The 115,677-nt window shown below is 61.2% G+C and overlaps 5 protein-coding genes and 2 long non-coding RNA genes across 18 annotated transcripts; 3 read left to right on the plus strand and 4 right to left on the minus strand.

Annotated features, from left to right (window-relative positions):
* Positions 1–6,669: 6,669 nt before the first annotated feature.
* Positions 6,670–15,500, minus strand: LOC107969631 (uncharacterized). Its single transcript, XR_001711567.4, has 4 exons — positions 15,137–15,500; positions 14,628–14,784; positions 12,902–13,134; positions 6,670–6,966 (listed from the first exon to the last, which is right to left on the minus strand). It is a non-coding gene; the product is annotated as an uncharacterized LOC107969631 (long non-coding RNA).
* Positions 15,501–15,573: 73 nt separating this feature from the next.
* Positions 15,574–26,479, plus strand: BSG (basigin). The gene is made up of 8 exons (XM_016934482.4): positions 15,574–15,860; positions 22,700–22,856; positions 23,582–23,664; positions 23,849–23,985; positions 24,089–24,365; positions 25,080–25,104; positions 25,288–25,356; positions 25,737–26,479. Exons 1-7 carry the CDS (start codon positions 15,794–15,796, stop codon positions 25,349–25,351), a joined length of 810 nt encoding a protein of 269 aa, XP_016789971.1. The 5' UTR covers positions 15,574–15,793; the 3' UTR covers positions 25,352–25,356; positions 25,737–26,479.
* Positions 26,480–32,716: 6,237 nt separating this feature from the next.
* HCN2 (hyperpolarization activated cyclic nucleotide gated potassium and sodium channel 2) lies at positions 32,717–60,359 on the plus strand. The gene is made up of 8 exons (XM_024351748.2): positions 32,717–33,413; positions 47,023–47,446; positions 48,806–48,967; positions 51,349–51,567; positions 53,601–53,747; positions 56,575–56,815; positions 57,035–57,199; positions 58,996–60,359. The coding sequence occupies exons 1-8, from the start codon at positions 32,782–32,784 to the stop codon at positions 59,670–59,672; spliced, it is 2,667 nt and encodes an 888-aa protein (XP_024207516.2). The 5' UTR covers positions 32,717–32,781; the 3' UTR covers positions 59,673–60,359.
* LOC129137974 (uncharacterized) lies at positions 54,918–59,002 on the minus strand. Its single transcript, XR_008540856.2, has 2 exons — positions 58,914–59,002; positions 54,918–58,541 (listed from the first exon to the last, which is right to left on the minus strand). It is a non-coding gene; the product is annotated as an uncharacterized LOC129137974 (long non-coding RNA).
* A 65-nt stretch (positions 60,360–60,424) lies between the features above and the next one.
* Positions 60,425–77,108, minus strand: POLRMT (RNA polymerase mitochondrial). 8 transcript variants are annotated; one of them, XM_024351743.3, is made up of 21 exons: positions 76,907–77,108; positions 76,315–76,419; positions 73,072–73,700; positions 68,472–68,602; positions 68,074–68,260; positions 66,812–66,961; positions 66,241–66,405; positions 66,002–66,172; positions 65,569–65,793; positions 64,475–65,263; positions 63,614–63,736; positions 63,207–63,329; positions 62,829–63,008; positions 62,453–62,539; positions 62,241–62,354; positions 61,924–61,979; positions 61,707–61,805; positions 60,985–61,057; positions 60,778–60,863; positions 60,620–60,681; positions 60,425–60,524 (listed from the first exon to the last, which is right to left on the minus strand). In XM_024351743.3, exons 1-21 carry the CDS (start codon positions 76,992–76,994, stop codon positions 60,475–60,477), a joined length of 3,693 nt encoding a protein of 1,230 aa, XP_024207511.1. In that variant the 5' UTR covers positions 76,995–77,108; the 3' UTR covers positions 60,425–60,474. The 8 variants fall into 8 exon arrangements, with proteins under 8 accessions (XP_024207511.1, XP_024207509.1, XP_024207508.1 ...); XM_024351741.3 differs by having other exon boundaries at positions 76,252–76,419; positions 76,907–77,087; XM_024351740.3 differs by having other exon boundaries at positions 60,985–61,078; positions 76,252–76,419; positions 76,907–77,087.
* A 5,282-nt stretch (positions 77,109–82,390) lies between these two features.
* Positions 82,391–87,669, plus strand: FGF22 (fibroblast growth factor 22). Of its 2 annotated transcripts, none has more exons than XM_009434232.4 (3): positions 82,391–83,184; positions 86,531–86,634; positions 86,706–87,669. In XM_009434232.4, exons 1-3 carry the CDS (start codon positions 82,971–82,973, stop codon positions 86,898–86,900), a joined length of 513 nt encoding a protein of 170 aa, XP_009432507.2. In that variant the 5' UTR covers positions 82,391–82,970; the 3' UTR covers positions 86,901–87,669. The 2 variants fall into 2 exon arrangements, with proteins under 2 accessions (XP_009432507.2, XP_016789979.1); XM_016934490.3 differs by having other exon boundaries at positions 86,729–87,669.
* A 3,536-nt stretch (positions 87,670–91,205) lies between these two features.
* Positions 91,206–106,452, minus strand: RNF126 (ring finger protein 126). 4 transcript variants are annotated; one of them, XM_063800436.1, is made up of 10 exons: positions 105,371–105,438; positions 104,487–104,570; positions 95,903–95,961; positions 95,311–95,374; positions 94,688–94,932; positions 93,313–93,375; positions 92,945–93,014; positions 92,241–92,334; positions 91,731–91,846; positions 91,206–91,637 (listed from the first exon to the last, which is right to left on the minus strand). In XM_063800436.1, the coding sequence occupies exons 1-10, from the start codon at positions 105,407–105,409 to the stop codon at positions 91,488–91,490; spliced, it is 984 nt and encodes a 327-aa protein (XP_063656506.1). In that variant the 5' UTR covers positions 105,410–105,438; the 3' UTR covers positions 91,206–91,487. The 4 variants fall into 4 exon arrangements, with proteins under 4 accessions (XP_063656506.1, XP_063656508.1, XP_016789977.1 ...); XM_063800438.1 differs by having other exon boundaries at positions 94,769–94,932; positions 105,371–105,434; XM_016934488.4 differs by lacking the exons at positions 104,487–104,570; positions 105,371–105,438 and adding an exon at positions 106,178–106,452.
* Positions 106,453–115,677: the final 9,225 nt, after the last annotated feature.

The raw sequence follows: 115,677 nt of genomic DNA on the forward strand, positions 1-115,677 counted from the left end.
TTGGGAGGCGGAGGCGGGCGGATCACCTGAGGTCGGGAGTTCGAGATCAGCCTGGCCAACACAGAGAAACTCCGTCTCTACTAAAAATACAATGTTAGCCGGGCGTGGTGGCGGGCGCCTGTAATCCCAGCTACTCGGGAGGCTGAGGCAGGAGAATCACTTGAACCCGGGAGGCGGAGGTTGCAGTGAGCCGAGATTGCGCCACTGCACTCCAGCCTGGGCAACAAGAGCAAAAAACTCCATCTCAAAAAAACAAACAAAAAAAATGCTCAGAGGCAAGGGTTGAGCTTCCTCTCCAGCCTCCTCCAGAGGCCACAGGGCACCGCCCCCCCCCACCCGCCCCACCCACTGGGTCCTGGGGTGACTCCAACTGGACAGAGATCAGTGGAGGCCAGGCCAGGCTGGTGTTTGGTGAGCTGGAGCCACGCCCCGGGGAGAGAGCTAATCTCTGAGCCCAGACGTGTCTCATCAATGGTTCCCTCCTGCTGTGCTGAGGTGTCCCCACCCCAGCCCCGGTGAGTGACTGGGGACTTAGAGACACAGAACCAGCCACCAGCAGGGGGCTGACACCCTGTGTGGGACACACAGTGCCCTGGAAGCCTCCACCCCTCCGTCGGTGTTTTCGGTTTTTTTTTTTTTTTTTTTTTGAGACAGGGTCACCCAGGCTGCAGCGCAGTGGTGCAATCCTAGCTCACTGCAGCCTCAAACTGCTGGGCTCAAGCGATCCCCTTCCCTCAGCCTCCTGAGGAGATGGGGCTACACGTGTGCACCACCACGCCTGGCTAATGTTTGTAATTTTGCCGAGATGGGGTCTCAGTATGTTGCTTAATGGAGTCTCAAAGTCCTAGGCTCAGGTGGTCCTCCCGCCCCGACCTCCCAAAGCGCTGGGATGACAGGTGTGAGCCACTGCGCCCTGCCAGCCCTCGCTGGTTCCTCCTGCTGTAAAAGGGAACAGCCGAGTGAGCATCTCTGGGTGGCCGGTGGGCAGAGCTCTGGTCTCAGGTGGTTTAAACCGGACGGGTGTCACCCGGGAGCTTGACAGTGACGTGGGACCACACGCTGGGTGACTGAAACAACAGAAGGCAGCCCCTCCCCGTCCTGGGGCCCAGAGTCTGAGGTCAAGGCGTGGGCAGGTGCCGTTCTCTGAGAGGCCCCACGGAGGAGCCCTCCTGCCTTCTCCAACTCCGGGGGCGCCAGGCGTCCTTGGCTTGTGGCCACGTTGCTGCAGTCTCTGCCTCTGTCCCCGCAGGGACGTCTCCCCGTGTCTCAGTCCAAATGTCCCTCTTCTGATGAGGATGCCAGCCATTGCCTTAGGGCCACCCTTACAACTTTATCCTAACTACCTCTGCCAAATAAGGCCACATTCTGAGGTTCTGGGTGGGTGTGAGTTTTGGGGGGCACCGTCCTCCCTGGGAAGACGCAGACGCTTGTCGTCCCGTGGTAAACGCCAGAAGGGCTCATCTGATGCCCACGTACGCCCCGAGGTGGGGAAGCTGCTGTCCTCATCCTTGCTGAGCGTGGGGCCCCGGGATTCTCAGGCAGCTGGATGAGCCTGTGGAGAGGCCGGTGCCCAGGCTCGGTCCCAGAACAAAGCGCAGAGGCACGATGGTCGCTGACAAAGTGGGGGCCCCGGGACCCCAAACAGAAAGGTCCACAAAGGCTGAGGTCGGGGCAGGGGAATTTGATTCAAGAGACATTTTCAGCCATACGGCCCTGCTCGAATTTTTTTTTTTGAGACAGTCTCGCTCTGTCGCCCAGGCTGGAGTGCAGTGGTGCGATCTCAGCTCACTGCAACCTCTGCCTCCTGGGTTCAAGCAATTCTCCTGCCTCAGCCTCCCGAGTAGCTGGGACTATAGGTGCCACCACGCCCACTAATTTTATATTTTTAGTAGAGACGGAGTTTCACCATGTTGGCCAGGCTGGTCTCAGGTGATCCACCCGCCTTGGCCTCCCAAAGTTCTGGGATTACAGGCATGAGCCACTGTGCCTGGCCCTTTTTTCTTTTTTTTGAGATGGAGTCTCACTCTGTTGCCCAGGCTGGAGTGCAGTGGTGCAGCTGACTGCAACCTCCGCCTCCCAGGTTCAAGCGATTCTCCTGCCTCAGCCTTCCAAGTATCTAGGATTACAGGCACGCACCACCGCACCTGGCTAATTTTTGTATTTTTAGTAGAGACAGGGTTTCACCATGTTGGCCAGGCTGGTCTCAACTCCTCACCTTAAGTAATCCGCCCCACCTCGGCCTCCCAAAGTGCTGGGATTACAGGTGTGAGCCACCACGCCCGGCCCCTTCTTGAATTTGATGGTTTCTCTCTCGTATCTCAGAAGTCACACGCTGGAGGATTTAGGTTTGAAGAATCACGATGCCAAGGTCAGGCGCGGTCTCTCACGCCTGTCATCCCAGCACTTTGGGAGGCCGAGGTGGGGGGATCACGAGGTCAGGAGATCGAGACCATCCTGGCCAACACGGTGAAATCCCATCTCTACTAAAAATACAAAAAAATTAGCCGGGCGTGGTGGCGGGCGCCTGTAGTCCCAGCTACTCGGGAGGCTGAGGCAGGAGAATGGCGTGAACCCGGGAGGCAGAGGTTGCAGTGAGCCGAGATCACACCACTGCACTCCAGCCTGGGCGACAGAGTGAGACTGTGTCTCCAAATAAAATAAAATAGGCCGGGCGCAGTGGCTCACGCCTGTAATACCAGCACTTTGGGAGGCCGAGGCGGGCGGATCACGAGGTCGGGAGATCGAGACCATCCTGGCTAACACGGTGAAACCCTGTCTCTACTAAAAATACAAAGAATTAGCCCGGCGTGGTGGCAGGCGCCTGTAGTCCCAGCTACTCGGAAGGCTGAGGAAGGAAAATCGCTTGAACCCAGGAGGCGGAGCTTGCAGTGAGCCGAGATCATCCAGCCTGGGTGACAGAGCGAGACTCTGCCTCAAAAAAAATAAAAGAAAAGAAAAGAAACTCTGAAATTTAAATTAACTGGGTATTTTTATTTGCTAAATGAGGCCCTACAGGGGGGTGGTCCTGAAGACCCTCTCCTTGGGAGATAAAACAGGACTGGGATCTTCTTGCTTCTGGGGCCAGAACTGAGCAGAGCAGGCTCGGGGGTTTTGGGTGGGGGGCACGGGGGTCCCTGGCTCTGCCTGAGGGTCAGGGAAGGCTTTCCAGGGAAGGGACCAGGAAACAGGGTGTTGAAGGCGGCCACAGGCTTTATTTTGTAAACAAAGACCAAGTTCCCAGGAGAACTGACCTCAGGCCAGATTGGGGCCTTGCCAGGGGAGGGCTGCAGAGGGGGCAGGAATTGGGCCAGGCCCTGTGGTTGTTTACAACCCTGGAGGGGCTTTGAAGCCAGCTGGCCCTGCTGGGCCTCATCCGCGTCTGTGTCCTCGTTCTGCACGTAGCTTCAGACCCCCCCCCCCCCGCCCCCATGAGGACTTTCCAAGCCTGTGGCCCCCCAGGTGGGAGCTCTTTGGCACCCGGTGGTTCTGAGGCTCCAAGTCCCCTGATCCGAAGCCATCCCCGAGAGGGGGTCTCCCAGAGTGGGAAGAGGGGGTCTCCCAGAGTGAAGCCCTCAGCCCCGTTCAGGCCCTCGGCCCCCAGCATCTTCCCACCCTGGCTGGGCCCAGCCTTCGCCCTGGATGGGGTTTTCTGCCCCTGCCCACCGTGTGCTGGCCCCTCGGTTACGCACATCACCCTATTTATTTATTTATTTATTTAGAGACGGAGTTTTGCTCTTGTTCCTCAGGATGGAGTGCAGTGGTGCGATCTTGGCTCACTGCAACCTCCATCTCCCAGGTTCAAAGGATTCTCCTGCCTCAGCCTCTTAAGTAGCTGGGACTACAGGAGCCCGCCACCAGGCCCGGCTAATTTTGAATTTTTAGTAGAGACGGGGTTTCGCCATGTTGGTCAGGCTGGTCTCGAACTCCCAGCCTCAGGTGATCCGCCCACCTCCGCCTCCGAAAGTGCTAGGATTACAGGTGTGAGTCACCGCGCCCCATCCCCTCCTCAGCCCCCCAGCACCCACACGTCCCCTCCCTGTCTCTGTGGATGGGCCTGTCCTGGACATTTCATAGACATGGGATCACACAGTGTGTGTCCTTCTGTGTCTGGCGTCTCTCACTGAGTGCGACTTCCTCAAGGTGCATCCGCGCCGTGGGCTGCGTCCGAGCCTCGCTCCTGTTCACGGCTGAGTCGTGTCCCATTGCGTGGATGGGCCATGCTGTGTCTGTCCATTCATTCTCTGTTTTTGTTTGTTTGTTTTTGAGACAGAGTCTCGCTCTGTCGCCCAGGCTGGAGTGCAGTGGCGCGATCTGGGCTCACTGCAACCGCCGCCTCCTGGGATTACAGGCGCCCGCCACCACCCCCGGCTAATTTTTGTATTTTTAGTAGAGACGGGGTTTCACCAGGCTGGTCTCAAAACTCCTGATCTCCTGATCCGCCCACCTCAGCCTCCCAAAAGCAACCATTTTATTTGTATAACTGTGTCCAAATTGTTAGAAATAAGTGCTGAGTCCCGCAAAGAGAAACCAGCCCTTAGAAACCTATTTCCCAGCGAGACAACTTTACTCTACAGAACGGGGCTGCCCCGGAGCTCACGGGACGAAGGAAGGAAGGAGCTTCTGTTCCCCCACTGGCTGGGGCTGGATGCCCACATCTAAGCTCATCCCGGTTGGCTAAGACTTAAAACTGTCTCCAAATAGGGTAAAGGAGAGATTTGGGAGAAAAGGAGGGCTGGGGGGAAGAAGGGGGTGGGGTTGATTGACAACTTATGACCTGGAAGTTGAATTTTGTAAGAGGAATTTGGTTGTCTCAACAATTTACTCCTTTTCTGTTTTATACTTCTTCCTCTTCAAATTTATTTATTTATTTTTTTTGAGACAGAGTCTCGCTCTGTCGCCCAGGCTGGAGTGCAGTGGCGCCATCTCGGCTCACTGCAAGCTCGGCCTCCCGGGTTCACGCCATTCTCCTGCCTCAGCCTCCCGAGTAGCTGGGACTACAGGCGCCCACCGCCACGCCCGGCTAATTTTTTGTATTTTTAGTAGAGATGGGGGGTTTCACCGTGTTGGCCAGGATGGTCTCGATCTCCTGACCTCGTGATCCGCCCACCTCGGCCTCCCAAAGTGCTGGGATGACAGGTGTGAGCCACCGCGCCCGGCCTAGTTTTCTTTTTTTTTTTTTGAGACGGAGTCTCGCTCTGTTGCCCAGGCTGGAGTGCATTGGCGCAATCTCAGCTTACTGCAACCTCCACCTCCTGGGTTCAAGCGATTCTCATGTCTCAGCCTCCTGAGTAGCTGGGATTACAGGCACATGCCACCACACCCAGCTTATTTTTGTATTTTGGTAGAGATGGGGTTTCACCACATTGGCCAGGATGGTCTCGAACTCCTGACCTCGTGATCCACCCACCTCGGCCTCCCAAAGTGCTGGGATTACAGGCATGAGCCACCGCGCCCGGCCTTCAAATTTCTTTAACAGGATTTGGCTTTGTTGTTGTTCTTGATCGTCTAGGAACAAGAGCTTATCTGAGTACCGAGCAGGAGAGGTAGGGGAGGTTTTTGTGAGAGCTGCTTCTGAGTCTTTGGGTTAACCCGCGAATACAAGGTATGACACAGCAGCCCACAGGATGAGTCCTCCTGTAGCAATTGCGAGGGAGGTAAAGATTGAGGTCAGCCCGGGCGCGGTGGCTCACGCCTGTCATCCCAGCACTTCGGGAGGCCAAGGCGGGTGGATCACAAGGTCAGGAGTTTGAGACCAGCCTGGCCAACATGGTGAAACCCCACCTACTAAAAATACAAAAAAATTAGCCGGGCGTGGTGGCAGGTGCGTGTAGTCCCAGCTACTTGGGAGGCCAAGGCGGGAGAATCGCTTGAACCCGGGAGGCGGAGGTTGCAGTGAGCCGAGATCACGCCATTGCACTCCAGCCTGGGCAACAGAACGAGACTCTGTCTCAAAAAAAAATAAAAATGAAGAAAATAACAAAAAAAAGATTGATGTTATGAGTCCCTTCCATTTTCCAAAGCACCTTTCCATCAGTCCCATCAAGGGGGCATCTATTCCAGAGTTTATGGCTAATTCATTTGCTAGGTCGGTAAGGCCCTGTCAGGCTTTCGTGATGGTCCCATCGGGGCCTGTATTATCTGGGATCGAAGTAACGATGCGCTTCATTTATTTATTTTTTTTTTTGAAACGGAGTTTCACTCTTGTAGCCCAGGCTGGAGTGCAATGGCGTGATCTTGGCTCATGCAACCTCCGCCTCCCAGGTTCAAGCGATTCTCCTGCCTCAGCCTCCCGAGTAGCTGAGATTACAGGTGCCCGCCACCACACCCGGCTAATTTTTTGTATTTTTAGTAGAGACGGGGTTTCACCGTGTTAGCCGGGATTGTCTCGATCTCCTGACCTCATGATCCTCCTGCCTCGGCCTACCGAAGTGCTGGGATTACAGGCGTGAGCCACCGCGCCCGGCCGGTTTGTGACTTTTCTCTAACTTTCCCTAATGTTTCCCTTTAATATTTCTGCCACCATCCTGAGCGAATTTCAACAGGGAATGGCGCCCCAGGGTACCGGCTACTACAAGGGCTGGGTCAAGGATTTTCTTCGGAAGAGGCTGTCTTTGGCTGTGGGTATCTTCACGGGGTATATGAACCAGACAGGCATCAAACGAAACTAGCTGGGGAAACGGTGATCACCTTATATTGATAATAAGACGTCCTTGGGCGGCTACAGGGAGAAGGAAGAGACAGATTAAACCTTTTTGAATGTTAATTTGGAAGGCGTTGATCCTGGAGTGAAGGTCCAAGATCCCTCCAGGGATGGGGCCCTTTCCGACCGTCGTCTCGGTGGTCAGGAGCACCCGATAAAGTCCTTCCCAGGTTGGCTGAGTTTTTCCTCTTTCCAACTTCTGACAAGGAGGTGATCCCCAGGCTGGTGTCTGTGAACTGGGAATTCGAGGGGTGGAGGCCTTGGGTCTGGAGAGAGGAAAGGGTGGAAGACAGACCACACATATAGTTTTTGAGAAACTGATCTTTTGTTTCAAATGTAGGAAGGTCAGTAGTGGAAGTCAGATAAGGTAGCCCATAGAGCATCTCATAAGGGGATGGGCCAAGATCTCCGAGGGGCAGTTGGCATTCTTTTTTTTTTTTTGAAACAGAGTCTTGCTCTGTCGCCCAGGCTGGAGTGCGGTGGGCGTGATCTTGGCTCACTGCAACCTCCACCTCCCAGGTTCAAGCAATTCTCCTGCCTCAGCCTCCCAAGTAGCCGGGATTACAAGCGGGCGCCATGACGCCCGGCTAATTTTTTTGTATTTTTAGTAGAGACAGGGTTTCACCATGCTGCCCAGGCTGGTCTGGAACTCCTGAGCTCAGGTAGTCCACCCGCCTCAGCCTCCTAAAGTGCTGGGATTACAGGCGTGAACCACCACGCCCGGCATGTTCAGATTCTTAGTAAGGCAAAGGGAAGGCATTCTGTGCGTGGTAACCAGGTTTCCAAGATTAATTCGGTTAGGTGGTGTTTTTAGAGTTTGATTCTTTCTTTCTACCCTCCCTGATGAGGGTGGATGCCAGGGAAATATTCCCATTTCATTCCTAGTGCTGGGGTTAGCCCCGTAATGATGTGTGCAGTGAAGGGGGTCCCCTTGTCCGAATTCACGTTCTCTATTAGTGCAAACCTGGGTGTGACGTGTTCCCACAGGCCTCTGACTACATTGCTGGCTGTTGCGCTCGGGAAGGGGGTGGCCTCTACCCAGTGGGTGAGATGGTTGACTGTTCCCAGTAAATGTTTGAGGTGGGCTATTGGGGGCATTTCAGTGTAGTCAACCCAAACACTTTGGAACGGCCTCAACCCTGGGTTTCTTCCCTGGGAGTTTGCCTCTTTTTTTTGAGATGGAGTCTTGTTCTGTCACCCAGGCTGGAGTGCAGTGGGACCATCTCAGCTCACTGCAAGCTCTGCCTCCTGGGTTGATGCCATTCTCCTACCTCAGCCGCCCGAGTAGCTGGGACTACAGGTGCCCACCACACCTGGCTAATTTTTTTTGTATTTTTAGTAGAGACGGGGTTTCACCGTGTTAGCCAGGAGGGTCTTGATCTCCTGACCTCGTGATCCGCCCGCCTCGGCCTCCCAAAGTGCTGGGATTACAGGCGTGAGCCACCGCGCCCAGCCTGGAATGGCCTCAACCCTGGGTTTCTTCCCCGGGAGGTTGCCTCTTTAGGGTTTGCTTATTAGCTTTTCTGCACACGATGCAACCATCCACACTTGCCTAGTGAGGGTCTCTATCCCCACACACCCACAGACTCCGAGGGTCTCTATCCCCACACACCCACAGACTCCGAGGGTCTCTATCCCCACACACCCACAGACTCCGAGGGTCTCTATCCCACACACCCAGACTCCGAGGGTCTCTATCCCACACACCCACAGACTCCGAGGGTCTCTATCCCACACACCCACAGACTCCGAGGGTCTCTATCCCACACACCCACAGACTCCGAGGGTCTCTATCCCACACACCCACAGACTCCGAGGGTCTCTATCCCACACACCCACAGACTCCGAGGGTCTCTATCCCACACACCCACAGACTCCGAGGGTCTCTATCCCCACACACCCACAGACTCCGAGGGTCTCTATCCCCACACACCCACAGACTCCGAGGGTCTCTATCCCACACACCCAGACTCCGAGGGTCTCTATCCCACACACCCACAGACTCCGAGGGTCTCTATCCCACACACCCACAGACTCCGAGGGTCTCTATCCCACACACCCACAGACTCCGAGGGTCTCTATCCCACACACCCAGACTCCGAGGGTCTCTATCCCACACACCCACAGACTCCGAGGGTCTCTATCCCACACACCCACAGACTCCGAGGGTCTCTATCCCACACACCCACAGACTCCGAGGGTCTCTATCCCACACACCCACAGACTCCGAGGGTCTCTATCCCACACACCCACAGACTCCGAGGGTCTCTATCCCACACACCCACAGACTCCGAGGGTCTCTATCCCACACACCCACAGACTCCGAGGGTCTCTATCCCACACACCCACAGACTCCGAGGGTCTCTATCCCACACACCCACAGACTCCGAGGGTCTCTATCCCACACACCCACAGACTCCGAGGGTCTCTATCCCACACACCCACAGACTCCGAGGGTCTCTATCCCACACACCCACAGACTCCGAGGGTCTCTATCCCACACACCCACAGACTCCGAGGGTCTCTATCCCACACACCCACAGACTCCGAGGGTCTCTATCCCACACACCCACAGACTCCGAGGGTCTCTATCCCACACACCCACAGACTCCGAGGGTCTCTATCCCACACACCCACAGACTCCGAGGGTCTCTATCCCACACACCCACAGACTCCGAGGGTCTCTATCCCACACACCCAGACTCCGAGGGTCTCTATCCCACACACCCACAGACTCCGAGGGTCTCTATCCCACACACCCACAGACTCCGAGGGTCTCTATCCCACACACCCACAGACTCCGAGGGTCTCTATCCCACACACCCAGACTCCGAGGGTCTCTATCCCACACACCCACAGACTCCGAGGGTCTCTATCCCACACACCCACAGACTCCGAGGGTCTCTATCCCACACACCCACAGACTCCGAGGGTCTCTATCCCACACACCCACAGACTCCGAGGGTCTCTATCCCACACACCCACAGACTCCGAGGGTCTCTATCCCACACACCCACAGACTCCGAGGGTCTCTATCCCACACACCCACAGACTCCGAGGGTCTCTATCCCACACACCCACAGACTCCGAGGGTCTCTATCCCACACACCCACAGACTCCGAGGGTCTCTATCCCACACCCACAGACTCCGAGGGTCTCTATCCCACACACCCACAGACTCCGAGGGTCTCTATCCCCACACACCCAGACTCCGAGGGTCTCTATCCCACACACCCACAGACTCCGAGGGTCTCTATCCCACACCCACAGACTCCGAGGGTCTCTATCCCACACACCCACAGACTCCGAGGGTCTCTATCCCCACACACCCAGACTCCGAGGGTCTCTATCCCACACACCCACAGACTCCGAGGGTCTCTATCCCACACACCCACAGACTCCGAGGGTCTCTATCCCACACACCCACAGACTCCGAGGGTCTCTATCCCACACACCCACAGACTCCGAGGGTCTCTATCCCACACACCCACAGACTCCGAGGGTCTCTATCCCACACACCCACAGACTCCGAGGGTCTCTATCCCACACACCCACAGACTCCGAGGGTCTCTATCCCACACACCCACAGACTCCGAGGGTCTCTATCCCACACACCCACAGACTCCGAGGGTCTCTATCCCCACACACCCACAGACTCCGAGGGTCTCTATCCCACACACCCACAGACTCCGAGGGTCTCTATCCCACACACCCACAGACTCCGAGGGTCTCTATCCCACACACCCACAGACTCCGAGGGTCTCTATCCCACACACCCAGACTCCGAGGGTCTCTATCCCACACACCCACAGACTCCGAGGGTCTCTATCCCACACACCCACAGACTCCGAGGGTCTCTATCCCACACACCCACAGACTCCGAGGGTCTCTATCCCACACACCCACAGACTCCGAGGGTCTCTATCCCACACACCCACAGACTCCGAGGGTCTCTATCCCACACACCCACAGACTCCGAGGGTCTCTATCCCACACACCCACAGACTCCGAGGGTCTCTATCCCACACACCCACAGACTCCGAGGGTCTCTATCCCACACACCCACAGACTCCGAGGGTCTCTATCCCACACACCCACAGACTCCGAGGGTCTCTATCCCACACCCACAGACTCCGAGGGTCTCTATCCCACACACCCACAGACTCCGAGGGTCTCTATCCCACACACCCACAGACTCCGAGGGTCTCTATCCCACACACCCACAGACTCCGAGGGTCTCTATCCCACACACCCACAGACTCCGAGGGTCTCTATCCCACACACCCAGACTCCGAGGGTCTCTATCCCCACACCCACAGACTCCGAGGCTGCATTGCACGTAGCTTGGGGACCCGAGTGAGCTCCTTGATGAAGCTCTGACAGTATTTCCCTCATGAGGGGTTTAGAGAGCATTTCCCTTCAATCCTACTTGAAGGGAAATCCCTACAGAGGGAAAGTGGTACCTACTTTCCCTCTGGGCTCTCCTGAGCTCCTATATCCCTCCCACCCTCCCTTCCTTCCTGATGGAGTCTTGCTCTGTCACCCAGGCTGGAGTTCAGTGGCGCGATCAAGGCTCGCTGCATGCTCCGCCTCCCGGGTTCAAGCAACTCTCCTGCCTCAGCCTCCCGAGTAGCTGGGACTACAGGCGCCCGCCACCACACCCAGCTGATTTTTGTACTTTTAGTAGAGATGGGGTTTCACCAGTGTTGGCCAGGATGGTCTCAATCTCCTGACCTCGTGGTCACTCACCTCGGCCTCCCTAAGTGCTAGGATTACAGGCGTGAACCACCACACCCGGCAACAGGAGGATTTTATTAAGGTGGCCACCGGCTCACTGGATTCGCATCCAAAGACTGAGCGTGGGGCCGGGCGCGGTGGCTCACACCTGTAATCCCAGCACTTTGGGAGGCCGAGGTGGGCAGATCACGAGGTCAGGAGATCGAGACCATCCTGGCTAACATGGTGAAACCCCGTCTCTACTAAAAATACAAAAAATTAGCCGGTGTCGTGGCGGGCACCTGTAGTCCCAGCTACTCAGAGAGGCTGAGGCAGGAGAATGGCATGAACCCGGGAGGCGGAGCTTGCAGTGAGCCGAGATCGCGCCACGGCACTCCAGCCTGGGTGACAGAGCGAGACTCCGTCCCAAAAAAAAAAAAAAAAAAGACTGAGCGTGGAACAAAGACAGGGCTTGACTTTGAAGCGTGCAGCGGCGTGAAACTTGCAGTGCGGGAAAGTGAGTTTACAGACGCAGGACAGAGGCAGTTAATCGTACAGTGACAGGTTTCGTAACCTCAGCCGAGCTTGTGAGCTTGCGGCCGCATTGAGAAAGAACAGGAGCTTACAAAACTCGCAGAGTATTTTACGGGGAGCGGGAAACGGAAGGAGGAGTCTGGTTCTTATCTTTGCACGGGGGGAGTGCAGTGCTGGGAGGCGTCTGGGCGGCATTCCTTGGGGTTCTGGCTTTTTAAATGGTGTTTTCAAGGCCTTGCCTGGGGGCTTTGCCTGTTGCTGGCTTTGCCTGTTGCTGGCTTTGGGGCGAGTCAGCTTTATACGAAAAAGGTATTTTCCGTTTCTTCAATTTCCGCTTTATTCCCCCCTTGATGCTTTTTATAAATAAGGTTTAATAGAAAGCATCACTATTTTTTATTTAGTTCTACAGGGGGAAGTAGCTCTTTTCCTCGCAGGGGTGGACACGTAGTTATGGGATGAGCTGGGTGGTACTCGGCCTGTCCACACGAGCGTCTCTGGCTTTGTCGATATTCTTGACAAGGAGGGGAAGAGACAAGAGTACGAGGCGGACTCCCAGTATGGCCAGAACTACTCCTAGTAAGGTTTTAAATCCCCCGAGGGACGAAAACCAACGGGGGGGGGGGGCGGGGGGAACCTGGAGACCATTCCGGTTTCCAGGTTTGTGTTGGAACCTGAGCTAAGTCTCGTATTCTCGCAATTAATTAATGACGTCCTCCTCATTGTCATCGTTTTTAGGCAACAATTAGTTAAATTAAACTCTCCGCATATCCCTCCTTCTGACATGAATCTAGCGAGAGCAGCAAGAACAAAGGGAAGAGTAGCATGTTTGTACCTAGGATGGACAAGAGATGTTTGCCCAGAGCAGGGGGTTGAGCAAAGCGACAGGTTAATAGTAAAACAATTAAGATGACAAGGAAAATTACTGGACTTAAGATTTCTAACTACATTTACTTCCTTGATGAAGCTTCGGCCGTGTGTAGACTGGTCAGCTCCCGGGGTGACGAGAGCAGGGCTGGCGTCTCCTCAAGCTTCGGCCGTGCGTAGACTGGTCAGCTCCCGAGGTGACTAGAGCAGGGCTGTGGTCACTTTCACTGGCATCTGGGTCCTGTCGTAGGATCAGCCGGTTTGGATGGTCTGGGTCTTGCTGGCTGGTCCACTTGTCCTGGGCTGCTGGTTTCAGCCGACTGTGGAGATCGAAGGCACAGTTCCTGAAACATTAACAGCAGTGGGAGTGGACAGGATTGCAGTCTAGGCCCATCCCATCTGGGTCCCAAAGTGGTTGGATTCCATTTCTTTTCTTTTTTTTTTTTTTGAGACGAAGTATCACTCTTGTCCCCCAGGCTGGAGCGCAATGGCACGATCTCGGCTCACCGCAACCTCCGCCTCCCAGGTTCAAGCGATTCTCCTGCCTCAGCCTCCCTAGTAGCTGGGATTATAGGCACCTGCCACCACGCCCGGCTAATTCTGTATTTTTAGTAGAGATGGGGTTTCTCCATGTTGGTCAGGCTGGTCTCCAACTCCTGACCTCAGGTGATCCGCCTGCCTTAGCCTCCCAAAGTGCTGGGATTACAGGCCTGAGCCACCACGCCCGGCCTAGGAGCTGTAAAATCTCTTCTTTGTATTTTATTTCTTTGCCCCCAGCAGTTAAAAGTTCTCTTTCTTGGCTGGGCGTGGTGGCTCACGCCTGTAATCCCAGCACTTTGGGAGGCTGAGGTGGGCGGATCACCTGAGGTCAAGACATCAAGACCAGCCTGGCCAACATGGTGAAACCCCGTCTCTACTAAAAATACAAAAATTAGCTGGGCGTGGTGGCGCGTGCCTGTAGTCCCAGCTACTCAGGAGGCTGAGGCAGGACAATCGCTTGAACCTGGCAGGTGGAGGTTGCAGTGAGCCAAGATCACACCACTGCACTCCAGCCTGGCGACAGAGTGACACTCTGTCTCAAAAAAAAAAAAAAAAGAAAAAGAAAAAAAGAGTTCTCTTCTTGCTGGCTTGATGGCTCACGTCTGTAATCCCATCACTTTGGGAGGTGGAGGCAGGCGGATCACTTGAGGTCAGGAGTTCAAGACCAGCCTGGCCAACATGGTGAAACCCCGTCTCTACTAAAAGTACAAAAATTAGCCGGGCGTGGTGGCGCATACCTGTAGTCCCAGCTACTCAGGAGGCTGAGGCAGGGCAATCGCTTGAACCTGGCAGGCGGAGGTTGCAGAGAGTCGAGATCGCGCCACTGCACTCCAGCCTGGGTGACACAGCGAGACTCCAACACACACCCCCAAAAAAAGATATGGCGCGTCTCATTCATTCACAGTCAGATACAAAAACAAGTTCCTCTTCAAACGTTTGGCTTGTTCAGCGCCCTCGTTCTTCGTTTCCTCCTTCCAAGGCCAACCTGACTTCCTCACCCTCTGGGCCTCCCCGTCTGAGCCTCAGTAAACAAGTTTCCCGCCGGTCCTGATCTGCAGAGATGGCACCTGCCACCCACTCTGCACATCCCCCTCCCGTCGCCACGGGCTCTTCCCGCCAGTGTGGCCACATTCCTGCCCCTTTCCAGTTAGCCCTTCGCGTTCGGCTTAGTCTGCGGTCCTCTTGCATTGCGACTCCGAGTTTAACTTCCAACACACATTCAACCTCCAAGAGACGCCCCCACCTGTGTCGCCCCAATAGCGACTTTTCTCACCGTGGTCGCCGCGGAACTTCAAGGGTGCTTCCTACCCGCGTTGCTGAGAGTCCGGGTTTACGCGTCACCTCGGGCGGGACCCGATCCTCCGCTCCTGAGGCCCCCACAATGAAGCAGTCGGACGCGTCTCCCCAAGAAAGGTAACCGCCAGCCTCTCCTGAAACAGAATGGGATCCAAATGGGATATTTGGGGGCGGCGAACCGGTCCCGCAAAGAGAAACCAGCACTTAGAAAATTTCTCAGCGAGACCACTTTACTTGTACAGAAGGGGGCTGCCTGCGTGGGATGCAGTCTCCAGAGCACACGGGACAAAGGAGGGGAGCTTCTGTTCCTCTGTCCCTCCCCTGTTGGCTGGGGTTGGACGCCCACAATCTGAGCTGATCCCGGTTGGCTAAAACTTAAAACTTTTTAAAAATAGGGTAAACGCGCCACCTGCGAGGAAAGAAGAAGGGGGTAAGGTTGATTGACAACTTTAGACCTGGAAGTTGAGTTTCTGAAGAGGAACTTACTTGTCCCAACCAAATGGTGCACAGGACGTTTATACTAAGAAATTATTCATTTTCTGAGATCCAGATTCAAGTGTCCTTTAAATATTTTTATTTGGGCGGAGGAGGTCACTTTCTCCCACCTAATTTATTAATATGTTCATATGTACATTTTTAAAGGCAGAAATGTGGGTCTCGCCATGTTGCGGCGTCTGGTCTCGAGCTCCCGGGCTCAAGCGATCTTCCCGCCTCGACCTCCCAAGGCTCTGGGATTACAGACGTGAGCCACAGCGGCCGGCCCGTGTTTAACTCAGATAAAATCTGGGTAACACACTTTCAACGCTTCAACCCCCTCGGGCGCACCGCTCTGCGCTCATTCCAACTTTGCAAGCAGGAAGGAAGAAATGCGCAGGCTCCAGCCGCGTCCCCGCAGGCCCCACTCCCGTTTCCTAGCAACGCCGGGTCACGTGCGCCGCCGCCCGGCTTCCGTAGCGTGAGCCTGCCGGAGCCGGCGCGTACATGCGTGCGTGTGCGCGGCGACCGGCGCCCCGGCGCTCGCCCCGCCCCCGAGATGACGCCGTGCGTGCGCGCGCCCGGTCCGCGCCTCCGCCGCTTTTTATAGCGGCCGCGGGCGGCGGCGGCGGCGGTTGGAGGTTGTAGGACCGGCGAGGAATAGGAATCATGGCGGCTGCGCTGTTCGTGCTGCTGGGATTCGCGCTGCTGGGCACCCACGGAGCCTCCGGGGCTGGTGAGGAGCGGGTAGGGGGCGGGGGTGCGGTCCTGCAGGGGCCGGGAATGGAGGCTGCGGGCCGAGGCCGCGGTGCCGACCCGAAGCCGACGGGAGCCTGGGGCCTCGGCGCGGGGCGGCCTGGGGTGCGAAAGGCCGGCCCCGGGGGCTGCCCGCGCCAGCATGGAGCTTGGGGGTGAAGTCCCAGGGTTTGAGGGGGGACTGGGGGTCCCTCCCGGCGCGGCCTGCCGGGCTCCCCCGGGCGCTCCGGCCTCTGTGTGTGGGCGTGAAGCTCCCTGCTTGGAGGCGGGAGCCACGGGGTCCTGGCCAGGCCAGTCTTAGTCAGGGGAGGTGGGCGTCTTGCTTTTCGGTCACCTGGGGTTGGGGGTTTCCCGGCGGAGGTTGAGGATCTCGCCTGCTTCCTGGGTGAGGGCGTCTGCGAAGGCGGTTGGAGGTGGCCCGCCCGCCGGTCCCATCGGCCAGGAGAAGGGAGACCCAAAGCCTGGGTGAGCGTCCCCTTTGGCCTGGAGCCAGGGGTCAGGGGCTGGCTGTTGCCTGCCCAACCCGTCCTGCTGGGGCTGGACTCCGCAGGACCTGGGCGTGGAATCTGGAGACGGGTCCACCCTGCCTGCGAGTGTTAGGGTCAGAGACCCTCTCCTGAGACTCTCTGGGGCCCCCGCAAGGGCCCGTGCCGCCTGGAGCGATCATCTTGGCGCTCTCTTCTGGAAAAGGGGCTTTTGTCCTCCAAGAGCACATGGAGGCTCTGAGTGGGTCAGCCCTCCGGATCGGGAAGGGATTACCGTTCTTCACGGGATTTAGCCCTGGCGTCTTGCCTAGGGCGTGCACCTGCCCCCGGGTGTTCTCCCAGACTCTTAAGACCTCGCAGGCTCCCTCGAGGGGCCCTGCGTGGAAGGGAAGGCGGAATCTCCCTCTGATTCTGCCTGGTTTCAGGACCCAGAATGAGGGGGTCTCTGAACGCCCCTCCTCCTTTACAGGCGAGGAAACAGCCCTGTGGGAAGTCGAGGTTCCAAGGTCATAGTGAGGGACCCTGGCCACCCGATTCAGCGCAGGAAATAGTGAGAAAGTCGTTTTTAGCCGACTCTGACCCGCATTCGGTTTCCAGTGCTGTCTTACGAGGGCCGTGTGTTGAGGGTGGGCAAACGTGGTTTGGAGAGCGCATTTGGGAAATGGATTGAGGTGTGTTTTTCCGGGAGAAAAGCATGACATCCTTTCTTGCTTCATAGAAAATTTCTTCCTTTGTTGAGACCCCCATTTGGTTCTGGGTTAAAGATTTATAGTGAGGCCGGGCGTGGTGGCTCACACCTGTAATCCCAGCACTTTGGGAGGCTGAGGGGGGTGGATCACCTGAGGTCAGGAGTTCAAGACCAGCCTGGCCAACATGGTGAAATCCCATCTCTACTAAAAATACAAAAATTAGCGGGGCGTGTTGGCGCACGCCTGTAATCCCAGCCACTCAGGAAGCTGAGGCAAGAGAATCGCTTGAACCCGGGAGGTGAAGGTTGCAGTGAGCTGATATCGTGCCACTGCACTCCAGCCTGGGTAACAGGGAGACTCTGTCTTTAAAAAAAAAAAAAAAAGAGGTCGGGCATGGTGGCTCACACCTGTAATCCCAGCACTTTGGGAGGCCGAGGCGGGCGGATCACGAGGTCAAGAGATCAAGACCATCCTGGCTAACACGGTGAAACCCCGTCTCTACTAAAAATACAAAAAATTAGCCGGGCGTGGTGGCGGGCGCCTGTAGTCCCAGCTACTCGGGAGGCTGAGGCAGGAGAATGGCGTGAACCAGGGAGGCGGAGCTTGCAGTGAGCCGAGATCGCGCCGTTGCACTCCAGCCTGGGCGACAGAGCGAGACTCCGTCTCAAAAAAAAACAAAAAAAAAATTTATCGTGACCGACGTGTTGGGAACAAGGTGCAGAGCTGGAGGGTCTGGGCTCCTGAAGGGTCAAGAGCAAGGGCTTCGAGCCTCTGTCCTGGGCATTGAGCCGTAGGGGGCCTTGGGCAGAGGCTGGGGAGGGGGCTCCTTCTTCCAGAGGCTTTGCCAGCTAACTCCTGACCTACGTCTGAGATTTCGTCTTCCTGGTAACCAAAGTGGCCCTTTATCGAATGTCTCCTGGGTAAGGGCCTGGCCCCAGCACTGCGGCCAGCTCTCTGGGGAGACACAGATAGGAGCCCATGGGTGAGGTGAGCGCGGAAGATAAGCCGCCCCCCCAGCCCTGTGGAAACAGCCTCTGTTTCCACAGGAAACCCTGTGGAAACCCAGCCAGGCTTGACTGGGTTTCAAGCACAGCACGAGGTTCCCACATTGAGCTAATTTGGACAGCCAAGTGGGTGAAAGACCTTTGGTCTCTCCCTGCTGGGTAGGGTGGTTCACAGTTTTGTTCCTTTTGTGCAGGAGACTGAGAAGGGTTTCTTCTCAGCAGAAAGCTTAGCCTGGGGCTTACTGGCCAGAGCTGCCTGCAGCCTGGGAAGCAGGTGGAGTCTGCAGTGCTGGCAGAGCTGCCGTGCAGCCGTGTAGCCGTGTGTGTGCGTGTGTGTGTGTGGTGAGAAGTGGGTCTGTGTGCGTGTGTGTGTGGTGAGAAGTGGGTCCACGTCCGTGGAGCCTGTCTGTGCTTTTAACAAACCCCACTTTTGCTGGGGACTGACTCGTGAAGACCACAAGGTCTGGGCAACACAGCCTTGTCCCGTGTGGGGTGGACACTGCTGTTTGCTCTGTGAATTCGTGACTGTGTTTGCCTCTCCTGAAACTTGCTTCAGGGGCGTCTGCGGGTTGGTGGGGCATGGCCGGGTGGGGTGAGTGCCCAAGGTTGGCCGTCCACGTCTCCTGTGGGCTTGTCAGGGACCGGAGGGCCGGGGAGTGCTAGCTGGGTCCCGAGGGTGGAGGGCTTCACCCCGAGCCTCGGATGAGTGGAGTGGGAGTGCCTGGCTGCGGCCGGTGGGCGTGGGTGGGGGAGGTGCCCGAGGCCGCTTCCCAGAGCTGTTCTCGCTGGCTGCTGTCTGAGCACTGGGGTGGGTGGGGAGGAGGGCAGGTGGGGGCGGGCAGCCTTATTCTGCGGGGCTGCTTGTGTACAAGTACCACGCGGCCTGCCTGGCCCTGAGCCCTGGGCAAGGAGGCGGAGGCTGTTTTTAGATGAAGGTGACTTTACTTGAGAACATGGGTTACGGCTCACGTGGCCAGAATCGAATTCTAACCTTTCTGGGGCTGTGGCCGAGGGTCAGGCGCCGTCCCTCCTCCTGGTGCTCCTGGGTGGAGGCTCCTGGTGAGGCGGGCGAGATGGGGTGTCCGTGGGGTGGGGGGGCTCTGCATTGTCCCCGAGGAGCCTCTGTGGAGGCTTTCTCTTCCGGACGCCCCCCCCCAGTGACATGTCAATACACAGACACCAGCATCATCAGCATCCGGAGGGACACAGGGTTGTTCCGTCCAAAGCCTTTTGGTCCCTTTGGGAGCGATGCTGCCCGCTGAGAAGCTGGCGGACCCAGCGGGAGCACCGGGACCGGTGCAGATGGCGCCTGGGAGCCCGGGACTCCTGGAAAGGTGGGTGGAGGCAGCTTGGCTGCCGGCCCCACCTGGTCCTCCTCTCTTTCCTGTGTGCCCTGCCCTGCCTGGAGGGGGGGTGTGGTGAGTCAGGGGCCAGCCCTCTCCTAGCACCCCTGGGTGAGGAGGATGTGGAGCACAGCCCTGCGGGGCTGGAGGATGAGGAGAGGGGCTGCTGCGGGGCAGGAAGGAGCTTGCCAGCTGGGCAGTCTCTGGCTGTGCTTCCTGCCCTGACTCACCTCGCCCAGCTCTGCACATAGCTGCCAGTGTTGCAGTCTGGGAAATCTTAACTCCCAAGAAATGTAGGTTACCAGGAGGAGATCCCTTTGTGAAAATGGCACTGCCAGCCAGGCGCGGTGGCTCACGCCTGTAATCCCAGCACTTTGGGAGGCCCAAGAGGGTGGATCACGAGGTCAGGGGTTCAAAGAGAAAGAAAATGGCGCTGCCAAAACTTGCTGCCAAAACTTGTCAACCGCGCCTGCCCAGAGCTCACCTGAGGTGCTCAGACGTGAACATTCCTGTCCCCGTGGCCTTGGGGGCCGTGACCTGTGCACTGCCACGCAGCCTCGGAGCCGTGCGCACGCATGTGCACGTGTGTACGTGTTGTGTGTGTTTGCAGACGTGTGTCCTTGTGTGTGTGTGTGTTGTAGCGGTGCCTGGGGAGTCTGACCTCAGAAGGTGCTGTGGGGAGGGCTGCAAGGTCCTGGCCGGAGGAGGCACTCCCCATGCTTCCCCCTGGGCTGGGCTGTTCCTGGCAGGCGAGTGCTAGGCACAGTGTGAGGTTCTGTGTGGATTCTGCTGTGCTCCTTGGCAGCTCTGGGGGCCTTCCCTTGCATTTCCAAGGAAGGGGAGGCGTGTGGCTGGAGGTGAGAGGCCCTGAGGCCCTGCCTGGCTCCCAGCTTCCCAAATCCGCCTCTCTCTGGGTCGCCGCCCTCAGAGATTGCTGAGGACACGAGCTTTCCACCCATGGGCTGTCCTAACGGAGCCGGGCTAGGGGCTTCTGGACAGAGGCCGCCTGCCCCTTTGGGCTTTGGGGTTGGTTTTTCTCAGCAGCTCACCCGGGTCTCTGGGGTCAGGGTATCGGGCAGAAGGCAGAGGACGCTGCGCTTGGGACCTGAGCTCTGGGCAGCCCTCGGGGCTCAGGACTCCTGGCTCTTCTGCCCAGTTTCATGTGTTTTGTGTTTTGAAACCACGTGTGGTCCCACAGTTGTGCCCTCAGAAGCCGCCGTGGCTGCCGTGAGGTAGCAGTGGACGGGACGCCCACGGTCTTTCCCATGCCATGCTCTTTCCAGCCGGGCCCCATCACTCTCCCACAAGCTGAAAGGAAGTGGCTTCTCCACCAGCCCTGGCTGGGAGTCCTGTGGGCGAGGCCTTCCCCAGGAGCTGCCCTTCCAAGTCCCCCAGGCACTAACAAGACCCCACGCGCGCTCTCCCCACAGCCGGCTTTGTCCAGGCGCCGCTGTCCCAGCAGAGGTGGGTGGGGGGCAGTGTGGAGCTGCACTGCGAGGCCGTGGGCAGCCCGGTGCCCGAGATCCAGTGGTGGTTTGAAGGGCAGGGTCCCAACGACACCTGCTCCCAGCTCTGGGACGGCGCCCGGCTGGACCGCGTCCATATCCACGCCACCTACCACCAGCACGCGGCCAGCACCATCTCCATCGACACGCTCGCGGAGGAGGACACGGGCACTTACGAGTGCCGGGCCAGCAACGACCCGGATCGCAACCACCTGACCCGGGCGCCCAGGGTCAAGTGGGTCCGCGCCCAGGCAGTCGTGCTAGTCCTGGAACGTGAGTGGCGGGCACCTCCCTCCCCGCCTCCCTCAGTTTCCCTCCTGTGCCGCTCGCCTCCCGGCTCCTGCTCAGTAGAACCCAGACGCCTCCTCCCCTCTCCGTCCCGCTGTGCCCCGTTGGGCCCACCGCCTGGACGGAGGGGCCCGGACCTGAAGGGGGTGGGCTCGCCGCCTGACCACCAGCGCTGGGCGGCCTGGCTCGGGGCGGGCAGGGCTCTGCCCTCCAGCAGGTGGGTCCTCGTCCTCCCCTCGACCCTCGTGCCGTCCGTTCCGTCGTTCCTGCTTCCCCGGGCGCCTGCCCGGCTCCCTCCCTGAGCGTCCATACTGCAAGCCTGAGGGGCCCTCCAAGCTCAGCCCAGGCTTGCAGGTCTCAGAACCTTCTGTGTCCTTCGCAGCGTCTCGTTCTAAGGGATTTTCAAATTTCAGTTCCTAGCGGGAATGTTGTAAACTAACCAGGAACCAAGAGATTTGCTTGGTTGGGGATTGGCAGAAGAACCGGGGTGCTCCCAGCACTGCTGGAGTGCCGTCAGCCTGGGGCTGGGGGGATGTGGGGCCACGTGAGTGCCTCCTAGAGAAGGGCACGGGAGCCTTGGCCAGGGGGTGCTGTGGCTATTTTTTTTTTTTTCTGGAGATGGAGTCTTGCTGTTCCCAGGTGGAGTGCGGTGGCATGATCTCGGCTCACTGCAACTTCCGCCTCCCGGGTTCAAGCGATTCTCCTGCCTCAGCCACCTGAGTAGCTGGGATTACAGGCATGAGCCAACATGCCCAGCTAATTTTTTGTATTTTTAGAAGAGACGGGGTTTCACCGTGTTAGCCAGGATGGTCTCGATCTCCCGACCTCGAGATCCACCCTCCTTGGCCTCCCAAAGTGCTGGGATTACAGGCCTGAGCCTCCGCGCCCGGCCACCAGGCTGGTCTTAAACTCTTGACCTTGTGATCTGCCCACCTTGGCCTCCCAAAGTGCTGGGCTGGGATTACAGGCGTGAGCCACCGCGCCCAGCTGGCTACGTTTTTAGAAAAGAATTTCCAGTTTGTGCTGGGGCTGCTACAAGAGCTTGATGCCCTGGTCCCTGCTCAGGGACGTGGGTGGGTGCCTTGTCTGTCCCCACACCCCGGTCCCAGCCTCGTGTGTCTCTGGGCAGGAACATCGCCAGGCGGGGCCTCTGGGTTCCCAGCGCCTTAGCCCAGGGCCCGCCAGCTGCCAGCGAAGGGTGCCTTCCCGAAGGGGCCTCCTCAGCAGGCGCTGGGCTCTCCCTTCCCGAAGGGGCCTCCTCAGCAGGCGCTGGGCTCTTCCCTTTCCGAAGGGGCCTCCTCAGCAGGCGCTGGGCTCTTCCCTTCCCGGAGGCGTGGCCAGAAGTTCCCCTTGGGCCTCCGGTCCTCGGGGTGTAATGGCCATGGTGTATTTTTGGGATGAAGACCAGTCCTTCCCGGGGAGGAGCTGCAGGTTCCTGGGGGTCAGGCAGGCAGCGCGGGCCGTGCTCCTCCACTCTGCTGACTGCGTCTCGCCGGGCCTTGCAGCCGGCACAGTCTTCACTACCGTAGAAGACCTTGGCTCCAAGATACTCCTCACCTGCTACATGAATGACAGCGCCACAGAGGTCACCGGGCACCGCTGGCTGAAGGGGGGCGTGGTGCTGGAGGAGGACGCGCTGCCCGGCCAGAAAACGGAGTTCAAGTGAGTGCCTGACCACGCGGTGCCGCCACCTGCCCCTTCTCACGGCCCTCTTGCCGCCAACGGCCTGTGGTCCATGAGAACAAAAGACCAGTCGGCAGGCTCGATCCAGGCGGAAGTTAGGGACCAGCTCAGCGCAGACCCCTAGAGGGAAACCCCAGGGAGGGGTCTGAGGGGCGTCCTTGTGAGGCAGGGGGCTCCAGCAGCCCTGACAGGAGTCCCCATTGCTTGCTCCTCACTAGGTTCCGGGCACGAAAGGGCGCCACACTGCCGGGTCCCGGGCACGTGTGCCGGCCTCCCAGGCTCTGTGCTCCTGGCACAACAGGGCACCACACTAAGGCATGCCCTGCTCGGACCCCAGACCCTGTCATGGCCGGAGCTTTGTCATAACTGGGGCTGGGACGGCCCTGGGAGCACAGAGCCTTTTGTTTTCAGGCTGACTGGGAAGACGGTCACAGGGTGTGGGGTGCAGAGCAGGGACCAGAGGTGTGGGGTTCATCGGTCGGGGAGAGGGGGTCTGTTGGTTGGTTCTCTCACCCGTGGGGTCTTGCCAGCCTGGCTCTGTCCTTGGGGCCGCACGGGGACCCCAGGAGTTCTTTTGAGGTTCAGACTTGACTGGGACAGTTTTGCTTTTTCACTGTGCCGTGGTTGGGCCCCTGGAGAACCCTGGGTCCTTGGAGGCGTCCTGCAGAGCCGGTACGCGGCTCACCCGCCTGCTGTGGTTGCAGGGTGGACTCGGACGACCAGTGGGGAGAGTACTCCTGCGTCTTCCTCCCGGAGCCCATGGGCACGGCCAACATCCAGCTCCACGGTGAGTCCTGCAGCCAGGGGTACCAGGCACCACCGACTGTCGGGAGAAGTTGTTGGCCTGAGGTACCCGGCACATCCCAGAGCCCTGGCCCCCTGCTCCCTGGAGGGGAACAGCCCTCCTGCGGGAGGCTGGGGAGGGGGGCGGGCCTGCGGTTCCAGGCTCCTCTCTCTCACCCTCCTGTCAGGGCCTCCCAGAGTGAAGGCTGTGAAGTCGTCAGAACACATCAACGAGGGGGAGACGGCCGTGCTGGTCTGCAAGTCAGAGTCCGTGCCACCCGTCACCGACTGGGCCTGGTACAAGATCACTGACTCTGGGGACAAGGTGAGAAGCCAAGGAGGCTGGGGGTCCCGGACTCAGCCCTCAGGACTGGGTGAGGGGCCTAGACTGGGGGTCCTGGACTCAGCCCCTGTCTTTGGTCCCCTAGGCCCTCATGAACGGCTCCGAGAGCAGGTTCTTCGTGAGTTCCTTGCAGGGCCGGTCAGAGCTACACATTGAGAACCTGAACATGGAGGCCGACCCCGGCCAGTACCGGTGCAACGGCAACAGCTCCGAGGGCTCTGACCAGGCCGTCATCACGCTCCGCGTGCGCAGCCACCTGGCCGCCCTCTGGCCCTTCCTGGGCATCGTGGCTGAGGTGCTGGTGCTGGTCACCATCATCTTCATCTACGAGAAGCGCCGGAAGCCCGAGGACGTCCTGGATGGTGAGCCGTCTGCCCTCCTGCCCACACGCCCTGCTCTCGGGGTGGCCCAGGGCCACTCCTGGTCCGTCCCCGCCAGCCCCACCGCTGACCCAGAGCTTGGAACTGAGGAGCCCCAGGCAGGGAGTTGATGGGACCCCGAAAGAAAGTGTGGGATGGAGGGTCCAGCCCCGGGCAGCTGCGGCTCAGTGGGCAGCGGGACCCCGGGAGGAGGAGGCGGCACCTCCACCCCACAGCCTCACCCGGCCCTTCCCTCCCCCTCACTTGGCTGCAAGCCGGTGTCCTCCGTGGTCAGCCGGCCCTTGCTGCTCTGCATGATCGGGCTCGGGAACCTGAGGTCAGCCATGCTGTGCTCCGGCAGCCCTTGCCTGCCTCCTCGCGGGGCTCTTCTGCCCCACGGGCTGCATGTGCCGGGGCGAGGCCTGTGTGGGGCCTGTGATGGCAGCTCCTGGAAAACGCTGTGGGGCAGGGGTGAGGCCCACGAGGCCGTGGGGACAGCTCACCATGGGGAGCACACCCGCAGGTGGGGAGGGCTGCCTTTCCCCACAGCACTCAGAAGATGCACGTGGCCGGGGCTGATGAGCTGCCCCGAGCCACCCCTGGGGGTCACTGAGGGCAGAGCTAGCAGCACAGATGCCCCTGCTCGGGGCCTGAGTGGGGCCAGCGCTGACAGGCTGTCCTCTCGTCCTCTTTTTCATGGCGGCGGTCCTTCTTCAGATGACGACGCCGGCTCTGCACCCCTGTAAGTTCCAGCTGCGGGGGTCGGGGGTCCCAAGGAGCGGCCTGCTGCCCCAGGCCTTTAAAACACAAAGGCAGAGCCCCTGGGCTTCAGTATTTGGGGGTCCTGGGGGCTGGGGTGGGCAGGGGTGACTTGGAGAGGGTGATTTGTGGGGGACACCCTCTCACCCGGCCCCTCGTGCCCCAGGAAGAGCAGCGGGCAGCACCAGAACGACAAAGGCAAGAACGTCCGCCAGAGGAACTCCTCCTGAGCCAGGTGCGGTGGGCGGGAACTCCTGAGCCAGGTGCGGTGGGCGGGATCTCCTGAGGCAGGTGCGGTGGGCGGGATCTCCTGAGGCAGGTGCGGTGGGCGGGAACTCCTGAGCCAGGTGCGGTGGGCGGGATCTCCTGAGCCAGGTGTGGTGGGCGGGATCTCCTGAGCCAGGTGTGGTGGGCGGGAACTCCTGAGCCAGGTGTGGTGGGCGGGAACTCCTGAGCCAGGTGTGGTGGGCGGGAACTCCTGAGCCAGGTGTGGTGGGCGGGATCTCCTGAGCCAGGTGTGGTGGGCGGGATCTCCTAGCCAGGTGTGGGCTCCTGGGTCCCGCCTGTGGGTCGCTGGGATGTGGGTCCAGTCTGAGCGCCCCTCCCTGTCCACAGGTGGCCCAAGGACGCTCCCTGCTCCGCGTCTGCGCCGCCACCGGAGTCCACTCCCAGTGCTTGCAAGATTCCAAGTTCTCACCTCTTAAAGAAAACCCACCCCGTAGATTCCCATCATACACTTTCTTCTTTTTTAAAAAAGTTGGGTTTTCTCCATTCAGGATTCTGTTCCTTAGGTTTTTTCCTTCTGAAGTGTTTCACGAGAGCCCGGGAGCTGCTGCACTGCGGCCCCGTCTGTGGCTTTCAGCCTCTGGGTCTGAGTCATGGCCGGGTGGGCGGCGCAGCCTTCTCCACTGGCCGGAGTCAGTGCCAGGTCCCTGCCCTTTGTGGAAGGTCACAGGTCACACGAGGGGCCCCATGTCCCGCCTGTCTGAAGCCAACGCTGTCTGGTTGCACCATTTTTGCGCTTTTATGTTTAATTTTATGAAGGCCACGGGTCTGTGTTTGACTCAGCCTCAGGGACGACTCTGACCTCTTGGCCACAGAGGACTCACGTGCCCACACCGAGGGCGACCCCGTCACAGCCTCAAGTAACTCCCAAGCCCCCTCCTTGTCTGTGCATCCGGGGGCAGCTCTGGAGGGGGTTTGCTGGGGAACTGGCGCCATCGCCGGGACTCCAGAACCGCAGAAGCCTCCCCAGCTCACCCCTGGAGGACGGCCGGCTCTCCATAGCACCAGGGCTCGCGTGGGAACCCCCCTCCCACCCACCGCCACAATAAAGATCGCCCCCACCTCCACCCTCACCCTCTCCTGGCTCCTGTCTGTGCCTGACGGGGTTGGGTCTTCCGAGAGCAGGTGCACCCTGGGCTCTGGTGGCCGCAGCAGGGGTGCGTCCAGTACTGGGATTTCACATGCGAGGACAGGTCTGCTGAGACCGCAGTGGGTGTTGGGTGGCTCAGGGCATGGGCTGGACAGGGCCTGAGGCTGTCAGCCGGACTGGGAACTTGGAAGGTGGCTGGGACCGACCCCGTGCCTCAGAGCCACACAGAAGAGGGTGGGCACTGACCTGAGCCTTCTCTGAGCCTGTTACTCCTCTCGGCATGTTTTGGGCCTGACAAAGGCTGAGGCTTTCTGCTGCCTGCCCTGCAGCTGCCTGCACCCGCCCTCCTGGGCGGGCTGCTTGGGCAAGGTAGGTTCAGGGGTGGTCCTGGCGGCTCCTGGAGAGTGGGTGTGTGAAGCTGGTGCCCAGAGGCTGAGGGATGCCCAGCCCCTGCCCGCCCAGCACACGGAACAGATGTGGTTGCAGGGCTGGAGAGCTTGGGGGACCAGGAGCTTAGAGCGTGGAGCTTGCAAGTTGCAGGACCAGTAACTGGGTCTGGAGGGAGGTTTGCAGCAGCTGTGTCAGCCCTGCAGGCTGAATGTGGCACTGGGCCTTCTGCTGGTCTGAGCGGGGGTCTCAGGGTGGAGGTCAGCAAAGGAGGCTTAGTGGGGGCCTAGGGAGCCTGGGTGGGTTCCCAGAGAAGCTACGAATCAGATGGGAAGATGGGAAGGCAGTGTGTTTCCGTGTTGGGCAAATCCAGCGTTTTCATGCCACGGAAGCCAAGAAAGGGCTCACGGCCTCCGGCCTCACAGGGCTACGCAAAGGGGGAGTTGAATAAACACGGTGACAGGCCGCGGGCGGCAGCTGCTCCCGGCACTGATCCTGCTGGGCCAGCGGTGGACTTGCAGGGCCCACATCCGGAGCTGCCCACTGGTCCTCGTGCTGCACAGCCTCGGAGGATCTGAGGCTGGCTCAGGGTCCCTGGCAGCGACCGCCCTGCCAGGTGGGGGCTGCTGGGTTCCACAGCTGGGCCCTCCCTGCCGGCTGCCACCAGGCGGCGTCGCACGCCCATGCTGACTGGGGCAGGCCCTGGAGCCCCTCTGCCCGGGCAGCCTGACGGCCCCTCCTCCTCGGCTGAGACCGCCGAGTCTCAGCCCACTGAACGTGTGCTCAGTGACCTGTGAATAGGGATGCCATGTCTGCAGTCAGACATTGATTAGGCGCCTGTGGTATACCTGGAGCTGGAGGGTGTGCGTGGACAACAGGCAGAAGGGTCCAGTGGGATGGAGGCTGCCAACAGGACGATGGGGAAGGGGCGCGTTGGGGGCATCGCCAGGCACACGGCCCAGGTGGGCCCCTGGCTCAGGTCTCCCCCCACCTCCCTGCCTGGGCTGTGTCCATCTTTCTGCCGCACCCTCAGCCCCAGGTGTGGGCCCACCGTGCTTGTGGACGCCTCATGCTCTGTACCGGGTGGGAGGTGTGGGAGTTACAGGTCAGGGCAGCCTCGGGAGACAGGCGGGTTTCCTGGGGTGCTTACCGGCAGATGGGGGGCCTGGGGCCGTGCAGGGTCATCCGCCCGAGAAAGCAGCCCCTCACCCCTGGGCACTAACTTCATCTTTTTTCTTTGCACACAGAAACGTAAACCTGATTCACAAAAGTATAACCACTCAGCATGCAGCTTTGTACACCTGCCCTCAGCATTTAGTGTCCTCGTTCATCCAACAAGCATCTAATAAGCACTGGGGTACGCAGTGGTGGGTGTCCACCCCGTCACTGGGTGTCCGGCGCGGAGGGGTGCGGAGGTGGATGTCTGCCCCGTCGGTGGGTGCCCAGCCCGATGTCCACCCCATCCCTGGGTGCTCTTGGTGGCAACTCGCTGAAGCCTGCCTCGGTTTCCCCAGAGGTGAGATGGGGAAGTCACCACCGCCAGGTCATGAGATGAGATTAGATCATCCTTGCCAAGTGTCAGGAAAAGGCCTCAGGGCTCCCCTGGGAACCTTGGGGTCTCAGGAGTCCCAGCTCCCAGTGGGCAGGGGTAGGGTTGGGGCGGCCAGAGGAACAAGCGTTCATTCCTGGGCTGGACCCCACCGCGGCCCCAAAGCTGGGCTGCCTATTCCTGTCCTGGGCAAATTGGCCTGTCCTCCCTCTTACCCCCCCACCCCAATGGGAGCCCACAAGGACAGGGCCTGCCGGGCAGCAAGGGTCCCAGCCCCTGCCCCATCCCCTCCACTCTGGGCTGTGGCTCTAAGCAGCATGTCCCACTCTAGGGGCTCAGGGCAGGGACAGTGACACATCCAAGGTCCCGCCGTGGAGGGCAGAGCTGAAGGAGTGAGAAGGAGCTGCTGACATGGAACTGGCCCGTGCGGAAAGACTTTGGTCTTCCCCATATTTTTCACCAGGCTCCTGGGGCAAGGCGAGCCCAGCAGGGAGAAGGAAACTTGTGTGAATCCCAGGCCAGCAGGACTGGGGGCCCTGCTCTCATCGCAGACGCTGCAGACACGGAGGCCTGGGGCAGGGGCCCTCAGGGCTGTGCTCCTGCAGAGATGGAGCTTGCGTGTGTGGCTGGGACTGGGATGCCACCCCCTTTCCTAAGCCTCTGTTTCCTCCGCTGTAAACGTGGGCCCAGGCCTGCCATGCACAGCTCATCTCTTTTTTTTTTTTTTTTTTTTTTTTTGAGACAAGGGTCTCATTCTGTCAGCTGTTTGTGCAGTGGTGTTGATCTCGGCTCACTGCAGCCTCGACCTCCTGGGCTCAAGTGATCCTCCCACCTCAGCCTCCCAAGAACCTGGGACCACAGATGACACGCACCCCTCCGCCTGGCTCGTTTACTATTTATTGAGTCAAACTGCAGATTTTCCAGGCGGGCTCAGTGCCTGCCCTGGCCTGATTTTGTCTTCCTGGTCTTAAACTGCTTTTCACTCCAAAGGCCCCAAAATTGTATAAGCTTTCAGGGCGTGCGACCTGGACCTGTCCTGACTAAGTGGGAAATGTAGGTCCGAGGTTGGTAAATCCGGTAAACAATGCCGAGAGAGGCTGCAGGGGGCGGGGAGATGGGGAAGACCCTGGGGAGGGAATGGCAGGGCCTGGGGAGGTTCAGCGAGGAGGGGTCTGGGAGTCCGGGGTCCAGCAACCCAGGCACACAAAGGCCAGACTCGGGCGGAGGAGTACAAGCTGCTGGAGGGACCCGGGCTTGCTTCCAAAGGCACTGGGAGCCGTGAGTGGTTTTAGGCCACAGACCGATGTGACTGACTGAGGGGCCAGGCCCTGGGTCTCCATGCTCCCTACACAAGCCACGTGCGGTCCCACCTCAGGACCTTCGCACAGGCTATGCCGCCTGCCCAGAGCTTCCTGCAGCTTCCCGGGCCGCACCCCCTCCTTCAGGCCTTCTCCCAGCACCTGGCCCCCTCCCCACCCCGAGTGTTTGGACAATGCTCACCACCTTCTGCTGGACGGTATCTTACTTGCTACTCATAAGGTTGACTGTGATAACCAGGTTTCTCCCCTGGCTGGCTCTCTGAGTCAGCTGTACTCTCAATACTCGGCCTGGAGTAGGTGCTTCATAAGTTTTTTTTTTTTTTTTTTGAGACAGAGTCTCGCTGTGTCACCCAGGCTGGAGAGCAGTAGTGCCATCCTGACTCACTGCACCTCCCAGGTTCAAGCGATTCTCCTGCCTCATCCTCCTGAGTAGCTGAGATTACAGGCATGTGCCACCACATCCGGCTAATTTTTGTATTTTTTTATTAGAAATAGGGTTTTGCTATGTTGGCCACGATGGTCTCGAACTCCTGACCTCAACTGATCCACCTGCCTCGGCCTCCCAAAGTAATCACAGGCGTGAGCCACCGCGCCCGGCTTTTTTTTTTTTTTTTTTTTTTTCTGAGACGGAGTCTTGCTCTATCACCAAGCACTGGAGTGCAATGGTGTGATCTCAGCTCACTGCAACATCTGGCTCCTGGGTTCAAGCGACTCTCCTGCCTCAGCCTCCCAAGTAGCTGGGATTACAGGTGCATGCCACCACGCCTGGCTAATTTTTGTATTTTTAGTAGAGCTGGGGTTTCACCATGTTGGCCAGGCTGGTCTCAATCTTTAAATATTTTTAAAATTAAAATAAATGAGCATGGCCGGGGGGTGGCTTACAGCTGTAATTCCAGCACTTTGGGAGGCCGAGGCGGGTGGGTCACCTGAGGTCAGCAGTTGGAGACCAGCCTGGCCCAACATGGCGAAACCCTGTCTCTACTAAAAATACAATAATTAGCCGGGCATGGTGGCGGGCGCCTGTAATCCCAGCTACTCCGGAGGCTGAGGCAGGAGAATCGCTTAAACCCGGGAGTCGGAGGTTGCGGTGAGCCGAGGTCACGTCACTGCACTCCAGCCTGGGCGGCGACAGAGCGAGACTCCAACTCAAAAATAAATAAACACATAAATAAACAGATAAATGCAGAGTACTCCGGCCTGGGCAAGGGGTCAGAGTGAGTGTGCCGAGGCCAGGGAGGGTCCCCGTGCACACTGACAGGCGCTGGCCTGGGTAAGCCTGTGGGCTGCAGAGCCGTCGCCAGGATCTGGTGACAAGGTCCCCGAGCCACAGCCTCCCTTGTGACTTGCGGGTCCTGCCGGCGCCTGCAGGAGGCGTCTTTCTGCTTCTCCCACTGCCAGGCATGGGCGGTTCTCGTGCCGTGCGGGTCCCGCCTCCTCCCTGCTCCCAGCCGCGAGCCCCGGGGCTCTGGCGACCTGCCCGGCCTGACATCTTCCCAGGGTGAACATAAAAGAACCCCCTTCAGCTGGAGCACGCATCTGCCTCGGGGCGGGCCACAGCCTGGCACTGCCAACTGTGCCGCCCGCCCAGCCTCTCCCGCACCACCTTGGGACGAACAGCTGTCCTGCCCGCCTATGCGGAGGTGGCCGGCGGGGCCGGCGTGGGGGCGCAGGGATCCCCAGGGTGTGGGGCAGCCAGGCCGAGGCGAGAGACACGGTCGGGCTCAGCCCATCCACTGTCAGCCGGGCACATGCTGGCCCTCCCTCAAGTACCACCGAGTGCCTCCTGGGTGTAGGAAGAGGGCCATCTCTGCCCCGGTGGCCTCGAGGTGCAGATGGGTGGGGGGCACCCGGCACACGGGACATCGTGGCTGACAGGACGTCAGGCCAGGTGCCAGGAGGGTCCCAGGAGGGCCTCCTGCCTCCAGGTGGGGATGTTCAGCCTCCACTTCTTCGTGTGTGACTGTCTGTCTCCTCTCTCTCACTTGCCAGCTTCCTCACCTGCCCCCTCCCGGCTGTCTGGTGGGCTGGGTGGCTAGGGACAGAGGCCTCATGTCACCTGGCACCAAGCAGCACCCACGCCCAGCCGGCTTCGGCCCAGAAGCAGAGCCTTGGGAAGCACCTGTCTCAGAGCTGGGGACTGGGGGCACTGGGGGCACAGCTGCACCCGGAGTCCAAGGTGTCGGGGAAAGGAGGCAACCCCGGGGCAGGGGGCTCTGGTACCCGTGCGAAGGCGCTAGTGGGCTTTGGGTCTCCCTGTGACCCCAATCTAAAGCCCACCAGACCTAGAGGAGACCCCCGCCCGCACTGCTCCCCAGGGCACTGTTTGAGGGGCGGGTGGGAACCCCACACCCTCGGGTGGCTTTTCCAGTTTTCCTTGTCTGGCTGGGCTTGGCCTCAGTTTCCTCAAATGCAGACCAGGGAGAGGAGTGCCTGAGTCTCCCAGAACGGCCCCCAAGCCGGCCTGCCCCTCCCCACGCATTCAAGGGTCTCTGTCCAGGGCCCACAGGCGACCCAGCAAGGGCTCCTGTGACCTTTAGAAACACCCTTTCGTCGTGGAAGTCTTCAAACCTTACAGAAAGCAAGGAGGCGCTGGCCGTGGCGGCCTCCCGTCTCCCAGGCCCGCGTCCACCCTCCCCGCGCCGGTGCCCTCCGGACAGAGGTGGAAGCCGCGGCGCGGGAGAGGCGGCTCCGGCCGGGCAGCGGGGCCCGGTGACCTTGGGCGCGTCCTTACACGTCGCGGGCCTCAGTTTCCCCTCCTGGGGAGAGGCCCGCGCGGGGCTCCGAGGCCTCGGGCCGCGTGACCTTGGGGCGCCCCCGACCCCGCGGCCCGAGTTTCCCGGCGCCGAGCGCAGGCGGCGCGCGGGGAGGGGGGCGCAGCCGAGGCGGGTCTCCCACCCCCGCCCCTCCCCCGCCGCGAGGCTCCGCCCCCCGCGGCTCCGCCCCGCCCCGCCCCCGCCTCCCCCCTCCCTCGGGCTCCGGCCGGCGGCGGCGGCGGCGGCTCCGCTCCGCACTGCCCGGCGCCGCCTCGCCATGGACGCGCGCGGGGGCGGCGGGCGGCCCGGGGAGAGCCCGGGCGCGACCCCCGCGCCGGGGCCGCCGCCGCCGCCGCCGCCCGCGCCCCCCCAACAGCAGCCGCCGCCGCCGCCGCCGCCCGCGCCCCCCCCGGGCCCCGGGCCCGCGCCCCCCCAGCAGCCGCCCCGGGCCGAGGCGTTGCCCCCGGAGGCGGCGGATGAGGGCGGCCCGCGGGGCCGGCTCCGCAGCCGCGACAGCTCGTGCGGCCGCCCCGGCACCCCGGGCGCGGCGAGCACGGCCAAGGGCAGCCCGAACGGCGAGTGCGGGCGCGGCGAGCCGCAGTGCAGCCCCGCGGGGCCCGAGGGCCCGGCGCGGGGGCCCAAGGTGTCGTTCTCGTGCCGCGGGGCGGCCTCGGGGCCCGCGCCGGGGCCGGGGCCGGCGGAGGAGGCGGGCAGCGAGGAGGCGGGCCCGGCGGGGGAGCCGCGCGGCAGCCAGGCCAGCTTCATGCAGCGCCAGTTCGGCGCGCTCCTGCAGCCGGGCGTCAACAAGTTCTCGCTGCGGATGTTCGGCAGCCAGAAGGCCGTGGAGCGCGAGCAGGAGCGCGTCAAGTCGGCGGGGGCCTGGATCATCCACCCGTACAGCGACTTCAGGTACCGCCTCCGGGAGGGCCGGTCGGCGCGAGGGGGCCCGGGGAGCCGGGCGCGCGGGGGCCGTCCTTGGAGCGCCTGGGGAGGGCGGGGCGGCGCGCCCGGCCGGTGACCTCGGGGCTCCTCGGTGACCTCGGGCGTGTCCGGGACCCGCCCCGGAGTGACCCCGGCGCGCGAGGCTCCGCCTCTGGGGGGGCTCCCCGGGTGACCCCGGAGCGCCCCCCTCCCACGCACCCCGACATCCTCCGCCCTGCAGCGCGGCGGGTGGGGTGGGCCGCAGGGCCAGGGTCTGAGCGCAGAGGGGCGGAGAGGACGAATAGAGGGGAACGTGGGCCCCAGAGAGGCGGCGGAGCGGGAGGGAGGAGGAACGAAGGGCGCCCGGGAAGGACGCGCCCCTGGGAGGCCGGGGGAGAGGGGGTTAAGCGGCTCCCACGGCGTCCACCCGCGCCCCGCCTGCGATGAGGCGCGCCCGGGGCCGCGGGCCTGGAAAGCGTGCGGGTCCCCAGGCTGTGTCTCCGGGAGCCGCTCCACCCGAGCCGCGGGCGGTGCGCGCATGTGGCGGTGGGTGTGTAGACGCCGCTGTGGATCCAGCCGGCTAATGCGTGGAAGGCTCGGAGCAGGGCCGGCGCGGGGCCACCGCCACTGATGTTTGCGGTCGTGGTTCCTGGGCTGTACGTGCTGTGGCCGGAGAGCGAGACCGGCGCGTGTCCCCGTGGGCTGTGTGTGAACAGGGGCCCGTGACCGCGGCGGGGTTCCCGGGGCGCGAGCCTGTGGCCGGAGAGGTGTGTCTCTAAGAGTGTGTTTGCGTGGTGGTCGCGGGCGTGTGCGCCTCGGGTGGGTTTATGTTGGTGGGACGTGTGGTTTGTGTGTGTTGGGACCAGGTGGCGGGCGTGCGCGTGTGCGCCCGGGGCCGGTGTGCACCGGTGGGCAGTAGTGTGAGCCGCAGGCAGGTCTCACACACGCGACCATGGAGGGATGCGTGTGTGTTTGTGTATCCACGAGTGGGGTGTGAGGTGGGGTGTGAAGGGTGCAGGTGGAGGGTGTAGGTGGGGCCCGCCGGGCTAGCGAGGCCGGGCGCGCGGGACGGGCGCGGTTTCAGCACCACGGACAGCGCGCCGGACCTGGGAAGCCTGCGGTTTTCCTGCCTGTCTCTCCTCCTCCAGGCCTGGGCGCCCCAAGACAGCCCCCACGGACCCTGGACCCCCGGAACTGGGCAGGGAGGCTGTGGGGTTCCCTCTTCCCCTGGATTCTCTGCACCCCTAGTGCTTGACTGGAGAAACTGAGGCCTGGGGCACTTGCGTCCTGGACAGAGCCTGGAGGAAGGCCCTGGAATCCTCCTCCCACCCCAGGCCTTCCTGAGAGGTGAATACAGCTTTGACCAGAAGCCTGGATTTCGAGACAGGCCAGTAGTGGGAGGAGCCCCGAAACCCCCAGAGGGGCTGTGTCCGGCCCCTCCCACCCTGCCTCTGTGCCCCACTGGGAGAGCTTGGTCAGCATCTGGGCTCTGGCCTGCGAAATGCGGACAGTGAGCGGGAAGGACTGGACTTCCAGGGCTGCTGGTCGGCCTGGCCCCACTTCCAGTCGGGCAGTGGCACCCCCTGACCGGAGAGGGACGCGGTGGAGAGGGAGCTGTAGAACGTGCCCACTCCCCTGCATCCCCTCCAGCATGACCTTCGACAGAGATGGGTGCACCGCAGCGTGGGGGCTGGCAGGTGGAGGCCCACACCAGCCACTCCCTCCCCTGGGCAGCTCCAGCGACCCCCTGGCTGCAGAGGGGCGGTCAGTGGCCTGGGGGGCAGGTGGGCAGATGGCTGATCCCGAGGCTTGGGGGAAAGGCCGGTAGGAGGAATGAAGCCCTCTCATCCTTCCACCCTCCTTGGGCGTGGTCGCCTGGAGGCCTGGGCAGGCTGTGGCCCCGCTCTGTGCTCTGAGACATAGAGGGCTCAGAGGCCCCTGTGTGGACCAAGCGCAGCCCCACCCCGGCAGATGAGTGTTGAAGTGGAACTGAGCAGGCAGGGAATGGGGTTAGCGGGGCCTGTCTTCGGGACTAGGGGAGTCACGGCAGTCAGATTTTAAAAAAGGATTTCGATGTTGCCAAGCTGGGTGCACGGGGCCCCTACGACCCTCCCCAGGCTTGGGACCTGTGCCAGTGTGGAATCAGTGTGGAAAAAGACCCCCAAGAATATCTCAAAAGCTCCCTAAGCAGGCGGCCGGACCCTGCTGTGAGGGTGTTTCTGGGCAGCCCACAGCAAGCGAAGGGGCCTCTATGTTTGCAGCTGACTCAGGAGCCTGGCCCCAGCTGGCTTCGGGCCCAAGGCCTCCTGTGCCTGGCTGGGTGTCTTGGGTCCTCGCTGGGCCCCTCTGCCTCAGTTTCCCCAATTGCACGGTGGGGATGGTATGAGGGAGAAGGATGGGGTCTTTCACAGCCTTGCCAGTGTCTCGGCCTCACGTCTCACACTCTCTTCACCTCCCCTTCCTGCTGAGAGAGTGCTGTGCTCCTTGCCCAGCCTGTGCCCCCCAGGCACGCCCTCACCCCGGTTCTTCCTCACTGCCCAGCTGTCTCCGCCACGCCCAAGTCCACCCTGCTCCCGTGCTTGGAAGTGGCCTCTTTCACGCCCCACGTCCCAGTCCCAGTATACAGCAGGTGCCACATATTTGCTGAATTTTCTGAGGGGCAGAGCATGGGTCCTGGGCTGACGTGGGTCCAGATTTCGGCTCTCAGGCCTGGGCGGCTGGCCCCTTCGGAAGTGCAGTTGGTGCCAGGGTGCGGTGGCTCACGCCTGAGATCCCAGCACTTTGGGAGGCCGAGGCGGGCGGATCACCTGAGGTCAGGAGTTCGAGAGCAGCCTGGCCAACATGGTGAGATGATCCCGTCTCTACTAAAAATACAAAAATTAGCTGGGCATCGTGACGGGCGCCTGTAATCCCAGGTACTCGGGAGGCTGAGGCAGGAGAATCACTTGAATCCAGGAGGCAGAGGTTGCAGTGAGCTGAGATCGCGCCGCTGCATTCCAGCGTGGCTGACAGAGTGGGACTTGGTCTCAAAAAAAAAAGAAAAGGAAAAAGAAGTGCAGGTGGTGTATTGCTGAAGCCTCTGGGGCTGTGGGTGGCTCTACACCCCGGCCTGACGTCTGAAAGTCCCCAGAGGCGTGCTGGGCGCTTCCCTGGGGTGCTGGTGGAAAAGCAAGTTCAAGGACCCAAGTTCAAGGTTTTGGGTTCCAGAGGCTCGAGTTCCCTTCCTTGTAGGTGATCACGGTTGGTGCCTGAATTGGAACAGGCGTGAAAACCAAGAAGGAAGGGGTTTGGCCTTATGGAACCCCCAGGGCTGCGGCAGGGTCTTCTGTGCCTCCCAGAGCAAAATTAGGTCAAAAATAAGTATAGTTCATTCCTACTCCCTTCACCCCAGCCGCCGCTGATTCTAAAGGCCACACAGGTCCACATGGGAAAGCCTGAGTCGTGCAAAGGAGGGTGTCTCCGCAGGAGAAGGGCTGGGGCTGGAGGGTGTCTCCGCAGGAGAGGGGCTGGGGCTGGAGGGTGTCTCCGCAGGAGAAGGGCTGGGGCTGGAGGGTGTCTCCGCAGGAGAAGGGCTGGGGCTGGAGGGTGTCTCCACAGGAGAAGGGCTGGGGCTGGAGGGTGTCTCCGCAGGAGAGGGGCTGGGGCTGGAGGGTGTCTCCGCAGGAGAAGGGCTGGGGCTGGAGGGTGTCTCCACAGGAGAAGGGCTGGGGCTGGAGGGTGTCTCCGCAGGAGAAGGGCTGGGGCTGGAGGGTGTCTCCACAGGAGAGGGGCTGGGGCTGGAGGGTGTCTCCGCAGGAGAAGGGCTGGGGCTGGAGGGTGTCTCCACAGGAGAAGGGCTGGGGCTGGAGGGTGTCTCCGCAGGAGAAGGGCTGGGGCTGGAGGGTGTCTCCACAGGAGAGGGGCTGGGGCTGGAGGGTGTCTCCACAGGAGAAGGGCTGGGGCTGGAGGGTGTCTCCACAGGAGAAGGGCTGGGGCTGGAGGGTGTCTCCGCAGGAGAGGGGCTGGGGCTGGAGGGTGTCTCCGCAGGAGAAGGGCTGGGGCTGGAGGGTGTCTCCGCAGGAGAAGGGCTGGGGCTGGAGGGTGTCTCCACAGGAGAGGGGCTGGGGCTGGAGGGTGTCTCCGCAGGAGAGGGGCTGGGGCTGGAGGGGACACGAAGGCCCAGGGAGGGGCGGTCTGAGGAGGTCGCGTTCTCCAAAGCTTGCTGTCATCCACCACCCCCCCCCGCCCCCGGTGTCACCGAGTGGGCTGGGCAGACCTGGCGGGGTGGAGACCTGGGCAGATCCGGGGTTTGTGCCCTGGGAGCTCTGGGGGGCACAGGGCAGGTGTCGGGTGGAGAGAGGCTGGCGGCTTCCTGACTGCCCTCGGTCCAGTTCCAGGGCTAAGTGCCCTGTGGCCGCCCTGCCGTCTCCTGCTGCTGCTGACTTGCAGGTCTGTGTTTCTGAATTGTCTTCAGCTGGGGAGGCCCCGTGTGAGGGGAGACAGACGAGATGCTCCCCAAAGCCAGGATCTGTTATGTCCCCTGGGGTCCCCGAGAGGACTGGTTGGGGAGGAGCTGCTCCAAGACCCCACCAGGACAGGCGGCCCCTGGGCCCCGCCTCAGATGGCTGAGCGGGTCAGCGGGAGATCAGCCTGGGGGTGCAGCTCTGCAAATCCGCAGTGATGAATCCCAGCATTAGGGCGTGGGAATAAACCCCCCATTATCCTGGGGGGGATGGCCCCGGGGGCAGGGCAAGGCGAGGGTTTGTCTGGCTCTGGTCACGGCAGGAAGGCCCAGCGTGTGCAGGATGGTGGGGTGTGCATGGACCCATATCCCAGGTGGCGGTGGCCTGCCCTCTGGTCTGCGTGGAGGGGTCAGGGGTCGGGGTGGCCCAGGCCTCCCCGCTCTCTTCAGGGCCTTCCCTATGTTCCCTGCTCGAAAACGGACATCTTTGTCCGGGCACTGTGGCTCATGCCTGTAATGCCAGCACTTTGGGAGGCGGAGGCGGGAGGATCGCTTGAGCCCAGGAGTTCGAGACCAGCCTGGGCAACATAGCAAGACCCCCATCTCTACAAAAAGTTAAAAAATTAGCCAGGCGTGGTGGCGTGCACCTGTAGTCCCAGCCACTCTGGAGGCTGAGGCGGGAGGATCACCTGAGCCCAGGAGGTTGAGGCTGCAGTGAGCTATGATCGTGCCACTGCACTCCGGCCCGGGAAACAGAGTGAGACCCTGTCTCAAAAAAATAAAAAAAACCTAAAAACCCACATATTCAAGTCACCTTCATCAGCCCCCCACTCACTTGGCCGGGCCCTGCCTCACCCCCGGCCCCACAGTGCAGCCTCGCACCCTGTGCGCTGGCCGCCGCTCTCCTGCCAGATGCCTCCCCGTCCCCCTTTCTGGCCTCCCGGCTGTCAGCATGGGCCTCTCCAGACATCAGTCCTTCTTTCCCTGTCACCTCTACCTCCTCCCTGGCTCCAGCCCTCCCCAGTCATGTCCCCTGGTCCTGAGGCCGCCCACCGGCCTTGAAGGGAACCCGGAGCATCAACCTCCGCACCTGCTGCCCCTCTTCAGCCACTGCCCTCCCCTCACCATCTCATCCACCCACACGCCACCTCCTCCAAGGAGCCCTCCCGCCTGCCTGGGGCTGACAGGCCCATCCCATGTGTCTGTCTTGGGGCTGGGCCTGTGTGGTCATCGTGTACCCCGGCGCCCGGCGAGAGTTCGGTGAACATCTGCCCCGTCGGGATCACCCGGGAACCCGAGATCTCCCCCACCCGTAGCATCTCCCTTTCTTAATCCCGGGCACCTGCCACGGATCTGGCCGTGACTCCACAGCTGAGAGTGCCGTCTCCTAATTCCCCGGCCCGAGGCTCTCCCTTAATCACCGACCTCCGGCCCCTAATCCTCTCCCGGATTGTCCCCATCTGTAAATCCTGGACGGCCTCCGGCCTGAGGCTGGGCTCCTGCGGGGAGGGCCCCGCTGCCCTCGCCCGTTCCCCAACCCGGGACTCAGGCTCCAGCAGGGGCTGAAGACCCCCTGGGCAGGCCCTCCCCTGGGATCCAAGGGGCTGAGGGTCCTGGGCCTTCTGTTGCCAGGAGACCTGGTGTCCTCGTGGGGTTTGGGAGCTGGGTCGGCGGCCTCCTCCCCCGAGTTTCATCCAGCCCTGGAGAGACGGGGACCTGCGTCGGCTTTGGGAACTTCAGGGGAAGAACCCTGAGCTCGGGGCAGGAGAATGACATGGTCTGTCTGGGTTCCCATCCCACTGTTTCACTTATGGCTGGAGGAGCCTCAGTTTCCGTGTCTGAGCCGAGAGAGAGGCTGGGCGGCTGTTGGAGGAGGGCTGAGCTCACATCGGTGTCAGGTGCCGGGGGCCCCACTGAAGCCACTCTGGAGTGGGAGGGGGTCCGAGGCTTCCTCCGGTCCCCCAGGCGTGAGAGCTGAGGCCGGAAGGTCTCCCCAGGGACCCAGCCTCATCCCGGCCTCCGGAGCTGGTCTCCCTCCCTGCCTGCGAGGGCCAAGCTGGACAAAGTGGCAGGACCCCCGCGTTTCCGAGGAAGGGGCCCTCGTAGAGGCCTCACTGTTACCTGTCGGGGATGGGTTTTAAATACAGGATTTAATGATGGTCACTGATGTTTCTGTGACAGCTGAGGGGGGCCTGTCCCTGCTCAGCACTGGGGTTGGACAAGGAGGGCACAGGGTGCCCGGGGAGTGCTGGGGCCCACCTGGGTCCCTATGGTGGCCGGATGGGGAAAGGGCTGCCGGACGCGGCTGCACAGAGTGTGAGGGGGAGTGGGGTTGGGCTTTGGGCCTTCCCCTGACCCCAGGTCCCCTCTCTGGGGTCCTGTCTTCTGGAGCTGCCTCCCCCTCCCCAGGGCGAGAGGCAGGAGAGGGTCTCCCAAGGTCACTCAGTCTAGTGTTGGGCAAGGAGAGGGTTGGGGTGGAGAGGGTTGGGGTGCACCGGCAGAGACAGTGACGCCCTGCAGGGCTCTGGGGTCCCCTCTGCCCCAGGCCTCGGTTTCCCCTTGGTAGGGGACATGCGTGGGCGCCCTTCTTCCTTCTGACCTCTGGCTGGTGACGATGAGGGTTGCGGCCCCAAGCCCTGCTTGGAGGCATTGTGGTTGGAACGGGCAGGCCCCGCCCCACAAGGGACCCTCAGGGTGGCCACCCCACCTGTCCCTTCTCCTAGGCCCCTCTGCTCTGACCTCCATAATCCCCAGGAATACTGCCCTGCTGGGCAAGATGGGCTGAGGAGTCCTTTCTGGGGACACAGGAGCAGAAGGCTCAAGGGAGGTGGTTTCCAGACAGTGTGGGCCGTAGATAAGAGGACAGTCCTGGGGTCTCATCCTGCAGTCCCACTTCCATCAGAGGGGAAGTGTGGTACCTGCCCCCAGCTCACCCCAAGAATAAAGGGGGAGAATGTCTGTTAATCATCACCTGGAAAGGAGGCCCTCATGTTATATGGCCGTTTAAAACCAGGTACCCCTTGGCGGTTTCTAGGTCCTCCTGGTGGTTTCTAGGTCTCCTTGGCAGTTTCTAGGTCCCCCTTGATGGTTTCTAGGTCTCCTTGGTGGTTTCTAGGTCTTCCTGGTGGTTTCTAGATCTCCTTGGCGGTTTCTAGGTCCTCCTGGTGGTTTCTAGGTCCCCCTTGGTGGTTTCTAGGTCCTCCTGGTGGTTTCTAGGTCTCCTTGGCAGTTTCTAGGTCCTCCTGGTGGTTTCTAGGTCTCCTTGGCAGTTTCTAGGTCCCCCTTGGTGGTCTCTGGAGCCCCCTGGGAGTTTCTCCCCGCCCCTCGTGGGGGAGGTTTCTAGGCCCTGTGGCCTTCTCAACTGCTCTTTCCTGCTGGTTTTGTCCCAAGACTGGTGCTCGAAGGTGGGAGGCAGGTCTCAATCCAGAGGGTGAGGCTGGGGCTGAGCTCCACGGTGAGCCCCCTCGGGGCTGAGGGGCAGGGGGCCAGCGGCAGGCGGGTGGCATCCCCTCAGCCCACTCGGTGCTGGGGCCCTGGGGGTCTCGTTGCTGAGCAGATGTGTCGGACTGGGGGCCTGAGCCCTCATGTCCTGTCTAGACTCAGGGAAAGGAAGGCCTTAAATTTCAAGTCCTTTTAGTCATTTCATTTCACCCTTCAAGCTTGTGAGGGGACCCCTCCCCACCCCGAGATCAAGTCAGCCTTTTTTTTTTTTTTTTTTTTTTTTGAGACAGTCTCACTCTGTCACCCAGGCTGGAGTGCAATGGTGCAGTTTTGGCTCACTGCAGCCTCAACTTCATGGGCTCAAGCGATCCTCCTACCTCAGCCTCCCAAGTAGCTGGGTCCACAGGTGCGCACCACCACGCTGGCTAATTTTTATATTTTTTTTAGAGACGGGATCTCACTATCTTGCCCAGGCTGGTCCTGAACTCCTGAGCTTCTGTGATCCTTTAGTCTTGGCCTCCCAAAGTGCTGCCATTAGAAGCATGAGCCCCTGCACCCACCCTTCCCTTCTTTTTTGAGACGGAGTCTCACTCTGTTGTCCAGGCTGGAGTGCAGTGGCGCGATCTCGGCTCACTGCAAGCTCCGCCTCCCGGGTTCACGCCGTTCTCCTGCTTCAGCCTCCTGGGTAGCTAGGACTACAGGCGCCCACCACCACACACACAAAAATAATACATTTTTGTATTTTTAGTAGAGACGGGGTTTCACCGTGTTGGCCAGGATGGTCTCGATCTCTTGACCTTGTAATCTGCCCGCCTCAGCCTCCTTAAGCCCTGGGATTACAGGCGTGAGCCACCGTGCCCAGCCTGAGTCAGCCCTTCTCCAGGTTTTATCCCCAGCCTGGGTGGTTCTTGGGGGGTGTCCCGAAGGCTCAGCCCCTCCCCATCCCGAGGCGGTGGATGCTTGGAAGAAGAGACTGAGGTTCTCAGGGGCTGCAGGAACTTGTCCAAGGTCACTGTGCCAGCAGGCGGGTGCCAGCCCAGGTCTGGCTGATGCCACCACGATGTGAGTCGCTGGGTCCCTTCCAGCGTTTGGCTCTTGCAGACCGAGCTGCTGTGAACATTTTGGTACAAATGGCTTTTTAATTTTTTTCTCTTCCTTTTGGACCGTTTCCTCGGGATCATTTCCCCGAAGTGGAGCGTCTGGGTCACCCCGCAGGCGTGGTGTTAACAGCTTTTCCCTCGAAGAGCCGTCCAGAAGCAAGGAGCCGACTTTCGGCGGCTCCTGAAACAAAGCTCCCGGCGGCCACGCCAGCGATGAGCTCCCAGGTTTTTCTTTATTGGTGTTAACTTTGGGGAGTCCCTCCAGCCCCTCAGCATCTCCTCCGAAAGGATGTGGGGACCCCGGCCATGATAGGGAGGGGCTGGGCCTGGGGTGGGGATAAGGCCTCAAGAATTGGCCGGGCGCGGTGGCTCACGTCTGTAATCCCAGCACTTTAGGAGGCCAAGGCGGGCAGATCACGAGGTCAGGAGTTCGAGACCATCCTGGCTAACACGGTGAAACCCCGTCTCTACTAAAAATACAAAAAAAAAAAAAAAAAAAAAAAGCCGGGCATGGTGGCGGGCACCTGTAGTCCCAGCTACTTGGGAGGCTGAGGCAGGAGAATGGTGTGAACCCGGGAGGCGGAGCTTGCAGTGAGCTGAGATCCCGCCACTGCACTCCAGCCTGGGCGACAGAGTGAGACTCCGTCTCAAAAAAGAAAACCTCAAGAACTAAGAAGGCTGAGTTGATACAGGGATGGGAAGGGGTCCCGTGTGTGTGTGTGTGTGTGTGTGTGTGTGTGTGTGTGTGTGTGAGACAGAGGGTCTCATGTTGCCCAGGCTGGTCTTGAACTCCTGGGCTCAAGCGATCCTCCTACCTCAGCCTCCCAAAATGTTGGAATTATAGGCATGAGCCAGTGTGTTTGGCCTAGCCCCCAGTGTTAATGGCAAAATCCTATGAATCTTTGTGCTGGAAATTCAAGACCCTCCCTTGTCTGAGTCAGGCACACGCAGGCCATGTGGGCTCAGACCCCAGTCTGGAACCTCCCCTTCAGCAAGAGCCCTTGGCCCCAGAGCCCAGAGGTTTTTGTTTTGTTGTGTTTTGTTCTTTGAGACAGAGTCTCGCTCTGTTGCCCCGGCTGGAATGCAGTGGCACGATCTCGGCTCACTGCAACCTCCACCTCCCGGGTTCAAACAATTTACCTGCTTCAGCGTCCCGAGTAGCTGGTACTACAGGCGCCTGCCACCACGCCCGGCTAATTTTTGTATTATTATTTTTTGAGATGGGGTCTCACTCTGTTGCCAGGCTGGAGTGCCATGGCGTGATCTCAGCTCACTGCAACCTCCGCCTCCCTGGTTCAAGCGATTCTCCTGCCTCAGCCTCCCGAGTAGCTGGGACTACAGGCACGTGCCATCATGCCCAGCTAATTTTTTTTTTTTTTTTTGTATTTTTTGTAGAGCTGGGGTTTCACTCTGTTGGCCAGGCTGGTCCTGATCTCCTGACCTCATGATGCGACCACCTTTGCCTCCCAGAGTGCTGGGATTACGGGCGTGAGCCACCACACCCGGCCTAATTTCTGTATTTTTAGTAGAGACGGGGTTTCACCATATTGGCCAGGCTGGTCTCAAACCCCTGACCTCAAGTGATCCGGCTGCCTTGGCCTCCCAAAGTGCTGGGAACACAGGCGTGAGCCACCGCACCCAGCAGGCTTTTTTCTTTTATCAGTTTTCCACTTAGCCATTGTAAAACCTATCAATCAGTGTCATTAAGCCCATTCGTCCTGTTGTACAACCGTCACCACTATCCATAGTTCATACCTTTCTCATTCCCCCGGACAGAAACCGCACCCCGCACATGCCACTTCTCACCCCTCCAACCCCCGGGCCCGGCACCCATGCATCCCCTTCCTGTCTCTGGATTGGCCTGTCCTGGACATTTCGTAGAAATGGGCTCACACGGCCGGGCGCAGTGGCTCAGGCCTGTAATCCCCACACTTTGCGAGGCCTAGGCAGAAGGATCACGAGGTCAGGGTTTCGAGACCAGCCTGACCAACATGGTGAAACCCTGTCTCTACTAAAAATACAAAAATGAGCCAGGAGTGGTGGCTCATGCCTGTAATCCCAGCTACTCAGGAGGCTGAGGCAGGAGAATCGCTTGAACTTGGGAGGCGGAGGTTGCAGTGAGCCGAGATGGTGCCACTGCACTCCAGCCTGGGCGACAGGGTGAGACTCCGTCTAGGAAAAAAAAAGAAATGGCTTCTCTCACTGAACGTGACGTCCTCAAGGGGCATCTGCGCCGTGGCCTGGGTCAGAGCCTCACTCCTTTTCGTGGCTGAGTCGTGTTCCATGGTGGACGGGTCGCGCCATGTTTGTCCCTCTGTCTGGTGATGGGCACCTGGGCTGCCTCTGCCTTTTTGCTACTGTGGATCGAGCCGGTGTGAACACGGTGGGGTGGTCGTCGTCCGCAATCGAGCTGGTGTGAACACGGCGGGGTGCTCGTCCGTCCTTGTTTTCATTTCTTTGGGTATAATCTCGGGGCAGGGAGAGGCTGGTAATTTTATGTCTTTTTAAGGAGCCACCCGTGTTTGCTCCGAGTCGTTTTAATTTTCATTTTCTCGATAGCGAAAGGGTCGGGCATCTGTCCAGTAGCCATTTGCTGACTCTCTATGACCTCCTGTGTGGACGCGGCACTCCCAGCACCGTGTCTGGCCCGCCATACGCAGGCCCTGAACCGACAGGCCCTGAACCGACAGGACGTTTTCTGCCAGAGCTTCCCAGGGAGAGTTTTGGGATCCATCTTGGGGACTTGGACTCTGGCCGGGTGTATCTGGGAGTGGAAACGCCCTCTGATCTCTTGTCCACGGGTATTTATCATACGGAACGTCCGAATGGTGCCAAGTCCGGCTCGGCCGTTCCTCCCACCCTCTCGGCCTCCCCTGTGGCGCCAGCCCCGTCTCTGCTTGGCTTCCCTCCCTCCTGCGCGGACGCCCCACTTCCTCCTCTCCTCGGCCTGCGCGGACGCCCCACTTCCTCCTCTCCTCCGCCTGCGCGGACGCCCCACTTCCTCCTCTCCTCCGCCTGCGCGGACGCCCCACTTCCTCCTCTCCGCCGCCTGCGCGGACGCCCCACTTCCTCCTCTCCTCCGCCTGCGCGGACGCCCCACTTCCTCCTCTCCTCCGCCTGCGCGGACGCCCCACTTCCTCCTCTCCTCCGCCTGCGCGGACGCCCCACTTCCTCCTCTCCTCCGCCTGCGCGGACGCCCCACTTCCTCCTCTCCTCCGCCTGCGCGGACGCCCCACTTCCTCCTCTCCGCCGCCTGCGCGGACGCCCCACTTCCTCCTCTCCGCCGCCTGCGCGGACGCCCCACTTCCTCCTCTCCGCCGCCTGCGCGGACGCCCCACTTCCTCCTCTCCGCCGCCTGCGCGGACGCCCCACTTCCTCCTCTCCGCCGCCTGCGCGGACGCCCCACTTCCTCCTCTCCGCCGCCTGCGCGGACGCCCCACTTCCTCCTCTCCGCCGCCTGCGCGGACGCCCCACTTCCTCCTCTCCGCCGCCTGCGCGGACGCCCCACTTCCTCCTCTCCGCCGCCTGCGCGGACGCCCCACTTCCTCCTCTCCGCCGCCTGCGCGGACGCCCCACTTCCTCCTCTCCGCCGCCTGCGCGGACGCCCCACTTCCTCCTCTCCGCCGCCTGCGCGGACGCCCCACTTCCTCCTCTCCGCCGCCTGCGCGGACGCCCCACTTCCTCCTCTCCGCCGCCTGCGCGGACGCCCCACTTCCTCCTCTCCGCCGCCTGCGCGGACGCCCCACTTCCTCCTCTCCGCCGCCTGCGCGGACGCCCCACTTCCTCCTCTCCGCCGCCTGCGCGGACGCCCCACTTCCTCCTCTCCGCCGCCTGCGCGGACGCCCCACTTCCTCCTCTCCTCCGCCTGCGCGGACGCCCCACTTCCTCCTTTCCTCCTGCGTGGACGCCCCACTTCCTCTGGAAATGCAGCCGGTGCTGCCCTGGTTCAGTCTTCCTGTGGCCCCTGTGGAGGCTCCCGCTTCTCAGTAAGGCATCTGGGGCCCTCACCTCCCGGCGTGAGCTGAGCACGGTTCATTTCCCACGCTGGCTTCCCGCCTTCGCTCTCCCTGTGCGGGCCGCCCTGCCTCGCCCTGCTGCTTCCCAGTGCCCCTCTGCACCCCGGCTCCTCTCTGCTCTTCCGCTGTCCTGTCCTGACTATTTTTTAACGCCAACCTTGTGCCAGGCACATTGTCCCTCTCTGGTCATGTGAAGCACTTAATCTATTTTGAGCCACCTCTTGGGCCTTGTGAGGTCTCCTGCATCTTCAAGGACACGGGGTCAAAGCTGGGCCTGAGGAAGGGACCTGGGCTAGGGCAGCACAGTGGGCGTTGGGCTCCCTCGGGGCTGGGTGGCCTTCCTGGGGTGGGAGCCTGGTCCCGAGGGAGGAGTGCCCAGGGCTTGTCTTGCAGGCGCCTGGGGGGAAGGCACCGGCCTGAGCTGTGGGCACCCTCGCCCCCCAGGGAGGAATGCCCGGGGCTGGTCCCATAGGTGCCTGGGGGAAGGCACCAGCCTGAGGTGTGGGTGCCCCTCGCCCCACAGGGAAGAGGGCCCGGGGCTGGTCCCGCAGGTGCCCGGGGGAGGCACCGGCCTGAGGTGTGGGCACCCTCGCCCCCAGGTTCTACTGGGACTTCACCATGCTGCTGTTCATGGTGGGAAACCTCATCATCATCCCAGTGGGCATCACCTTCTTCAAGGACGAGACCACCGCCCCGTGGATCGTGTTCAACGTGGTCTCGGACACCTTCTTCCTCATGGACCTGGTGTTGAACTTCCGCACCGGCATTGTGATCGAGGACAACACGGAGATCATCCTGGACCCCGAGAAGATCAAGAAGAAGTACCTGCGCACGTGGTTCGTGGTGGACTTCGTGTCCTCCATCCCCGTGGACTACATCTTCCTTATCGTGGAGAAGGGCATTGACTCCGAGGTCTACAAGACGGCACGCGCCCTGCGCATCGTGCGCTTCACCAAGATCCTCAGCCTCCTGCGGCTGCTGCGCCTCTCGCGCCTGATCCGCTACATCCATCAGTGGGAGGAGGTGAGGTGGGGCGGGGGGCGGGGTCAAGGCAGCAGGGGCGGGGCTATGAAGGTGCTTAGGTGGGGTCAAGGCAGCAGGGGTGGGGCTATGAGGGTGCTGGGGTGGGGCTACAATGGTGCATGGGTGGGGCCAAGGCAGCAGGGGTGGGGCTATGAGATCTGGGTGGGGTCAAGGCCCCAGGGGTGGGGCTATGAGATCTGGGTGGGGTCAAGGCCCCAGGGGTGGGGCTATGAGATCTGGGTGGGGTCAAGGCCCCAGGGGTGGGGCTCTAAGAGATCTGGGTGGGGTCAAGGCCCCAGGGGTGGGGCTATGAGGGTGCAGGGGCAGGGCTGTGAGGGTGCTGTGGTGGAGCTACAATGGTGCAGTGGTAGAGCCAAGACAGCAGGGGTGGGGCTATCAGGTTGCTGAGCAGGGTCGAGGCAGCAGGGGCAGGGCTATGATGCTGCTGGGGTAGAGTCAAGCAGCAGGGGTGGGGCCATGATATCTGGGTGGGGTCAAGGAGCAGGGGCAGGGCTGTGAGGGTGCTGGGCAGGGTCAAGGCATCAGGGGCAGGGATATGAGGGTTGTGCTGGGGGGAGTGGTCTGGTATGGGGGGGGCTATGAGGGTTGTGCTGGGCGGGGTCAAGGCACCAGGGGCGGGGCTATGAGGGTTGTGCTGGGGTGGGATCAAGCAGCAGGGGCGGGGCTATGAGGGTGTTGCTGGGCGGGGTCAGGCAGCAGGGGCGGAGCTATGAGGGTTGTGCTGGGGCGGGATCAAGCAGCAGGGGCGGGGCTGTGGGTTTTGCTGGGGTGGGGTCAAACATCAGGGGTGGTGATATGAGGGTTTTGCTGGGCGGGATCAAGCAGCAAGGGCGGGACTATGAGGGTTGTGCTAGGCTGGGGTCAAGGTAGCAGGGGCGGGGCTACGAGGGCGTTGCTGGGCGGGGTCAGGCAGCAGGGGCGGGGCAATGAGGGTTTTGCTGGGGCAGGGCCGGACATCAGGGGTGGGAATATGAGGGTTGTGCTGGGCGGGATCAAGCAGCAAGGGTGGGACAATGATGGTTGTGCTGGGGCCGTGTCAGACATCAGGGGTGGGGAGCTGTGGATTTGGGGGGTGTCCTAGGGCGGGGGCTGTGGATTTGGGGGGGGTCCTGCAGTGAAGGCTGTAGATGTGGGCGGGGGTCCTGGGGTGGGGGCTGTGGGTTTGGAGGGCAGGGGTCCTGGGGCAGGGCTGCAGGGTGGGGCGGGGGTCCTGTGCGGGGCCTTGGATTTGGGGGAGGGGGCCAGGAGCTCCCGCAGTGGGGGCGCACGGGGCGGGAGCTCTGAAGGTGGGGGCCGGGGGGGCAGCGGGTAGGGTGGGCTCACGGCGCCTTCCTGCAGATCTTCCACATGACCTATGACCTGGCCAGCGCGGTGATGAGGATCTGCAATCTCATCAGCATGATGCTGCTGCTCTGCCACTGGGACGGCTGCCTGCAGTTCCTGGTGCCCATGCTGCAGGACTTCCCGCGCAACTGCTGGGTGTCCATCAATGGCATGGTGGTGAGCGCCGCGGGCCCTGACGGAGGGGGTCGCAGGCCCCTGACAGAGGGGGAGACGCAGGCTCCCATACAGAGGGGGGGACCCAGGCCCCCTTATCCCGCTTACAGAGGGTTGAACCCAAGCCTTTCAGAGGTGGGGACCCAGGCGCCCCCTTATGGAGGGGAGGACTCAGGCCTTACAGAGGTGGGGACCCAGGCCCCCCTTATCCCCCTTACAGAGGGGGTACCCAGGCTGCCTTACAGAGGGAGAGACACAGGCCCTTCAGAGGTGGGGACAAGACCCCCCTTACACAGGGGAGGACTCAGGCCTCTTTACAGAGGGGGACCCAGGACTGCAGCCCTGGCACTGGCCCCTTAATGTCCTGGGGTCTGAAACAGCCACTTGGAACCTTTCAGGCCTGGGATTGTCCGTGGAGAGAAGCTGAGTGTGGTTATGATGAGGCCTGTCACCCAGACATCTGCTTAGCGCTTTTTCCAATGGATTTCCCTTTTAATTAACCCACATTAATTATTATTATTTTATTTACTTATTTTTTTTTGAGACTGAGTTTCACTCTGTCGCCCAGGCTGGAGTGCAGTGGCATGACCTCGGCTTACCGCAAACCCCACCTCCCAGGGTTCAAGGGATTCTCTCGCCTCAGCCTCCCGAGTAGCTGGGACTACAGGCGCCCGCCACCACACCTGGATAATTTTCGTACTTTTAGTAGAGACGGGGGTCTCGCCATGTTGGTCAGGCTGGTCTCGAACTCCTGACCTCAGGTGATCCGCCTGCCTCGGCCTCCCAAAGTGTTGGGATTACAGGTGTGAGCCACCGCGCCCGGCCTGGTTGGATCCCTTGAGCCCAGAAGTTGAGGCTGCAGTGAGCCATGATTGCACCACTGCACTCCAGCCTGGGCCACAGAGCAAAACCTGATCTCTAACAACTAAAGAAAAATTTACAACATGGCCCTGAAATGGGAAAGTGGTATCACCATGCCAAAGAAATAATAAATGGGCCAGGCATGGCTGCTCATGCCTGTAATCCCAGCACTTTGGGAGGCTGAGGCAGGTGGATCACCTGAGGTCAGGAGTTTGAGACCAGCCTGACCAACATGCTGAAACCCCGTCTCTACTAAAAATAAAAAATTAGCCAGGCGTGGTGGCGTGCACCTGTAATTCCAGCTACTGTAGAGGCTGAGGCAGGAGAATCACTTGAACCTGGGAGCAGAGGTTGCAGTGAGCTGAGATCACACCATTGCACTCCAGCCTGGGCAACAGAGCCAGACTTTGTCTCAAAAAAATAAATAAAAATAAGTAAAAGCAAAAGGAATAGGCCGGGCGCGGTGGCTTACGCCTGTAATCCCAGCACTTTGGGAAGCCGAGGCGGGCTGATCACCTGAGGTCAGGAGTTTGAGACCAGCCTGACCAACATGGAGAAACCCCGTCTCTACTAAAAATACAAAACTAGCTTGGCGTGGTGGCACATGCCTGTAATCCCAGCTACTTGAGAGGCCAAGGCAGGAGAATCGCTTGAACCCGGGAGCGGAGGTTGCCGTGAGCCAAGATCGTGCCACTGCACTCCAGCCTGGGCAACAAGAGCGAAACTCCGTCAAAAAAGAAGGAATAATAAATGAAGTTAGGTCCCAGATACCCCTTGCTTCCTAGCTGAGATGTGCTGACTGTTAAGAAGGGTTAGTTATGGGAGCCCTCGGCCGCTACAGTCAGATTAGTGGCCAGTGAGCCTTTGTCCCTGCCTGGGGAGTGCTGTGCCCCAGCGTCCAGCCGCATATGGGACTTGGGATGTGTTTGGTTTGGACACAGAGCAGGTGGGCATTGATGGGGTCAGGAGCTACAGAGGGAAGACCCGCCAGTGCCCCTCCCCAGAGCCTGGCACAGCTGCCCAGGCTGAGGCAGCCCATTGTCTGGCTGCCACCCGCACATGTGGTCCCATTTCCTGAACAGAGCCCCGCGGCCCCCCTTTCCCGGCTGGGTCAGCTGAGGACTTGGTGCGGCAGGACCTCCTGGGCCGGCCTGGTGTCTGCCTGCCCTGCCCCTCTGCTCTGGCCCAGATGCTCCCTGGAACTTTTGCCCCCTCTTGACCTCACAGATGCTCTGATCTCAGAGGCCGCAAAAGGCGGGACCCAGACTTTCACCCTTGGGGTCTCAGTTTCCCCAGGAGTGAAGCGGGCAGGTAGAATCAGCCCTGGCCCTCCTGCCAACTCACTGTGACAAGTGTGCAAACCATGTCATCTACCTGGGTTTCCGTTTCTCTTGGTTACCTCTGAACATGGGGAGCTCACCACCTCCAGTGCTTGGGGGAGGGTGGGCGCTGGGCCCTTGAGGACCGAGGGCTCCCGGGGCGTGAGCACCTGCCCACCACCGCCCCTCCTGCTGGCCTTGCAGAACCACTCGTGGAGCGAACTGTACTCCTTCGCACTCTTCAAGGCCATGAGCCACATGCTGTGCATCGGGTACGGCCGGCAGGCGCCCGAGAGCATGACGGACATCTGGCTGACCATGCTCAGCATGATTGTGGGCGCCACCTGCTACGCCATGTTCATCGGCCACGCCACTGCCCTCATCCAGTCGCTGGACTCCTCGCGGCGCCAGTACCAGGAGAAGGTCTGAGGGAGGCGGGCCCCGGCCTGGGTTCTGATGGGGGAGGCGGGCCCGGTCCTGGGGTCTGAGGCGGGAGGGAGGCCTTGCCCCGGGGTCTGAGGGGAGAGGCAGACTCAGCCCTCCACTCAGCTCCAAGTGGCGTGCTCAGGGCAGAGACCGCGTGATGGGGAGCAGGGGACCCTGGGGGTCTGTGGCTGTGATTAGGAGGAGGAACGGCCAGCGGTGAGAGGTTCTCTGGCCCTGTGACAGGGAGGGAGGTCCAGAGCCTGGAGATGGACGTGGGGCGGGGGCTGGGGAGGGGATGCAGGCTGGGCAGGAAGGGGCTGAGTTGGGATCAGGGCAGGACAGGGTCAGTCTTTGGACATCGGGAAGCCCCCGGGCTGAAGGGGCATTGCCAGGAGGCTGGGCCCACCTGGGGGTCTCTAGGCCGGCTCAGGATGGGGCTGGGTTGGGGAAGGGCCTGGTGGGGTCTGAGAGGCCTGGGGTTGCTTCAGGACACGCCGGTGGCTGGCAGTCAGGGCCAGGCTTCAGGGAGAGCAAGGCTGCCCCACTGCTCAGATGCGGCCTCTGGCCTGCAGCGTCCATTGGGTTAATCCTAGGCTTGGCAGTGGAGGGGACACGGAGCTGGGAGGGGTGGAGGGAGATTAGGATTGGCCCCATTGGCAGCCCCTGGAGTTGGGCCTCATGCACCACTCTGTGCCTCAGTTTCCCCCGTTAGGCGGCTGGCTGGTCCTGGCTGGGAGCCAAGTGCCCCCCTCTCCCGCGCCCCAAGCAGTGGCTGGCTGGGTCAGCTGGGCCCCGTGCCAGGCGCCCTGCTGTCCGGAAGCCGCAGGCCTCACACCCAAACATAAGCTGGTGCCACCACCCGCCCGCCATCACGGGTTCCGCTGAGCTCAGGGCAGCTGCGGCCGGGCGGGGCTGGGGCGGAAGTGAGGCTGGAGCTGCCGGGGGGCACCGTCCTGGGGACGGCAGGGCCTGGCACCCCTGCCCGGCACCCATGCTCCCTTCCCTGCTCAGGAGGGGCTGACCCGATGGTTTCTGGAAAGATCATCAGGGAGGGGCCAGGCCCCCGCAGGGTTGGAGGCCCTGGGAAGGGGGTCCTGTGTGTCAGGGTACCTGGGGCCTCTCCTCATAGAGTCAGGTGCCCACCCATTCCTCAGGGGTGGGGTTGCTAGATAAAGTTCAGGGCATCCGGCCTGGTGCAGTGGCTCCTGCCTGTAATCCCGGCACTCTGGGAGGCCGAGACAGGCCGATCGCCTGAGGTCAGGAGTTTAAGACCAGCCTGAGCAACACGGCGAGACCTCATCGCTACAAAAAATTAAAAAATTAGCAGGGTAGGGTGGTGCACACCTGTAATCCCCACTACTCAGGAGGCCGAGGTGGGAGGATCCCTGAACCCAGGAGTTCAAGACCAGCCTGTGCAATATGGCGAGACCTCATCTCCACAAAAAATAAAAGAATCAGCCAGGCGTGGTGGTGCACACCTGCAGTCCCTGCTACTCAGGAGGCTGAGGTGGGAGGATTGCTTGAGCCCAGAGGCGGAGGCTGCAGTGACCTCTGATTGCACCACTGCACTCCAGCCTGGGCCACAGAGCGAGACAGTGTCTCAGAAAAAAAAAATGGAATTTATCATTGAAACGAATTCAACTCTGATTTAAATAGAAGCATGTTTATTTGCTCTTGTTGAATCTGGCGGCCCCTGTGTGTGGCGGAGGCCTGTCTCCCCGCTGTGGGCGGGGGCTGTGTCTGACCCAGCCCTGACCCCCCACAGTACAAGCAGGTGTGAAGGCCTATCTCCCCGCCACAGGCTGGGGGGCTGTCTGACCCACAAGCAGGTGCCCGTGTGCCCGCTGCAGGCCGGGGGCGGTGTCTCACCCAGCCTCGCCTCCCCACAGTACAAGCAGGTGCCCCTGTGCCCGCTGCAGGCTGGGGGCGGTGTCTGACCCAGCCTCGCCTCCCCACAGTACAAGCAGGTGCCCGTGTGCCCGCTGCAGGCCGGGAGCAGTGTCTGACCCGGCCTCGCCTCCTCCCCACAGTACAAGCAGGTGGAGCAGTACATGTCCTTCCACAAGCTGCCAGCTGACTTCCGCCAGAAGATCCACGACTACTATGAGCACCGTTACCAGGGCAAGATGTTCGACGAGGACAGCATCCTGGGCGAGCTCAACGGGCCCCTGCGGGAGGTGAGGAGGGCGCTGGGCGGGCGGGAGGCAGCCTCGGGCACAGGGCCGGCCTCCCTCTCCTGGAGCCCAGGAGCCGGTCCCTGAGGGAGGCGAGGTGCCTTGGCTGCAGCAGGAGGGACTCGAGCTAGACCTGCGTACACACCCTCCCCTCCCCGCCCCGTGAGCCTCTGCACCCCCAGGACCCCCGCCACCCCCGCCTTGCTTCCCGCTGCCCCCTTAGCAGAACTGCCTGGGTCTGTATCCGACAGGGCGGGGCAGAAGCAGGGCAGGGGGTGGGGAGGGAGGAGCTGCAGAGCCCCGCTGAGCACCAGGCCCTGGGGGCACTGAGGCTGATTGGAGTGGGTTTAACTCCCAGCTCTGTTCCGGTAGCCTGAGTGACCCTGGGCAAGTTTCCCGGGGTTGCGGGAACAAATACCCACAGGCTGAGTGGCTTGAACAGCAGAGATTCGGCCTCCCACCGTCCTGGAGGCCGGAAGCCCAACATCAAGGCGTAGGCCGGGCCGTGCTACCCCCCCGGAGCCCCTGGGGACGATCCTTCCTGCCTCTTCCGGCGTCTGAGGCTCCAGGCGCCCTCGGCTTGCAGATTGATCTCCCTGATCTCTGCCTCCATCTGCTCACAGCCTTCTGCCCTGTGTGTCTCTGTCTCTTCTTGTAAATTCATCCGTCGTTGGATCAGGGCCCACCCGGTTCCTCGTGGCCTCCCCTTAACTGGGCCATGTCTGCAGAGACCCTGTTTCCACATAAGGTCCTATTCACAGGAACTGGGGGTCAGGACGTCAGCCTGTCTTTCTGGGAGATGTAGTTCAACCCACAACACACATCAAACAGTTATTGAGCGCCAACTGCGTGCCCTGCCGTGTGCTTGAAGGTCCCACCCTCAGGAAGCAGGGCCTAGGGATGGCGGCTGTGATCACGCAGGCACAGGCGGCAGAGAGCAGCTCTGGGAAGCGGGGAGGGACGAGGACAGGGAGGCGACATCAGCAAGGCCGCGTGTGAGCCAGGCAGGGTGTCCCCGGTGTAGCACCTGGCTCGGGCAGAGGCCCCGAGGAGGGGCTGGAGGAGCTGGGCGAGGAGGCGGGCAGGACGGGCCTGACACTAGGGACCTCGGGCCCCGGGAATGCTTCTGGGGGGGCGTGTACACCCGTTGCTCCCAGGAGGCACACACTGCGGTTCGCTTCGCCGAGAATGTTTAATTGCATTTGATGACTACGGTTTCCATTCATTCATTTGTAAAGATATAACACTCAGACCACAAAATGCATAAAATGCGGTGGCTTTTAGTATTAACAGAGTGCTGCACCCGATACCACAGCCTCACTCCAGAACATTCTCATGGGCCCAGAAGGAGACCTGGGCTGTTAGTCACCAGCTCACTCCCCGTCCCCAGCCCCTGGCAACCCACGCTACTTAGTCATTATTTAGGTGTTTAGGAGTTGCAAAGTCAAATCTTTAAACCCACATATGGCCAGGCATGGTGGCTCACACCTGTAATCCTAGCACTTTCAGAGGCCGAGGCGGGCAGATCACCTGAGGTCAGGAGTTCAAGACCAGCCTGGCCAACATGGTGAAGCCCCGTCTCCACTAAAAATACAAAATTAGCCGGGCGTGGTGGTGGGCGCCTGTAATCCCAGCTACTCAGGAGGCTGAGACAGGAGAATCGCTTGAACCCAGGAGGCGGCGGTTGCAGTGAGCTGAGATTGTGCCACTGCACTCCAGCCTGGACAACAGCGAGACTCCGTCTCAAAAAAAAAAAAAAAAAAAAAAAGTACCAAAAAGTGCCCCAGGTCATAAGGGCACAGCTCGATAGCTGGTCCCTAAAGTGAACGTGGTGTAACCACCACGCAGAACGAAGCTGGAACGTTCCTGCCGTCCTTAGAAGCTGCCTTTGCTAAGGGGAATTGCCCTGACTTCCCACACCATTGATTCATCTCCAGGCCCTTGGTTTTCATGTTGATTTTTCAAAAATCACCTGATAGTCTGACCAAATGTAGCTTTCCACTGGTGTGTGTGTGTGTGTGTGATGGAGTCTCGCTCTGTCACCCGGGCTCCAGTGCAGTTGTGTGATCTTGGTTCACTGTAACCTCCTCCTCCCGGGTTCAAGAGACTCGTGCCTCAGCCTCCCGAGTAGCTGGGATTACAGGCAACCGCCACCATACCCAGCTAATTTTTTGTAATTTTAGTAGAGGTGGGGTTTCACCATGTTGGCCAGGTTGGTCTCGAACTCCTGACCTCAGGCGATCCACCCACCTTGGCCTCCCAGAGTGCTGGGATTACAGGTGTGAGCCACCACGCCCGGCCTTTTTTTTCCCCCATTTTCTTTTTTTTTTTTGAGTCAGGGTCTTGTTCTGCGCTCAGGCTGGAGGGCAGTGGTGTGGGGATCACAGCTCACTGCAGCCTCAACTTCCTGCACCACCACACCTGGCTGTTTTTTTTTTTTTTTTCGGTAGAGATGGGGGTCTTACTGTGTTGCCCAGGCTGGTCTAGAACTCCTGGGCTCAAGCGATCCTCCCGCCTCGGCCTCCGAAAATGCTGAGATCACACGCGTGAGCCCCCCGCACCCGGCCTCCTTTCCACTGCTCTTGTCTACAGCCGCCCCTCCTGGTCCGATTGTATTGGCAGATGTCGCCAATACGGTGTCAAACAGCGAAGGGGCACTGAGCGTTCTTTCTCCCGTCCTTGGCGGCAGCAGCTCGGTCCGGCTATGGGGCTGAGCCCGTCTCTCAGACAAGGAAATTGGGGTCCGAGAGGTGAGCCGGTCCCAGAGGCAGGGCGAGGGGGAAGCGGGAGTGGGGTCCGCAGCGGACCCAGCCCTGCCTCCCCACTGCAGGAGATCGTCAACTTCAACTGCCGGAAGCTGGTGGCCTCCATGCCGCTGTTCGCCAATGCCGACCCCAACTTCGTCACGGCCATGCTGACCAAGCTCAAGTTCGAGGTCTTCCAGCCGGGTGACTACATCATCCGCGAAGGCACCATCGGGAAGAAGATGTACTTCATCCAGCACGGCGTGGTCAGCGTGCTCACTAAGGGCAACAAGGAGATGAAGCTGTCCGATGGCTCGTACTTCGGGGGTGAGCTTGAGGGGGGCGCGCCTGGAGGGGGAGGGGGCACGCGACCCCTGCGGTGTGCAGAGCCAGGGGGCTGGGGCTGGGGCTGGCGCTGGCACCAGGGAGAGCCTGGGTGGGAAGCGCCCACGCTGGCCAAGGTGCAGAGGCCGGGCAGTGTGCCTGGGCGGGGAGGGCCGCGGTGCCCGCCTCGTCCAGCAACCCCCCACTGCGCGCCACGTGCAGAGATCTGCCTGCTCACCCGGGGCCGCCGAACGGCGAGCGTGCGGGCCGACACCTACTGCCGCCTCTATTCGCTGAGCGTGGACAACTTCAACGAGGTGCTGGAGGAGTACCCCATGATGCGGCGCGCCTTCGAGACGGTGGCCATCGACCGCCTGGACCGCATCGGTGAGCGGGCCGGGGGCGTGGCCGGGGCGGGAGGGGCGTGGCCGGGGCGGGTGCCCTGGCAGGGGAGGGGCGTGGCCAAGTCATCAGGAGAGTGGCTTGGACAGTGGCAGGGGGAGGGGCGTGGCTGTGGCATCAGGGGCACGGTTGGGGCAGAGACGTGGCCAAGGCATCAGGAGTGTGGCCATGGCAGCAGGGGCGTGGCTGGGGCAGGGGCAGCGGCTGGCTGCTCCTAGGACCCCTTTGGGTCTAGAGGCTGATTTTCTGACCTATTGTCCTACTTCAGCCAGAGGCAGCCTGTTTCCCAAGGGAGGGAATGCACAGGGTGTTTGCGGTTGTGCCGAATGCTCGGTGAGCACCTGCTGTGTGCTGGGGGTGCAGGGGACAGACCCGGGGGCCCACTCAGACTCCCAGGGAGGCTTATGAACTGGTGATGAAATCACACACGACTGGGCTGTGTGCCAGCAGGGGAGGTGGGGCCGGTGGGCTTCCCTGAGTTGGGAATGCAGAGTGGAGACCAGGGTAAGGGATGCCATGTGGAAAGGGGAAGATGTGTTCGTGGAGTGGACACAGCACATCCCAAGGCCCTGAGGTGGAAAGGAGGCCTAGAGTCCAGAGAGCCAGAGAGGCCTGGAGGAGGGTGGGGAAGAAGGGGAGGCCAGACACACAGGGCCCAGTGGGCGGCAGGGAGAGTTTAGACTAAATCGGGAGCATCAGGGGGCCATGGAGGGTCTAGGTGGGCGGAGGACCTGGTCAGATTGTATCCGCCAAGGCGGGCCGTGTCCAGGAGGGAGACGGTGACCTGGCCTCTCAGGGGGGCAGTCTCTGGGGCAGGGAGGGGCTGAGCCCTGATGACGGGATGTAGGCGCCAGAGAGAGGGCGGCTCATGCTGCTGTTCGTGGGAATGGGAATGAAGACCATGGCTGAAATGCAGGACAGGTGCGATGGGGTGGTGTCAGGGAGCTCCCCAGTGTACAGTAGGAAGCTCTCCACAACTTGCTCTATACAGTGAGTATGCAACCTGTTCCTGAGTATCAGGTGCTTAGGTTATAACTTCTGTATACAGCAGGTGCTCAGCACAGGCTGTGTACAGGCAGGTGTTCTCGGTATGCCTGTGGCACACTGGAGGCAGTCATTACATAATCAGCGTATACAGATGGTACACATGCATACTTGGTGTACAGTGATACCTGCTCCATGTACACAGCAGGCATTAAATACCTGTTTGCTGCCAGGCGCGGTGGCTCACGCCTGTAGTCCCAGCACTTTCGGAGGCCAAGCTGGGTGGATCACGAGGTCAGGAGATTGAGACCATCCTGGCTAACACGGTGAAACCCCGTCTCTACTAAAAAAAAAAAAATACAAAAAATTATCCGGGTGTGGTGGCGGGCGCCTGTAGTCCCAGCTACTCGGGAGGATGAGGCAGGAGAATGGTGTGAACCCGGGAGGTGGGCCTTGCAGTGGGCCGAGATCCTGCCACTGCACTCCAGCCCTGGCGACAGAGCAAGACTCCGTCTCAGAAACAAAGCAAAACAAAAGCCCTGCTTTCTGTATGCAGGTGCTTCATGCATGCTGGCTGTGCATAGCAGGTGCTCAGCCTGTATATGGCAGGTACTCAATATCCATACTGTAGGCCAGAGATGCTACATGTGTGCTTATTGTATACAGTAGGTGCTAAATGCATGCTTGCTCTACACTGCAAGCACTGTGTGCGCACCCGCTGTGTAGGGTAGGTGCTCGGTGCCCGCTGTACGCAGCAGGCGCTCCTTGTGCACACGCTAACGCCCCCTCTCCCGCAGGCAAGAAGAATTCCATCCTCCTGCACAAGGTGCAGCATGATCTCAACTCGGGCGTATTCAACAACCAGGAGAACGCCATCATCCAGGAGATCGTCAAGTACGACCGCGAGATGGTGCAGCAGGCCGAGCTGGGTCAGCGCGTGGGCCTCTTCCCGCCGCCGCCGCCGCCGCAGGTCACCTCGGCCATCGCCACGCTGCAGCAGGCCGTGGCCATGAGCTTTTGCCCGCAGGTGGCGCGGCCGCTCGTGGGGCCGCTGGCGCTCGGCTCGCCGCGCCTCGTGCGCCGCCCGCCCCCGGGGCCCGCACCTGCCGCCGCCTCACCCGGGCCCCCGCCCCCCGCCAGCCCCCCGGGCGCGCCCGCCAGCCCCCGGGCACCGCGGACCTCGCCCTACGGCGGCTTGCCCGCCGCCCCCCTTGCTGGGCCCGCCCTGCCCGCGCGCCGCCTGAGCCGCGCCTCGCGCCCACTGTCCGCCTCGCAGCCCTCGCTGCCTCACGGCGCCCCCGGCCCCGCGGCCTCCACACGCCCGGCCAGCAGCTCCACACCGCGCTTGGGGCCCACGCCCGCTGCCCGGGCCGCCGCGCCCAGCCCGGACCGCAGGGACTCGGCCTCACCCGGCGCCGCCGGCGGCCTGGACCCCCAGGACTCCGCGCGCTCGCGCCTCTCGTCCAACTTGTGACCCTCGCCGACCGCCCCGCGGGCCCAGGCGGGCCGGGGGCGGGGCCGTCATCCAGACCAAAGCCATGCCATTGCGCTGCCCCGGCCGCCAGTCCGCCCAGAAGCCATAGACGAGACATAGGTAGCCGTAGTTGGACGGACGGGCAAGGCCGGCGGGGCAGCCCCCTCCGCGCCCCCGGCCGTCCCCCCTCATCGCCCCGCGCCCACCCCCATCGCCCCTGCCCCCGGCGGCGGCCTCGCGTGCGAGGGGGCTCCCTTCACCTCGGTGCCTCAGTTCCCCCAGCTGTAAGACAGGGACGGGGCGGCCCAGTGGCTGAGAGGAGCCGGCTGTGGAGCCCCGCCCGCCCCCTACCCTCTAGGTGGCCCCCGTCCGAGGAGGATCGTTTTTTAAGTGCAATACTTGGCCCGCCGGCTTCCCGCTGCCCCCATCGCGCTCATGCAATAACCGGCCCGGCCCCCGTCCGCGCGCGTCCCGCGGTGACCTCGGGGAGCAGCACCCCGGCTCCCTCCAGCACTGGCACCGAGGGGCAGGCCTGGCTGCGCAGGGCGCGGGGGGGAGGCTGGGGTCCCGCCGCCATGATGAATGTACTGACGAGCCGAGGCAGCAGTGCCCCCACCGTGGCCCCCCCACGCCCCATTAACCCCCACACCCCCATTCCGCGCAATAAACGACCGCATTGGCGCCAAGCCTGGCCGCGTGTGATTGCCCGAGACCCGCAGGGCGTGCACCCTCCCTGAAGACAGTGGCTCCCGGGGGTGGCAAAAGAGCTTTATTTACACACTGACACAAGGCTCACGGGGTGTCAGCTGAAAAAGTAGGTGGAACGCTTCACCTGCTCCAGATCGAAGGCCCCTGCGGAGGAAGCAGAGCGGACGGCGTGGGTGGCGGGAAAGCCCCGCCCTGGCCCACAGTTCGAGCCACCCTTGCGAGGCTGCCCACCCGCCTACCTGGCTTGGGCACCGCCTGCAGTGTCTCCTTCAGCTGGCTGGCCTCCAAGATCTTCTGGGGCCTGGGGTTGGAAGCAGGGTGGGGTGAGGCTGAGGCCAGGTTTTGGGGTGGGGGGGCGGGGGGGGGTCCAGGTAGTTGGGGTCAGGGAGTGCCTTACTCAGAGCAGAACCGCTTGACCAGGAACCTGGACAGGTCCTGCAGGATGGGCTCGCTGTGCAAGCGGACAAACTGCTCCCGGCACACCTGGGCAGGAGTCAGAGGATCCCCAGGGGTGATCAGGCAGGCTCTGGGCACCACCCCTACCCAACGCCCCAGTGTGGGGGCCCCACCCATGGGTGGACTGAGGCTCAGACTATGGGGGCACCTGGTTCATGACGGAGACATCAGCTGCGTGGGTCCAGTAACAGTCGTGCACAGAGACGAAGGTCAGGCCCTTCCTGTGGCAGAGCGGAGTGCTCCTGAAGGGAGGGGAGCTCACAGGGCCACCCGGTGACCAGCATCCTGGCCCTGTGCTCAGCCCCCTCCACTTGAGGTCCAGGGAAGCCCACCCTCCTGCAGGCCTCGCCCCACCCCTCGCCTCACCCCTCCCCAAACATCCTGGGTTAGGCATCAGCACAGGGGGAGGAAATGTTCCCAGAAGCCTCCTCGCCCCACACCTGCCGCCCCCCGCGCTGCTGTGGAGCCTCCGCTCCGAGGGCGGCTACGCTGTCCCCTCCTGCCAGGGCCACCGCCCCGCATCCTGAGCGTTCCCAGCTCCCGTGGCCAGTAGATTCTGCTGGAACGGCCTCCACGTGCTACAGATCTAACCACACGTCGCGGTGCCAAGAAATGCCCAGCAGGAAGGGGCAGCGCCCGTGCTCGGCTCTCCCTGTCAGGCCACAGGAGGGGAGCTGCCAGGACCACCTACATTTGGGGCACACAGCCTCAGGGCCTCTGCACAGGCCCCACAGACACAGCAGATCCACTCTGCCCAGTCCCTGCCCCCAGCACTGTCCCCTGCTAGACCCAGCCTTGCCAGCTGTGCCCTGCTAGCCAGAAGACGCCCCTGGGAGGCGAGCGGCACCCACGCCGTCCGGAGACACCCACCTGTAGCAGTGCAGGGCGGTGAGCATCATGTGGGAGGAGTCCAGCGAGTGGATGAAGTTGGGCGGGAAGCCGTTCTTCTGCTTACGTGTGTTGGGCTTTCTGAGGACGGAACAGGTGCCGGTGGGGGCGGCCCAGGGACACCCCTAACTGGCCGCTGTCTCCACTGTGGCTGCTCTCCAGACCCCCGGCCAGCCCCCAGCCCAGGCCCCCCACTCACCGGCTGATGTCTCCGTTGTGGGTGTAGGTGATGCTCTGAATTCCACCTCCTATTTGCTAAAAAGGGGAAGGAGCCGGTGAGTCCCACCCGAGGCCCAGCACGGTGGTGGTACACTGAGGTGGTGGTACACTGGGGCGGTGGCACACTGGGACGCTGGTACACTGGGGCACTGGTACACTGGGGTGGTGGCACACTGGGACGCTGGTACACTGGGGCGGTGGCACACTGGGACGCTGGCACACTGGGATGGTGGCACACTGGGACGCTGGTACACTGGGATGGTGGCACACTGGGGAGGGATGGGGTGGTACACCGACCTTGACCTTGGAGTCCAGGCGATACGGCTGGATGACAGGGACGCCCAGGGGTGTGACCCACTCCACCACGGAGCCCATGTGGGAGATGAGGCGGGCACTCTCGGTCAGCCAGTGCTGTGGGACACAGGCCGTCTCAGGGCAGGGGGCTCAGGCCGGGGATCCCGTCCACTTGCTTGGGAGTCCTGGCCGAGCGGGGACGGGACAGGACGTACCTGGATGGCCCGGGTCCCCGAGAACATCTCCTGTAGACTCTTGAAGACCTGGCGTACGAGATAGTGGGAGGCCTCCCACACGAACTCCTGCAGAGGGCGGGCAGCAGGTGCAGGTCCTCAGGGGCTGGCCCATTCACGTCCTACTCCTCCCTATTTCAGAGCCACTGAGGCCCAAGGCCTAGGGCCTAGCAGGGGGGCGGGGGAATGGGGCCTGACGCTCACGCAGTCAGCAAGAAACGCCCAAGCCCTAACAGACAGCCAGGGGTCTGGGGGAGCAGCCAGGGCTCCTGCTGGGAGGCTGGGTCGGGGGCACACCCGTCTGAGTTTTAAATGGCAGTGAAACCAACGTGTTCGCAGCGCGACAGGCCTGGCGCACCTGGGGAAAGTCGCTCAGCTCCCGGAGGCGCTTCTCAATCTGCAGGCGCCCGCCATAGCGCGTGACCCCATACACCACCGTCATCACCGTCTGCTTCACCACCTTGCGGGTGATGAAACCTTCCAGCACCTGTGCCACCCGCATGCCCCGCTGGGCGTCCTGCCTACGGAACACCTCCACCTGCACCGCGGGTGGGCGGGGGGCGCGGGTCAGCCCCGCTAGCAGCCCAGGGGCCACCAAGCACCCATGAAGCCCCCGCCCCAGCCCCAGCCCCACCACATCCTCAGGACAGGCCAAGGTGAGGGCACCTGGGGCCGAGACTCAGGGCCCACATTGCCCCCACGCCGAGATGCCCCCGGGCAACAGGGCACACTCTACCTGCGCGGCCACGCCGCTGTACACGTCCTGCGGCACATCCGAGGGCTCCAGGTTGACGGAGGCGGCGCCCACGCTGTCGCGGCCCAGAGCAGCATAATGCTGCAGGCCGTTGCAAGAGCCGTCCTGAGGAAGGGGCGGCAAACGGGAGATGGAGCCTAGAGAGGCAGAGACGTGTGGGACCCCAAACCACCCTCCAGGTCGAGCCGTTCCTAGGGCCGTGCAGCCCCCAGCCAAGTGCACCGGAGCCCCTGCACGCTCCCGGGAGAGACCAGGAGCCATGGCTCCCGCACACTCTAGGACCACCTCCAGAGAATACCACGAGCGAAGGGGAAATCTCACACCCTCAAGTCGAGCCCCAGGCCCAGTGCACACCGCACGGCCTCGGGGGCCCGACCCAGCTGGCTCACCTGATGGACGGGGAGGTGGGAGACATAGGCTGCAGGGTCGGAGGCGCGCACAGCGTTCGCCACCTCCATACAGCAGGCCAGCGTCTGCCAGGGTTCCTCCGCGCCCATCCACCACTTTCGGCCCTGCGGGGACAGCGGATGGGGGGGCAGTGAGGCCCGGGCCCGATCCCTGAGCCCGCTGGGAGGCTGTGTTGCGGGGAGGTGGGAAATGGGGAAGACACGCACACGCGTGATAGTGAACACGGGACGCATGTGGGCGAGAGACGGGGCGGTGGCTGGATGAGTTCTCCATAGCCACGGATGGAGGATGGGAGCTGCGGGTGGACCGGGCTGAAACAAGTGTTTCCGGAGCTGCCGGGGGGAGGAGGGCGGACAGGGGACGTGGGGGCGCCTGGGGAGGAAGGAGCTCGGCGGATGCGGGGGAGGGGGGAACGCGGGGGCCCTGGGGCAGAGGAGAAGGGAGAAGCAGGACGGGCAGGGGGCGCGGGGGAGGAGAGCGGGCGGGGGACGTGGGGGCGCCAGGGGAGGGGGGAGCGCGGGGAAAGCGGGGGCGCCAGGGGAGGGGGGAGCGCGGGGAAAGCGGGGGCGCCAGGGGAGGGGGATGGGAGGAGGAAGACGGGCAGGGGGCGCGGGGGAGGGCGCGGGGGCGCAGGGGGCGCGGGGGAGGGCGCGGGGGCGCAGGGGGCGCGGGGGAGGGCGCGGGGGCGCAGGGGACGCGGGGGCGCCGGGGGCGCGGGGGCGCAGGGGACGCGGGGGAGGGCGCGGGGGCGCAGGGGACGCGGGGGAGGGCGCGGGGGCGCAGGGGACGCGGGGGCGCCGGGGGACGCGGGAGGGCGGGGAATGCGGGGGCCCCGCCCCTACCGTCAAGGGTTGGTCCGCGGAGTCCAGGATGTCATCCATCACCTCCTCCGCAAAGGCCAAGCGCTTCCGCAGCGGCTCCCGCTTCTTCAACCCCGTGAGGTTGACCAGGTGGATCTTGAGCCAATCCAGGCCGTGTGGGCCGAGCGGGCGGCCCTGGGCGAACTCCAGCAGGGCCCGCGCCACGTCGCTGCCCAGGTGGTTGAAGTGCGGCGGGCAGGGGTAGGTGCGGCCGCGGAAGTCCATGTTGTGCGGCAGCCAGAAGACGCGGTCCCGCAGGTGCTGCGCCAGCGAGAGGCGGTACAGCGCCTCCGCCCGCAGGCTGTGCATCTCCCGGGCCACCTTCTGGCAGTGCACCACCTCACGGCGCAGCTCGGCCTTGCGGGCGGGCGCGGCGCTGTGCGGCAGGTGGGCCTCGGGCGGCTGGGGCGCCTCGGAGGGCGGGGCCGGCACGCCTAGCTGGGGGCAGCCCTTGGCCTGGAAGAGCTGCAGCACCAGGTCCAGCACGCGCCCGTTGACGCGCCAGGCGCAGTTGCCCAGTTGGGTGAGGGCGTCCAGCGCGCCATGCAGCGCGGTGGGTGGGCAGGTTTCCAGCAGCTCCTGGTGCTGCGTGGCGCCTTCCACCGTGCGCATCAGCTTGGTGGGGCTCAGCAGGAAGGCACCAGAGTGCGGCGATGTCCAGGGCAGCGGGGGGCAAAGCATGGGTACATCCACCGCCTCGAAGGTCAGCGTGGGCTCCGCGGCCTTCTCCAGCAGCTGCACGTAGGCCGGGTGCGGCTTCAGGATGCCGATCTGGGGTGCGACAGGCAGACGGGTCAGGGCCCCTGTGCTGGGGCTTTCCTGTCCCCACCCCTTAAACTTGGGTGAGAGGGGCCGGCTCCCCGGCCAACAAGAAAACAGTGTGGCCTCCCACGAACAGAAGCCACCTCCAGAAACGGCCGGACAGCTGCATGGACACCCATGGTGTGTCCCGAGTCCTGGGAGGTACTGACGGCTGCGCTGAAATCAAGGCTCCGCCCAAAGGCGCCAACCCCATGGGGTCCCCGGTCCCCCCAGCAGGATGCCCCCCAGCTCAGGAGGGCACTGCTGCCTGGCACCTGCTGGACGTTGCGGAAGGAATACACGTGGTAGAGCACGGGGACAAGCCGAGAGGAACGATGCGGCTTGTCCAGGCTGCATGGCATCTGCGTAGCCTGCACCAGCATCTCCGCCAGCAGCTTGCCCAGCTCCATCTGCACTGGCAGGGGCCAGGGCTGCTCCCGCAGGGCCTCGGGCGCCCCCAGCGCCTCCCAGTACTGCCGCGGCAGGCAGGGCTCGGGCACCTGTGGGACAGGGCGGTCAGGGCGCTGGGCACCAGGGCCCCTGAGCTAGATGCCCCACCGCCCGTGCCTGACGCCCGGTGGGGCATCTGTCAGCCCAAGCATACAGATGAACAGACTGAAGCTTGGGTGCAAACCCGGCTGCCCCAAGGAGGGAGAGCGCCCACCCACCACTGGCCCCAGCCAGGAGGAGAGGGGGTGCGAGCCTCACCTCGGCGTCGGAGGCCAGCAAGCAGAGGTACTTCCTGTAGTGGTTCTGCAGCGCCTGCACCTGGCCACTGACTCGCTGCCTCTGCACCACGTGCCGGCTGAAAGTGCGCGCACTCAGCTCCCGGGCCAGGGTGGTGAAGGACTCACCTTGGGCAGGCAGCGCCTGCAGGATCTGCGGAAGGAAGCCGTGAGTGCCTGCCCGCCCCGCCCGGGGACCCGGCCGCGCGGAGGAAGACGCACCTGCAGGAGCATCCGCACCACCTCGCGCTCGTCCAGCAGGCACAGGAAGGGGTACAGTGAGAACCGGCCCTCGTACACCTCGCGCTCTAGGCGGTTCTTGGTCTCCCGCAGCGCCCGGCACAGTGCTTTCTCCCACTGGTCCCGCAGGGTCTTCAGGGTCTTCCGCTGCGGGGGATGAACGGGCCCGGTGAGCCCCGTGGCAGCTGACGGGACCCAGGCTCACAGGACGGGGGTCACCGCAGCTCCCTGCAGAGACCTCATGGCCCTCAAGGTCCCTGCTGTGTGTTCCGGGTAGCTCCTCACCCCGGCCTGCCCTCTGCCGGCTTCAGCGTGCCTGACGCAGCCAAGAGCAAAAGCCCAGCCGCAGTGTGCGCAGAAGCACAGGCCAAGACCCAACCTCGGGACCCCACAAGTTTTCCCTGAGCGGCAGCCAGGCTGAGTTCCTAGGCCCTGCATGACCAGACCAGGGCATGAGCAATTTAACCGCATACACGGAGCTCAGCCCCTGCGGCAGACACGGGACCCCGGCTCAGCCCCTGCGGCGGACACGGGACCCCGGCTCAGCCCCTACCGCGTGCGTGACCTCCTTGCTTGGCAACGTGGGCTTCTCCACGGACACCACGCACACCCTGCTGGCCAGCTCCATGTGGAGCTGCTTCTCAAAGAGGCACTGCAGGGTCTTCAAGGGCAGGTGCAGCTTCGGGTAGGACACACGCCCATCCTGCAGGGATGGGGGTAGTGAAGTTGGGGGCTTGCCAGAGGGCGACCTGCCCTCCCAGGACCCCGAGACAGCATGGGTGCACGCGTTTCTGCGTCTCCTGCAAGTTGCTGGTGGCCATCGCTGACGCGGGGAAAGGCAGGCTGTGGGTAAAGTCAGTGCCAGCGGTGCAAACCAAAGGCCTTGGCCCCTCCTGGCCTCGACCCCTCTAGAAGGGACACTGGGCACCGTGCCGGGGGTGGCAGGGGCAGTGATGCTGGGAGCTGGCAGAGCCTGGGGAGACCGTTCACTGCACCCCCAGATGTTTGCTGTTTTCTCCTCAAACTCGGAACTGTATGAATGTGACCCATCCAGAAATAGATGAATTAAAAATAACAACTAAAGCCTAGCGCTTTGAGAATCAAAGACGCACGTCCACATAAAAGCTTGTACACAAACGTTCACAGCTGCATGACTCGTAGTCGATAAGTAGAAACAGCCCAACGTCCCATAAACCAACGAACAGACGGGCACGGCGCGGCCATCCACGCACCGGAGCATGACTCAGCCCTGACCCAGGCCGCCTCCCGGATGCACCGTGAGGACGTCACGCTCAGTGGGAGATGCCAAACACAAAAGGTCACGCAGTGTGTGGTCCCATTTCTATGGAATGTCCAGAGCAGACTCATCCACAGATGGGGAGGGGATGGGGAGTGACGGGGATGGGGACGAGGCTTCCTTTTGGGGTGATGGAACATTCTAGAATTAGACAACCGTGACTACACTAAAATCGCTGAATTACACCTTTAAGAGGGTTTTATGGCAGGTGAATTACACCTCAGTAACAGACGAGCCCACTGCGTGCACCTGGCAGCCCCACTCAAACGCACTGCTCTCCTGTCACCCCACCCTCTCTCTGTGGCGCCCGACCACCTCGTCCCCCTGAGCCCACACCCTCAGGGCCAAGACCCTCCCAGCTCTGGGTCCTCCCATCTTCTTAGAGGAGGGAGGAATTCAGGGCCCAGCCCAGGTGAGCCCTGGGCACCGGGGAGGCCCATTGGTCTGAGCTGAGGCTCCAGGAACCCCCAAAGGGCAGCTATGAGGACTGAAATCTGCCGGGGCCCACGTGGGCTCACCTTGGCATACACGTCCCTGAGCAGCTTGGAGGTGTTGACCGGGGGCGGCAGCTGCGGCGGGAGGCTGAAGGTGGGCTTCACCTTGTGCACGGCCTTCAGAACAGTGGCCCGATCCTCCTCAGACAGCGCAACGGCGGTGAAGAGTGCCTGCAGCTTCAGCCCCTCCTGGCTCATCTGTTCCAGACACCTGTGGTGCAGGAGGCCTGCTTGAGGGACGGGCCAGCCCCACGCTGGGCTTCCACAGACCCCAGGGGAACCTCGTGACCACCTCCTGCTAGCCTGCAGGTCTCAGTGTGGCTGTCAGGCCCTCTGGGGGTCCCCAGCCCAGGCACCGTCCCAGATCTTAAAACCCTGGCAGGGACATGGTGGGGGGTGGGCGCCCTCCCGACACCACCTACCTTTCAATGGTCCCGGCGTCCTGGTCCTGCCTCCCCATGCACTGGAGGGCAGCCGCATAGGACAGCAGGTCCGGGGTCAAGCCGGCATCCTTCACCATGAATAACACATACACCAGCTCCTTGAAAGCACCCTGGGAGACCAAGCCAGGGTGAGGGTCTGGGGGGATGGCCCAACCTCCACATCCTCCCTGCTCCCTGGAGACCCCTTCTCTGTAGCCACCAGCTCAGTAGGGGACAGGGTCACCAGGCAGGAGTGGCCAGCTGGGCAGACCGATGCGTCCCCCCGAGGTTCTGACACACAAGCTCCACCTGCAGAGGCGGCCGCGTGGCCCGCCAGGTGGGACTGTGGGAGGTTCACGTTCCTCTGGGAGGCAGCTTGTTAAACCTCCAGATTTGTCAATTGTGTGGATCTTTTCAAAGGACTGACTTGGCTTGACTGTTCTCTGCTGTTTCTGCCTTCCATTTCATCGATTTGTTTTAATCTTTGTAACTTCCTCTCATCTACATGCTTTAGGTTTAGTGACAGCTGCTTCTTCTAGTTTCCTAAGGTGAAAGGTGACGTATTTGGTCTGAGATGTTTCACTTTTTTTTCCCCCCAAGATGGAGTCTTGCTCTGTTGCCCAGGCTGGAGTGCAGTGGCACAATCTCAGCTGGGCCGGGTTCTCTGCCTCCCGGGTTCCAGCAATTCTCCTGCCTCAGCCTCCTGAGTAGCTGGGATTATACAGGCACACGCCACCACACCAGCTAATTTTTTGTATTCTTTTTTTTTTTTTTTTTTTTTTTTTTTGAGACGGAGTCTCGCTCTGTGGCCCAGGCGGGAGTGCAGTGGCGCAATCTCGGCTCACTGCAAGCTCCGCCTCCCGGGTTCATGCCATTCTCCTGCCTCAGCCTCCCAAGTAGCTGGGACTACAGGCGCCCGCCATCACGCCCGGCTAATTTTTTTGTATTTTTAGTAGAGACGGGGTTTCACCGTGTTAGCCAGGATGGTCTCGATCTCCTGACCTCGTGATCCGCCCGCCTCGGCCTCCCAAAGTGCTGGGATGACAGGTGTGCACCACCGCGCCCGGCCATCACCTTTCCGAATATAGGCATTTTGTGACTATAAATTACCCTGCGAGCACTGTGTCAGCTGCATCCCAGGACTTCTGACAGGTGGTGTTTTCATTTTCATTATCTCCAAGTGTTTTCAAACTTCATAGTTTACTTCTTCTTTGGAAATTTTATTTAATTATTTTTTTAGATGGAGTCTCGCTCTGTCGCCCAGGCTGGAGTGCAGTGGCGCAATCTCAGCTCACTGTCAACCTCCGCCTCCCGGGTTCAACTGATTCTCCTGCCTCAGCCTCCTGAGTAGCTGGGACTACAGGCACATGCCACCACACCCAGCTAATTATTTTGTATTTTTAGTAGAGATGGGGTTTCGCCCTGTTGGCCAGGCTGGTCTCCAACTCCTGACCTCAGGGGATCCACCCGCCTCAGCCTCCCAAAGTGCTGGGATTACAGGCGTGAGCCACCACGCCCAGCCATGTATAGCTTAAATATCCCCTGCAATTTTTTTTTTTTTTCATTTTTGGCCAGGCACAGTGGCTCATGCCTGTAACCCCAGCACTTTGGGAGGCCAAGACAGGAGAATCACAAGGTCAGGAGTTTAAGACCAGCCTGGCCAACGTAGTGAAACCCCATCTCCACTAAAAATACAAAAAAAAAAAAAAAAAAAAAAAAATTAGCTGGGCGTGGTGCCTGGGAGCTCATGCCTGTGCTCCCTCCAGTAAAAATACAAAAAAAAAAAAAAAAAAAAAAAAAATTAGCTGGGCGTGGTGGCACATGCCTGTAATCCCAGCTACTGGGAGCCTGGGGCAGGAGAATCACTTGAATGCAGAAGGCGGAAATTGCGGTGCGCCGGGATCTCACCACTGCACTCCAGCCTGGGAGACAGAAACTTTGCTGTCGACACAGACTTGGAGACTCTGTCTTAAAATATACATATATACATACATATATATATAATTTTTTTCTTGTATTCGTTTTTCCTGACATCCCTGTTCTGAGCAATTTCTCCTTTGACCCAGTGGCTGCTTAAGAGTGGCCTGTAACTGTAACAGACTATTCCAAAGGGAAAAAAATTCCCTTACATCCTCCCATTCCATAGTCCTGCAGCTGAAGACATGCTGTGACATGAGGTGGCCACACACCAGAGACCAGAGACATGAGTTTTGGGGCTTTTTTTTTTTTTTTTTTTTGAGACGGAGTCTCGCTCTGTCGCCCAGGCTGGAGTGCAGTGGCTCGATCTCGGCTCACTGCAAGCTCCACCTCCCGGGTTCACGCCACTCTCCTGCCTCAGCCTCTGGAGTAGCTGGGACTACAGGCGCCCGCCACCACGCCCGGTTAATTGTTTGTATATTTTTAGTAGAGACGGGGTTTCACCGTGTTAGCCAGGATGGTCTCATCTCCTGACCTCGTGATCCGCCCGCCTCAGCCTCCCAAAGTGCTGGGATTACAGGCGTGAGCCACCGTGCCCGGCCGGTTTTGGGGCAGTTTCTAAACAACCTCTGTATGGTAGACCTCACTGGCCACACAGTCCTTAAATTGAAATATTCAGTTGTTCCCTTTCACCAGCTTCAAGTGTTCAGTAGCCACACACAGCTGTTGGCAGATGCGGAAAATTCCCAACATCATAGAAAGTTCTACTGGATGGTGCTGGTTAGAATACGTGGCCGGGCGCGGTCGCTCACGCCTGTAATCCCAGCACTTAGGGAGGCTGAGGCGGGCGGATTACCTGAGGTCAGGAGTTTGAGACCAGCCCGGCCAACATGGCAAAAGCCCGTCTCTACTAAAAATACAAAAATTGGCTGGGCGTGGTGGTGAGTCCCTGTAATCCCAGCCACTCAGGAGGCTGAGGCAGGGAGAATTATTGAACCCAGGAGGCGGAGGCTGTATTGAGCCGAGATCATGGCACTGCACCCTAGCCTGGGCAACAGACAGAGAATCTATCTCAAAAAAAAAAAAAAAAGATAGAAGCAATGCCTTAGCCTGGCTAACATGCTGAAACCCCACCTCTACTAAAAATAAAAATTAAAACAATTATCCGGGGGTGGTGGCACACGCCTGTAATCCCAGCTGCTCGGGAGGCTGAGCTCGCAGTCCAGCGACATCCAGGACTGCTGGCCACCCCCGAACGCTGGGAGAGGCAGGAGGGGCCCCTGCTAGAGCCTCTGGAGAGACTTCGGGTCTGCAGACATCTTGATTTCAGACTTCTGGACTCGTGCTAAGAGTGCGTTTCTGCTGTGCAAGCCGCCAGGTTTGGGACACTTTCGTAGGGGCCGATCCCAAAAGCGCCCTGTTACAGTGCGGGCTCTCTGCCGAGGGAATCCAGGGGGCTTGTGACCTTGGAGGGGAAAATACACGACCCTCATCCTCAGTCCTCCCGGAGTCTGGCGCCCCCTGCAGCAAGGAGGAACCAGGCAGCACGCCGCCTCCACCTTGTGGTAAGAGCACTGCAGACCTCACCGCAAGACTGGCCCCACCTGATCCTGAATTTCACTGTTTGATGCGTTAATAAAGAAGCACATCAAGTTCTCTATCACGAATTGGTCTTAATGTTGCGATATCTGTATTTTAATATAATAGTATCCCATGTTTACCCAAATATTAAGAGAAACTTTTACTGCTGTTTCTCAAATTAGGGCTGAAGGATCATGGGGTGGGAGAAAGCTGGGAACGTTTGCTCCCTTGAAAGGGTGTGTAAACAACACCCTCCAAAACAACCAAGAGGTCCGAGGAGAAACTTTGGCCGGATACGGTGGCTCACGCCTGTAATCCCAGCTCCTCGGGAGGCTGAGGGGGGCAGATCACGAGGTCAAGAGTTTGAGACCAGCCTGGCCAACACGGTGAAACCCCCGTCTCTACTCAAAATACAAAAATTAATCGGGGGTGGTGGCGGGCACCTGTAACTCCAGCTACTTAGGAGGCTGAGGCAGGAGAATCACTTGAACCTGGGAGGTGGAGGTGGCCATGAGCCGAGATCGCACCACCGCACTCCAACCTGGTAACAGAGGGAGAGTATGTCCCAGAAAACAAATAAACAAACAAAAAGAAAACGGCAAGGGAAATTGGAAAATACTCCAGATGAACCACAACGAAGACGGGTGAGATACATCTAAAGCTGTGCTCAGAGGGAATGCGGCGCCAGTGAACACCCACATTTCACACAGAAGGATCTCAGCACAGCAGCCCAACCTTCCACCTCAGGAAACCAGAAAAAGGAGCAAAGTCAACCCCAACACCAAAGCCTCATCCTGACGAGGGCTCTGCAGGCTGCCCCCCGACGAGGCCAAAAGCACCCCTGCCCAGACAGATTCACGAGCCCCAAGAAAGACCGGAAGGAAATGCTCAAGGCATTAGCAGAATTTCTCCCTACTTTTTTGGTCATTTTCAAAATTTGAGAGTCACACGTGATTTGTATTTGAAAAGCCTAAAAGAATTATTAAAATAAAAAACAAAGGACTTGAACCTGGGGGCTAAGACAGAAAAGTCTAGTCTAAATGAGGGCAAGTTCCTGTCTCCAACGACCAGGGCAGGTGGCCCGGCTCCCGGCTGCACTCACCTGCCGCGCCCAGCCAAGCATCACGGCGTTGTACATGTCCAGCGTGAGCAGCTTCCGCTTCTGCCGCTGGCCGTGGTGGACGACCAGCAGGTGGTGGGCGAGGGGCAGCTGGTCAGCGAGCAGGCAGCACTTGAAGAAGGCCAGGAGCCTCTGCTGCTGACCTGAGAGCTGGGCCTGCGAGTGCTGCCCCGACGGGGCCTGCTCCACATCGAGGCTCAGCTTCCCAGGGGCCTCCTGCAGCAGCCGGGCCAGCTGCTCCTCCCAGGGGCTCTCAGGGTCCTGGCGCATGCAGTGCTCCAGGCACCCGGCCATCTGCTTGCTCAGGAGCCGGGGCTCCACCTGCAGGCGCCTGGTCAGCGCCTTGAACTCCCCACTCTGGAATGGCATCTGCAGCTTCGCCTTCAACCGCTGCATACGCATCTGCTGGGTCCGCTTATCCTTCTCCAGTATCTTTGCCCAGCGGCCACAGGGCACCGGGGTGGCATCCTTGGCCCCCATCTGGACCTTCCTGGGTGGCTGGAGGCTACCATCTCCACTGCCACATTCTGGGAGCCGCGCCACATCCACCCTGTTCACCACCACCTCCGACACGCTCTCAGCCTGCAGCTGCCGCACCCGCGCCTGGAGCACTGTGAGGGGCAGAAGGCGAGGACGTGAGAGGGACCCCCCCCCCCCCCCAATTCGAGCACCCATCTCTCTGGACCCTGAGCCAGGCCAGGAGGTGCAGGTGGCTGAGCTCGCTGGGACCCAAGGTGTGAATTCCTCATATCTGCCAACAACGTTGTAAGGTCTCCCCGCTGCTTTCCAGACACACGCACCCCACCACCTCCGCACCTCCCCACCCGAGCCTCACAGAACTCAGCAGCCCTAACAAGCTGCCACCGAAACCTGCAGCACCATGTCTCCCCGGTCACTGGCCGCTCAGACCCTCCAGGTGCCCAGGCCCAGAACCCGGGGTCTCTGACAACTCCCTCCGTCCCACCTCTCAGTACCTCCTCTGGGCTTGCCTCCAGAATCTATCCAGGTGGCCCCCGCCTCCCCTGCCCCTCTCACTCACTGTCTAGCTCAGGGCCTCTGCACAGACTCCCGGGACCCTGAACTGCCCACTCCCTGGCTCAACCGTGGCCTGCAAGTTCGCACCCCGCCTTAGCAAGACCCCCCAGCTGGTGGAGCTGCCACACACACACTCCTAGGCTCCCAGTGTCTACGCCGGTGGACGCTGAGTTAGTAAAGGCTGAGCCACTAGCTCGCAGGGAAAACACAGCTCCTACTCGTGCCGCCTCAGGTTGCATTTTTGCCAACCAATCAATGCCTAAGTGTTCTGTATCTGTTTAAAGAAGCCTTGTTGGAAATCTATTGCTGGCCGGACATGTTGGCTCACGTCGGTCATCCCAGCACTTTGGGAGGCCGAGGCAGGAAGATCACCTAAGGTCAGGAGTTCGAGACCAGCCTGGCCAACATGGTGAAACCCCGTCTCTATTAGAAATCCAAAAAATTAGCTGGGCGTGGTGGCGTGTGTCTATAGTACCAGCTACTTGGGAGGCTGAGGCAGGAGAATTGCTTGAGCCTGGGAGGCAGAGGTTGCAGTGACTCAAGATAGCGCCATTGAACTCCAGCCTGGGCAACAGAACAATAATCCATCTAAAAAAAAAGACTGTTGAAATAGGCCGGGTACGGGGCCGCGCACCTGTGGTCCCAGCTACTCCGGTGGCTGAGGTGAAAGAATCACCTAAGCCTAGGAGTTCCTGGCTGCTGTAAGCCGTGATCAGGCCACCGTGCTGCAGCCTGAGAGACAGAGCAGGACCCTGTCTCAAAAAAAAAAAAAAACGGGGGGGGGGGGGACCCAGGTGTCCAGATGTGGTGGCTCACGCCTGTAATCCCAGCACTTTAGGAGGCCGAGGCAGGCGGATCACGAGGTCAGGAGATCAAGACCATCCTGGCTAACACGGTGAAACCCGGTCCCTACTAAAAATACAAAAAATTAACCGGGCGTGGTGGTGCGCGCCTGTAGTTCCAGCTACTCGGGAGGTTGAGGCAGGAGAATTGCTTGAACTCGGGAGGCGGAGGCTGCAGTGAGCCAAGATCGCACCATTGCACTCCAGCCTGGCAACAGATTGAGAATCCGTCTCAAGAAAAAAAAATTGCTGAAATAAAAAGACAAGCGTGATGTCCGCCTTCAGAGTGCTCCAAAACTCAGGAGATACTTTTAGGATTAACAGTTGAGAGCTTTTGTTTTGTTTTGTTTTGTTTTTGAGATGGAATTTCCCTCGTTGCCCAGACTAGAGTGCAATGGCATGATCTCGGCTCACCGCAACCTCCACCTTCCGGGTTCAAGCGATTCTCCTGCCTCAGTCTCCCCGGGTTCAAGCGATTTTCCTGCCTCAGCCTCCTGAGTAGCTGGCACTGCAGGCGTTCACCACCATGCCCAGCTAATTTTTGTATTTTTAGTAGAGACAGTGTTTCACCATGTTGGCCAGGCTGGTCTTGAACTCATGACCTCTTGATCCGCCCGCCTAGGCCTCCCAAAGTGCTGGGATTACAGGCGTGAGCCACCGCACCAGGCCTCGAACCCTTGACCTCTTGATCCGCCCACCTTGGCCACCCAAAAGTGCTGGGAGTACAGGCGTGAGCCACCGCACCTGGCCAGGTTTTTTTCCCTTTATAAAGGTTCTCCCGTCTCTCCCTTCCCGGCTGGCTAATGGACGCAGACAGGATGTGGGACAGAAGCACCGGCGGGAAGCAAGCACAGGGAAGCTCCCACCTCCCTCCCACACCACCAGGCAGGCCAGGACGAGGGCCTGCCACAGCTGGAGCCTGGGCTGTCCCTCCCAAGTTTCGCAGTCATCCAGTCTCCATTAGGCGCCTACCCCCCAGAGCCAAGCCAGGACAGCTGAGTCAGTTCAGGGTTCACGTCCTGGCTCTGCACATGTGGCCTTGGCGGGGGGCGGGGGGGGGGTCTCTCCAGACATAATCTTGGGCCTCACCTGTGTCCCTGGAAAGTGGGAGCACCTGGTGGGGTTCTGGGGAGGGGAAATTACGAGAGCTCCAGGAAGGAGCCTGCTCAGCAAGGACAGGGCCCATGAGCGGTGCAAGAGATGTTCCAGCAACGCCGTCTGGGCGTGTCCTGGGACCCGAGAGGTGGAGACCGCCCTCAACCTGTCTCAGAATCTGAGCCTTCACCTTTTCTCCCGGCAGCAGGGAGCGGACTCTCCTCTCCCGGGCCGCCGTGGGGGTCGCGCTCACCCTCCAGCAGCTCCACGTGGCCCCAGTCCTTCCTGCGGTCTTGGTCTTGCTCCTGGGGGCTGGCGGACGAGCTCCTCCTGGGGCCGCAGACGCCACCGGCGGTCCCTGCGGGAAAGACGAGGGCGGCTGAGGGGGGCCGGGCGTGTGGGCGGGGGCCTCCATAAAGGCAGAAGCCGAAGGGTCGAAGGGCAAAGGAGCCCTAAACGCAGCGGAAACTCTCGGAGCACGGGCTTAAGTTGGAAAGAAACTAAGACAGCGAAGGTGGAAGGGCCCCGCCGCGGCGAACACGGGCGCGGAACCGCGGAGAGAGTGTTCCTCGCACTCCAGGTGCAGCAGGTCAAAGGTTAAGAGCCCTAAACACCACACCTGGGGTCAGGAGGCTGCATAAGAAACCACGAGTCAAAGGTCAGACCGCACTGAGGAGCCTCAGTCGGAAGAGCGGGCAAGGGCGAGTGGAAAGCGGGGCCGGGTCGGTGGGCTCCGCACGCCCAGGTGCAAAGAGGCAAAGGTCAAAGCGCCAAAGGCCCCGGCCGCGCGGGGAGGAGCCCGCGGCGTGGCCCCCGGGCTGCCTGACCGTCTCCCTTTCTGTTACCTTCTTTGGCGGGGAGTCCCGGGCGGCCGCAAGGCCGCAGGGCCCGTTTGAGCCCCGCCGCTCCGCGGCCCCAGCAAAGTGCCGACATTACGCACGCCGCTCCGGGCGCCGACACCGCCGCCACCACCCCACCGGCCCGCGCCTGCGCCTGCGCCTGCGCCCGCGCCGCCTGCCGGGAGTTGTGGTTTCACGGTCGACGGAGGCTGCGAAGGGAAACCCCAGCCGGAAGTAGACTCCCAGGATGCAGCGGAGGCGCGAAAGCATGCGCCGATGGACGCTCTGATTGGTTCCTCCTGCTGTTTTCAAAGGGGGGGGCGGGACAGAGCTGTTGCCGTGGCAACTGGGAGGCACTCTCAGGCTGTTTTCCCGAGGACCTCAAATCCGGACTTTTTTTCTGTTTTTCTTTCTTTTTTGGTTTTGTTTTGGACGCGTTGTGGCCCAGGCTGGAGTGCAGTGGCGTGATCATAGCTCAGTGCAGCTTCGAACTGCTGGGGTAAAGAGATCCTCGCCCCTCGGCTTCCCAAAGCGCTGGGATTACAGACGCCGCCACCGTGCCCGGCTTTTTTTTTTTTTTTTTTTTTTTCCGAGGAATACTCATCTAATAACGAGGACAGCATCTGCAATTTAGAGATTCCTGTCCGCAACCTTCATTGCTCCAACGACAACTTTTGGGTAAGAGTCATTAGGATGCCGTCTATCGTGGAGGAAGCTGAGGCTCAGAGAGGGCCACCAAGTTGCTGGAAGACACAGCACGCGCGACCTCAGGGAGGCTGCGAGGAGAGAAAGCCCCAGTCCGCGAGACTCCCAGCCTCCAGCTTCAGTTTACCCTCCAATCCCCAAGCCTTCAGGGGCAGGAGCCGAATGGAGCGGCAGGCTTGGATTCACCTGCTAAGTGGGGTGAGGTCAAGGGAATGAAATAAACCTCGGAGCCTAGAGCCTGCCCTGGTCTCCGCGTGATCCTGCCTAGGAGGAGCAGGGCGGGAGCTTTAGAATGGAACCTGGAAGGTGTGCCCACCTGTGTCGTTCAGCTGGGGCAGCAGGCCAGAGGCGGGAGCGCCTGCTGTGGGGCAGCAGGCTTGGGAAAGGTGAGAATAGGAATATCTGGGGGTAACTGTGTTCCAGGCTAATATCCCAGTTGCAAAGGGGAGCTGGTTTGTTGGCTCAGGCCTGTCATCCCAGCACTTTGGGAGGCTGAGGCGGGCGGATCACCTAAGGTCAGAGTTCGAGACCAGCTTGGCAAATACACAAGCATGCCTGGCAACATGGCAAAACCCCGTCTCTAGTAAAAATACAAAAATTATCCGGGGGTGGTGGCGGGCACCTGTAATCCCAGCTACTCGGGAGGCTGAGGCAGGAGAATCGCTTGAACTCGGGAGGCGGAGGTTGCAGTGAGCCAAGATCTCGCCACTGCACTCCAGCCTGGGTGACAGAGCGAGAATCTGTCTCAAAAAAAAAAAAAAAAGTTCAAAGGGAGGCCAGTTCAGTGCCTCAGGCCTGTAATCCCAGCACTTTGGGAGGCTGCGGCGGGAGGATCGCTTGAGCCCAGGACTTCCAGACAAGCCTTGGGCAACCGAGATAGTGAGACCCAGTCTCCACCAAAGGAAAAAAAAGAAATTAGCCAGGCATGGTGGTGCACACCTGTGGTCCCAGATACTCGGGAGGCTGAGGCAGGAGGACTGCTTGAGCCCAGGAGGTTTAGACTGCAGTGAGCTGAGATGGCGCCACTGTACTCCAGCCTGGGTTGACAGAACAGGACCCTGTCTCAAAACAAAACAAGTGCAAAGGCCCTGGGGCAGGAACAAGTGTGGACAGAGGAGCAATTTGAGCAGAGTGGGGCTGGGGAGAGGGAGCAAAGATGTAGCTGGGGCTCAGGTAGGGGGCCTGACCACACGGGGGCTCGGGGGCCTCACCTCAAGCTATCCTCCGTCCCCAAACCCTGGCACTTCAGTTTCCCCATCAGCCCAGAACGAGGACTGGACCTCAGTCTGGAAGGGCCTGGCAGCCTCCTTACAGCACATTCCAGACGCTGCTGCCCACGCCTGCTTGAACGCACTGATGCCACCGGCTGGGAACGTTTTCGACAGACGGCAGCACCCTCCCTCACCTGCCTCAGTCCACCTCAGGGTGCCCCAGCGGGCTGTGACCTCAGACCTCACCCACTACTGGGGTCACCTGCCTGGCCCTGAATCAGCCAGGCCTGGTGTGCCAAGACCTACAGACACCCCTTGCACACCTGCAGGCTGGCAGAGCCAGAAACCTGGGTGGAAACCGACTTCTGAACTATTTCACCATTCCTTATGCGTTAGTCTTTTCTTTTATTTGATGAGATCCCAGCACTTTGGGAGGCCGAGGCGGGCGGATCATGTGAGGTCAGGAGTTTGAGACCAGCCTGGCCAACATGGTGAAACCCCGTCTCTACTAAAAATACGAAAATTAGCCGGGCGTGGTGGCCTGTGCCTGTAATCCCAGCTACTCAGGAGGCCAAGGGAGGAAAATCACTTGAACCGGAGAGGTGGAGGTTACAGTGAGCCAAGATCGCACCACTGCACTCCAGCCTTGGGCAATGTAGCCAAACCCCATCGCTACAAATAATACAAAAAAATTTTGTTGGCTGTGATGGTGCCTGCCTGTGGCCCCATCTACTTGGGAGGCTGAGGTGGGAAGATGTAGAATTGCTTGAGCCAGGAGGCAGAAGCTGCAGTGAGCTGTGATTGAGCCACTGCACTCCAGCCTGGGCGACAGAGCGAGACTCCGTCTCAAAAATAAATTAATAAATACAACATTAATTATTTTTCTTGCTTAAGTTTTACGAAGAGACTTAATATCACCATCAAAAGTGGGAAACCATATATCTGGCCGGGCGTGGTGGCTCACGCCTGTCATCCCAGCACTACGGGAGGCCGAGGCGGGCGGATCCCCCGAGGCCGGGAGCTGGAGACCAGCCTGGCTAACATGGTGAAACCCTCATCTCCAATAAAAATACAAAAATTAGCCGGGCATGGTGGGTGCCTGTAATCCCAGCTACTCAGGAGGCTGAGGCAGAAGAATCACTTGAACCCAGGAGGCGGAGGTTGCAGGGAGCCGAGATCACACCACTGCCCTCCGGCCTGGGCGACAGAGCGCAACTCTGTCTAAAAAAACAAAACAAAACAAAACAAAACCCAACCAAGCAAACCCCACAGAGTCGAGAATCGCTAGATGGAAGGGGATGGCCCAGGTCCCTGGAGCCCCTGTGACAAATTAGCACAAACTTGGTCCCTTAAAGCAACGTTCATTTTCTTACATTTCTGGAAATGAAAAGTCCAAAATCAGGACTGCAGGGCTGAAGTCAAGGTGTCTGGAGGCCTCGCTCCCTCCAGAGGCCCTGGGGCTCCTTCCTGCCTCTCCCAGCTTTTGAAGGCTCCAGGTGTGCTTGGCCTGCGGCCACATCACTCCCGTCTCGGTCTCTGTGGTCGCACTGCAGCCTCGTCGTCTCCCTGTGTGAAATCTCCTCCTGTCTCTGTATTGTGACCACGTTTAGGACGCCCCAGGACAATCTTCTCCATATCGTTCAGATCTTCATGGTGTCAATATATTGAGACTCTTTTTCCAAATAAGGCAAATGTCACATTCTAGGGATCAGGGTGGGGACTTACCTTTGGGCCAACCACAGAGGCTACAAAGAGGAAGAGACCACTGAATACAAAGCGTGCGCTAGCCCAGCCCTGATCGGTGTTTGTTGTTGTTGTTTTTGTTTGAGACAGAGTCTCACTCTGTTGCCCAGGCTAGAGGGCAGTGGCATGATCTCAGCTCATTGCAACCTCCGCCTCCTGGGTTCAATAGATTCTCCTGCCTCAGCCTCCTGAGTAGCTGGGATTACAGGCGTGAAAAGGAGCAAGGCTCTGCCCCAGCCACAGCGCGGATGCACCTTGAGGATGTCATGCTCAGTGAAAGACGCCAGACACAGAAGGACACACAGTGTGTGATCCCCTTTATATGAAATGTCCACAACAGGCCCATCCACAGAGGCAGGAAGGGGATGTGTGGGTGCCGGGGGCTGGCAGAGGGGATGAGTGACAGCTGATGGGGCTTCTTCTTTCGGTGATGGAATTTTCTGGAACTAGACAGTCGTGGTGGTTGCACAACTCTGCGAGGTACTAAAATCACTGAACTGGCTGGGTGCAGTGGCTCATGCCTGTAATCCCAGCACTTTGGGAGGCAGAAGCAGGTAGATCACGAGGTCAGGAGTTTGAGACCAGCCTGGCCAACATGGTAAAACCCTGTCTCTACTAAAAATACAAAAATTAGCTGGGTGTGGTGGCAGGTGCCTGTAATCCCAGCTACTCAGGAGGCTGAGGCAGGAGAATCGCTTGAACCAGGGAGGCGGAGTTCGCAGTGAGCCGAGATCGCACCACTGCACTCCAGTCTGGGTGACAGAGCCAGACTCCGTCTCAAAGAAATAATAATAAAATAAAATCACTGAACTGTACAGTGTAAGTGGGTGAATTGTGTGGTATATGAGTGATGTTTCCGAGCTGTCATTAAAGAAACTCAGACGCCTGGGGTGGGGCCAGTCTCACCGCTGTGGGTCCCATCCCCATTATTTCTCACAAGGCCCTCAGATCACCCTTCCGCGGTGCGGGGCGGACACTCTAAGAAGGGAAGACCTGGGCTCCTGCCGGCGAGAAGGCAGCGGACATTTCTTCGGTGTCTGGTGCCACGCCCTCTGCCCAGCATGCTCCGTGGAAGGGTCTCATTGTCTTCCTCCAGACGTCTCTTTACTGGCCCATTTTACAGAGGCGGAACTGAAGCTTGGGGTGTTGGCCACAGGGCTCTAGTGTGGGAAGCCAGGCCAGGCTGGACCTCAGCCATGGGGACCCCTGTCCCTGAGACTGTGGCACCTGCCACACCCTCTGTGTGACCCGCCTAAGCCAGGAAGAGAGGGTCAGGAGATGCCTGAGCCACCAGGAAGGCATCCCAGCATCCAGCCAGACCGGTTATCCCTCCAGAGGGCTCCCCGGCAGGACAGGCTGGTCGCCATGTCTTCAGCCTGGTGCTATTTAAAGGTGAGTGCCACCTGGGGCTGTGGCCGCAGGACCAGGACTGGGCTGCTGGGAGCTGTGTCCCCACAGCGGAGGTCGCCGCCCCTCTCAGGCCTCGGTTTCCCCAGTTGTCAATGCCTCCACTTGGCTGTGAGTCTGTGAGGGTCACTGTGCTCACCTTTTGGGGCCCAGGGCATGGGGCAGGCAGAGGAGGGGTGGGGGCCAGCCGCCTTGCTGGGTGGTTCCCCGTGGGGCCTGGGGTGTGGCTCTAAGGGAGGAGCAAGTGTGGGTGCGAATGGGTCCGCCCCATTCCTGCCGCCTCCGACGTGCCCCGCCAGCCGGCCACCGACAGGTCTACGTGGCTATCCTCCCCCCTGCCCACCTACCTGCCCAAACACACGTCCCCAATCGTCACCTGCCCACCCACCCGCGCATTCCCACATCCTTGTGGGCCTGGCTTTCGGGAAACTACAATTTGCGGGGAGAGAAGTCCCACCAGGGCATGCCCCGGAGCCTGGCTGGTCCCGCGGCTGACGCACGCGGCAGGACCTCCCGTGTCCATCTCTGTCCCCAAGCATCTCCGCCTCTGCCCGTCTCTGTGTCTCTCTCGTCTCTCCCTGTCATCTTCCTTGTGTCTCTTGACTGCCACCGTCTTTCTGTCTCTGTCTCCCTCCGGGTCTCTGCGGCCCGCGTCTCACACTCCGGCCCCCGCAACCCGAGGTCCTAGCCCGCCCGGGGACTCGGCTGACTCACGGACACGCCCCGCGAGACAAACAACAAACGCGCGGAGGCCGAGCGCGGAGTCCCGCACGGCCGCGCCCCTGTGCACCTGGCCCCCACCCCCGAGACGTCCCATTGGCCGGCGCCCTAGCCTGGTCCCGCCCAAGTGGACCCCGCCCCCGCCCCGAGGCACCCCATTGGCCGGCGTCCCCGCCCCAGCGAACCCGGCCCCGCCCCCGAGGCGCCCCATTGGCCCCGCCGCGCGAAGGCAGAGCCGCGGTCGCCCGGGAGCGACGAGCGCGCAGCGAACCGGGTGCCGGGTCATGCGCCGCCGCCTGTGGCTGGGCCTGGCCTGGCTGCTGCTGGCGCGGGCGCCCGACGCCGCGGGAACCCCGAGCGCGTCGCGGGGACCGCGCAGCTACCCGCACCTGGAGGGCGACGTGCGCTGGCGGCGCCTCTTCTCCTCCACTCACTTCTTCCTGCGCGTGGATCCCGGCGGCCGCGTGCAGGGCACCCGCTGGCGCCACGGCCAGGACAGTGAGTGCGGGGCGACGGGGGCCTGGGGTGGGGGGGCGGCGGGTGACGGCAACGCGGCCGCCGTCTTCACGGTGACCTGCACCCGTGGTGGAGTCCCGGAGGCTCCTCTGTGCAGCCTCGGCCTCAGTTTCCGTGGTCTGTGAGATGGGTGCAGCCTGCCTGGTGGGAGGGTTGCACTGTTAAAGCGAAGGCTGCAGCGGCGGACCCGGCTCAGGGGCAGAGAAGTGTCCGTGTGGTACAACCCTGTGGGTGGGGCCACCCATCTGCAGGTGGGAAACTGAGGCTCCAGAGGGGCTGGGGCAGGCCCAGCTGCATGGCGGAAGCGGGGGGGGTTGACCTCCGGACTCCTGACATCACAGAATCCAGTCAGGGCTGCCTGAGTCGGGGCCCCCTCTGCTTCTTCCCAGACACCCCAACTGGCAGGTGAGGACAAGGAGGCACACAGAAGGGATGGGACCTGCCCAGGGTCACACTGACAGGGGGGGCGGAGCTGGGTCCCCACAGGGCCCAGGACGTCACGGAGCGGGCGTCTCTGTCCCCAGGGCCTGCCCAGCACACTGAGGTAGGCCCTCAGTGTTTGTGGAATGTCAGGAGCAAGAGGAGAGGCTGGGCACAGCAGGGGACGTGGGTACCTGGAGGCCAGGGGAGTCGGTGTCCCCGCCGGGCAGGGGGCACTGGGAAGGGGGCCCGGGCCCGCTGGCTGCCACCTGAATCACCACCATTAGGGCAGGTAATCATCTCCTGCCCTTCCCAGTGCTTTCATCTGGGCGCCAAGGCCCTCATTAGGCCGCACGCGACGAGGGCGGACGGGGGACTGGCTGGGCCGGTCCATCCATGGCGGGCATGGCCAGGCAGGGTGGCCTCGGGCCGAGGCAGAGGCCTGGCTCCGCTGCCTGACCTGGAACAGTCTCTGCCTCTCTCCAAGCCTTGGTTTCCCCAGCTGGATGGTGATGGGGGTGAGGGCCAGCTGAGGGCTCTCCTGCCCTTCGTGCATTCGCCGGTCACTAATTGGGCACCTTTTGGGTGCTGTGCTCCGCATGGGGGACCCAGTGGTGACAGAGACGCCCACCCTCCTGGGGCTCCCAGAGCAGAGGCACGCAGCAGTTAGACAGGTGAACAAGGGCACAGGTGGGTGCACAGAACAGTGAACGGTTGGCCGGGTGCAGTGGCTCACGTCCGTAATCCCAGCACTTTGGGAGACCGAGGCGGGCGGATCACGAGGTCAGGAGATCGAGACCATCCTGGCTAACACGGTGAAACCCCGTCTCTACTAAAAATACAAAAATTAGCTGGGTGTGGTGGCGGGCGCCTGTAGTCCCAGCTACTCGGGAGGCTGAGGCAGGAGAATGACGTGAAGCTGGGAGGTGGAGCTTGCAGTGAGCTGAGATCGCGCCACTGCACTCCAGCCTGGGCGACAGAGGGAGACTCCGTCTCAAAAAAAAAAAAGAACAGTGAATGACGTGAACAAGGGTGCAGGTGGGTGTGCAGAACAGTGAACGGCGGTGTTGGGAGGCACCTTGCCAGGGGAGGGGAGGCACAGGGTGAGGAAGGGGCCAGGGGAGATGGTGACACAGACGCCCCAGAACAACCACCTCAAAGACGTTCCTGTGTGTCCTGGAAGGTCGGGCTGGGAGGCTGCCCCGAGGAGCTTTCACTTTGACAGGGAGCTGGCCGGGCACGTGGGGAACTGTACACCCAGCTGACAAAGCGGCAGACACCCAGGCCGGGGTGAGCGAGTGTGGGTGAGGAGTGGCGGCTGGGCCCAGGGTCCTTGCTGGACAAGACACTTCAGCTCAGGGTGGGGCAGGGCTCACCCAGGGCTACCCACAGATGATGGTGTCCAAATCTGGCTCTGCCACTCCCGGGCCTCAACTGGCCCCTCTGCAACGTGGGCTGCTGAGCGGGCTTGGTAGGACAGCTGGCATACAGTCGGCGCTCAAGCATGTCTGTGGTGTCCCATAAACCACCGGTGTCCCACTCTAGGCCACTGCCAGCCCGGCCTCCAGTCCAGAGTCCCAGTCCGGAGTCCCAGTGACTGTGCGTGGGCCTGGCAGCTGAGCTGTGAGGGCCGGGGCTGGGGGCTCCCAGGGGTGGTGTGAGTTGTGAGGGCTGGGCTGGGGGCTCCATATGGGGTGGTGTGAGCTGTGAGGGCCGGGCTGGGGGCTCCATATGGGGTGGTGTGAGCTGTGAGGGCTGGGCTGGGGGCTCCCTGGGGTGGTGTGAGCTGTGAGGGCCGGGCTGGGGGCTCTCTGGGGTGGTGTGATCTGTGAGGGCCGGGCTGGGGGCTCCATATGGGGTGGTGTGAGCTGTGAGGGCCGGGCTGGGGCTCTCTGGGGTGGTATGAGCTGTGAGGGCCGGGGCTGGGGGCTCTCTGGGGTGGTGTGAGCTGTGATGGCCGGGCTGGGGGCTCCATATGGGGTGGTGTGAGCTGTGAGGGCCGGGCTGGGGGCTCCATATGGGGTGGTGTGAGCTGTGAGGGCCGGGCTGGGTGCTCCCTAGGGTGCTTTTGGCCGCTGGCTCATTGACAGTTATCAGTGGTCTGGGTGGGCCCTGCCCCCTCTGACTCCCACATCCCAGGAACCCTCTCCCAACCTTCCTCATGGTGTTGCTGCCCCACTGACGTCCCTCTGGGTGTGTGGGAGCCCCCCCCCCGCCATACACACACACACATGCTGCTCTTGGGCTGAGCTGCAGGGACGGCGCTGACCTGGCCCGATAAGCCCTCCCACGGGGTCCTCATCGATCTCTGCACTCCCCCAGCTCGTGGGGGCCGTCCTGCTTCCCGTTCCCTCCGCCTGCTCCTTGCTCCTCCCTCACATGCTGGGGGGTCTCCTGGTGTCAGTCACGGCTCTGGGGGATCCTGAGTGTCCATCGTGGTCCCAGGGGGGCTCCTGAGTGTCTGTCGTGGCCAGGAGGGGACTCGTGGTCCCGGGGGGGCTCCTGGTGTCTCTCGTGGTCCTGAGGGAACTCGTGGTCTGGGGCGGGGGGGGCTCCTGGTGTCTGTCGTGGTCGGGAGGGGACTCGTGGTCCCAGGGGAGGGGTCCTGGTGTCTGTCGTGGTCGGGAGGGGACTCGTGGTCCCGGGGGAGGTGGTCCTGGAGTCTGTCGTGGTCGGGAGGGGACTCGTGGTCCCAGGGGAGGGGTCCTGGTGTCTGTCGTGGTCGGGAGGGGACTCGTGGTCTGGGGCGGGGGGGCTCCTCGTGTCTGTCGTGGTCATGAGGGGACTCGTGGTCCCGGGGGTCTCCTGGTGTCTGTCATGGTCCCGAGGGCCCTGCACGAAGCACAGCGGACAGCAGCGGTGCTGGGGGTGAGCCAGCAAGGCCCTCCCCGACCCCCGCCTCCCCCAGGCATCCTGGAGATCCGCTCTGTACACGTGGGCGTCGTGGTCATCAAAGCAGTGTCCTCAGGCTTCTACGTGGCCATGAACCGCCGGGGCCACCTCTACGGGTCGGTGAGTGCCGGGCAGGGCTGGGCGGCGCGGGCAGGGTGGGGAGGGTGGGCCGGCCTCACCCCCGCCCGCAGCGACTCTACACCGTGGACTGCAGGTTCCGGGAGCGCATCGAAGAGAACGGCCACAACACCTACGCCTCACAGCGCTGGCGCCGCCGCGGCCAGCCCATGTTCCTGGCGCTGGACAGGAGGGGGGGGCCCCGGCCAGGCGGCCGGACGCGGCGGTACCACCTGTCTGCCCACTTCCTGCCCGTCCTGGTCTCCTGAGGCCCTGAGAGGCCGGCGGCTCCCCAAGGTGCCTGGGCTGGTGGCGAGGGGCCCGGCCACGCTTGTTCTTCCCCCTGCTGGCTCTGTAAGCGCTGAGTGCCCACCGTGTGCGGGCGCTGTGGACACAGCCCAGGAGCCCTCCAGGGGGGTCCCAGCCTGAGGGGGTGGTGGCCACCAAGCAGGTTCAATCCTGAGTTGGGAACCTTGAGGACCCAACAGGGCGCCTCTCAGGCTGAAGGACGCAGACGTCGAAAGGTCGAGGGGGACGTCCCAGGCAGGGCCCGGCAGAGGCGGGGGCTCGGGGTGGGGAGCACGTTGGGAGGGGGGGCAGGAGCGGAGGGGAGGGGAGGTGGCCGGGGAAACGGTGACAGACGCCGCAGAACACCAGCCTCGAAGCCGGTCCCGTCCCGGGAATCTGCAAATACAACGCCTTGCGAGGACAAAGGCACCTGCAGGTGGGACGGAGATGGGGGAGCATCCAGGGTGGGGGGTCCAGGGCCCCAGTGTCCTCACAGGGTCCTCACGACAGGAGGCGGGACGGTGAGAGCCAGAGAGAGATGGGGATGGGCCGCGCTGTGGCCGTGAAGGGGAGGAAGGGCCCTAAGCTGAGGGACGTGGGTGCCTCCAGATGCTGGGGAAGGCGGGAACAGTTCCGCACTGGAGCCCCCGGGAGGGACCGGCCTGCCCCTGCCTTGATATGAGCCCAGTGGGACCCAGTTTGGACTCTGGCCTCCAGAACCACCAGAAAATAAATGTCGTAAGCCATCAACTTTGTGGTCCTTCGTTACAGCAGACGTCGGAAATATGCACACGGTGTCTGAAACTGTTCTCATGACAAAATAAGCCTCAGATCCCCCCAGGAAGGGCAGAGGCCGCCGCCTCGGTGTTCCTCGGATTCCCCGGGAAGGGGGGAGGCCGACACCTCAGTGCTCCTCGGATCCCCCGGGAAGGGGGGAGGCCGACACCTCGGTGCTCCTCAGATCCCCCGGGAAGGGCGGAGGCCGACGCCTCGGTGCTCCTCGGATCCCCTGGGAAGGGCGGAGGCCGACGCCTCGGTGCTCCTCGGATCCCCCGGAAGGGCAGAGGCTGAGGGCAGGAGCCGTGCTGGGTGCAGGGCAGGCCTGGGGGCTTCATGCCGCTGTCCTGCGGGACGCAGAGGGGGCTGGCCGTCGGTGTGGGGGCGCCCCTGCCTGTGCCCAGCGCCCTCCTGACATCCTGACTCCGCTGGGACTTCTGCCTACAGCCCTGGGAGTCAAACTCCAGCCTCTCAGAGAAAAGGTCAGAGCCAAGAGCCCCGCAGCCTGGAGCCAGGCAGTGACACCCTGGGCCCGTCTCCCCTTCTGTGCGTGGGGCGACAGCAGCATCGCCCTGGCGAAGTCCCCGGGGACGGCCAGGGCTCCATCCCCAGCCGCCGCCTTCCACATAAATCCAGGAAGACTGGGCCGAGGCACCTGCTGGGAGGTAAACCCTCCTGGGAAGGGAGGGTTGTGCCCGGCCCGAGAGCTTCTGCTCACCCTGCAGACAGAAGCGAGCCCCACCCCAGGGGACACCAGGCGGCCTCTGGGGACATCTTTGGCTGGCATGGAGTGGGTGGAGGACGGGGCTGCGCCCAGGATGTCCCCAGGTTGGCAGTGTGAGGGGAGATCGGCCCACGTTGGCCAGTCGGAGGGCGTCGCCACTTGAGTTGTCACTGGGAGCTGCACAGGTCACCACGGCTGAAATAAAACTGTTGCTGGCACCCCACGCAGGAACGTAACACGTGCCTCAAAGAAACGGGGGTCAGCAGGCCGGGCGCGGGGGCTCACGCCTGTCATCCCAGCACTTTGGGAGGCCGAGGCGGGTGGATCACGAGGTCAGGAGATCAAGGCCATCTTGGTCAACATGGTGAAACCCCGTGTCTACTAAAAATACAAAAAATTAGCCGGGCATGGTGGTGGGCGCCTGTAATTCCAGCTACTTGAGAGGCTGAGGCGGGGAATCGCTTGAATCCGGGTGGCAGAGGTTGCAGTGAGCTGAGATCGCGCCACTGCACTCCAGCCTGGGCGACACAGCGAGACTCCGTCTCAAAAAAAAAAAAAAGCAACAGGTCAGCAGTTGTTTCTTTGTTTCTAAAACAGAGCATGGAATGGGCGTACAGCTCCGCACATCCCAGGGCAGTGAAGTCCCGGTTCACACAGAGCCCTCAGCAGCTTATTCGCAAGCCCAAACCTGGGGACCCCCCGGTGTCCTCACGCAGTGAGGCAGGGGCCCCCCAACAGAGAGGAGCGGCCTGGGGGCACAGAACCAGCGGCTCCCCAGGAAATCGCCAGCAGTGAAAATAAGACAAGCCCAAACTGTTGCAAACTGTGCTTCCGCTTATGAAGCACTCCTGAGCGGCAGGGCGGATGGGGAGAGGGCGGCTGCAGGCGCGAGGGGCCTGGGGATGCAGGGGTGTGGGCCTTACCAGGGCCACCTCCTGTCGTGCAGCAGGCTCCTGGGGCGGGGAAGACACCAGGGGCGGCCACTTCTTACTGCTGCCTGACCTCGAGCAATGCGGCCTCACAGCCCCCACCAGGGTGCTGGTGTCCTCTGGGCCCAGCGCCCCTGAGGCTCATGCCTGGGTGGGGCGAACCGATCGGTCCTGCTCCTCTGGCCACCCCACGCGAGGGAAGTCCCAGCCTCACAGGCAGGCGCGCACCCCGGCAGCATCTCTGACAAAGGCCCTCCAGTTCTGAGTCTCCAGGTCCCGCCGCCGCAAGCCTCACTTGCCCAGCCCTCCTCTCCAGCTCCAACTCCAACTCCCAAGAACCACCACGGACGCACAGAACCCAAGCCTTGTCTCCCTCAACGCCTCCTGACTCAAAACTCCATCTTCCAACATGAAAACGGCTCGAAGCTCTGTCTTTCCAACAGGAAAACGGCTCGGCCGGGGGACTGTGACCTGGAGCAGGCGGCCCAGCCTGTCGCGCAGACTCGGGGCCTAAAACACACTTGTTCTCTCAGTCCGGAGATCAAGGACGATCCAAGGTAACCTCCCTACCTCGGTGTCCTCCATGCAACCTCGTCTTAGGGCAGCGGGTACGTTACCTCATGAGGAGCCGAGTCCGCGGGTCCTGGGGTTGAGATGTGGACGCCCTCAGGGCTGGCACTCTGCCCTGGCGGCCACCGTCACGGAAGTCCCAACGCTTCTCTCGGCTCCGCAACCCCAGAGGGCGGCCACCAGGAGGGCCTGCCACGCGCGACCACAGAGGGCGGCCACCAGGAGGGCCCGCCACGCGCGACCAGAGAGGGCGGCCACCAGGAGGGCCTGCCACAGCGTTGCGGCAGCAGCCCAGAAGGTGCCCTGGGCACGGTCCGGACAGGTGGGATCCGAGTTACCTGGCCAAGGGGGCTGACGCAGACACGTCGCGGGACACGGTGAAGAGCGTGGTGCAGAGCGGAGGGCGGGAGTCTTTGGAGAACAGGTGGGGGCGTGGGGCACGCGCCTCCCACGCGCAGGAGCCGTCTACCGTGGAGGGACACGGGTGGTCCTGCTGGAGGCTCCTCTCCATTAGCCGTCTCCATCGTCTGATTCTTGGATCCCAGGATGGTGGGATCATCAGCAACTGAGATGAACCCACTGCCCCGGCCCCCTGAGCCCGCAGGTCCCCACGCCTTGCCAGCTGTGCCCGAGCTGGCTGCACCCCGGGCCAGGCATCCAGCAACCTTGAGCAGTGGGGTCCGGCTTTTCAGAAGGGGCCAGGAACCCGCGTGGCTGAAGTGCGACCGAAGGGTGGGGCAGAGGCGCTGGGCCCTGGCGCTTTAACGCTGGTGTTTCTGGTTTTAAATTTCACGACCCAGTGATGCTGCCACCCTGCTACCTCGCCAGCAGCCCTCCTGGGCTTAACTTCGGGAGAGCAGTCTTGCTAGCGGGCCCTGGGCACCAAGCCCTGCAGGAGGTGCAGACCCCTGGAGACAGGACCGGACTCTGCAGAGCCCGACCAGCCTCCCAGCTTGGCCTTTTCCTGATGCATGGGCGCAGAAGGAAAGCCACAGCACCGGCTTCTCTTTGTAAGTAGTGTATTTTAAATAGCTTTCAAGATACACATATTTTTTCTTTTAAAAAAGTCTGTTGGAGCAGTTTTGTTCTTGAATTTTGCTGGTCATCCTCATGGTCCCGAGCCCCCCTACTCTGGGTCGTGGAGGCGGCCGAGGGGGAGGCTGGGGGCCCACGTGGCCCGTCCTGGCGGCACCTGCAGCACTGGGGGAGCCGCTGAGCCCCGTGTTTCAGCGCTGGGGGAGCCACTGGGCCCCGTCTTCCGCCACAAACCATGCATGGCCGCCACGTGAGCTCAAACGTCCGTTTATTTCAAAGCAGTAATAATTTAAAATTATAAAAATCTTTCCACCGCTGAACGTTTAGAGGGCGAGGTTAGACAGAGGACGGGGAGGCTGGGGACGCCCCAGAGGGGACCATGTGGCCCACGCCTTCCCGAGCCAGGGGGCCGGCGGGCCGGGCCCGGGTCCTGCCCTGGAACAGGCGGGACCTGCAGCGCTGACCAGCCGAGCGTGGCGCTGGCTGAGGGTGGGTGGGAAAGGCCCCGTGCTTTCCCGGCGGCCGACATGGGCTCACGAGTTGCTCGTGGCGTTCTCGTTGCTGGGTGAGCTGGAGGAGGATGATGAGGACGAGGAGGAGAAGCTCACCCCGGTGAGGCCAGGGGGGTTCGTGGCCGTGTTCTGTCCCGTGAGGCTTTTTCGGCAGACGGGGCAGCTGTCGTGCTTTGCGGGGACAGAGGCAGGGACGGGAGAAGGGGCAGGTTAGAGGCGGGAGGGCCGCGGTGGGGGGAGGGGGCGGGGGGGCGGGGCGCTCACCTGCTCCAGCCAGGGCACGATGCAGCCGTCGTGGAACAGGTGGTTGCAGGGCAGCTGCCGCACACGCTCACCCAGCGCGTAGTCGTCCTTGCACACAGGGCACTCGAGCCCGGAGCCTGCGGGAGTGTGCGGCTGCGGTCACAGCGGGCGTGGGGGGCCTGCCGAGCCTTCAAGGGCAGGCTACTCCACAGCCTCAGCCGGAGGCCGCCCCTGAGCCCAGCGAGGGGAGAAAAGCCGTGTGTGTGTCCCCCGGGCTGCCAGAGGGGACCTGGACAGAACCCTCTCCTCCCAGCCCACCTTCAGGGAAATGCTCGAGGCCGGGTGCGGTGGCTCACGCCTGTCATCCCAGCACTTTGGGAGGCCGAGGCAGGAGGATCACCTGAGGTCAGGAGTTCGAGACCTGCCTGACCAACATGGTGAAACCCTGTCTCTACTGAAAATACAAGTATGAGCCAGGCGTGGCGGCGGGTGCCTGTAATTCCCGCTACTCGGGAGGCTGAGCTCTCATACCTACGTGCTCCTCAGTGACGGGGACGGTGGGAAGGGCCTGGATTTTCTCTTTATCTGCCGGTGGGGGGCCTGTGTTTTCAAACTGATTGAGGAGCTGAAAGACAAGAGGCGAGAGTGCCGGGAGCTCCTCGGGGGCCCGGCCCGGGGCTCTGAAACGTGAGGCTGCAGGACCTGCAAAAGCACCGAGGCCGCGTTTGTCCTGGGCCCTGGGCCCCTTGGAGCCCGCCCCGGGTCGGAGGTCACTGTGGAGCCCACGCAGCCCCCCCGGCTCCTGGGTCCCCTGACGGCGGAATGGGGGGGCCGCGCTCCGGCTGGTGGGCTACTGTGAGGGTCCTGCCAGTGACAAAATGCTCCAAGGGCTCCTCAGCAAGGCTGAGACGGGTGGCGCTCGGAAGCAGGTCAGGGCACGACCTCTCGGGAAGAGGGACCGCGTGGCCTCCTGACCGTGTGGCTGTGGGCGAGTCCCCCCCGCGGTTTTGCGACAACGTCCCGCGTGAGCACTGGAGAACCCCCGAAGTCGCCAAGACTCAGAAACGGCAGGAGGAAGGCCGGAGCTGCCCCCGTGCCCGCCAGAGCGCGGAGGCTGTGCCCGCATCCCCTTTGACCTCTGTGGGGCTTCGTGGGTCCAGGCAGTGGGGCAGCTCCCAGGGGTGGGCAGCCCAGCCCTCCCCCAGCAGGCACTCTGGGCCATGGCCACGCTGTACCTGTGTGATGATGGCGTCCAGGCCGTTGGCCCCCCAGGCGTAGTCCATAGGGTTTGAGTGCAGGACTCCCCTGGAGGTGGAAGGTGGGGTTCAAGTGGCTGACGGGCAGCTGGGGCAGGTGCGTCTACCCACCCCACTCACCAGGGGCCCAGGCTGGGGATGGGGACAGGCACCCCCTCCTACTCACCAGGGACCCTGGCTGGGGATGGGGACAGGCACCCCCACCCACTCACCAGGGACCCTGGCTGGGGATGGGACAGGCACCCCCACCCACTCACCAGGGGCCCAGGCTGGGGATGGGACAGGCACCCCCACCCACTCACCAGGGGCCCAGGCTGGGGATGGGACAGGCACCCCCACCCACTCACCAGGGGCCCAGGCTGGGGATGGTGGCGGGCGTGATGATGCCGTTGACGAGCTGCTGGATGATCCTGGAAAAGAGCGCGCCAGTCATGGGGTGAGGCCGCCCCACGCACAGGAGAGGCGCCAGGCCTGCCAGGTCCGTGGTGAGCACCAAGGGCAGGGCCAGCATCAGCTTCTAGATTAGCTTCTATTTATTTATTTTACTATCAGCCAGGGTCTCACTCTAATGCCCAGGCAGGAGAGAAGCAGCTTGATCTTGGTTCACTGCAGCCCCAACCGGCTGGGCTTAAGCGATCCTCCCGCCTCAGCCTCCCAAGTAGCTGGGACCACAGAAGAGGTCACCACTCCCGGCTACTTTTTTTTTTTTTTTTTTTTTTTTGAGACAGAGTTTCACTCTTGCTGCCCAGGCTGGAGCGCAATGGCACGACCTCGGCTCACTGCAACCTCCGCCTCCCGGGTTCAAGTGATTCTCCTGCCTCAGCCTCCTGAGTAGCTGGGATTACAGGTGCCCACCGCCATGCCTGGCTAATTTTTGTATTCTTAGTAGAGACGGAGTTTCATCATATTGGTCAGGCTGGTCTCAAACTCCTGACCTCAGTGATCTGCCGGCCTCGGCCTCCCAAAGTGCTAGGATTACAGGTGTGAGCCACCTCACCCAGCCTCAGCTACTTTTTAAAAATTAGAGATGGGGCCTCCCTACGTTGCTCAGGCTGGTCTTAAACTCCTGTCCTCAAGAGATCCTCCCTCCTTGACCTCCCAGAGAACTGCAAATACAGCACTGAGCCACCGTGCCTGGCAAAATTAGCCACTTTTAAAGATGACATTTCCAGCAGGTGAGACACACAACCATAAAAGCATCAACCGCCAGGAGTGGGGCCCTGCGACGGCTCCCCCAGGCTCTGTTCCACCAGGAGCGGGGACCAGCGACGGCTCCCCCAGGCTCTGTTCCACCAGGAGCGGGGACCAGCGACGGCTCCCCCAGGCTCTGTTCCACCAGGAATGGGGCCCTGCAACGGCTCCCCCAGGCTCTGTTCCACCAGGAGTGGGGCCCTGCGACGGCTCCCCCAGGCTCTGTTCTGGGCCCAAGGCCTGGACAGCGTTTGACGACACGCATGTGGACAGCAGTCTCCAAAGCACGTGGGCCTGGCAGGCGCACGGTGCCCCACTCTGTGGTCAACCCACACACCCTGAACCGGCATACTTCTGTCTCCGAAGGGCCGTGTGGGGAGTCACAGGGGGCTGGAGCGCCTGGCCGGGCGGCCTCTCCAGAGAGCCTATGGATGATGCCACGTTTCCGTGGAACCCGTGCTGGATTCTAAGCGCCAGAACTTCCGACCTCACGGCGTGGGGCCCTCGCGGCCACCCCCGGGGCCCCCTCACCCTTCCAGCGTGGGGACGCCTTCGTGCCGGCCGGTGGCCCGCCGCGTGGTGAGGCGGGCGCGGGGCTGTCGGGCGCCGTACCGGTGCCGGGACGGATGGTCTCTCTCCCGCCGGCTCTCAGGGTCCCTGCCGTCGTCAGCCTGCGCCCCAGGAGGGAACGTGGGGATCTCGAAGCTGTCATCGAAGATGCCGAAAGCAAACTGTCCGTAGCCCTGCGGCAGCGTGAACAGGTGCTGGTCCACGTGCTGGGGAGAGGAGGGGGGCGTGACCTCGGGGGCTCAGGCCCGTGCAGTCTGCTGGGGGCGCTAGGGCACAAAGACAAAGGAGAAAGCAAGACGGGCCCTGCTGGGTGCCGGGTGGGAGGGAGACGCAGACAGGGAGGCAGGAATTGGGCAGAGCCTGCCCCGCTGGTGTGAGATGCCTCGGTGGAAGTTTCGCTTTCATCCAAGAAACCAACCAAGCAGCGTGGGCCGCCCCGATCCCTGGCCTGGGCCCCTGGAGGGAAAAATTTCCTCCGCCGTGCGGGCAGGGAGAGCCCAGGGAGGCGAGGTGGGGACAGGCTGGTGCTCGGGGCCCCGAGCAAGGCCGACATGATCAGGAAGCATGAGGGGCGGGCGACTCACCTCCAACGGTGGCCGGCTCTGGTCTGTGGGAGCTGTGGAGGGGGCAGAACCATTTTCTGTGCTCCTGGGGAGAGAGCGCGGGTCAGCAGCGCCGGCTACCCCATGCCCCCATGCGCCAGGCGCTCCCTCCCCTCAAAAGCCTGTGTTGGGAGAGCAGGAATTGTCCTTGGCACTCCTTCCCACCCGCCACCGCCCCAGCATTTGGTGCCGTAACCCGCTGCTTCTTCCCTCGCCAGTAAACCACGGGTTTCTCTATAAACCGGTGCAGACCCCAACAACCTCTAAGCGTGAGAATGTGGGTAGGGCCCCCGTGGCCCCTTCCCCGGAGGGCCTGGGTCACCAGATTGGCCGCCGAGGCTGAGGGAGGTGAGCGGCTGCACAGGTTGCCGGCACTCCCCTCTGGCCCCGGCCCGGCCATCACAGAAGAGAACGGCTCGCTGCTGTCTGCACAGAGGAAAGCGCTCCCAGAACCACAGACACCAGGGCCTGACGGCCCCACACTCGGGGGGGCGGACGCCAGCACAGCCCACACCCCTACAACAGCTGAGGCCCGGCTGGCTCTTCCAGCCTCTTCAACAGGGGGCTGCATTACCTGGTCTCTTCCGGAAGCTCCTCGATAAAACCAGACTCGCATCTTGGACAGATATAATCCTGCAGGAGAGAACAGGAGGCCGGGTCACGGCGACGCCGGCATCACCTGCAAACCCCCCAAGGGTGAGGACAGAGGGGCTCCGGACCCAGCGGTCTCTGGCTGGCCAGGCACACACAGGCCAGGGTGGCTCCCAACCCGTGGGTACTGGAGGGCGGCCGAGGGGACCTGGCCTCTGCCAGCCACCCGCTGACCCTTTGGTGGCTCCCGGCGATCTGAACCCCTCCGACCTGGCCCCACCGTGTTGGGCGTCACCAGCGTCATCAGTGCCTTGGCTGAGCCCCTCCGACCTGCCCCACCGTGACGGGCGTCACCAGCGTCATCAGCGCCTTGGCTGAGCCCCTCCGACCTGCCCCACCATGACGGGCGTCACCAGTGCCTGGGCACCTCCTCACACAGGTGGCACCACTCGGAGGGGTGCCCCAATACCCCACAGTGGCATTTCCAGAATGCTCTGGCAGCCCCGCACACAGCCCGTTCCCCTGGCTCGGGGGAGGCCACGTCCACGCTGGCCACACCCCTGCAAGACCCCATCCCCAGGTCCCCCTAGAGCCAAGGACAACACAAGGCCAACATGGTGATGTCCCACAGGAGACGTGAGGACCCTGCCCAGGGAAAGCTGTGTGTGAGTCCCAAAACCACGTTCACAGTTCCCCAGCACCAGCCTCAAGCCACAGCTGTGCCGGGCAGGACGGATGCCATCCCCTGTGGATCTCACACTGCAACGGGATCCCCAGGGCTGAAGGGCCTGCTGGAGACACTGGCTCACAGGGCGGACTCCTCATGGATGGCTGGGCCCCTGGTGATGGCGGAGCATGCCGAGCATTCGTGGGGCCTGGACCGAAACGTGCATGGTGCCTCCCGGCCTCACCAGGGGCTGGGCAGATGCCGACACACACTTCCCGCACAGCCTGCAGAACTGGAAACTGGAAGCTAAATCAACTGCTCTCTATGAACGACCCAGTCTCAAGTGCTCCATCGCAGCAACGTGAAAATGGCCTCACACGGCACGTGTCATCATGCCAGGGGCTCACACAGGGGTCCCAAAACCACCCCCAGGTAACACAGACAAAAACAGGAGACGAGGTTCCCACCGTGCATGGGGGACTGCTGTGAGGGGAGCCAAGGTGGACCCCAGGCTCTGGGGATGCAGGTTGCACGGGGGCTGTTCAGTCTTCGCAGGGGCAGGGGCTGGGACCTCTCCAGCAAGCAAGATCCCGGCCTCACCCACTGACTCTGGGGAGAAATGGGGGTCTGGCGGGCAGTGCCCAAGGGGAGGGCCGACAGCTGGGCCCCCGCCCACACCACGCCGTGCCTGCCTCACCTGCTCCTGCCACTGAAGCACAGGCTGGGTGGGGAGGGACTAAGGCCAGGGTGAGCAAACGATGCCAGATGCACACGAACCCACCGTGAGGGGAGAGTGAAGAGGCACCATCTACAATATAGAAAAAGTGCGGCCCGGCTCCTGGTGAGGCCGGGAGGCACCACATGCGTTTCAGCCCACGCCCCACGAATTCTCGGCACGCTCCGCCATCACCGGGGGTGCGGTGGCTCAGGACTGTAATCCTGGCACTTCGGGAGGCCGAGGCGGGCGGATCATCTGAGATCAGGAGTTGGAGACCAGCCTGGCCAACATGGTGAAACTCTGTTTCTACTAAAAATACAAAAATTAGCCGGGTGTGGTGGCGGGCGCCTGTAATCCCAGCTACTTGGGAGGCTGAGGCAGGAGAATTGCTTGAGCCCGGGAGGCAGAGGTTGCAGTGAGCTGAGATTGTGCCATTGCACTCCAGCCTGGGCGACAGAGCAAGACTCCGTCTCAAAAAAAAAAAAAAAAAAAATGCTGGCCGGGCGCGGTGTCTCATACCTGTAATCCTGGCACTTTGGGAGGCCGAGGCAGGCGAATCACCTGAGGCCAGGAGTTCGAGACCAGCCTGGACAACATGGAGAAACCCCGTCTCTACTAAAAATACAAATATTAGCCAGGCGTGGTGGCATATACCTGTAATCCCAGCTACCCAGGAGGCTGAGACAGGAGAATCGCTTGAACCTAGGAGGCGGAGGCTGCAACGAGCCGAGATCATGCCATTGTAACTCCAGCCTGGGCGACAGAGTGAGACTCCATATCAGGAAAAAAAAAAAGTGCTTACAACTCAAAAGAAAGAAAGAAAAAAAAAAAGCCCAGGCCAGGTGCAGCAGCTCACACCTGTGATCCCAGTACTTTGGGAAGCCAAGGTGGGCAGATCATTTGAGGTCAGGAGCTTGAGACCAGCCTAGCCAACATGGCCAAACCCCATTTCTACAAAAAACAAATTAGCTGGGTATGCTGGGGTGGGTATGTAGCTCCAGCTACTAGGGAGGAGGAGGAGACAGGCAGGAGCCGGAGGCAGGAGGCAGAATGGCTTGAGTCCAGGAGATCGAGACCGCAGTGAGCTGTGGTCCCACCACTGCGCTAGCCTGGGTGACAGAACCAGACCCTGCCAAAAAAAAAAAAAGAAAAAGAGAAACAGACAACGCAACTAAAAACGGGCAAAGTCGGGAGGCTGAGGCAGGAGAATGGCTTGAACCTGGGAGGCAGAGCTTGCAGTGAGCCGAGATCGCGCCACTGCACTCTAGCCCGGGCGACAGAGTGACACTCCATCTCAAAAAAAAAGAAAAGCGGGGGGGGGGGGGGGAAGGACCTGTACAGGACATGCCTCCAAAAACGCGCTGGGGAAACGCAGCCGGCCAGCCCCAGCGAGATGCCACTTCCCGGGGCCAGCCAGGACGAGATGCAAGACCCCTTCAGGCCTGCTGGGAGCCCAGAAGTCCCCCAGATGGAACTACCCCATGACCCACGAGCTAAAACTTTCACTCCAGGCGCAAACCCCAGAGAAACGAAGACACCTGCCCACCAAATGTTCACATGGCCAGAACTGGCAGGTGAGAGTTCACGGCAGCACAGTTCATCATCGTCGTCGGCAGATGCAAACAGCTCCAGTGTCCACCCGCACCTCAGAGCACGACTCAACCATGGAAAGGGGCGAGGCCCAGACCAGGCCACGGCGGGGAGAACGCATCTTGAGGACATCACGTCCAGTGAGAGATGCCAGACACAGAAGACCACGCAGCGTGTGATCCCACGTCTATGAAATGTCCAGGACAGGCCGAGCCACAGAGACAGAGAGGGGATGTGTGAGCACCAGGGCCTGGGGGAGGGGACGGGGAGTGACGGCTGGCAGGGCTGAGGTGGGTTTCTTTTTGCAGCTGTGAGAATGCTGTGGAATTAGACTGTGGTGGTGGTTGCACAACTTTATGAATATACTACAAACGTTTCACCAGGTGAATTGTATGGTGCGTGAAAATACTGAGATAAAGCTATTAAAATAAATGGGCCAGGCGCCTGTGGTCCCAGCTGCTAGGGAGGCTGAGGTGCCAGGATCGCTTGAACTTGGGAGGTGGAGGCTGCAGTGAGCCAAGATTGCAGCAACAGAGTGAGGCAGCATCTCAAAAACAAAAACAAAAAAAACAAAGAAACAAGGAAAAAAAAGGCTGGGCACAGTGGCTCACACCTGTAATCCTAGCACTTTGGGAGGCCAAAGTGGGCAGATCACTTGAGGTTAGGAGTTCGAGACCAGCCAACATAGGGAAATACCGTCTCTACTAAAAATACAAAAATTAGCTGGGCACGGTGGTGGGTGCCTGTAATCCCAGCTACTCAGGAGCTGAGGCACGAGAATCACTTAAACCCGGCAGGCAGAGGTTGCAGTGAGCCGAGATCGTACCACTGCACTCCAGCCTGGGCCACAGAGTGAGACCGTGTCAGAAAAAGAAAAAGAAAAAGGGAAAGGGGAAGGGGAAGCAGCCAACGACCACCACCGTGGCCCTGAGCTTAGTGTGGGAGCAGTGTGGCTCTGCCACAGTGGCCGTGACAACTCTCCCCAGGCGTCGGTTCTTGGGGTGCGTTTGGGGTGTCGGGACTGGGATGCCCCACGTAAACAAGCTGAGACTTCACAGTCAAATCTGAACCCCTGGTTTCTGCCAGTGTCGGGTCTATCGGGGCTCCTCTGGGCTCAGGGGTTGCCGCCGTCCGCCCGCCAGCTGACCGGGAGCCCAGGGCCGCTCCATCGCCTGGGTGGGTCTCTGGGAATGGAGGGGTAGCTCAGGGCTCAGGCTCTCCCTGCATGGTGACTCCCCAGGCTAGCACCACCCAGTGGACCTGGAACGGCTGCACTGGCCCCCACTGAGGGCAGGACGTAAGTCAGCTGTGCAGCTGCCCCAACCACCATCTCTCCTGCTGGGTGCATCCACAAGGTCAGGCAGCCCCAGAAGGGCCTGAGGGAGAAGCTGTCTCCCTCTGAGGACCCTGGCTTGCCAGCCCCAGCCCCGAATCTCTCCTGGACAAGCACGAGGCCCTGCACACGCCCACGTGGCCTGGCACAGCGCTCGGCCGCTCTGGTCCCCATGTGCCGAGCTCAGCCCCTCTGTGCATCACTGGCTTTCTATCGGGCTCCCGGGTTCCCGTCTCAGTCCAGGGCACAACGCATGCTCCCGCCACCCGCACTGCCGGCTCACGACAGCCCGACCTGGCCACATACACACTCATCTGCCCCAGCCCTGGCCTCCTCTTGGCCCCCGCTGTCCTGCCCGCAGAGACCGTGGGGCCTGGTGCCACAGCACTGTCCAGAACCCTCTCTCTGCAGCACCCACTCCAGCGTCGGGGCCTGTGCACGTCGGCCCTTCTGCTGGAACGCCCACCCCAGGGGGTTCAAAGGTCACCTCTCTGCTCCAAGCCTCTGCCCTGTCACAGAGGACAGCCTGGACACTCACTCATCTGAAATCCGGGTGCCATCGAGGAGGCCAAGGGCTGCGACCCAACTCCTGGGTATTGTCAGGGCTCTGGGCTGTCTCTCAGGCCCCCGGCCAGCCCCTCCAGGGCCACCGAAGGCCGGAACCGAGGCTCTGGTCACGAAGGCAAGTGACAGGTGGATCCCGGATATCCAGGGTGGAGGTTGAGCCTCTGCTGGCCGACGGTGGGAGGGGCTGGACCTGGGGGTCTCCAGCCGCCCTCCTCCTCCAAGGGCACAGCCGAGAGACCGCTTGGTCTCGTATTAAATCGGGGCAGCTGCAGGTAGAAACGCCTGGGCAAGGGGGCCTGGTGGAGGAGCTGCCCCACCTTCTCCGGGGGCGGCACGCACTGGGGGCCCCCACAGAGGCCCCATTGGAGCCTCTGGCCCTAGCAGAGGACGGTGAATCCATTCACCTCTCCCTCAGAGGACAGGTGCAGGAGGTACGATCACCCGGCATCATCACCATAGCAACAGCTGGCCAGGCAGCCAGGGTAGGGGGGACCCTGCCAGTGCCGGGCTCCACCCATGCACCCTTGCAGCGCGATGGCCTCATCCCCGGGTGGGACCTGGCAGGGCAGCAGAGGCCCCTTCATCCACGGGGCCTGCACGGGGCGCATGTCCTGAGGGCCCAGGGCCAGGCGCGTGGAGAGGAGTGGGCTGGCGTCCTGCAGGCCCCAGATGACTGACAGTGACCAGGGGCAGGCAGGCCCCTGGTGACAGTGACTCGGCCCCTGTGGGTGGCAGGGCCCTCGGGGAGCTGTGCACATCAGGAGACCCCAGGGAGGGTCATGGTGCAGTGCTCGGCCTCGGTAGGAGCCCCCGTGCTGGCTACTGTTTTCCTAAAGGGTGCCCAAAGCTTCCCGGCTGATCCACAGTGTGTGGGCCCCGCAGCCCCAGAGGCACGGGCACGTGCGGCGCCTGCACCCCTTTCTTCCCGCCCTCAGCAGCTGCCACCACATCCCACATTCACACCGTCTGTCCCTGGGCCCCACGCACCACGCACTCCCAAGACAAGCTGGATGGACGAGGCGTGAGCGAAGCCACTGCCTCAGCCCAGGCTGGGGCCCCGCCTCACACCCCAGGGCATGCCTCGGCCCAGGCCCCGAACTCTGCCTTCTCCTTCCCAGGTGGCTTCAGGCACCACCACTAGGGACTGGAACCCCACAGGTGCCCATCCATGCCAGTGCCAGGGGTGCTACAGCTCGCCCGAGGCTCAGAGGAAGGTCCTCATGGTGGCAGAGTTCTAAGTGGGAGGAAATTCAGCACCGGCATCTGCCCGAGGCAGACCCCAGCGCCAGCCGGCCAGAGAGGGCTGCCGACATCCACAGGTTCCCGTGGTATTGCTGGTGCCCGATCACAGCGCCAGGCTCCACGCTCACAGGGTGCTGCGGGGAGCCCGTTCCGGAGAACCCAGCTGTGCAGAGCCACTCCAGGGTGCTGGCCAGACGCTTGAGAGGCAGGGGCAGGCTGTCACTGTCACGGTATCTGGCACAACCGCAGACACACAGAGCAAGCAGCGGCCAGAGACAGACCCAGGCCGTCTTCTGAAGACTCGGGCCACGCCACTGCAGGGACCAGGAGAAGACAGGGTGGGCCAGGGGGCAGCTGGGGAGACTTCCCGCCAGGCCCCATCGGTGACACTGGCCGCAGCAGCCCTCACTTCCTGGTGGCTCCCCGCCCACGCCGGCTCTTCCCCGCCACCGTGGGCGGCAGGGCCCAGCACCCCCACCGTCCTCTCACCACCACTTGGGGACACTGCGGAGGTTGCAGGCGTTTGGGGGTGGGGGGTCGGCAGGCAGAGCTGGAACCACCCTAGGAACCACCCAGAGACGGGGAGGTCAGGGACAAGGACGGCACCCAGGGCCACCTCCCTGCGCCCGCCTGGTTCCCGGGGGCTCAGTGCCCTCAGCAGCTCCCTGCCCACCGGGCGCTCTCGCCCACACCCTACAGTCACAGCTCCAGTCAGTGCCTCCTCAGCAGGCTCGAGTCTGGGTCTGCGCAGCCGCCTGTGGCCTGAGCTCCAGCTGGCCTGTCTGGTTCCTGCTGCCACACGCCCCACTCTGGCTGACGCTCCCTTTGCTGCTCAGACACCCAGACACCCTCGTCATCGCCTTTTTTTTTTTTTTTTTTTTGGAGTCTTGCTCTGTCACCCAGGCTGGAGTGCAGTGGCACAATCTCGGCTCACTGCAACCTCCGCCTTCCAGGTTCAAGCAATTCTCCCGCCTCAGCCTCCTGAGTCACTGGGACTACAGGTGCCTGCCACCACGCCAGGCCAATCTTTTGTATTTTTAGTAGGGATGGGGTTTTACCATGTTGGCCAGGCTGGTCTCGAACTCCTGACCTCAGGTGATCCGTCCACCTCGGCCTCCCAAAGCGCTGGGACCACAGGCGTGAGCCACCGCGCTCGGCCTCATCACCGCCTTTCATGGGGGCAACTGCCGCCCCTGTGCCGTCGTCGCCTGAGCCCCCGACCGCAAGTGTGGCTCCCCGCTCAGGACACCCTCACGAGTCACCAGGAGAGCGGCCAGGTGCCGGCCACTCTGCACACACGTGCCCACCGGATGCCACGGGGAGCGAATCGCATCACCAAACCCACTTGGCAGGTGAGGAGACTGAGGCCAAGGCTGCCCAGCAGAGAATGGCCCAGCTGCGCGGGGCCTCAGCCTGATCCCAGAGCCCAGGACGGCAACGGAGGCCCGGAACGGCCCAGCTGCCTGGGAGAAGCCCTCGTGGGCAGGCACACAGCCCAGGGCAGCCAGTCCCCCCTGCGTCAGAGGCAGGCAGGAGCTTCCCGACAGCCAGCCCAGGTGTCTCAGCAGCAGCAGTGCCGCCCCTGACTCAGCCGCCGGGCAAGCTCCCCAGCGGCAGAGACGCCCCGTTTCGAGGGCACTGGTTGTGGCTAGGGACTTTCCCCATTACCAGATACGGAGCAGCCGTCCCTTCCCAGAACAAACGCCAGGTGTGCCCATTTCCCAGCATCAAAAATTCGTTTTTGAGACAGCGTCTTGCTTGTCACCCAGGCTGGAGTGCACTGGCACCATCATGGCTCACCGCAGCCTCCACCTCCCAGGCTCAAGCGCTCCTCCCACCACCTCAGCCCCCGCCAGTAGCTGGGACTCCAGGAGTGCAACAACACACCCCACTAATTGTTTTAGTCTTCTGTAAAGACAGGGTCCTGCCACGTACAGAGAAGTTCTGACACTGCCATGCTGTCTACGGGCGCCTTGTTACGTCCTGCTCCAAAGGCACAAGCAGATGCCCTTGGGATCACCCGCGAGGTGGACACGGGCAGGTCCCCGCAGCCCTCTCTGCAGTTATTTGCTCTTAAGGAATCTACCAACGTCCATGATTAAATATTTGTCAATCACTGTTCCATGCTGGCTCCCTGGCCAGCCTGTAAATTCTGTGAGGGCAAAGACCACAGCGGCCTGTCACCACAGAGTTCCTGTCACTACAGGAAGGCCCTCCCCAGGCCCAGTGACAGTCGGAGGAGGTCAGGGTCCTCCGTGTCCAAGGCCACGGGGCGAGGAAGTGGCTCCACCACACCAGGATCCAGTCCTGTGCGGGCTCTAGGAGCAGCTAAATGTGCAGCCGAGTCAAGGCAGTGTCGGCCCCCCACAGCCACCACTCCAGGCTTCCCAGGGGCTTCCCAGGCCTGTCCCAGGGCTCAAGGGGCTGCAAGGGGCTGCCCTGCAACTCACCCAGGCGGGCGGGCTGTCAGGCAACCAGCCTCTCCTGCCACGGCCAGTGGGGACAGAAAGCTGGAAGAGGCAAGAGCGAGACCCCTGGGAGACAGAGGAGCAAGGCAAGGCTCAGTCTCAGCTCCCCAACCTTCGCCCCACACCCGAGATTTCACTTTATTTGTTCCTCCTGCTGGGGAGGGGAAGCCCTGTGGCTTCAGTAGAGAGGAAACCACACCTCTCTCTCTCCACTCCTGGGCCTGGCCCCGCTCTCCCGCCATGCCCCAACTCTAACACTCGCTCCTCCTCTGTGACCCAGAGACAGGCGGCTTCTCCTGACTCCCTCCAGCCCCTTCCTGGGTCTCTACTCCCGGGGAACTGCACTGCTTCTGGGGGGCTTGGACTTCTCTTACGGATCAAAGCGTAGCAACAGCCGGGTGGCTACGCACACAGCACAGTAAATCCTCAATGCCTGCAGCCTCTTCCCCTGGGCACAGGGTGGGGAGTCCAGACCCCTCCACCTCCTGCGGCTGCTCCCCTTAAGCTGGCCAAGCGGCTCCCGACAAAGCCGGCTCTGCCACTTTCCCGCTGAGCCACCACGCGCCTCAGTTTCCCCATCTATAAAGCACGGGTGGCTCGACTAAATCACCACTTTGCACGTCAGCCTGGCGAAGGGCAACACGGGTTAAAAATGCAGACCACCGCCGGGCACGGTGGCTCACACCTGTAATCCCAGCGCTTTAGGAGGCTGAGCCAGAAGAATCGCTTGAGCCCAGGAGTTCAAGACCAGCCTGGGCAACACAGGGAGACCCCATTCCTAAAAATAATATTAGAAATGCAGACTGCTGAGCGCATTCCACACCTACTGACTCCGAAACCCTGGAAAAGGGGCCTGGAAATAGCACCTTCAACGAGCGCTGCTCCCACCTCCCCCAAGGTGACATCAGGTCCGCGTGGGAAACACTGCCCTAAACGAGCAGGAAGTAGCACTCGGCACGCCCAGGCCCAGGGTCCTCTTCGGTGAGGGGCGGCTGTAAACACCTGGAGGAAGGGTGGGCTGCGCAGCCAAGCCCCGGGAGGGGAGGAACGCAGGCTCCGCTCACAAAGCCCCGCCGGCGGGCCGCGGTCGGACTCCGGGACAGTGCCTGGAGCGTTCCGGGCCTGGGCCTGCCTCCAAGGCGGCGGCCAGGGCTCCACGAGGCGAGCCTGCAGCGAGGCGACGGCGCCCCCAACCACGCGCTCGGCGGGGGTCCCCTGGCGTTATTCTCGGGGTCCGAGCCCCGCCAGGCCCAGCCCCTGCCCCGCGCCGCGCCACCGGGCAATACCCTCTCTCTGCTCGCCGGGCCTCAGTTTCTCCGTTTGCAAAACCAGGCTCACCGGGCTTAGGGATCCCACCTGGGATCCTCGCGGCCTCTCGGGTCGGGAACGCCGCGGATGTGGGGTCACCCGGCCGCGATCCCGCTGCGCCGCTCCGGCCAGGCCCTGCCTCCCGCCCGGGCCTCAGTCTCCCGCATGTACAGGACGGGGTTCGCGCGCGCACCGCCCGGGCTCCCCGCGGATTCAGCCTGGGCCGGCGCTGCCCCGAGCCTCAGTTTTCCCGTCGTGGTCAGCTCGCGCAAGAGGCGGGAGCAAGCGACCCCCACCCCGGCCCCGGCCTTGCCTCAGGCCTGCGGCACAGACCCTGCCGCCCGCCGCCCCGGCCCGGGCCTCACCGGCAGGCGCGGGACGATCTCCACGGAGCAGCAGTGGCAGAAGTACCGTCCGGGATGCGGCGACGCCTCGGCCATGGCCGCCGCCACCTACTCCGCGCCGCCCGCCCCCCGCGCGGCACCCGCCGCCGGCCGTTTGCTGCTCCCTCGCCGGCCGACGCGCTCACGCACGGCACGCACGGCACGCGGGGCGGAGCGGGGGCGCGGGAGCGGCGAAAGCTGCGCACTCGGCGGGCAGCGGCCCGGGCGACGGTGGCCGCTGAGAGACAAACTAGGCCCGGCCGTTGGGCGGGGCTCCGAGCGGGGGCGGGGCTTCCAGCGGGGGCGGGGCCAAAGCAGGCGGCGGAAGAGACGAGAAGCCGGGCGTGCGCGGGGCGGGGCCGAGGCCCTCGTGTCCCTCAGTGCTTCCCTACCTCATCGCCGTCTCCCCTCACGGTACTTCAGCCCACTGTCCCCACAGTTCCTGGGGCTCGCCAGGCGCCCTCTCCCCCGCCCCCTGCCCGGTGCAGCGCTCTCCCGACGCCCGCGTGGCTTTCTTCCAGGTCTTTGCTCAAATGTCAGCTTACAAGGTCTTCTCTGCTGCCCTCCTGCTCCGTGGCACTGATTTCCTCCCGATGCACTGTCAGGTCAGCTGCGCAGCAAAGGGATTTTTGGACCCGCAGCAGCGCCTGACACACAGCAGGCATTCCCTCAGCGCTGCGGAATACAGGCAGACCCGGGGCTCAGGGTGCTGTCTGGGCCTCACCGGGACCCGTGGGGTCAGACAGAGGCTGAGGTCTGTGGGTTGTGGCCTTGTTTCCAAGATGCTCCGCGGGCTGACGGCCCAGGCGCCTCTCGGGTGCGGAGAGGGCAGGAAACCTAACCCCTGCTTCCAAATTTAATCAGTAGAAACGGTATCATCACCCAGCGCAGGCCAGGATCATTTCTGAGGTTAGTTCTGGCCCAATCATGCATGCATTTCTTTTTTCTTTTTTTTTTTGAGACGGAGTCTCACTCTGTCACCCAGGCTGGGGTGCAATGGCCCGATCTCGGCTCACTGCAACCTCCGCCTGCCGAGGGTTCAAGCGATTCTCCCGCCTCAGCCTCTCGAGTAGCTAGGACTAGAGGCACCCGCCACCACACCGGCTAATTTTTGTATTTTTAGTAGAAACGGGGTTTCACTATATTTGGCCAGGCTGGTCTTGAACTCCTGACCTCGTGATCCGCCCGCCTCGGCCTCCCAAAGTGCTGGGATTACAGGCATGAGCCACCGCACCCGGCCTCATGCATGTATTTCTTTCTTCACTCAACACTCATTGAGCACCTACTGCATACCAGACCCTATGCTGAATGCACGCAGATACCCCCAGCCCCATGAGATTGGACTGGATCGTGGGACTCAAGGGTGACTTTGGCTCTGCCTGGGGAAAGAGAGAGAGGGCTTCCGAGGGGTAAGGACATTGGAACCAGGGCTGAGGGATGAATAGGATTTGGTTGGAGTTGGACTTCCTGCAAAATGAGGCATTGGAGCCAGACTGTTGAGGAATTAAGAGTTGGAGCCTGTGCATTTAGATTTTTTGTTTGTTTGTTTTTTAGAGATGGAGTCTGGCTCTGTTGCCCAGGCTGCAGTGCAATGGCGCAATCTCGGTTCACTGTAACCTCCGCCTCCCGGGTTCAAGTGATTCTCCTGCCTCAGGCTCCCAAGTTGCTGGGATTACAGGCTGGGCACCACCACGCCCGCCTAATTTTTGTATTTTTAGTAGACGGGGTTTCACTATGTTGGCCAGGCTGGTCTCAAACTCCTGACCTCAGGTGATCCGCCCGCCTCGGCCTGCCATAGTGCTGGGATTACAGGCGTGAGCCACTGCACCCGGCCTGCATTTAGGGTTTTGAATGTCCAGAGGTTGGGGACAGGGGCTTCAGCCTCCTTCCTGTCGTCTTTGCAGCAGCGCGAATCCAGTCATGCCTGCTCTGACCACCAGAGAGCGCACGGGCCCCGTCCCTGGGAATCCAGGAAAACCCCAGGCTGGGGAGGGGCGAGGCTTGCCAGACTCAGCCCCTGCACCAGCCTTTGGGCTCCGCAAGTGCAGGAGGAGCAGCAGGCCTGGTTCAAACGACACCAAACCACGAACTGGCTGTGTGTCCCTAGGCAAGTGGCCTAACCTCTGAGAAGGCGGCAGAACCTGAGGGTATTCCGTTGGCTCGGAGCAGACATGAGGACCGCTGGCACCTCCTCAGCCCTCTCTGTGCTCTGCTGCCTGCCCCGAGTCACCTGCCCCTCGCTGACCCCACCCCAGCCTCACTGGCCCCCTTGGGTGGGCTAAGCAGGTTCCCACCTCTGGGCCTTGCAAGGCTGTGCCCTTCCCCAAGTCCCCTCTCCTTCCCCTGCTTTTTTTTTTTTTTTTTTTTTTTTTGAGATGGAGTCTCACTCTGTCGCCCAGGCTGGAGTGCGATGGTGCGATCTCAGCTCACTGCAACCTCCGCCTCCAGGGGTCAAGCGATTCTCCTGCCTCAGCCTCCCGAGTAGCTGGGATCACAGGCATGCACCACCATGCCCGGCTAATTTTTGTATTTTTAGTAGAGCTGGGGTTTCGCCATGTTGGCCAGGCTGGTCTCGAACTCCTGACCTCAGGTGATCCGCCCACCTCGGCCTCCCAAAGTGCTGGGATGACAGGCGTGAGCCACCGCGCCCGGCCCTTTCCCCTGGTTTTTAGGAGGCTGCCCCATCCACCACTGCACCCCACTTCTCAGAGCCCCCTTTCCATCCCCCACAGCCATCCTCACATCTGTGGGTTATTAATGGCGTCTCCCCATATGTGAGGCCAATACCTAGCGCACCAGTAGGTGTTCAGTAGATTCCCAAATGCACCAAGAGTTGGTGAGTGTCTACTGTGTGCTGGGCTCAAGCAGGTGCTGGAAACACAGTGGGAATGAGAAGGAACGTAGGGATTTTGTATAAAACTAAGCAGGGCGAGGTGGCTCACGCCTGAGACCAGGAGTTCAAAACCAGCCTGAGCAACATAGTGAGACCCTGTCTCTACAAAAATAGAATTAGGCCGGGGACAGTGGCTCATGCCTGTAATCCCAGCACCTTGAGAGGCTGAGGCGGGAGGATCACTTGAGTCCAGGAGTTGAAGACCAGCCTGGGCTACATGGTGAAACCGTGTCTCTACTAAAAATACAAAAATTAGCCGGGTGTGGTGGCGGGTGCCTGTAATCCCACCTACTCAGGAGGCTGAGACAGAAGGATCACTTGAGCAGGAGGCAGAGGTTGCAGTGAGCCGAGATCGGACCACTGCACTCCAGCCTGGGCCACAGATGGAGACCCCATCTTTTTTGTTTTGTTTTGTTTTGTTTTGTTTGAGATGGGTCTCCCTCTGCCGCCCAGGCTGGAGTGCAGTGGCATGATCTGGGCTCACTGCAACTTCTGCCTCCTAGGATCAAGCGATTATCCTGGCTCAGCCTCCCAAGTAGCTGGGATTATAGGCATGCGCCACCACGCCCGGCTGATTTTTGTCCTTCTAGTAGAGACGGAGTTTCTCCATGTTAAGTAGGCTGGTCTCCAACTCCTGACCTCAGGTGATCCGCCCACCTCAGCCTCCCAAAGTGCTGGGATCACAGGCGTGAGGCTAATCGTTTTAAATTTTTATTTTGTAGAGATAGGATCTGGCTATGTTGCCCAGAGTGATCTCCAACTCCTGGGCTCACGGGATCCTCCCACCTTGGCCTCCCAAAGTGCGGGGATCACAGGTGTGAGCCAGAGTGCCCGGCCACCCCCTTATCCCAAACACACCAAAAAGCAGGCTGCTCTTCCCTGAAGGCAGTAGCACATTGATCAAATCGGCCAGTGGGCACCGACACTGCTGCACACAAATGCACACACTCGCACCCTGCCCCAGGCCCCGCCGGCCACCCTGGTTCCACAGACGGCACCGTTTCTCCCATTTCCTCTCACCAGGGACCTCGACAGGTGTGGGCTTGGTTCCGTGAGCTCTCCTAGCCCCTTTTTCAATTCAGGATCCCGTCCCCGTGAACCCTGGGGGCCTCGGCAAACATGAGCCGAGAGGACTCCTAAAGGAATGACACGGGCCACTCCCTCCGGGGCAGAGAGGTGTGTTGACAGCTCATTCTCACGTCCCAGGCAGACCAAGCCCAGGTAGACCACGTCCCAGGCAGACCACGTCCCAGGCAGACCAAGCCCAGGCGGACCACGTCCCAGGCAGACCACGTCCCAGGCGGACCACGTCCCAGGCAGACCAAGCCCAGGCGGACCACGTCCCAGGCAGACCAAGCCCAGGCGGACCACGTCCCAGGCAGACCAAGCCCAGGCGGACCACGTCCCAGGCAGACCAAGCCCAGGCGGACCACGTCCCAGGCAGACCAAGCCCAGGCGGACCACGTCCCAGGCAGACCAAGCCCAGGCGGACCACGTCCCAGGCAGACCAAGCCCAGGCGGACCACGTCCCAGGCAGACCAAGCCCAGGCGGACCACGTCCCAGGCAGACCAAGCCCAGGCGGACCACGTCCCAGGCAGACCAAGCCCAGGCGGACCACGTCCCAGGCAGACCAAGCCCAGGCGGACCACGTCCCAGGCAGACCAAGCCCAGGCGGACCAAGCCCAGGCAGACCAAGCCCAGGCGGACCACGTCCCAGGCAGACCACGTCCCAGGCGGACCACGTCCAGGCAGACCAAGCCCAGGTGGACCACGTCCCAGGTAGACCTAGTGGTTGTGTATTCACTTCTCCCTAACCCCCCTGGGCAGAAATAACTGCAGCTGGCCCCATTGCACCAATGAGGAAACTGAGGCCCAGGGAGGAAGCCGATTGCCTGAGGCGGCAGCTTTGGGGCTGGACTGTGGCTGCCTCCTGAGGAAGGAAACAGTTCCTCCCTCCACCCTCATCCTGGCAGGGGTTGGGCCACCGTTGCTTCATCAAGTGTCGTGGAGCCCCCGCTCTGTGCCAGGAGCGGGGGGCCTGTGCCACAAACGTCTGCTGAAACCAGCCATCCACCCAACAGTATCAAGCACCATGATCGGAAGAGTAAAGGCCCCAAACCGGGCTGGGGCGGTGGCTCATTCCCGTAATCCCAGCACTTTGGAAGGCTGAGGCGGGTGGATCATTTGAGGTCAGGAGTTCGAGGCTAGTCTGGCCAAAATGGTGAAACCCATCTCTACTAAAAAAAAAAAAAAAAAAAAAAATGGCCGGGTGCAGTGGCTCATGCCTGTAATCCCAGCACTTTGGAAGGCCGAGGTGGGTGGATCATCTGAAGTTGGGACTTCAAGACCAGCCTGACCAACATGGAGAAACCCTGTCTCTACTAAAAATACAGTTAACCAGGCATGGTGGCAGGCATCTGTAATCTCAGCTACTCGGGAGGCTGAGGCAGGGGAATCGCTTGAATCTGGGAGGCAGAAGTTGCAGTGAGGCAAGATCTTGCCATTTCACTCCTGCCTAGGCAACAAGAGCAAAACTCCATCTTGTTAAAAAAAAAAAAAACTAGCCGGGCATGGTGGTGCCTGCCTGTAATCCCAGGTACTCGGGAGGCTGAGGCACGAAAATCACTTGAACCCGGGAGCAGAGGTTGCAGTAAGCTGAGATTGCACCACTCCACTCCAGCCTGAGAGACAGAGTGAGTGAGAGACTTCACCTCAAAATAAATAAATAAAGTCCCCAAACACACTTGATTTTAGCCCAGCAAGACTCATGTCTGTTGCGGGAAGTCAGGGACCCCGAATGGAGGGACCGCCTGGAGCTGTGGCAGAGGAACATAAATTGTGAAGATTTCATTTTAATATGGACATTTATCAGTTCCCAAATTAGTACTTTTATAATTTCTTACGCCTGTCTTACTCTCATCTCTTAATCCTGTTATCTTCGTAAGCTGAGGATGTATGTCACCTCAGGACCACTGTGATAATTGTGTTAGCTGTACAAATTGATTGTAAAACGTGTGTTTGAACAATATGAAATCAGTGCACCTTGAGAAAAAACAGAATAACAGCGATTTTAGGGAACAAGGGAAGACAACCATAAGGTCTGACTGCCTGCAAGGTCGGGCAAAAAAAGCCATATTTTTCTTCTTGCAGAGAGCCTATAAAAGGACGTGCAAGTAGGGAGGATATCGCTAAATTCTTTTCCTAGCAAGCAATATTAATATTAATACTCCTGGGGAGAGGTCTATAAACAGCTGCTCTGGGAATGTCTGTCTTACGTGGTTGAGATAAGGACTGAGATATGCCCTGATCTCCTGCAGTACCCTCAGGCTTACTAGGGTGGGGAAAAACTCCACCCTGGTGAATTTGTGGTCAGACGTTTCCCTATTTTCTGATGTTCAAGATGTTTATCAAGATAATATGTGCACCGCTGAACATAGACCCTTATCAGTAGCTCTGTGTTGCCTTTTCTCCTGTTCCCTCAGAAGCAAGTGATCTTTGTTCTGTTTTTTGCCCTTTGAAGCATGAGATCTACTCCATGTTCTTACACCCCCTCCCCTCTTGAAACCGTTAATAAAAAACTTGCTGGTTTAAGGCTCAGGGGGCATCACGATCCTACCGATATGCGATGTCACCCCCGGCGGCCCAGCTGTAAAATTCCTCTCTTTGTACTCTTTCTCTTTATTTCTCAGCCGGCCGACACTTACGGAAAATAGAAAGAACCTATATTGAAATATGGGGGTAATGGGTCCCCCCGATACATGTCAGATTTCTTTTATTTATTTATTTATTTTTTTTTGAGACGGAGTCTGGCTCTGTCGCCCAGGCTGGAGTGCAGTGGTGCGATCTCAGCTCACTGCAAGCTCCGCCTCCCGGGTTCACGCCATTCTCCCGCCTCAGCCTCCCGAGTAGCTGGGACTACAGGCGCCCGCCACCACGCCCGGCTAATTTTTTGCATTTTTAGTAGAGACGGGGTTTCACCGTGTTAGCCAGGATGGTCTCGATCTCCTGACCTCATGATCCGCCCGCCTCCACCTCCCGAAGTGCTGGGATTACAGGTGTGAGCCACCTCACCTGGCCTTATTTATTTATTTTTTTTGAGACGGGGTCTCACTCTGTTGTCCAGGCTGGAGTGCAGTGGTGCGAACTCGGCTCACCAAAACCTCTGCCCTCCAGGTTCGAGCAATTCTCCTGCCTGAGCCTCCTGAGTGGCTGGGACTACAGGCACCCGGCACCACACCCAGCTAATTTTTGTATTTTTAATAGAGATGGGGTTTCACCATGTTGGCCAGACTGGTCTTGAACTCCTGACCTTAAGTGATCTGCCTGCCTCAGCCTCCCAAAGTGCAGGAATTACAGGCGTGAGCCACTGCGCCCGGCCGTTTTGTTTTTTGAGATGAAGTCTCAGTGTCACCCAGGCTGGAGTGCAGTGGCACGATCTTGGCTCACTGCAGCCTCCACTTCCTGGGTTCAAGTGATTCTCCTGCTTCAGCTTCCCGAGTAGCTGGGATTACAGGCGTGTGCCACCTCGCCCGGCTAATTTTTTTTGTATTTTTAGTAGAGACGGGGTTTCACCATGTTGGCCAGGCTGGTCTCAAACTCCTGACCTCAAATTATCTGCCCGCCGCAGCCTCCCAAAGTACTGGGATTACAGACGTGAGCCATGGCACTCGGCCAGTGGGGTTGCTTTAGGGCCCAGCTCACACCGCACCCGGCCGATGGGGTTGTTTTAGGGCCCAGCTCACTTCCCAGCGTTCCCACACCGCCCACCAGGCCAGGCCTTCAGGCCTGAGCCATGTTATCAGCATCACAGGCTCCGGAGTCCAGCAAGTCTTTGCCTCCTGGAGCCCAGGGGGTGGCAAGTTCTAGCTCGGAGGCTGCAGACAATAGACAGCAAGCCAATGCCAAGTATCTTTGGACTCAGGAAGGTGGGACCGGGTGTCCCTGACTGTTCTGTACCAAGCCACGACCCGCATCCCATCCTGGAGGCCGAAGGTGGTACCGCAGGGTGAGCTCCCTAGAGCCCCACAGAACCCGCTGCTCTGGGTCCTAAAGGCTCTCCTTGCATGAACGCAAACCTGCTGATTACAAAGGTGGTTATTATTATCAGCTCCAAGGTACAGAAACTCGGTTTAAACTGGCTTCATCTCCCTGCGGAGGAGGAGTTCAGGCACAGCTGGATCCAGGGACCTCCAATGTCACTGGGAATTGTTGCTGTCCCCTGTGGCTCTGTGGCCCACGGGGCTGGCCTCTCCCTAGCCATCAGAAAGAGCCACCTGCAATTTCAGGCTCACACCTCTCCAGCCCCAGCAGGAAGCAGGTGTCCCTGTCCCTCTCCCAGCAAAATTCCAGGGCCGTTGGCCAGGTGTGGTGGCTCACACCTGTAATCCCCGCACTTTGGGAGGCCGAGGCCGGCGGATCACGAGGTCAGGAGTTCGAGACCAGCCTGGCCAATATGGTGAAACCCTGTCTCTACTAAAAATACAAAAATTAGCCAGGCGTGGTGGCAGGCGCCTATAGTCCCAGCTGCTCGGGAGGCTGAGGCAGGAGAATCGCTTGAACCTGGGAGGGAGAGGTTGCAGTGAGCTGAGATCGCACCACTGCTCTCCAGCCTGGGCAACAGAGCAAGACTCCATCTTAAAAAAAAAAAAAAAAATCCAGGACTGACTCATCCTGGTGGTTTGGTTTTGTTTTTGTTTTTGTTTTTGTTTTGAGACAGAGTCTCACTCTTTCACCCGGGCTGGAGTGCAGTAGTGGGAGCAGAAGTGGGGAACCAGCCCCAGGCTGGCCCGCGTCGCGTGGTCCATGGGAGGCACATGGGTCCTGGAAGCTTCTGAACCTGGTGCTGACCCTAGTCCTGACTCTGCAGGTCTGTGTGACTCCAAGAAAATCACTTCCCACCCTCCAACCTCATCCCTATAAATGGGGTGCCTGCCTCACAGCCTCCCAGCAAGCAGCAAAGGGGACTCACCATGGTCCCGTTCTGCACGAGCACCCATTGACTGGGTGATTAACAGGAATCTATGCACGCCATGGCCCTACTGTGCGCCTGGCACTGTCCACAACCCACCTGGAACCTCTAACACTGGGGTCTGTGCCCATGTTACAGATAAGAAAACAGGCATAGGCTGGGCACGGTGGTTCACGCCTGTAATCCCAGCAATTTGGGAGGCCAAGGCAGCTGGATCACCAGAGGTCAGGAGTTTGAGACCAGCCTGGCCAACATGGTGAAACCCATCTCTACTAAAAATACAAAAAATTAGCTGGGTCTGCTGGTGCATGCCTGTAATTCCAGCTACTTGGGAGGCTGAGGCAAGAGAATTGCTTAAACCCGGGAGGCAGAGGTTGCAGTGAGCCGAGATTGCGCCACTGCACTCCAGCCTTGGCAACAAGAGCGAAACTCTGTCTCAAAAAAAAAAAAAAAAGAAAAAGAAAAAGAAAAGGAAACAGGCCTAGAAGGGTGCCAGGGCCTGGCACACAGTGGGCACCCACGGCTGCTATAACAAATTTGCACAAACTGCCTGGCTTAAAGCAACACACAGGCTGGGCGCAGTGTCTCATGCCTGTAATCCCAGCACTTTGTGAGGCCAA

Source organism: Pan troglodytes, chromosome 20 (genome assembly GCF_028858775.2).
Source record: "Pan troglodytes isolate AG18354 chromosome 20, NHGRI_mPanTro3-v2.0_pri, whole genome shotgun sequence".
Taxonomy (NCBI): domain Eukaryota; kingdom Metazoa; phylum Chordata; class Mammalia; order Primates; family Hominidae; genus Pan; species Pan troglodytes.

Coding starts and splice junctions, on each gene's coding strand:
- BSG (XM_016934482.4), top strand. CDS start 15,794: ATGGCGGCTGCGCTGTTCGTGCTGCTGGGATTCGCGCTGCTGGGCACC. Junction 15,861..22,699: donor CCACGGAGCCTCCGGGGCTG/GTGAGGAGCGGG, acceptor CGGGCCTTGCAG/CCGGCACAGTCTTCACTACC. Junction 24,366..25,079: donor GCCCGAGGACGTCCTGGATG/GTGAGCCGTCTG, acceptor GTCCTTCTTCAG/ATGACGACGCCGGCTCTGCA.
- HCN2 (XM_024351748.2), top strand. CDS start 32,782: ATGGACGCGCGCGGGGGCGGCGGGCGGCCCGGGGAGAGCCCGGGCGCG. Junction 47,447..48,805: donor ACATCCATCAGTGGGAGGAG/GTGAGGTGGGGC, acceptor GCCTTCCTGCAG/ATCTTCCACATGACCTATGA. Junction 53,748..56,574: donor TCAACGGGCCCCTGCGGGAG/GTGAGGAGGGCG, acceptor TCCCCACTGCAG/GAGATCGTCAACTTCAACTG.
- POLRMT (XM_024351740.3), bottom strand. CDS start 76,994: ATGTCGGCACTTTGCTGGGGCCGCGGAGCGGCGGGGCTCAAACGGGCC. Junction 65,264..65,568: donor CCTTCCGCAACGTCCAGCAG/GTGCCAGGCAGC, acceptor GTCGCACCCCAG/ATCGGCATCCTGAAGCCGCA. Junction 60,864..60,984: donor ATGTCTCCGTCATGAACCAG/GTGCCCCCATAG, acceptor ACTCCTGCCCAG/GTGTGCCGGGAGCAGTTTGT.
- FGF22 (XM_009434232.4), top strand. CDS start 82,971: ATGCGCCGCCGCCTGTGGCTGGGCCTGGCCTGGCTGCTGCTGGCGCGG. Junction 83,185..86,530: donor CTGGCGCCACGGCCAGGACA/GTGAGTGCGGGG, acceptor CGCCTCCCCCAG/GCATCCTGGAGATCCGCTCT. Junction 86,635..86,705: donor GGGGCCACCTCTACGGGTCG/GTGAGTGCCGGG, acceptor CCCCGCCCGCAG/CGACTCTACACCGTGGACTG.
- RNF126 (XM_063800436.1), bottom strand. CDS start 105,409: ATGTCACCTTGGGGGAGGTGGGAGCAGCGCTCGTTGAAG. Junction 95,962..104,486: donor CTGACAGCCCGCCCGCCTGG/GTGAGTTGCAGG, acceptor TCTCTCCTGCAG/GATTATATCTGTCCAAGATG. Junction 91,847..92,240: donor CGTCACTGAGGAGCACGTAG/GTATGAGAGCTC, acceptor ACACTCCCGCAG/GCTCCGGGCTCGAGTGCCCT.